The 105,964-nt window shown below is 40.2% G+C and overlaps 4 protein-coding genes and 1 long non-coding RNA gene across 7 annotated transcripts; 3 read left to right on the plus strand and 2 right to left on the minus strand.

Moving 5' to 3' along the window:
* The first annotated feature begins 17,169 nt into the window (after positions 1 to 17,169).
* Positions 17,170 to 80,125, plus strand: 5-HT7 (5-hydroxytryptamine receptor 7). Its single transcript, XM_089461950.1, has 4 exons — positions 17,170 to 17,964; positions 40,489 to 40,541; positions 68,708 to 68,753; positions 75,746 to 80,125. The coding sequence occupies exon 4, from the start codon at positions 76,640 to 76,642 to the stop codon at positions 78,371 to 78,373; it is 1,734 nt and encodes a 577-aa protein (XP_089318076.1). The 5' UTR covers positions 17,170 to 17,964; positions 40,489 to 40,541; positions 68,708 to 68,753; positions 75,746 to 76,639; the 3' UTR covers positions 78,374 to 80,125.
* On the minus strand, positions 34,420 to 35,022 carry LOC149270277 (uncharacterized). Its single transcript, XR_016271661.1, has 2 exons — positions 34,927 to 35,022; positions 34,420 to 34,717 (listed from the first exon to the last, which is right to left on the minus strand). It is a non-coding gene; the product is annotated as an uncharacterized LOC149270277 (long non-coding RNA).
* LOC108608931 (uncharacterized) lies at positions 53,116 to 54,106 on the plus strand. The gene has a single exon (XM_089461971.1). It carries the CDS (start codon positions 53,354 to 53,356, stop codon positions 53,852 to 53,854), a length of 501 nt encoding a protein of 166 aa, XP_089318097.1. The 5' UTR covers positions 53,116 to 53,353; the 3' UTR covers positions 53,855 to 54,106.
* A 6,216-nt stretch (positions 80,126 to 86,341) lies between the features above and the next one.
* Ctr1C (Copper transporter 1C) lies at positions 86,342 to 87,670 on the plus strand. 3 transcript variants are annotated; one of them, XM_018000571.2, is made up of 2 exons: positions 86,342 to 86,623; positions 86,786 to 87,670. In XM_018000571.2, exon 2 carries the CDS (start codon positions 86,836 to 86,838, stop codon positions 87,538 to 87,540), a length of 705 nt encoding a protein of 234 aa, XP_017856060.1. In that variant the 5' UTR covers positions 86,342 to 86,623; positions 86,786 to 86,835; the 3' UTR covers positions 87,541 to 87,670. The 3 variants fall into 3 exon arrangements, with proteins under 3 accessions (XP_017856060.1, XP_017856062.1, XP_017856059.1); XM_018000573.2 differs by having other exon boundaries at positions 86,814 to 87,670; XM_018000570.2 differs by having other exon boundaries at positions 86,343 to 86,623; positions 86,810 to 87,670.
* Positions 87,671 to 88,789: 1,119 nt separating this feature from the next.
* Positions 88,790 to 91,363, minus strand: LOC108609681 (uncharacterized). Its single transcript, XM_018001407.2, has one exon. The coding sequence runs from the start codon at positions 91,076 to 91,078 to the stop codon at positions 88,916 to 88,918; it is 2,163 nt and encodes a 720-aa protein (XP_017856896.1). The 5' UTR covers positions 91,079 to 91,363; the 3' UTR covers positions 88,790 to 88,915.
* Positions 91,364 to 105,964: the final 14,601 nt, after the last annotated feature.

Raw genomic sequence — 105,964 nt, forward strand, 5'->3', positions numbered from 1 at the left:
TTTTCAAACACTTTGGGCACGCCCAGCGCCCAAATGTGAAACTATGTATTTACTTATGGCATCTGAGCCCATTGTTGTTTGTTGGCCTGGCTGGGCTGGGCTGGGCTCGGCTCGGCTCGGCTCGGCTCAACAAAGCAATAAGTTGACACATTTTCTGATTGTTTACAAATTTGGGCAGTCATGCCTGCCCTGCCCTGCCCTGGCCCTACTCCGTCCTGGCCAACTTCTGCGCCCCAACCTGAGTCTGGCCGGGGCCAAAACTTAATCCAAACTTTGCATAAAAGCATGTGGCTGGGATTTATATCCCCAGCATGTACGTTTTTGTCCTATTTGGCTAAACTTTGGCCCGACTTTCACTTGTATGTCTCTATATATATGTGTATATATATGTATACACTTTGTCTTCGTGCTGTTTCGCACAAAAACGGCGACATGAAAGCAAAGATTTAGTGCGTGCCGGCATGAACTTGGCTGGTGCTCAGCCGAAGCATTGTTGCAACTGCCACTGATTCGGGCCATGATATTTTGGCAATGCCAAAGAGTTAAGCCAAACAAAGCATCTCAAGTTTCGAGCCAACTATTAAATATTGAATGACCAAAAGACTGCAATCAGAGGCTTTATCAGTGCTCAGACTTGTTAAAGCACATTTAAGTTGAAAATATAACAAGGGCACTTCAATATTTTCGTCTTAATAACGGCCTTTAGGTACTTGACCTTTTCGACCTTTTTTTTTTTTTAATAAACAAACTATTTTAGATTGTCTTTGAAAGGTCAAAGGTCAAACCATACAAGTATAAGCCGACTTCAACTTTTAATTATAACTTTTTTAAGCGTTGAGCAGAAAGTTTTTGGTCGAAGCAAAAGAAAAACATGAGCTTGGGCCAAACATATTTGATATATCTGTTGATCCGACTTATTCTTGTTTAGCTGGAGCATTTCTGTCCTTTTTGAATATAATGCAATACCCCTTATTCATTCACAATGGCTACTGCTGCTGTGCCACGCCCCTTACACCTTTACCCTAAATCGCTCTGGCACGGATTATAGCCGACTTTTCGCAGATAAAATGAACTTGTGCCAAGTGTGCGTCTGGGAGCAGCTCAATCAAATATCAATTTGTATTTAATTGCAAATTGAGGGCGGCCCCAAAAAGTAGGCAACATGTTCTTCGCTTGCGCCTTTTCCCGCCCATGCGAAACTCATGCCATTTTCACACCTACGTTTATGACATTGATTACCAGCACGCACACACAAGTACGTGTGCGTGTGAGTGTGTGCGTAAGAATGTGTGCGCTCAATAAACCCAAAAGGGATTAATTAAATAATTTATATGTGCTTTTGTTTAGTCGTAAGTTGATTAAGCAATGCTCCCATTCAAGCAAACTCACACAGACACTCACACACAAACACACTGAAAAGCGCATTAAACGTGCTTATGACAGCCCCCACCCCCTCCTTTGGTGTTTTGCTGTATGCCTTTTATGGTGTCTGTAGCAGAAATTGTTTTGCTTCTGATGATAGACAAACGTTGCGGCACAGAGTGTGCCACAAGGGGGAAGTCGGTGGGGCAACACTTTAGAGTCGTTGACAGCTCCTTTGGCTGTCAGTCAACAGCCTGACGCCCGATTGGCTTCGATAACACGTGCCAATTAGCTGATCCACAGCACCTGAAAATCGTTTGTATTAATTACAGTTTGTCTGTGCCACTTGACCGAGTGTTAAATTTTAATCAAATGCCCGTAATTAGCTCAGTCTACGATGTCAATGTGCTTGCCTAGGCTCAGACGAACTAATTGACCAACAATTGATGCGGTCTCCTTTCGAGACCCCAAAGTGCACTGACTCAACACAGTCGACAGCAGCAATTAACACAGCATTTTCCTCTCTCAGCTCTCTGGGCGGCCAATTAATTGTGAATCATCCATAAATAGGTCAGAAGGTTCAGTGTTTTCAAGTACTTCAAAAATATGGAATATATATATATGAAATTTTTCTTGAGCATAAATGATTAATTAATTTTGGCATAAATGATTAATGTCTTTTATAGTTGTAATTAGCAGAAGAATAAGCTGTTTTGTATATAAATTTTAGATTAACTTTACTAATCAACTTGACTTTACAATTTATTTAATTTAGTTTAGCTCAAGCTGCTTAGAATGAATACAGACAATATGTTTTTGTTACATGAAAATGTATTTTGATAATTGCTTTATTTGCTTTACATTTTAGACCATTTTCCATTTGAAAAGTAAATGTAGAAACATAAAACACACTTCTATTAAAAGTAAACTTTGAAGGCAAGCTTTGTTGTTTTATTAAAATTTATTTCTAACGAAATTTAAATCGATTTTAATTTAGCAGAGTTGCAGCTGTCGCAGCCTCTGGGACAATTGTCAGACCTCAAGAAGCTAATTGTAAACTGGGCACATTATTATACTTAATAAGACATAATATCAATGAACACTAAGCCGAAGAGTGAATACGCTTGGGATGAGCTCTTTTGCAGCCAAATTCTATTATAGAGTTAATTTTAATGGAGCTGAAAACTAAACTGAACTGAACTGAACTGAACTGAATTAAATATTAATTTAATTTTCCTTTCGTTTTTATATTTTAGCTAAATATAATGCATTTGTATTAATGCGTTTGACAGACAGCCGTTAAAAAAAAAAACACCAGTGATATCGATTAAAAGTTTGTAGCTCTGAAACTATCCAACCCTGCATAATTTATAAGTTTATTTTTATGAGCACTTTAATTTAGCTCAACTATTTGATATTAAAAATGGAATAAAAGCTGATATGATTTCAATAAATAATAACCCTTTTTTTTATATCGTCAGTGTCGCCTGCTTTATAAGTATAGATTAAAATTAATTTTCATGAAAGTAACTGTAAAATATATAATAAACTAACTAACTAACTATATATTTTACAGTAATTTTTTATTTATTTATTTTTTATTTTTTTATTTACTATGTGATTCAAATTGATTAACAATATATATCTAAATCCAAATTTATATTCCTTCTGTTGCATATTTAGCTCTACGTAGCAAATGTATTCACTGAATTGAAATACCCTCTCAGCCGGCATTTAAATAGCCATTGAAGAGGCGAAACAAGCGCGTCAATGTGGCCCACTGTTGATAAACGCGACAAGCGGATATCCGGTTGCCGTTCAATGGAACAAGATGTAGTCGTCGTCGTCGTCCTCCTCGGCGTCGCTGTCGTCGTCGCCGTCGCTGCAGAGGCAGCAGCCGTCAAACAATAACAACGCCATACGAATACAAAAAGTGTGCGGCGAATGGAAATGACAAAACACGTTTTGAAATTTGATGCAGCCTCCATGTTGCTTGCCTCTGCCTCGCACCGCGCCTGCCTCTGCCCCTGCCCCTGCCCCTGCCCCTATCCCTGCCTCTTTCCCGACCAACAAGAACTCTCGCGATGGCAACATTGTTTTTAATATCCGCTCAAATTGTTGTTTATACAATGTCGCATCGAATGGGCTGCATAGTTGCCACGGCTCAAACTCTCCCTACATTTTTGTTGTCGTTGTAGTTGTTTTTGTTGTTGGCAAATAGTTGTGGTTTCTGTTAACTTTTGTTGTGGCTGCCGTGGTGGTGGTGGTGCTGCTGCTGCTGCACTCTTTTGCTTAGTTGCCATAAAGCAAATTGTTGTTTATTACCCAGCTGAAGCTGATTGTGACTTAAAGCATTGCATTTGTCCCTGTCTAGCGATTATAGTTTTGCATATACTGCATGCGCTGGCCCAGGTGGCATGCCGCATATTTGAGCTTGACTTCGAAGCATTTTGATGGCCGCCCTCATAAAAGGCCATACATAGTATAACAGAGTACATATTGCTGACCTCAAGGCTGTCCTCGAAATAATAGTAAAAATTTTATATATATGGAAAATAAACATAAGACCAAAATTTTATAGTCAGTTTTTAGACTGCTGTGGTTTATTTTCCAGCAATCCGTTGCCAATTCCCAATCCAAGCTAAGCTAACATAACAGCAAACATATGCAGCCTGCTTAAGATTCCTGTTGCATTTCCAACTAGAAACGATAATGCTGCATAGAATTTTAGATTTCAGCTTAAGCTCTTAAGTCAAACTTTAATGAAATCAACCTTATGTTGACCAAATGCCAAACTGCAATCCCCTGCAACGATAACAAGATGCGCTTGACCCCAAAGTCCATAAAGACACTTTTGGCCAATGCATAAATTAAATTCTTTCGACATTCGCTTTAATGCATTTTTAATGCCAAGCCGAAGCCGCATAACTGGCAGTTTGTCTAGTCCAATTTTGTGTCCACTTGTATACTGACTTTTGACCAGCACTGTTGGCAATCTCTTATTGCCCTCGTTGTCTCTACACTGAAGCTGAAGCAGAAGTTCCTGGAACATCTGTTAGTTGCGAAAGTTTTTGATTTTGGGATTTCGCTTTTTGGTTTTTGCCTTTCGCCTGCTGTTGAGTGCGGCTGGGTTTTTGGTCGAAAAAGCTCCGTTGAGATTTATATGCAAGTTGTTCGGTAATTGAGTATAATGTTGCATTAATTATTTACAGTTGTTTTCAATTCAAGAGCAGCGCCAACAACTACAAACAAAAGTTATAAATACTTTGAAGATTAATTAGAAGCTGTCGACTGAAACCTAGAGTAGATAATGCTATGGAGCAAGGGGGGAGGGGATAATGCAGCCCACTACTTCGACAGCTGACTTCCAAAGTTGCGAAAGTTTTGGTGCTAGCGCTGTAATTTTTCACAGCTATAGAGAAAGTGTTCTCTGGGTTGAGTTAACAAAAATTTCTTTCGCTGGAGTAGCCAACAATTGTTGTATCGCAAATAATTTAATGCAATATTCATGGCGTTAATGAGTTTTACAGTCGCTTTACATTAAATCTATCCATATTTGATGCGTGATTGCTTTTACTGAGCTGCTCATGAAATGTTATTAATTCAGAGCGTCAGCTCTCAGAATTTCCTTTTTGTTTTTGCATAAAACTATAGACTACAGCCATCTACATAATAAAATGAGATTCCTTTCCCTTGAACAATACTAGAAGGACTGCCCAAATTAAGGTCCAATTTACTACGTATATTTACACAGGCAAAACTAGAAATTTCTGCTCTCTAAGAAAGAGCGAAGGGTAGGTTGTACGCAATATAAATAAAACAAGTAAGAAAGCTCCAGTCGACTGCAGTCGAGACTGTTCGGCTAGGAGATACCCTGAACCTTCTAAGCTGATATTCTACTCATTCAACACACATGCACGTATAATCACGCGCTCTGCTGACTGCGCAGTTAGCAGCGACTGCATAGTTGTTGCATAATTTCTCTTGTAGTAAAACAATCTTTATGAAACTTTCAGAGCGTGACCATATGGTTAAAATGTGTGTACATTCTAAAGCACAAGTCTCTAGTACTTTTTTTTTTTTATTTTACAAATTGGGGCGTGGTATCCAAAAGCTGTAAATTACAAAATCTTTGTATCCATTAACTTTGTAATCAACGCAATTTGTAAGTCTCTAGGTCTAAAAGTGTTCAAATTAGGCTGAAGAAAAAACAAAGTCTATTTTTCGATTACTCACGATAAAAAAGTTATCGGTTGAATTATCAAAAAAATAAGATAAACCTGTACTGCGTATGGTATACATGAGTATGCATGCCAAACTTCAGCTCTCTATCTCTTATATCTTCTTCGGACGGACAGACAGGGCTATATCGACTCAGCTCGTCATCCTGATCAAAAATATATATATTTTATGGGGTCTGCGCTAATTCTGCCTGCTTACATACTTCTGCTTCTGCCTGTTACATACTTTTCACAAAACCATTATACCCTGATTTCCCATTTTCGATGGGTATAAAAAGAAAGTGCAAATAAATTGTATATATGGAAAAAAAAAGGGCAGAAAAATGTAAAGAATTTTATAAAATCATATTTAGAAATTAGTAAATTCATCTATTGAATCTGAGTAAACGGTGTGTGCTAGTCACAAACAGAATTTATTTAAGAGCAATCCCTTATGATGTTTTTGAAATAAAATCAAAGCGAAAAAGAGGCAGGAAAATACTTTCGAATGGTATTTACATTCATATATATGTATTTACATATGTTCCCGACTTTTTTGGACCATTTTGTTAACTGGTCGTTAGTTAGAAATATTTGATGACCAACAAAAACTACGTTGGAGCAAAGGCAAAAAGCCAAGGCTGCTGGCAATTTATGCAAAGTCAGCAAAAACTACACACAAATTGCCTGAAAATTGGCATGCCGAGGCCTAGCTGCGTGTACTTAATTAACAACAAGCCTGCATGAGTGTAGACAAAAACCCAAAATTTGGGCTCACTGGGCAAGCAAACAACATTTTGCAAATATTTAATTAGCCTGAGCAGTGTGTGAGGGAGAGTGAGAGCGAGAGAGGGAGGCAGAGTTGGGCTTCATCATAGAGTTGGCTGATTCAAAGCGAACTTATTGAATATGCAGTTGTTAAATATTGAAAGAGGACATTCAAATGCAGTTTGAATATATCTTGGCCGTTGAGCTGCCAGCGAATTGCTTTGTTTGCATACATAACAGCCTTGGTGAAAGTAAAAGCGCAATGCATAATATACAAATACACTCTCACACACATATATAGAGAGAGAGAGAGAGAGAGAGAGAGATTTCCATACATGCCTCAAATCCAACTCAACTTGACTGCAGCATACAATTGATTTCACCTGTGACGCCCTCTGGGCAAACACAGCTCCTGTCGACCACAAAGTAATCAAATTTTACAGCCAGTCCAGGCAAACAAGAAGAGCTCGAAAGTGGCTTACTTCGTATCCTGTTTGGCACTTGTCAGCCCAAAGGGCTCGACTCGTAAGTATTGCTCAATCTCTCAGTATTTGCACAGGCAACGCTACGCATACGCAATATTGATTTAGAACGCATTTGCATGCAAATATTAACACGGCATTTTATTGCCAATGCACGTGCACCAATTTCGTAAACTATTTTCAATTTGTTCGACATTTACAGACTCTATCGCCTTTGGCTGCATCTACTTTTTTTTTTTTTTTTGTAATTATGCTTTCGCATCCTGTGCGTTGCTTTAATTAATATTGATTATGATGGGCATTAAGGCCGTCCTCTTTGTGTCCTTTCTCTGCTGCATTTTAATGCGCTTTTGCACTTTTTTCATTTCCTCTCTGACCATTCAATATGCATGCTAATGCATTTTATGAAGATTAATTACTAACGATAGCTTCCGCCCTATAATAGAAGTTACATGGAATAGACAGGCGAGAAGGAGGAGCAGGGGGAGTCAGTATGCCAGAGGGCAGCATTTAGATTTGCTCTAATGTATATGTATCAATGTAGATATATTTGGTTTCATTTGAATTTCTGGGGCCTTATTACTTAGTCTAGGATTGATGTGATTCTGCTGAGATCTACAATTGTACGTGAATATATAATTTAATAACTCTGATGAAATTAACGAAAAGATTACACATTGCTTGACAGAAGTCTTGAGTTACTAAGAATCGATTCTATGTATGCGAATATTTTTATTTTTCTTAGTTTTACTTCAATTTTCTAGTTCATTTTTGATTGATGTTCCTTCTTCTTACATTGTGTTTAAGCATGAACATGTTGCTACCTTATTTGGCTCTCTTAATCTACAATTAACATCTTGAAGTACGCCTGAGCCTTTTAAATTATTATTAATATTATTATTATTATTATTATTATTATTATTATTATTATTATTATATATTCTATTATTATATTTATAGATTAAATCGAGCGACGAACAAAACATCGCCGTAGCTTTAACACATCGGATTACGTGCTCTCCTAATAACTGAACAAATAACTCGTATATACATAATATTTCCTTTCTTTATATGTGTAAATGTATACACAAGCCTACAATTCGTGATATACATATGTATATGCTATATCTAAATTGGCTATATTTATTTATGCTTCATGTATCATGTTCCATATGTATATCTTTTATTAGCTCCTAAACTACGAACTACAAACTTAGTAAAACACTGTGACATCTCATACGTTTCTTGCGCATTTAAAAGTCGAAAGCATTTTAGTCTTAAACTTTGCTCAATTGCTGTTGTTTGATTGGTAGCCAATTTCGAAACAGGCTAATAAGCTGAGTACGCAACCTAACTAAGCCAATTCTTGTTTACCTTACTGTTCAGAAGAATAAAATTGTGCAATTTCATTTTGTGCAATGCGCTTGGAGTTTTCCTCTAGTATCGTTGAAAATGCTCACACATACACGTATATATGTATTCATCTATAGTCTGCGAGCGTTAGTGTGTGTGTGTGTGTGTGTGCCGTGTTCTGGCATCATGTGGCCAGCTGCCGAATGAGTCATTTTTCATGATTTGCAGCTCTGTTTGAATGGCGTCCCATTTGGCTTTCGGGCTCTGTTCGCCTTTCTTTTTTTCACAACGTTCGATATTTGAAAGGAAAATCATGTAGCCGCAGCGTGTATCCTTAGTCTGTCATTTGTTCAAATGACGTATACGACATGTTGCTTGCTGGCCAATTCAATAAAATGTCCGTCTCTTTGCATTTGATTGCCAGAGCATTTGGAGCATGGCATGGCATTATTTAAGATATTGAACACAGCCGCCTGCTGGCGCTCAACCGAATCGCACACAATTTGCCACACAGCACCTAAGGATAGAGGCGAACAGTATACAATTTGCATTTGCTGCCAACTGGTAGCAAACGGCTGGCTAATTAACTTGCTCATTAAAGCTGTAAATTGCCAACTCAGCATGACACGATAGGCCCTGGCTGACTTTTGAGTGTCTTCCTGGACGATGACCAAGACAATATTGATTTGTGTTTGGCCATAGCTGCCGGACAACTTCAGCATAAGTTAGAGCCCATTAGGCAGTCAGCTGGGTTGGCTTTAGCTACACCCTGTAAACCTGTGCGTGAAGTCTGAAATATGCAAATATTTTCATATTTCTGTCAATTAAATGCTCTGATAGAAATGTGGCTTGAAAGCAGCTCTACTAGATGTAGCTCATCCCGAGTCAAAAGTCTATATATTTCCATTTGCCTCGCATACAATTTCTGCCTTTTTAAATGAACATTTTCTTGCCGAAGCTTTTAAAGTGATATCAATTGAAGTAAACTGAAATTAAAGCGTACTTTTTGGCGAAGCTGCAAAATCGTTGCGCTTAAGTAGCAACCGAATTGATGCCATGTCGATTCTGTCAAGAAGCAAGAAGCAATTTCATAACATTCGCTCGAATTTCGCTGGCTCGTTTTATGGTCTATCATTATGGCTTTTTTGCTGTTGTTGTTGTTGTAGTCACTTTGGCCGTTGTTGTTGTTGTTGCAGGCGCTTTGGTCATTGATGCGTGAAAATTCAATCACTATACGGCTGTTGCTGCCGCTGCCGCTGCTGTGGCCGCTGGCTTGCGTTTTTTTTTTCTTTGCTGTTTAGTTACAGTTTTTATAGCTGGAATATGTATTTTGTATGCACTATGCTCACAAATTGCTTGACATGGGCACATGCGCTGAACGGTAATATTTGAGAAGTGAAATGGGTCTACATAAATATATTTTCTTTATTTATTAAAAATGGAGAGACCAAATTGGATATGAGAAGCTGAAGCTCCTCCTTCCTAATTGATATCAAATTATAGCACATATCTGAGTTTTGCATACATTGTAAATTTTTTTTTATCAGTCCTTTATTCATTATTCTTTAAATAATATGTTCATAAATTTTTTAAAATTTATTATGAAGTTTAGTTAAAATAAAATATAATATAAATATTTATAAAATAATAATAAAAAATGCAAGATTATTTTGCCTTAAGGAATAAGGTAATCAGATGGAAGTTCATATATTTATATGGATATTTTTTTATAGTAGTGTATTCATATATTGATATATATGTGTATTTTAGATATATCTCTTCTACTCCAATTAATTTTTTAAGTATTAAGAGTATTGCCAAGTCGATGTGCTGTCCCATTCTTAGACAGCGTCTCTATTGGCTTTTGGTTGGATTTGTGCGCGCGATTTGCGTTCGTTTCGATTTGTTGCCACGGCATATTATGTTCCTTATAAGCCATGTCTTGCCATGCCACATAAGCCATGCAACTTAAAACATAAAATTCATAAAAAATGTAAAATGAAAGCCAATTTTTTATTACATATCAAACTATTTAGTCATGTGGTATTAAGTATATTTATTATCAAGGCAATGTGAGAGCCTCGTGTGTGTAGCGCATTTGGTGCTTCGGCCTGGCCGCATTCGATATTTATAAACAATATTTCTCTGCTGCTTATATGTATTTGTACTAGTGTCGCAATTTTCTGCGCTTCAGCCACTGGCGATTGCGGTTATGAATGTTTTTTATTCAATTTGCGCATATTTCGCTTATTTTTTTCGCTTTTCGTTTTTCTGTTTTGTTTTTTTACTTTTTATTTATTTTGCCTTGCCCTGGCGACTCTGGGAGCGAGCAAGATGTGCGCCTTTTCTGGTCGTGCTCTTTAAGGCCGTAAATTAACTTGTGCAGCGCGCCTAACTAGATACGTGGCAACAGCCACGTGCCACAAATGGTGGCAGCAAACCGTTGCGGCTTCAACTTCAACTCAACTCGAAAGTTTTTTATGGCTGCCGAATGAGCGGGAAAAAAGCAAAGAGCGTGCTGCGAAAAGCGCATAAAAGGCGGCATTCAAATTCAAGCTATTTCATCTGTGAGAGCTCTCCAGACTCAGACCAGCCCCATAAGAACCCCACCGCACCAGCCACCCTCAAACTTAACCAGACGAATGTCTAAGTGCCTCAGTCCTGGGCGCAAAAATGCTGAATGCTTCGCTACCTGGCATCGCCCACTCTTCGCTGCCTGCTTTAATTGTCTTTACTTTGCAGCTTTGACGCATGTGTGTGCGTGCGTGTATCTATGAGTGTGCTTGCATGTGTGTGTGTGTTGTTAATACGATTTTACATTTGCCAGTTTTAACTTATTTTTTATGCGTGCTATTTATGCAATTCCTCCACTTTCATTCATTGCCAACTTTTTGTATGCTAAATGCGCATTTGACATTTGCATATCGCATTTCAGACTGCCTGCTTTGCCTAATACCCTGTAAACAGCGAGTCAGCAAGGGTATATAGGCTTTTGGGTTGTCTTTAAACTAGCGGTAATTTGCTCTTAGTCCACTGGGAACAGCGTGTCTTCGTGATCGAGCTGCTGCGCTCTCAGCTGCTCTCATTTTATTGGCAACTGTCACGTTTGCTTTGCATACTATTGAGCGCTGACAGAAGGCGCCCGCCTCACGTTACGCATACGCCACGTGGCAGTCACCTTTAACGTTCAGCTTCTGCGTCGCATTTGTTTAATTGAATTGACGTGAGTTGACACATTTGGCTTGGAATTACTTGAATTGGTAGGTGTGTGAGGACCATGCCAGAAGTTTCCTTTGATCTGCACGCAGGCTCTGCTGTCACTCAACTGTCCCTCGGTCCTTCTGTACCTCTGTCAGTCGCGTGCGTCCATTTGTAGTTGCTGTCTGATTTTCTTATCAATTTGCAGCAATCAAGACAGCAAAACATTTCAACATTTCGGCATTAGCTGGGGGTAAAAAGTCGCAGCTCGTTGCGTGAAATTTAATCAAATAAATTAGCTATAAAGTTTTATTTTGACGCTGTCACCCAGCAACACGAGGCGGCGCCACACGGCGCGTATACGTAACGTGTTTTTATAGCTGCCAGCCTTTGGGCTGCTTTTATAGGACTTCTCTCTACTTATTTTCATTCCTCGCTGCGCATCAATTAACATTGACAGCTTGACTGCATGAAAGAGGATTGGGGATTTAAAATAGAGGCGTGCAGAAGCAGCACACAAAAATGGAATAGAAACACAAATAAACAAATCCGAATAGAAGGCGTGGCCGGTTGGTTTCGATTGAATTAGATGCGATTCTATGTGTGACGCGTCAGCAAATGTGCGACATTTATTTTGAGCCTTCGATTGAGGCTATTTCTGTGCGGATTATTTTAAAGGCACATGAGTTGGTGTGAATGCGTGTGTGTGTGTGTGGGTGCTTGTGCGTGGCTGTGGCGCACATTTTTGGGTACTTAATTAAAGAGTCGCTGGTTAAAGCGAGCGAACAGCCAAAGTTAATTAAAATTTTGTTTTGTTTTACTTTTGCGCCTAAGCTGCGGGCTGCTGTGATTGCTGAAAACTTTGATTTGCTTAGTCCACAGTCAGAGTTAATCCTTATTGCGTTTATATTCAGAAGGGAGGGCTAATAGGGCTACCATATCTATTCTATTCTAAGAGGATTATGAGTTAATCGCAGCAGCTGTCAACAAGTGTCAAATCAATTAACAGCGCTTCTAACAGACTGTTATTGATGCTTGTTGGAGTGTTAATGTCTGATAGCTGGGGAAGGGGCAGAATACTATGAATATTTTATATATTTATTTACTCTTTTTATGACAAACCATTAAAAAGTTAGAGTAGATTAAAAAGAGTAAAAATAAAATATTTATATATTTTGAAATGTATGAGTTTTATATGTCATAATATGCCTCCATAAAGAGAAGATATAAAATAGGAAAAGTTATCTAAATCGCAAATTTTCCTTTACTCAACTGCCTCAGTTATATGCCAGACCAAGGACAAGTCAAACTTTTGGCAAAACAAATCTGTCTGCCAATTTCTATCGATTATGCTCGCAATTTGGCAGCTTATCAGTGCGGAATTTGTTGAAACTAGCTCAACAAGCAGCATATTTTGGGCACTGGGCAGCACTGAGTTACTTGGGTGTGAAAATATGCAGAAAAGAAAAGAAATTCTTATCTCTTCATATTTTCCCACACAAAGACAAGAGAAGCTCTAAGCCGAGTCGAGGCAAATCACGAGAAAGGCAAATGGCATCCATAAAAGTAGGCAACAGATTTTTAAGCCTCTGATAAGGCGTGGCCGGTGCAGGGGCGGGAGCGAGCACGAATCGACTTCAAATTAAAAACATCCCGTTTGGATACAAGCCGACTGTATTTTAGCCAAATGAAAGCGTGAAGAAAGATGTTCAAATGAAGTGTAACTGACTGCATAATACTCTACCTGGAGTGTTGGGAGATTAAGAATGTTTATATAAATGCAGCAAAAATGTAAACAAAGATGCTCCCATAGGTTTTCTCTTTAAGATTATTTTACAGACAGGTGAAGCGCATACGCTTCTTTCCACATTTTGCGGCAGTGTATCAAAATGGAATAATGCGAAATGCGATTTTTTCCTTTTCTGTTTCTTTTTTTTGCGGTCGCCCTTTTGATCGGCTTAGCGCTTGGACACCGTGAAAAAATGTTCGCTCTAAGGGCATAAATCATTGTGAATTTATCATAAATCAAATTCAATTCTGTAGAGCTGCCAATGCCACGCCCACGTTCACGTGGCTGTGTTCCTGCCTGGGCTGCTTAGCGCATACAGTTATATATAATAGATATATATGTATGTATGTATATTGGTTGGCTTTATATAAGCAGACGCATATTTTATTTATTTACGATTGTTTCCAACTGACTTGGGCAACAATTTTCTGCTGGCTCGGCGCGACATTCCTGGCGACCATTTCTGGCTGCATTTACTTGAATTTCCTGCGGGACAAAGGCATTAAAAAGGAGTTTCCCAATCCAAATGAATATACATACAAAATTGAAAAATTGAACATTTTGTTAGGCTGTAATGTGAATGAATATATAAATTATTTATGCATATATAACACGTATTTTGCGGTACATACATATATATCTTTAATATGCCAAACGATACAGTGAAACCTATAAGGAAACAACCCAACGCAGCACAAACAAAGTTTCAAGCAAATGCATATCTAATCAAAATTTTCTTATTACATCTGAGTGAGCTTCTGACAGCTCGTAAAATCAAGTCGGCATTGCACATTTGCAGTATCTACTGTACGTGAATAATCGCTTATTTCCTCAGGCAGCCGATTCATAAGCTACGTGCAAATTGGCTATTCACCGCCATGGTCGCTGCTCACAATTTGAAAGTCTTTGGTTAGCGCACAATATGTCATTTTGGCTATTGGCCATTTCCATTACCATTTCTATTGCCATTGGCATTGCCAGCTGAGCTGACAACCTATTGGCATCATAAAAAAGTTTGTATGCGCCCTACATGCCCCCCCCCCCTGGCTTCTGTCGCTCCTCCCGCTCAAATGTGAAGTTCTGTTTGACGTATCTGCTAATTGAATCGTCGCCCCGCCCCGCTCCGAGCGACTCGTCAATGCCACAAGTACCACAGCACACATCTACATAATACTATGATTCCTAACCATGGACTATAGAAGTTGATTAAGTCCAGCATTGACTGCTGCCACGGCTGCTGCCAGCTGGGTGAAGGCAGCCAAATATTTCTGACTAATAATCTGAATTTGTTACTTAGCTCAAATTGCAGTCTCTCACTTCGATCGGCAGTTGGCCATGATGACTTTTTATTGTATATACATAATTAAATTGTAATAAATATATGATATTTATATTACGTATATATAATAGAAAATAAATGAAAGTGAAATATGATTTCTGGCAGAATCAGCGCAGTTATTTAGCAAACTTACCTGTTGGCTACAATTTAATATGCATGGAAACGATTATTGAACAATTTAACCTGCCACAATAAAAATATATTTCGGAGGATTCATTTTCAAATAATTTGACGCCATTCCTACATATAAAAAATGATAGAGCAATATTTTAATTATTGTAAAAACAAATTTGAAACGTCAAAAATAATAAAAGCATCATTAATTACAATTCACTGGCATTTATTCTATATTGTTTGTTGTGTCTATATTACTATAGCACTTTGAGCTTATCTATTTGCTTTTATATTCAATTATAAATAAAAAATAAATAGTTGATAGCACTTCAGTGTATAAACATAAAGTAAAGCTCATGCGGGTGACTGCATAAAATATTTAAATAAATACATAGTAAATAATTAAAAATAATATATTAAATTGCTTTGAACAGGCTGACGTAGACTCAAAAATTAGTATTCATATACATATTTGAATAAGCTACGTAAATATTGAGAGAGGTGGATTGAGGAAAGTATAAATTCTGGTGATAATTCCTGCTGATGCCTCCTGCTGATAGTTTCTACTGCAAATGGATTCCTCATAGTTTTGTTTACTCAAGAGGTATCTACATAGTCTATCACTGCGGTCAGTTCAATTCGTTGCTGTTTTCGTTTTGTTCGTATTTTTACTTGTGGCACTTTCATTGAACACGAAGCTGCATTAAAAAAACATATTTTATCGCACCAAGTACTCTTGTTTCCAGTAGCAGTGCCAGTTTTTTCCTTTTGAAAATAAACATTTGTACAATATAGATGCGAATATATGTAGGTGAGTGAGTCTGTGTGTGTGTGTGTATGTGTGTTTGGACTGCAGCCTGTCTGGCCATGCGCCCATAGGTCGCTCTATACGAATGAATATTTTTGAACGTTCGTCTATTCAATGGGAATTTTCTTTTTAATGAATGAACAACATTTTCCGTTGGCTCTCTTTTTATTATTTTTTACTATTGTACCTTGATGCCGGCAGCGCTGTAGCGAGGGCGAACTGTTCGGGGTGTCCGCATATGAGTTTTTATTAGTTGCTGTTCGCCAATTGATTGGAAATATTTCTTTTCATGTTTCCTCCCGCAATTGAAAAGCCGCAAATAAAAACAAAGAAAAATACTCAATAAATACAGCGTCCAGAACCCAAGCCCGCCCCACCGCACCGAGTGTACCGAATATAAGAATGCGCTGTCCGCTCTTCAAGTGCTCTGGAGCGATGGCATATGAATTACCCCTCTGTTTAGATAATAATAATTCCGATCATTTTATTTGAGTATGGAGCGTGTATACTTTAGCAAAAAGATTTATGTATGAGCTCTTGCCCTCTGACAGCTGATGTTTAGCTTATAAATCTTTAATTTATTTTGTTTTGATTATTGGTTATTATTGTGCGTAAGTCAGCATGGGAAATGTTATGCTGTCGAAAGTCGAAAATATTTTAACGATTCTTAAATAATTGAATAGCCAAAGTTGTTTGCATGCTATATGGAAAGTGCCTTAACACGAGTTGACCAACTATTAAGCAAGTTTTCCTATTAAAAAGCTTTGTGAACTTTTTGTCTAACTTCACCTGAGTGCCATAAAATGCTGTTTGCCGAAACAGTTGATATTTAATTTGCACGTTAACATAGAGATAACCTATTTTTGGGTTTAATTGTTGCTCTTTCGAAAATCCTTTGACGCCCCTTCGTTTTATGAATTTTTAATCTGACGTTTGAATTCCTCCAGGATGTTAAGCAAAAGTGAAGTAAACTGTTAATTCTAACTCTCTCTCTCTCTCTCTCTCTCTCTCTCTCTCTCTCTCTCTCTCTCTCTCTCTCTCTCTCTCTCTTTAACTCGCTGTTAACTATCTTTACTTAACAGGTTTGCTGCGTTCGCCTTCTCTAACGGCCGCCATTTGAATCGGGATGGAAAATAAGAAGTAGCTACAGAACTAAAATAAGAAATTTGTTTTATATTAATATTAATATTAAATATTAATATATCCATCCACTATTAATATTTTACGCCATTGAATGAGTGAATGCTTCACTTTCTTTGCAGCATTCCTTAGCATTTATCGCATGAGATAAATATTCCGAACAGTCGCTCTGAGTGCGCACACGATGCAATAACAGAATGCGAACGAGAGCGACAGCGAGAGAGTGAAAAACACGAAGTTGACGCTCGCTCAACTTAACAGCAGTTGTGGGTGCCCGAACGACCCACTGACACACTGAAACTGTTACACCGACGACTATGCCTGTGATAACAGCGCGCAGCTGTGTGCGTGAGCAGCGACTGTTAATGCTAGACTCTTGTCGCTGGAGGTGCTGTTGTGCGCTGCTGCTGTTGCTGCTGCTGCTGCTGCTGCTGCTGCTGCTGCTGCTACTGTTGCTGTTACGCACGCACACAGGTACGTGGCGTGCTGGCGCCTCTGCTAGTATCCATACATCTTTGCCGTTTGGCTGCTGCTCGCCTGTTGTTCGCTGCCGACGTCGTCTGCTATCTGCCGCTGCTTTCTGCTCGCAGCTCGCTCGGCGCTCGCGTCTGTTCCGAATTTACAGTTAAACTTTCAAAGTGCGCGCATCAGGGCAGCGACAAGTGTTTAGGCGGACGGGAACAGCGACGCGTCCGCAATTTTCACGCGCTGACTTTTCAAATATTTTTGGGAACTGCGCGTAACGGTTAGCCAAAAATGCGAAAGCATCGCCTAAACAAAACATAAAAAAGAAATTAAATAAATAAAAACGGCAACAGCCGTAGAGAATTTTCAAATTGTTGCATAAATTGAATAAAAGTGTATAAAAACAAACCAAAAAATTCGACACGGAAATTATTGAAAACAAAACAAAAACTACGGCAGAAAAAAGTGTGCGCTATAAAATACGTATGTTGAAAAGTGTAATTGTTATTGTTGGTGCGCTAAAAAATTTTATGTGGAAATTGTGAAATATATTTAATGGAAATGTGCCCCCAAGAAATTGAACCAGAAATCAGGCTAGCGAATATATGAATAGTGTTTCGAGTATATCAGAAACTAAACTGAAAATATTATATATAGTATATGCATAATCTAATTTTATTGATGAACTTAGAAGATAACAATTGCTTTTCAAGTGATTTGTGATTTGTGTGCTGTTGCCCCTAAGTTATTTGTTCGTTAAGCACGGCACGTCATTTGGCACCTGTTCGGCAAGCTTCTTGAAAAGTGTTTAAAAAATAATTTAAAGCTATTTATGCTAACGAGCAGCTGGAAAATAAAGGAGGACCTGCCGAGCGAGGGCTGACGGCTGAGAGCTGAGGCCTTACCCAAGCAGCCGTTGACCTAATGTAAGTTTTTCTCTTTGCTATTAGATTAAGATTTGCTTGCTTAGAGCTCGAGCATTGTCTGCTCTTTATTATTTTTTTTTTACTGTTGATAAATAAACATACCCTTACGTATACATTCTTTTTATTCATTCGTTATCGTCGCCTAAGTGCATAAACAAATTGTTTGACAACTTAAGATGTGAGCGTGCTGACGCTCGGAAAATGTCAACACCTCTTTTGTTTATCGGAGTGCGAAAAAATCTTTAATTATAGTTGTGCAAAGCACTTGATGCGGCTCTTTAATAATGTCACAGCTAAGTCAAAGCACTTGAGGCTATTTGTGATTGCCTTTTAATGCGACATAAAATGCATTTTTATGACAAAGTATCTGTGAGATACAATTTGAAATTAAAAACGCCAAGATACGAATCGCCGGCACGGCTGCTAGCGAGCTAGAGCTCCTATGGCAGCCATAAGGCACTGCCAGATGGTCGAGTATCTATGAGATACAATTCGATACTACTATTTCAGAGTAGCAATTTAATAGTATTCGATGCAGTGTGCTCTCGCTTCACTAAAGGCACTTCAACTGAAGTTCAATATTTGCGATGGCTTTTGATTGCAATATAAAAATATATTTATTTATTTATGTGGCCCTTGATGGGATGCAATTTCAAGCTGGAACCTTTGAGCTACAATTTAATGATACTTTAGTTTTCATACTTCACCTTTAGCAGTTGGCCCAGGGCATAAAGTTTGTTGAAGATATGTTTGATGTGAATATCTAAGAGCCAGCTCTGGCTGCAATTGTTTATATTCAGTTGTGATTCTCATACATATACAATATACACAATCTTTATCGAATATATTTCCAATACCAATTGTATTCATTTAAGCCGTTTTAATATCATTATGGGCTTTCCTCCTTCGATCAACTTGTTCTGCCATCAATCTGTGCAATTCTTGATCATTCTGAAAGCATCGCAACGTTCTTCTCATTGAGTGCAGCAGCGACTGCCGCTTTGAAGTTCCACAAATTTTACGCTTGCATACTTAAGCAACCAAGTAGGCATGTGTGTGTGTGTGTGTGTGTATGTGTGGGCGTGTGCAAATTTACACTTAACTGCAAAACAACAAACTTAATTGACCAAATAAAGCTCAACATGGCGGCAATTGCGCCGCACTTACTACCTGTCTGCCTGCCTGTCTCTCTGTCTACCTGTCTGGCTGACTGACTGACAGTGGCATGAGTGAGAGCGAGTGGCATGCGCTGAAATGATGCCAGCAACAACAACAACAACAAGAGCAACAGCAACAAGAACGCAAGCCTTGAACATGAAATGTGAAAAGAACGTTGCCAAGAGATATAGCACCAATTCATGCCCGCACTTACACTAATTGCAGCTGATGTGCAGATTATTGTAGCCAGGAGTGCCTGTCATTGGCATCAAACCTCTTTTCTTCCATTGTACGAGTAGCTGTGGTTATGAGCCACAAACTGTGCGCCCAAGTGCCCAGCACTCCTTAAACTGACACTTAAATGACAATTTTGCTAAATGGCATTTTTAAACTCCATTATGGTTGAGCAGGCAAGGAAATCACCAGAAGCTTTGGAAAACTTCATGAGTGCAGCAAATTGTGGGATCTTGGCTTAAAGTAAAAATCAATAGTCAGAGATATTGGGCTATAACTTAGAATTTTTTTTATTAACAAATTTGTAACATGCAATAAATAACTCAGAACCGCAGTTAAGGCAAAATGTATAAATCATAATGAATAGTTCATACAGCTTAGCCACAGTTTATAGTTTTAGGCCAAATCTAAAACGGGTCAAATTAAATTTATATTTTTCTATTTTTTGTTTCTTATACATATCAATATTTGATTTAAAGCTCAAAGCTAAATAGAATCCACTTGAATTCAAATTAATTTCAATAAAAGATAAAAATAAAGCAAATAAAATAAATATTAAGAAATTCGCAGTCAGACATGATCTCCATCAAATGAGATTTCAATTTGCCTGCTGACAACTGACATTGCTCTTAGGGGAGTTGGTGCTGCACTGCCCTGTGATATCATATGTCAGTTGAAATCAATTGATTTCAGAAAGCGCATGTGAATGGCAGCAGCAGGAGCAGCAGCAGCAGGAGCAGGAGCAATGGGAGCCAGGTGGCATGAGCCCTTTGGCAATTGTAAATTGAGCGCGCGTACATACAATACAAACGACAATCGAAAAGGTAAAAGGACAACGGAGCGTATGCGCAATAAAGTTCACAGAATCGCGCACACACACACTCGCAAGTTTGAGTGTCGCATTGTTATGCTTTGTCAAGGAACAGTCCGACAAAGAAACCGACAAAAAATGTCTGAAACAAAAGCAATAGCATGAAGTGTGACGGAAGTGGAATTGAAGCGTGGGCACGCCTCGCTGCCTGAGGGTGTGTGTTTGTTGTTCGTGTGTGTGCGGTGAAATATTGCGCATACGCCACGATGTCGAGCCTTAAATTTGCCAAATAAAACGTACACAACTAAGCCAGCGTAAAGCTCCTAATTAATTAATAATTAATCACCAAAAAGCTAGCGCGAAAAAATATCGCGAGATATCGAAATCGCCTCAAATTGCCAAACTCCTCAACTGGCAAATATTGAAAAGGTCACTCACACGCACACACTCTCTGCACCTATGCTCGGGCTCTGGCTCTCGCTGTGGCTCTGGCTCTGGCCCACTCGCCCACTCATTGTCATTGCCAATGTCCAGACACTGGCAGCGGCGCTTATCATAATGACCGAAATGCTCTAATCGGGGGCAATTAACGTGACCAAATTTAATTTCCGCCCAGGTCGCTATCAACGACTGCGACGCCGACTGCGCCGTTGTCGTCTTCTTCGTCGTCGTTGGACGCTACTAGCGGCAGAAGCGTTGCTATATTATTTACAAAATATCATTTAGCTTGCAATGGGCCACTAATGCCATTGGATATCCATCATGTAAGCCAGTGCTTCGTCTTGAGATACACTGTGCGCCGAGTTTAAAATGGGTATATTAGTTGGTGGCCTTTTTTTTTTTTGTTATTTGCCATTGCAGTTCAGCTGTGGGCATAGCTGACTGCACTTAAACCTAATTTAAATATGTTTAAGCCATGTCTAAGTCTGTAGCCACATGTTGTATCTGTTAACTCTGCTCTGTTAACTCTGCTAACAGAGTATGGCGCAGTCAGCTGCATTTGGATTTTCACTGGGTCTTTCCCTTATTTTCCGGCTGCTTTGTCATTTACGGCTTGCTTTTTGTGTTTGTTCGCGCGCAAAGATAAATGAGCGAACCACCGCCGAGCCACCGCCGAGCCACCCACACGACTGTGATTAGCTGTCTGGCAGGTGACTCCGCGTTGCTACTGCTGCTGCTGCTGCTTCATGCTTCATGCTTCATGTTTTTTCGAGTCCTTAAAGTTGCGGCATCTGTGTGGCCGCTGCGTCCGAGTCGCGCCTCTACTTCTCTATTGTATAAATGTGCGTCTTGGGCGCAATTTAGCGATGCGCGGGAAATAACAGTAAATAAATATAACACAACGGGAGAGCAAATTACTTATGTTAATTAGTTGGCGCGGCTAATGAGAAATCGCAAACAGATTCCACAATGATTACACTCAACCACAGCCTTAGCCAATTCCTGGATTCCATATTCATTCATATTCAGATTCCCGTCAGCCACAGTGCAATGCGGCGTTGCAAGGCTGCACCTGCCACAGCCCAAGGCGCGACATTATGAAATTATTTAGTCTAGTATTCAGTAATTAACGTACATTTGCTATGCAGATGCTGTGTTTACTACATTTTCTATTTAACTGAAATTGCAATTCGCAATTGCAACTGTCAGTTGCTACCACAAACCATAAATTTCATTTCATTTCATTAGCCCCTAACCAACTGCAAAATAAATAAACTTTTTCCTTACTCAAGCTTAAAAAACATAATTTGTGTCTGCCAATTATTTCAATTTTGTTTTACCTACGCTTATAAATAAAGAAGCGAGTTAATTAGAAGCGGATTGAGCAGCCGTCAATATCAAGTAGCCGCAACGTGGGCTTGGGCTAATGGAAATTCCAGAGCTGCTCTACAAGGCGCAGAAGAACAGCATAAGCCGAAAATGCGCCTAATTAGTTGTTTATAAAGATGAAATTATGCGAATGAAATATTTTAATATATATAAATATATATATTATTTACTTAATATATATGTATTACAAGCATTTGCCAAGACTATCAACTATTAGCTTACGTAAATAGTTAAACTTATTTCTGGAGTTAATCAGCCGTGAAGTTAAACAGTGATTAAATATTCATTCCCATTAACCTGATGGAAGCATTGTTATGAGAATTAATTGTCCTTATTTGTGAATGCATCGTTGGAATTGTTTTTTAAGCCAACAAATAATTAAATTTTAATTTGCTTTTTACAGTTTTTCATTACCAATTAAAATTAAACAAATTAAACAACATATATGCATGCACGGAATGGCTCACAGGCAAACGTGAAAACAATTTCGCTGCCATGAAATTAAATTAAATTAATTGGGTAAAGCTGCAGCCCGTGGGCGGCCGAAGAAGAAACAAAGGATGACTTTGTTGACGGCACAGGCGATAGCTGCAGGAGTCCGCTGTGGCATCCGATTATTGCAAATATGCTATATTATTTATTAAATACAATACTGACAGTTTGAAAGGATTAAAAACAAAAAATAAAAATAAAGAACAGATACCATACCTTTTGTGTGCACTTAATGAAAAACTAATTAAGCGTGACATCAACATTTTTTATTGATTAATTCAAATTGCAGTGCCTTCATACGGAGGCATAATAAACTCCGGCGTGCATAATATATCTTCATTTTGTGCATAATTAATGCCTGCCATTAGGCTTTATTTTGCCCGCGTAGCTTGGCGAGAGTGTGCGCTGTGGCTGTGGCTCTTTTGGCTAACTTTTTGGCCTAAAGACAACACCCGCAATGGGCATAATTAAAACGCTGCACGCATTCATCTGCACACTCACACACACACATACAGATAGAAGAAGGACACGTAAACACTCCACTTAACATGCTGCGATATACCATTTGATCCTGCTATCAATCTCAAAAACCCGAGCCAAGCACACACGCACATTGCGTATACGCACTGTACTCTGGGCTTGGACTACCAAGCTGGCTCACATTGCGTATATGCCTTTGGCAACAATGTGACACATTCCCTCCCACCCACCACATACACACACATACACATTATTGATGGCCTGCCACACTTTTGAAATCCAGCAACAGGCAAAAGGCAGCAGCAGCAGCAGCAGCAGCAACGGCAGCAACAGCAGCAACAGCTCGAGAATTGCCAATTACGTCTCGTCAGTGTATTAAAATGCCATAATTGCGAATTTAAGCGCTTGTTCGCTGCGGTTGCTCTGATGGCAGCCGCTGCTTGATAGCTGCTGCTCCTGCTGCTCCTGCTGCTGCTGCTGTTCATCATCAGTCTCCTGGCTGCTGACAAAGTTCTGCAATGCCTGCTGTGGTTGAAGGGCGACCCACTCTGGCAATTTGTTGGCAAAGAGTTGAGTGTTTGGCTAAAGTTTCTATCAAGCCGTAGTGCGCAATCAGCTTTAAAAGTTTTCCATTTTAAACTCGATTTTAGTCTTGCTGCATATGTTGACAGCGCGCAGAGGCTGACCAACGACTGCGGTTAGCCGACTCAGCAGGCGTTTGGCCGAGAATTTGTAATTAATTATGCTTAATTACGTGTAATTAAAGTCATCAAACCAAACTCGAAACTGAACTGATTTAATTGCTTCAAACTAGTCTCTAATGGCAGGAGACAGAGAGAGAGAGAGAGAGAGAGAGAGAGAGAGAGAGAGAGCGAGCGAGAAAGTTCTTAAGAAATTGCTGTAATTAATTTATCTATTATTTGAATACCTGTCAATGTCTAGACAAAAGCTTAGCCGTTTGTAAGAGCATTGGCATGTTAGGCATGCCTAATATACCAGGTTTGGCTGATGATAAATATCTTATTTTCTTACCAATGCAAGCTAAATGAAACTCCAACGATAACAATATATATATTCTTACGCCCAAGCATTATTCTGGCCATTTGAGTAGCCTTCTCTAATGCATGTAGAGTGCGTATTATGTACATTGATTACAGTTTCAGTTTGAGTTCTCCGTCTTATCTGCCAACAACAGACACATTAGCTCGTCTTGCATAAACTTTGTGGAATTTGATGAGTCTTTAAATGGCTTGTAGTTGAGGCAGTTATGAGAGTTGGTCAAGTGTTTTGGCTTTTCATTAATTAAATTGCAAATTGGTAGAGCACAGGCTCAATTTGGCACGCCCCTCGCTCCTCTGGGCCCTGAGTGTTGTCTACGTTTTGATTAGGCATTAGCCCACACCGCAACCGAGGCAAAACATGTCGGAATTAAGTGCTCTGGTATCCCGGACTGCACTTATCTATAATACGCGCTCTGTCAGGCTTCTATTGGCCTGGCCAAGTCTCAAGGGTGCACTGTGTATGTGTGCTGTGCTGGTGTGTGTGTGGGTGTAGGTGTTTGTGTGTATCTGCCATTTAATGTGCGCCTCACTGCTTGAGTGGCCATACGTTGTGCATGTTCTCAGGTGTGTATGGCGTTAATGCGCGCGTGTGTGTGTGTGTGCGGCTCAAGTCCTTGCTTACCATTAATCAAAGCGAACGTCTGGCCAGACAGGCGCGAGTGGCGCTACTTCAGTCAGCCCGCTAATTGCATATATAGCCGAGGGCGGGACCGCAGCTAATTGTATACATCTTTCAACGGATTGTATAATTGCCGGCCTAATGCAAAAGTTGGTTGGCTGCCTAATTGATACGTAATCAGATTTGCCTATTAATTAAACTAGTTGCCGGTCAAAGCATTTTTCCTGTGCATAATTAAGAAATATTGCGTGTGTGTTTCAGAATGAACTAAAGACAGCTAAGCTTGAACAGTGCTTAAAGAGCATTCATGTTAAAGCCTTATGCAAAGAGCAAGAGCTGAGCACAGTTCGAAGTATATCTCATATTTCCAGACTATAGAGATAATTAGAAAAACGAATTCATTTCCTTATATATATATATTCTTATTATTGCTTCGCTTCAGTTGGGTTTAGTTAAAGTCATGATTGATGGAGTTGAATTTCCTATATCAAGTTGGTTGCATTGCGGCCAGCTCTTCAAATACCAATTAATATTATTTATTGCTATGCAAACAACGGACTAATCAAACGCAGCAAGCAATTAAAACCTATACCGTTATTATTATGATTAGCCATAATTGTTGCTGCTGCTCGACAGCAACAGCTGCTGACCAGTTGTGTACACCGATGCGAATGCCCCCGCAGGGGATCCGAACTCGTAATAATCGAGCGCTGGCCACTGGGGCCAAACAATTGTTGCCTGGCAAACAATTGCGGCTGTCGCCGTTGCAGTTGCCAACGCCTGCTCCGGTTGGCATTGACATTGGCCCATGCACTTTGCATATGAAGTGCACACTGACGCTCGAAATGGAATCCAATGGAATATATATCACCCTAAGCGCAGTTGCAATTGCATTTAGTGGCAGGGAATTCAGTTGGAATTGCTTTTGGCTTACGGCGCGAATACGTAATAGAAACTTAAGTTCAAGTGGTGCACAGGCATTTTAGCTGTTCGAAAACTTCGTCAGTCTCATTTGGAGTTCACGAACTGTAGTTGGCTCAACTAGCTTTCGGCTTATGTTATAGATACTTGATACCATCTTAAGCTCGGCCAATCTAATTAACAGCAGCTGTACAAATGCAGCCAGGGCAAGTCCAAATATTGGTCAATGAATATCAAGGCCCAGGGCTTGGATCTACCATGTTCTCAATCTATTTCGAAAGTCTATTGTTTGCTCTTGCCGCAGCTTAAATTACACAGTTAAAAGGTTTCTGTTTCAGTTTCAATTTCAGGCTTCAGTTTTGCAGCTTTGCAGTTTTGCAGTTTGTGTCACTTTGCCAAACTGCGAGAACTTTCAAACTTTTTCAAATTGATATTTTTGTTATAAGCTCTTAAGCTTTTGTCAACTGGTTTGCTGTTGCTTTTAACTTGTTCTACTCCTTTTCAGTTTGCCTTTTCGTTATCTTGGCCCTTTCATTGTGTGCGCTGTCACAAATGGATTTATATATACATACACAATATAAAATATATATATCTGTATTCTATATAAGTGCATTCGCACTTTTTCCTTATTCCTTAAAAAGTTGTTCCTATGATGCATTTGACATTGCCTTGGGAGAAATTACATTCTAGAGCAGATGCTGACCTGCTGCGCAGTGCAGCAAAAGGAAGTCGAACTGGCTGTTGTGCGCTTTCAGAAGGTGTTATGCTTTGACACTGCAGGTGTAGGTCAGTTTTGAGTCAAACTACAGAATGTATAGTATATTTCCCATTTTCCAAAGTCTTTAATAGAAGTAAGTTAGTCTGGACTGTTTCTTATAACAGCTTAGTACAATAGAATTGGCAGCTTTGACAACTATTCGGACTTAAACTTTGGGCTAAATAAAACAGTATAGCTTTTTATGAACGTAAAAATATAAATAGCTTTATCAATGCATTTATAACTGTCTGTTGTCATTTTATTTACTTTCAGTATTACCTCTTTGTTTATAGACTGCCGTTACTTTCATTAAAATTTCCCCAAAAATCAAATATTTTATTTCATTTTCTTTTGTTTTATATTTTATCGCTCGAAGTATCGTCTGAAGTTGATATGGATTGGATCGGTTTCTGTTCGGTTACCTTCCGAATGACTGAATCATTTCAACTTATTCATTGAGTCGCCGCCTTAAATAAACACTCGGCCGCCTTCTCCATATGTATTTGGCAGTGTAAATAAATTAAATTCAAATCTAAATTGATATTACCATGTGGGCATATCATAGTATATGCACGCATACACGCAGACTTGGCTTGTTTTTATCAGCTGGCTCGGCGCCGCTTGCCGGTCAACGATGTGCACGCTCTTTAGGGCGGAGGGGGGCTTGTGCGAGGGTGTGTGTTCGTGACTTTTATCACTGCTTAATTACGTTACTGATAAGCTTATTTCACTTTTGCTTTCGTTACGTTACGCTAGTAGAAGTTAAAGGTTTCTTTTCGCTATTTTCGGTTTCTTTGTGTTTGTGTCTGTGTGTGTGTTTATTTATTTCTTGCCACTTTTTATTATGAAACAGGCCATTTGTGTGGCCTCTCAAAGTGCCACGGTTGAGATTTAGTTAATAAAAATTTAATAGCCATGTGATTTGTTTGGCCTCTGCTGCCAAGACAAAACAAAACACAAATTTTACGACCAGCTGTTAGCGTGCGACTATCTGGACTGTAAATTGATGTGTTATCCCACACTGATCGGTCAATATAAATATATATATATGTGTATACACATACACTTACAGCTGTGTGTGTGTGTGTGGTAGCGTGCAGCAGGTGCCAAAGTACGACCTGCTGCAGGCCATTACGATTGGCATTTGGGAATGTTTAGCCTAATTATTTATTTGACGCTTTAATTACACATTTATTGCTGGCGACCAACAGCGCGAATGCGTAATATCAACATTGTGTGTCTCACAGCAACAGCGTCTGCAAGTCATTGACACACTCACAAATTCATAAAACCAACATAAATACTCACTTCTGTTTGCCCGCTCTCCCTTCGCTGTGCGTCGACTGTGACCCGTAATAAACGGTTAAATTTACTTACCAATTGAATTTTACTGACCTAGACGCACTGCGGACATGACCTGTAATCTATAAACATATATTTGTATATGTATATATATTTGTATATTTTAGATATTTTCGACTATCGCTAGGTGCTGCTGATAAATGTGCTGCTCGCCCGCTCAAGGCCGTCCTTCGCGTGCTGCTTATAGATAAACTGCTCACTAATAGATCTATCCATTAAGTGGTCCTAAAGTTTTAGTAAACTTTTTTTTTTACCCACTTTCAACTGTCAAATGCAAATGCCAAATCTTATCAAGCCCTGTTCAACACTTGACCGAATCGTTAGTTGTCTCACGAATATCTGGGTTTTTCCAATTTCATTTGATCGGGAAATCTTATTATTATATATTATTACAAAAACAATTTCGTTTTATGGTCTACCTGCATAATAAATGAGTTTTTGTTTTATTAAATATATGTGAGCGCTTTAATCTATATTATGCATAAGCTCCCCAAAAACTTTATGGCTCGATTCAATGAAAGAGACATATAAATGGGCGCTACTATTATTGTTCTGATGTATTCCGTTATCTTTAAAACATACACAGAATTCTCTAGAGCTGTTTTTATTTGTTTTAATTTGAAATATATCAAAGCTGAAGTGGGCATTAGAGCTAATTTATGGGCTACTAAGCGCAGCTCGTTTGTGCATTCTAATTTCCATCCGACTGCATTTAGCAATGGAAATTTAACTGATTTATGAGTAAATATTCTCTTTAACGCAAACAAGTCTGATTTACTGCCGCCTCTCCTTGTTGGCTGAAACAATTTTAATTGTGGTAGCCATAGAATGGCTGATTATGTAAAAATGACTGCATGCGTATATGTATATGTATGTATGTACATACATATATGGTTTCATTTCATTTCCAAATTAATTTGGGCAGCAGAGCGCATGTTTCGCATGTTGTGGAACAACTGTCGAGATAGCTGGAACTATGTGCCGACATTTGTTATCCATTTATTATGTGCTACAATATTACGAATACGTAGTTAGTAGCATATGCAAATGAAATGCTTCTGTGCTCATGCATGATGGATGGATTACACAAATGGGTATTCCACTCAGTTGTAAAACAAACAGTTAATTAACTGTTTAGTGTAGGGCAAACAATAAATTCACATATAACAATTTATATTATATTTTAACAAATCTTTATGATGGGATATTTTGTTAATTTAAGATTTTTACAATAAATGAATAAATAAAAAATATTTTGTTATTTTTTTTTAGCTTTAGATGAGATGAAAGAAAGAAAAGAGATACTAAATATATAACTTTTTCATTTCAATACACAATTTTTATATATTTTTCATATTTTTAAATAAAAGGCAAAGGAATGTTTGTCATTAATTTATGTTTAGCTAAATACAAAAAAAAAAAAATAAAAATAAATAAATAAATAAAAAATAAATAAAAAATAAAATAAAATAAATAAATAAATAAAAAATAAATTAATAAATAAAGTAAAAATAAAATAAAATTTTACTTAACTTTAAACAAAAAGTGTATATTATTAAAAAAAGTTAGGCTCTAAAAAATGTTTATAAAAAATTTGAGTGGTATAAATTTTTGCTTCACATTTTTTATATTTGGTTAATAAATAACATTTTTAACTCTTTTAACTATCATTGAAAATTATTATTATAATTAAATTTGCATTTGCATTATTTTTGTGTGTGCCTCAGTCGAAGCAAAGCTTTTAGCCTCTTCATACGAAATTTATCTTATTTAAAAGTCTTTTAATTGGATTGTGCGATGCTGTGAGAAAATTGCGAGCGACACGCTCAGTGGCACCTCCAGCAACGCGACACAGCTGGAGCTGCACTTGTGGGCAGTGCAAGCACCATTACGTAGACAGGCGCACCCACACACACATACACACACACTCTGGCCACATATCCCACACAGCCATACACACGCTGTGCGGCAGATTGCAAATGTTTTGGGCGCTGCCAACGCTTGTCACATAAATCTCAGCGAATTTAGTATCAAATTTGCATTTGCCTCTGTGTGTGTGTGTGTGTGTGTGTCGCCTTGGTTGTGTATGGCACCACTGAACCGCTCAAGCATAAAACCGCCGCCATTGTCGCCTCTTGGCATGCCATAAATTCGCCGTGTGTTTTTTTTTTTTTTTTTTTGGTGAGCACGATTTGTCCTCGACCTTGTTAAATGGCACGCGTTACGTTTTGGCATCGATTAGGAAACTAAACAACAAATTTCCAAGCTCCAATTTCGCCTTGGATTCTATTTACGGTTGCTTAATGGCTGCAGGGGTGCAACTGCAGTGCCTGGGCATAACCTGCACGCAATTCGCATCGCAGCAAAGGTCCCTTCAGCGGCAGTCTAACCTTGCTGCTTGAACTTAACATTCCTTGAGCCTTCAATGCGGCTGCCGTATAGAAATGCACATTTTTTTCTGCTTTACTTCTAGTTGTTTGTTGTTGTTGTTGATGTTTTTGTTGTTGTTTAGCTGGCTTGCATTTTAATGGGATTTATTGATTTTCCGTCTTTGTCCCACGCTGTCAGAGCACGTTGCAGGTTCTCGCGCGAATCCTCCAGCTCCGCCCCTAGGGCCATTACCTCATGTGTTCCCCTGCCTAGCTGCGCGGCATGGCCTCCTGCCCCGGCCTGGCTGCTTGTTATGAGCAGTTCACATCAATTGGCGCGTGCTAATGGCTCCAGACCATAGCACATCTACCTGCCCGGCACCGCAGCGTGTGCTTTTTCCTTTGACCTGGCATTCAATCCAGCGGCATGCCCCCATTCGCCACTTACTATCTCAAAGTTTTCTGTTCGCATCAATTTGCTGTCGTTAGCAGAAATTAAGACTCTAATTGCAACATAAGTTGAAAAGTGCACAATTTTCCAATATGTTGCCATAAATTAATTTAAAAGTCTGTTTGCCGCAAATGCATTTTCTATAGAGCTCTGACCCTAGCAGGTGCACAAGGAATTTCATTTATATAAATTCAATTTATAGAGCCAAATTTTATTACTTTTACATATAAATTTTTATAAAATCTTTGTAAAAATCTTTTTTTTTTTTTTACTTTATTTTATAACATTATTTTATAACATAAGTATACAAGTTTCCATTTTTATTTGAATCCTTTTTATACCCTGAACCCATTGAAAATGGGAAATCAGGGTATAATGGTTTTGTGAAAAGTATGTAACAGGCAGAAGGAATCATCGCAGACCCCATAAAGTATATATATTCTTGATCAGCACGACGAGCTGAGTCGATATAGCCCTGTCCGTCTGTCCGTCCGTCCGTCCGTCCGTCCGTCCGTCCGTCCGTCCGTCCGTATGAGCAAAAGGATCTCAGAAGATATAAGAGCTAGAGAGCTGAAATTTGGCATGCATACTCGTGTATACCATAGGCAGTACAAGTTTGCTTTATTTTTTCGATAACTCGTCCGATAACTTTTTTATCGAGAATAATCGAAAAATCGACATTGTTTTTTTAGCTTAATTTGAACATTTTTAGACCTGGAGACTTCAAATTTGCGTTGTATATAAAGTTAGTAGATACAAAGATTTTGTAATTTACAGATTTTGGATACCACGCCCCCTTCGCCCCCAATTTGTAAAAAACGCATTTCAAGTACTAGAGACTTGTGCTTTGAAATGTACACACATTTAAGCCATATGATTACGCTCTAAAAGTTTCATTAAGATCGTATGTCTACAAAAGAAATTATTCAACAAATAAATTCTCGTTATATTGCCCACACTGCAGTGCAGCCCAAGCGCAGCCGCTGCTAGCTGCGCAGTTTGCAGAGCGCGTGCTTATACGTGCATGTGTATGTATGTGTGCATAATAGAAGTCCAGAATGATTAGAATATCAGTTTGGAGGGTTCAGGGTATCTCCTAGTCGAGCAGTCTCGACTGGAGCCTTCTTACTTGTTTATATTTGTTATATGTAATTATTTATCAAAAAAGCTCATCACTTGATGAAATATTTAAATAATAAAAATAAAATATTTTGAATATTGAAAACTTCATTTATTATACCCTGAACCCATTGAAAATGGGAAATCAGGGTATAATGGTTTTGTGAAAAGTATGTAACAGGCAGAAGGAATCATCGCAGACCCCATAAAGTATATATATTCTTGATCAGGACGACGAGCTGAGTCGATATAGCCCTGTCCGTCTGTCCGTCCGTCCGTCCGTCCGTCCGTCCGTCCGTCCGTCCGTCCGTCCGTCCGTCCGTCCGTCCGTATGAGCAAAAGGATCTCAGAAGATATAAGAGCTAGAGAGCTGAAATTTGGCAAGCATACTCGTGTATACCATAGGCAGTACAAGTTTGCTTTATTTTTTCGATAACTCATCCGATAACTTTTTTATCGAGAATAATCGAAAAATCGACAATGTTTTTTCAGCTTATTTTGAACACTTTTAGACCTGGAGACTTCAAATTTGCGTTGTATATAAAGTTAATGGATACAAAGATTTTGTAATTTACAGATTTTGGATACCACGCCCCCTTCGCCCCCAATTTGTAAAAAACGCATTTCAAGTACTAGAGACTTGTGCTTTGAAATGTACACACATTTAAGCCATATGATTACGCTCTAAAAGTTTCATTAAGATCGTATGTCTACAAAAGAAATTATTCAACAAATAAATTCTCGTTATATTGCCCACACTGCAGTGCAGCCCAAGCGCAGCCGCTGCTAGCTGCGCAGTTTGCAAAGCGCGTGCTTATACGTGCATGTGTATGTATGTGTGCATAAAAGAAGTCCAGAATGATTAGAATATCAGTTTGGAGGGTTCAGGGTATCTCCTAGTCGAGCAGTCTCGACTGGAGCCTTCTTACTTGTTTTTTTTATACCCTGAACCCATTGAAAATGGGAAATCAGGGTATAATGGTTTTGTGAAAAGTATGTAACAGGCAGAAGGAATCATCGCAGACCCCATAAAGTATATATATTCTTGATCAGGACGACGAGCTGAGTCGATATAGCCCTGTCCGTCTGTCCGTCCGTCCGTATGAGCAAAAGGATCTCAGAAGATATAAGAGCTAGAGAGCTGAAATTTGGCAAGCATACTCGTGTATACCATAGGCAGTACAAGTTTGCTTTATTTTTTCGATAACTCATCCGATAACTTTTTTATCGAGAATAATCGAAAAATCGACAATGTTTTTTCAGCTTATTTTGAACACTTTTAGACCTGGAGACTTCAAATTTGCGTTGTATATAAAGTTAATGGATACAAAGATTTTGTAATTTACAGATTTTGGATACCACGCCCCCTTCGCCCCCAATTCGTAAAAAACGCATTTCAAGTACTAGAGACTTGTGCTTTGAAATGTACACACATTTAAGCCATATGATTACGCTCTAAAAGTTTCATTAAGATCGTATGTCTACAAAAGAAATTATTCAACAAATAAATTCTCGTTATATTGCCCACACTGCAGTGCAGCCCAAGCGCAGCCGCTGCTAGCTGCGCAGTTTGCAAAGCGCGTGCTTATACGTGCATGTGTATGTATGTGTGCATAAAAGAAGTCCAGAATGATTAGAATATCAGTTTGGAGGGTTCAGGGTATCTCCTAGTCGAGCAGTCTCGACTGGAGCCTTCTTACTTGTTTTTATTTTTATTTATTTTTTTTTTTTTTGTGAATTTTAGATTTTGCTTGTCATTCATCGCCAAACATCTTAAGGGTATATTCCAGTCCGTCACATTATACATCATTTCACTCACCTTTTCCATTGCGTATTTTCCATTTTATGTTTCGTTTCTTCCTTTGAGTTCGGTTTTTCGCTTCCGGTGTGTACGCCTCGCTTATCAGCGTATTTTCTGTTTACAGTTCTCAGTTCTCAGTGCCCAAGCTCCTCGACGAGTCGCTGCTGCTGCTAAGACACAGGACTTGGCGTATGCTCCTCCTTTGGCTGGCTCTGTCGTGGTTGCTTGGCTTGGCTGTGTTTTGCATGTCATGCGCTTGTTTGTTTTGTGTGTTCCTTCCGTTTTCAATTTCTTGTTCGTTCGCTGTATCTTTCTATTTTTATTCAACTTGTATGCTCGCACACACACACACACACACACATACATATATGTATATAGATGAATATAGTTCATGTGACATTTGTTGCCATACTCTGGCTAAGCCACCCCCTCAGACAACATGCAACGTGTTGTGGCTTACAGTCAGAGAGACTATGGCCGCCTCTTGCTGGTCGGTTCGGTTGCTGGCCAGGTCTTGCAGCTCTTTTATGTGTGCCAAGGCTCCGTCTTTTGTTTCGTCTTGCAATTACTTTTCGCCAGCACAAGAAATTAATTTCTTAGTGATCTGCTTTTGTTGCAGCTATTTGACAAATCGCAGGCGGGGCCCCGCTGCAGCTGGCTTTAAAATTCAAGAGTTTGCCTCATGGCTGGACATATTGTGTGATTTAAGGCCTTTGTTTATTTGCGCCTCATGCGTAAGGCCATGGATTAATAGAAATCTAATTTAATTTATGGCCATAATACGTACACGTTCCACACAGCTCAGATACAAAGCAAATATTTGCTCAACATATATCACATACATCTTGCATTTTAATTGAAATACCCAAACGCCAGGTCCACTTAAAGAGCGAGGGGTCACATTCCCATTCACATTCACGTTCACATTCACATTCACGTTCACGTTAGCAGCAGTCACTCGGAAGTAACATGGAATCATTAAGTCATACATATTAAACACATTAATTTATTGATTTTCCATATACGTGAAAATACTACACACACTCGCACACACACCCCCGTGGCTCTCTGCTCACTGTTGAACTTTCATAAACTTCCGCTTTGCTGGTTCTGTGTCTTCTCAGATCCCATCAATAAAATATATGCGAGGGACCTGCGTGGCCGGCACCAAAGCCGAGACCCCATAACGCAACATAACAAATTCATAATAATTGAAACGACCATCATAAAGGGAGCCCACTGTGCGCTCCCGCTCGACCGCAGCAAATAGAAATGTATGCGTGCTGCTCTGCCGAAAATAAATCAACAAAAACAAATAACGATAAATGTATGGATACAACAATTGATTTTCATTATGTGCCTTTAGTTGAAAAAAAGGCGAACATGTTGTTTATATCTACGGCTAAGAGATCTAATGAAATATGTGCCTCCCAATTGGATTATATTTTGCCCTAATAAATATTTACAGCTGTGAATATTTTATAAAAAAAAACTTACGTTTCAAATTTATGAAGTGACAGTTTTGTAATCTACGACCTATTATTCCTCTCATTATTTTTGGAAGTCACAGAGTGTAAGAAATAACAAATCATCTTAAAGTCAAACTAATTTTCTTTTATGCCTGCCTCTAATATTCTCTCTTCGATAAATATTTGAGCTCGTGTTGTCATGCGCCCATCTCAAGTGGGAAAGTGGCTGGGGGTCAAGTCAAGTGATTGACGCAACCACAGGAGGCAGAGTCTTAGGCAACATGGACAGACAGCGCCATTGGCGCCTTAATGGACCATTGACAATTATAAGGCTAGTAAATCCTGTCGCCATGGGATGTGCCATGCGGAGGGCAGGAAAAACAAACATCGTATTGTCATGTGCACAAGTCGGATAGTTCAAGTTGCCAACAGACTGAGCCTGAGACTGAGCTGGAGACAATGCTGCGTGGGCGTGGGACGTAGGGCGTGGAACGTGGAACATGGGTCAGTGTCATGTGCTGACAGCTGGTGCGATCCCGATTGCAAATTATTCAATTAAAATCGTACTATTACGAGTATTAAACTCGATGCGACAACTGTCAGACACACGCACACCCACACACACTCACACACGCGCACGCACACACACTCGCACTCGCACTCGCACTCGCAATCAATGTCAACACACGGACACTTGCAGCTGACTCTAAGGGAATTTGCACATTTATTCAGCAGAATAAATGCGTATGTGTGTGATTGTAACGTCCTTGGCTAGAGCCGTTATACGGCCGGCGTCCATCGTCCTAGCCATAGTACTAAGACACACATAAATGTCAGCTACAAGATTTGATAGCCCCGGGTTAAGACTAAGCACTAAGCGTATGCGTGTCAAAGCTCTAGGCGAAGGGGGGTAAGTGTATATCCATCTCTCTCTCTCTCACTCTCACTCTCTCTCTATCTATCTTCCTCTGTGTATGTGTATTTGTGCATGTTTGTGTAGTTAAATGTAGAAGCAGTTAGTTGGCTATCATCTCTGCATGGCTGCGCCTCAGCTCGAGTCCCCATCGGAGGAGAGCTTGCTAGAAAATGTACCAAACTTAACCCAACGATGAAAATTGTTCTCCATTACGGAAATTGGCAGCTGAACTTTTATTATGTACTTTGGGGAAAAGAACATTACTTAGACTAAGTCTGCCTAATTTTACATTATGCATTTTCAATGCGCTAGAATACTCATTAAATAGCTCTCGATAGGCTAGGCTGGTACAGCTCAATATTCTTTCAATTTGTACAGAGATGAACGAAAATTTGGAGTTTTTAATTCATATGTTACTCAATGAACTTTTTTTTTACATATTGTATTCACTGATGACTAGAATCGTAGTGCTTTAGGTATATTTTTTAGCTGAGATAAATGTAGTAATATATCACTTTAAATGGCCAGACAGACAAACCATTAAATACCCCCAAGGGGTAGCTAATGTGTTTACAAAATTTTGTATAATTATTGAATGCAAATCTATTGAAGTTAAACAAATACATAATTATTACTTAGGGGTTACTAATAAGTCATACACTCTAAATATAATTCTTTATTGTACATAATCTGTACTAGCTCCAATTCGCACTTCTGTATTGTAAGAAGATACTGAATAAAATTCATTTGTACGCGAAGACTCACGCATTTATCAAAAGACTCCCACATAGAAGAAGATGCAAAATACTCAAAAGGTTATATCCATCAAGCTTACCTAATTGCTTCATTTAATTTGTCTCTCAAGAAATGAAATTCTCCTTGACTTCATCTAAAATGCCTCGACTGGAGACAGCTTCTCTATCAAAATGTAGGGTACTCCTTAGTCGAGCACTCTGGACTCTCTAATTTTGTATACTTTAAAAATTAGTTTTAGCAGAGTTTTCCCCTCTCTCTTTCTCTCTCTCTTTCTCTTATGCATGTACTTTACACAGTCTCTACAAATTAGGCACTGTGCAACAAGAACACGTATTATGTGCCACAGAGTGTTCACTTAATAGTGGCTGCCCCATGCTGCACCTGCTCTGCTCTGTTGCTGATATTGCCCCATCTGACAGCGTTTTAAGAGGTTCACATGTGGCTGCCACAGAGAGGACTGTTTGTTGCCCCCGAAATGAACTTTTGCATAGAATGTTTAGCTGCGGCGGCAGTTGCAGCTGTGCCCCATGGCCACTAAGTGGCGCACAGCCTCGCTGGTCCCGGCTCCCCGCTCAAGTGTTGGCCGCCCCACGTCCAAGTGGGCCCTGCCCACACCTGTGCGGCCGACTGCCTGCTGAGTGCTGATATTGTATGTGTGGGGCGGCTTTTAACTTGGCCTTCGCTTCAAATTTTATGGCTTGAGTTGAAAAGAACATTTTGTGAGCTGGTCCTTCGTTTTGGCCTGAATGCCAGTGTCGCGTGTAGCGTAATCGATATTCGTGGGTTTGTTTGCTTCTCCCTGCTCCCGGAGCTGCGTGTCTGTGTGCTGTTTATTAGCTACCCATTGACCATCTACCGATAAATTCAATATCTTTTATTTGCACAATTTTCCAGTTGCTCGCCTGCTGTCCGCCGGCGTTGGCTCCAGTTAAACTTACGTAATGTTTGCATTCATGTTTTTTTTTTTTCTTTTGCTGTTCCCTCTATAGTTAGAAAACTCTCTGCCTGCCACACTACCTGAAATTCGATTTGCACGCGCTCTGGTCTGAGCCACAGACTCGTGTATGTGTATGTAAGCAACCGCAATTCCATTCACACTTTGTCGCTGGGCGGTGTGAAAAATACGGCTTAACAGTACATTTACTCAAGAATTTATGTGTTTATAAACAGTATGTGAGCGGGTGTGTGTGTAGGCGTGTATGTGTGTGTGTGTGTATTTGTGACCAGCAACCATCTGAATGGTTCACCATGTGCTGAATGCTCTGCTGGAATGCGTACAATGCGCTTAGAGCTGCGATATATTATTCAATTTGCGCCACAGACGACTGAAACTCGCTGGTTTAGCCGAACAAAGTCGGACTTATGTACCGAAATGCTATGTAAATTTAATGCAAACAATGCATACGGAATACACGTTCGGCAGAGCTGACTCTCAGGGCGTCGTTCGAGAATTTCACATTCAATTTCAATGGCATCAAAAACGATTCTGCAACAGTGTAAACTAAGCGCATTAAAACTAATATTTGCATAGGTATTCATATTAATGCTCTTATATAAAACTATAATTGATTATCCGATATTACTTATCGGATTACAATGAAATTCTTCACATATATAATTCACATGTTTGAATATTTGTCATTTTAATGCAAATTAATAATCTTATGCATATCCGTCATTATGAAGTTAATCCGAATTTGAAGAATTTTTTAAAGCTCTATATTTAACATATTCATTAAAATGATACGTAATATACATAATATATAAAGACTTTCGAGATATAATTTAGTTACCGATGATTATTTGAAATAAACTCTATCTACTGATCTGATTTGATAGTGCTACTTATATCAGGCGAACTATATAAATCAAATCAGCTCTACTGATCAAGAGTATTCTTCATTATATATGCTCATCTGCATATTACAAATATTTTATTTAGACTTTTATGCTGTTGATTTATATATTCAATGCATGCAGAGTATGTAAATTTGTGGATTATATGTATTTGATTAGATGAGCACTTAATCTGCACTCCAAACGTTTGTTTATCAGTGTGTGCTTTAGATTAAACTATCAATATTAAATACTGCACTAAAAATGTTTACACTTCCACCTGCATAATTTCACCGTATAACATTTTCATGGCTGACAGACGGCGTGGTTTGGCAGTCAGCTTTGTTCTAAATTTCATTGGATGTGGCAGCAATCTTTGCATGAAATATGCAAATTGTCATCCTTATTTTGCCGCTGTAATGCTTAATGTATTTGCATTTGCTGTTGGGTTAATCTAGCTCTACGTCGAGCGCATGCCAACAAATTGATATTATCGGCTTTTATTTTCGACACGACACCCAGCATTTGCTTAAGCGAGTTTTATCTATTCGCATTTGGTTGCGGCATCAATTATTGAATATACACGCTGCAGTGCCAGCTAGCGGCTGTCCCTGTTAACCTTCCCCTCCATTGAAAGCATTTAATTTGCAATTTCAGTGCGCTAAACGCGCATGGGGCGAGCGGAGAGATCGTTGCACATCGTTGAGTGTGGGGCGTGCAATTTATGCGAAATCACGTATTCCATGACATAAAAAACTATAAATAATGCAGTAGCCGAAATGCATTTGGGGCTGAGTGGGCGGCTGTGTGAGCGTGAATGCCTGTGCGTCTGCGTGTGTGTGTGTGTGTGTGATTCTAGATATATTGCATGTGCGATGGATATGTGAAAATACATAAAAATGCAATATAATGTAAAGACTTGCAAGCCCCAAGCTGATGCAAAGACATTTCTCTGCTAATGTCCAGTTATCGATGGATGTGTGTCAGGTCGTGAGTGAGTGTGTGGGTGTATAAAAAATGTATTGGATGGGACTCAATGTCATCGACTGCTGTCACTCCGAGCACACTTCAATTATATATATGTGTGTGTGTGTATGTGTGGGTATACGCCCACACACATATACTTTGACCCGTTGCTCTGAGGCCTGTGCTAATCTTTTTTATGGCTCGCTCCGCCCCTAGTTCTGGCCTTGGTCTGACGAGTTACTTCCTCGCACTCGACTTGGGGTTACCGAGATTCAATAAAAGATATTTTTGAATTGCTGCCAACGTCAATGGCAGCAGCAACAGCAATAGCAACAGCAACGACAACGACAGCGGCAATGCCAACAGCAACAGTAACAGCAACGGCTGTAGGCCACGAATATCTGTTTGGCACTTCAATTTTATACAACAGTTTCGGCAGGGCTGGTAGATGGTAACTAGTAGCTGGTGGCTGAGCTCAGTCGAGCTGAGCTGAGTGGCACTTCGCTCAGAGTTTATTAGGTTCATCAAATGCTGTCAGCAGTCAACATATGTGACTTTATTTGGGTCGTTCCCATCGCAGCCAAGTGGCCAACCACGCCCACCAAGTGGCCCAGCCTATAGTTAACCAACAAGAACAAGAACAACAACAACAACAATAACAAACCATCAGATAAAAATCAACCATATTGTTGTTTTGACCTTGGCGCAAACTGTTTGATACTCGTTCTGAAATACTTTAGTTAACTCATAGGGAAAATTTTCAATCATAATACTATTTATTGAGTTTGAATAAAGTGGAATATGGGGTTAAGGGATAGAAGAAAATGTAGCTTAAGGGACTTACATTTATCTCAAAGTTGCATGGGGCTTACATTTTGTGGATCAAGCAAATGCTGAAATCTTGAAACACAGACTAACGGAATTTTAAGGGTATAAAATAATAAAAATGTTAAAACTTTCCAGCTTACTCATAAGCATTCAATAAATCAAGTTTATTTTCATGACTAAACTGAATAAGATATTATAAAATAAAAATGCAAAGTTTTAAATTCCAACCACAAATAGACTCCATATGAATTTAAATTTAATCATGTTTCTTTATCGCCCTTTTTGCAGCCCCTTTGGAGAGTGAAAGTAACTCGAGCTGAAAGCCACTTGCGGGAATTGGGGTAAGTGCGGCATTTTTGGCTATGAATTATTTGATTTGTGAAAAACTCAACTGTGTAGAAATTTTGACTTTAGATTAGGCGATAAAAATGCGCATTAAGCTGTCTGGAAGAGATAAGTTCATATGAATTTATTGACATTTGTATGCGGATTGCTGGTCAGCTCTCTGGGGCTACATTTCGGCTACCCTATCCTATGGATATGCATACATACATATACATATATGTATGTGTGTGCATAAAAGTGCACAAATATATTTTTTATTCTTTTTTCCATGGGCCGCCAAGTGGGCAGTCAGGCATGAAAAGGCCAACATCCGCTGCGGCTAATGTGCTGTCATTTGTATTTTGGGTGTTTGTGTTTGACTGGATTGTTGTACCTTTGTGGCATATCAGAGCGAACGAAGCCAAAAAATACATAAATAAATGAGTTACGTGCTGGGGATTTGCAATCGATTGTCGGGCTTTTCTTTTGTCATAATCAATCCTGGGCCAATGATTTATGCAAACAAATTTCGGGCTTTCAGCGAACACGAAAATAGTGAAAATGAAAAAAAAAGGAGAAGAAAAGCAGTATTGAATTTAAATCGAAGCTGGCGCTGTCTGCAGAGCGTTTTAGCCCTTGCGGTTGTGCTTCAAAAATTTGTATAATAATACCCTGTAAATGGCCAGCAAGTTGGGTAGGTTGCTGGGTGCCGAATGAATGTAATTGGGGAAATATATTTGGACGATAGATGATATGATGAGATGATATATAACATAGATAAGCTTATTAGTTTATGAATACAAATCTCTAGTCTCCTCCTCACATTCACCGGGTAGCAATGAGCAGTGATATTTCCGCTTGTACCTCTCTAATTGTTGTTGGTTTGTTGTTCTTTTGGCTGCAGCTTTGTTGTGGTCAGACATCGTTTTTTTGGTCAATTATTCAAACCAAAGCAAGTGCTGCCGTTGCCCGGCGGTTGCGGTTACAGCAACCAGAGCTCTCTGCAGAGAGGACTCAGATGACCGAGGCCGCTGTTTGCACGGGGTATGTCGTACTGTGGAACAACCAGGCAGCGAACGATAACATTTAAATGGCTTCCAGCATGTGGCACACGGATGGCCTGTGACGCTTCAAGTGCTCGCAAATGGCATAAACCAAGTGAACGTGTAAAAAGTGTTGCTCGCTTAGCAGTCAGTGGCTCCTCAACAGGTTTTGCGAGTTAAGCTTGCTTCAAGCCAGCTCAAGCCAGTTCATTATGCGATTCGGGTTTGTTTACACAGGTTCTCCATTCATTTGATGTGTATGTGCCTGTCTATGTGTGTGTGTGTGTGTGTGTGCGTGTCCTGTAGCTGTTTACAAAGGTGTCGGTCATGCAGACGGTCGATGGTCAGTCGACTGCAGACCGCAGTAGACAAGCTAGTCGCATCCTGTGACCGCATCCTGTCGCCGGCAGCCCAGCAGCCCGCCTGTTTGCCTGTCAGCCGCCTGCCCGTCGTCTGCCCGCCTTCTGTCAAATGTACTTTACAGCTTCAGCTTCAGCTGTAGAGCCGGACCTTCCTTTGTCCGCCCTTCGGTGCGCCGTCCCCTTGGCAGCAGCTCCTGGGCTCCATTGTTCACTGATGACGCGCCTCAGCATTCATATGACTTTTATGGCCGGCTCTGGGGTAAGGCATTTTGACGCCAGAACGAAGCCGTGTCAGCCATCCAAGCTGGCTAACGAAGCATAAACTAAGCGCTCTTTTAATGTTACTGCAAGTGTGCTGTGACTATGTCTGTATGCAGGTTCAAAAGAAATCAAGCGTAATGAAGCCCACAAGCAGCCCAAGCAGCCCAGCCGCACTTATTCAGCAAAATTGCAAAGCTGGCACAAGTTCATGTTTATGTTCTCATTCGCATGCCAAGACTCTTGAATGCATTGTTGTTGTGCTCGGAGGAAACTGAAGCAGATGATAATAGATGCGCGTGCACTGCTGGTCGACAACTACTCAGCAGAGGTCGAGACTTGCCAATTGGGTGCTTCAGAATGGGTAAATGAGCTACGCCAAGTAATCCACTCGATGTCCAATTAGCGCCCGGCTATTTGGCCTCAAGCGCTTTTCGACTCTTTATTAGCTCGCAGAAAGCCAGTCAAGGGCCGAATTAAAGAGATTTTCCGCTTCTAATTGATTTTTGAATGTGACTGCTAAGATGCCAGCAAAGGGTTAGGCAAAGGAAAACTTCGTTAAATAGGGGGCGCCAAATCGGAAAAGTTTGCTCTCTCTAAACTCTAGCAAATGGAGATTAAAAGAACGCTGTTTACAAAATTTAATCAGCAAAAATTAAAAGGATTTCATAGCAGAAAAAATAAATATTCATTTTTAATTAATATGCATATAAAGTCCATGCCACATGGCTCTCAGCATTTGTTAATTATTACTTTTAGTACAAATGCCACTAGCCATGTTTACATATGGCTGCGCACCTGAATCGTTAAATGAAAGTACCACAGGGCGAATGCTTATTATTATTATCATTATTGCTGTTGTTGTTTATGTGTGCATTATTGCGGTACAACAGAGAAGATAAAAAAGAAAACAACAATGGCATTCAAAGCTAACATCTAATTGCTATCAAAATGTGTAAGAGACAACAATGATTTGAACCAGATCAAGATCCTGAACCAGCGCCAAGAACCAGCCACTGAGAAAAAAACAGGGAAAATCAAAAGCAAGACATAAAATAACTGCAGGAAATGATGTGACGTGACGCGCGGCTTTTGTTTATATTGTCTGTTGGTGTAGTTTTTGTTGCTGTTCTTGTTCTTCATCTTCTTCTGCTTCTTTAGCTGCTGCCCTTTACGGTGCACAACAGCGACAACCGCAATAACAACAATAAGAACAAACCCTTATAGCAATAACAAAATAACTTTCACAACAAAGGTAGGCAGTAGCCGCAGTAGGAGTGAGAGAGAGTGAGGGAGACACACGCTTCGCCATTGCCCTTTGCTTTCTCTTTCATTTTAGTGATTTTTTTTGTTTATGAAATCTTACATTATTCTGCTTGTGGCACGTTCTGCAGCGCTGTCTACACAGAGTGTATGTCCTGTGACTGACTGCTTATTAAAATACAGCTTAGGGCAGTTTAAATATCAATATGTGCTGCCCGAATGGAAAGTGTGGCCTTTTACAGATATCTTTGCAGATATGCAAATGCGAAGAGCTAGCAAATAGCTTCTACTGCAGCTGAAGTATGATAAGAAGCTGAACAAGCCGAAAAAAATCAAATTACAATTCAGATTATATATCTCGTTAATAGCAATCTTTAACAAGTTTTATAGCTAGCGCTTCTTACAGCTGTTTAAACTGGAAAACTAATTGGATATTATCAAGCTCAAGGTCAAACAAATTACATTTTTAATATCTTCATTCCAATCAAAAAAAAAAAAAAAAAAAAAAAAAAAAAAAAAAAAAAAAAAAAAAAAAATGCAAATAAATTAGAATTAACTTAACATATAAAAAGAACCAATTTAATCGATGCATTTCAGTTCTAATTATTATCATTCTTTATGGCTTTTATTATTATTATTTTTTTTTGTTTCATTTTTTTTTTTTTTTTCAGTTTATTGCTCAGTTCTATTATAACTCACTGACTCAATTAATCTATATGCATTGTGGATTATGAATCATGACATCAGTTTCATAATCTTAAGCATTGAAATTATCATTATAAAAATTGTTATCAGCTTAGAGTGCACATTGAACCGGCTAGGTAACAAAATATTATCACACTCTTTGATTTCTGAATGGATGTTTGTTTTGATTTTCGATGAGCTCATTTTAGTTAAACTGAAAGCGAAGTCAAAACAAACGCATAAACATTTATGCGCTGCCTTAAAGTATTTGCCAGCGGCATTCCATTGCTCTCTCAATCGTCTGCCAAGAGCGCCAAGTATGGCCAAGTGTCTTTTGGCCATTAAATAAGCATATTTGCGCACATTTTGATGCCTTTGTGGCATTACGTTAACAAGTAGACAGCTTACATCTAATGCCTTTTGCACATTTGCACACACACACACCTACACACATATATGCAAGCGACTAACCATAGTTGTTTTTTTGGGTCAATTTCAATAAAGCACTCGACGTATTCGATTGATTTTAATACGCACTCGAAATAAATTTGAGAAATTTTTGCTTGTGTGCGACACTTTTTAGGCGTTATCAAAGCGATTTAAAAACAATTACACTTCTGACTTTAATGGCGCATGCTTTTGATGGCGGCAATAACAAGAGCAAAATCAAGTCAGTTCGACTAGAAGTGATCCCTTTAAAAATACCCTGTAAATTGATACTGAGGCATCTAGAAATATTGTCGATTTTAGCTGTGTGCACTGATCAAGACTTTCTCTAAGCCTGTTATTTCAGTTACTTACCATAACTTGCTTAGTTTACGGGGTATACCTCTCCATAGCAAAGTTTTTATGTAAGCCTTTTGCACATTTTCCGCGCACTTGCTCACCCGTATAGAGAGAGAGACAGAGAGAGAGAGAGAGAGAAAGAGAGAGAGAGAGCGAGAGGGAGCTAAATAATCGCATCTGCTGTTGGCAGCCGCAGAAAACTTTCATTTGTTTACACGGGCCTCGGTGCCTGCTGCCCGGATAACCACATCAAAAATAACGCGAAAGAAAGAAACGAATAACAAAGCATAAAAAATGTTTAAATTGATTTTTAAAAATTTTTTAAATAAACAAAATGCTGTATAGCTCAGCGTATTTATTTAGCGTAAAATAAATTTACTTTAATTTTCTTCTTATATTCTTGCTTTATTTTAATTTAAAAATCTGCCTAAATGGCAGCTGTCTTAAAGCTGTGCCGAGTGCTGAGCACTGAGCACGTCGAGGTGCTGGCTAATGGTCGGCTTTATTAACATGATTGCCACGCCTACACACACGCACACACACATGCACAAAGACAGCGGGCATGAGAGAAGAAAGCTTATCAATGAATCACCAAAGCATGTGATTGATGATTTGATGTGACGAGTGTGCGTGTGTGTGCGTATGTGTGTGCTGGTGGGTGTGGCAGCCAGTAAGCATATACTTAACTGAGTATCTGTGTTTGTAATTGTGCGTGTGTGAGTCTGTGTGTGGCACGTTCGAAATGTGGCTTCCATAGCTGGGATTAGGCGCCAGGAGCCGGCCTAACAGTCTGACAGCAGCCATATGTGTGCGTGTATAAAAGTGTGTGTGTCCCTCTCTCTCCATCTCTCTCCATCTTCCTCTCTCCCTGTGTGTGTGGCGATCCCCTCATCAGTTGGCTGAAGACAGATTAAAAGTGAAGAGCTTACAAAAATGCTGGCAGCATAAGGCTCTAGTTGGCCCCACATACTAACCTAACATACACTAACTTAGACGAGGGTTAGCATAGCTTTATTGTTGTGTTTGGGTCATGCCAGTCCGTATATGGAATATGTTTATAACAGTCATAACGTAATATAGCCTTGGCAGTCGCATCTAATTGAATTTTTTGAGAGACACCTACGTTTTTATTAAAGAGTAAAACGACAATATTTAGCGCTTGACATAAATGTGAGATGAGTTCTTATCGTAAACGCTTAAAATATCAAAACATTAAATGGATTGTAATTCCCGTTAACAAGAGAATTTCCGCTTCGTTGGCTTCATTTCACGCTGATGCTGTTTGCCGTACCTGTTTGCCTAACCGGCAGCGGCAGGCGTCATCAGCAGCAGCTGCCTCCACGAGGCTCCCCGCTCTGGCATTGTGTGTGTGTGATAGACCAAAATGTTTACACATACGCGCGATTTTCTTTTAACAATTCATCAAATGCGCTAAGCGGGCGCAAAAAAAAACTTTGACACTCGACGTTTGTGTTTGACTATGTGTGTGTGTGTATGCAAAACGAGCGGGGGCTGGTTTGAGTATGTGTGTGTGTGTGTGCAGGCATGGCCAAAGTTTGACAACGTCAGCAGCCCCTGTTCCGCACACAGCCAACCATGGCATATCAATCATCGACAAAACTGCGTGAATGCTGCCCGCAGCCTCACTGCTGCTTGTTGTGGGTGTGTATGTGTGCGCGAGAGTGTGTGTGTTTAGCTTTAAAATATTTATTTTACTTTGCGCTTTGCCTTGAGCGTTGCAGAAGACTAAATACAATAACTCAAATTGATTTTGCAGGTAGTGAGAGCTGAGCACACACAGACCCACACAAACTCACACACTTACAAACACATACATAGAGAGACAACAAATAATTGCAAGCCTCGACACGCATTATTTATGTGTCAGCTCTGTTATGATGGGCATGGCGTTGGGTGCTTGGCAAAAGGTGGCAATTAGTTAAAGGTTTCGAGGTATACAAATATACATACATACATACATACATATATGTTTGATTTAATGGGAAACGATTTCAAGAAGACAAACCTTTGTGGCATGTGTCCTGATGTGCAGGCCAAGTATCTCCATTTGCTTACTGAAGGTTGAATGTCGTTTAGCTTGCAGAATATGATAGATGGCGATCAATGGCAATATTCAGTAATAAATATTGCCTTACATTTGCTTTATTATAAATATTTGAAATAAATGAAAATATTATTTCTGCACATCAAGTATACGCAGGGCAAGTCAGAGATCAGCAGCTAAATAACTTTTAAATAAATAATATTTATTTTTTAATACACTTTTGCTTAACACTTCTTATCAGAATTTCATATGAGTTGAGCTTGTTATTTGAGTTATCATATCAATTGAAATGAATAAAGTACTTTAGACATTTATTATTACATTATATTTTCTCGATAATATACAAATTTATATACCTATATTATTTACAATAATATATATATTTTTTTATACATCGCGTTCTATATACACATGCCTCTCAAAACATATTTGATTCATTTTGTTTGCACATCACGTATACGTCCTGTGGCACGCGTATATTTACGTCAGTTTTGCTGTTTAATAGGCAAACTAAAACCGCATAGCATGTAATTAAATTACAATTATGTGCACTAGATTTGAAAAAGAATATTTAACGCGGAATTTGTTCATTTAATTAGGTGTCGCAAAACAAATTCTGTTCGGCATTTGGCCTCAAGCGTTGGCGCCTGAATAAACGGATTGTTAATATTTATATAGCTATTTAGTAATTGGCTGGCAGCAGGGCAAGTGCAGCAGATAATTGATAGGTTAAGGGCTTAGGGCATGCGGAATTGATTATATTTATGTAAATTAATTGAATAAACACGCCAGTGGCTTGCAAACTGTTGCATCACGCACCTCCCATATATCAAAATATAATAAAATAATAGATAAAATGCCAGGGCTCAGAGCTGCAAAGTGGCGCTAATTTACGCTCAAGTGTCAGGTAGCATGGATTTATAGAGGTGAGCCATAAATTTGCACCGGTTCAGCGGGTAATCCGCATGGAAACTTGGGAGCTGCTTCACTCGGGTCCATTGAGCATGCCACCCAGCCCCAGCATAGGCAAGTCAAGAGTGTACATGATTTATTCTCATTCGAAACTTGCTCCAAAACAGACGCCACAAAACTTTTACGCACACTTTATAAAGCAGCGGAACACGAACAGGGCGCGCAGGCCGCTGTACAAACTGTGGAAAGAAACAGCAGCAGCAAAATAGCAAAGTCTGCGCAAAAATTTTAATCTGCACATTACAAAGTTTGCACAAAATGAGAAAGTGAACAAAGCGGCTGCGGCGTCTGCCAGTGCCTGACTGCCTGCATTCATCCTGTTGGCGCCTCACTTGAAAATGCAGTCATTAATTTGCAGCTTACAGTAGCAACAGCTACAGCAGCAGCAGCAACAGTAGTCAAAGGCGCACAATATATGCAAAAAATGTAAATATAATTAAGATGCTGCTCTAATGGCCAGCCTTAAGCTTAAAAAATGACTCGGCCTGAAGCAACTCACTTGGGCCGCGGCCATTTTTTATGGACCACCCGCTCCGCCCACCGAATTTCATTTGTTTGCCGCACGGTTCGGTGACAGTTACTTTGCCGCTTCAGCAAACTCGAGGGGCGAGCGGCGAGCGGCGTACCAAATGGTATTTAGCCATTGCATTGGCACGCGATCATTAGTCAAGGTAGCTGATGGCGGTGGAGTATTGCATTAACTGCGCCAAGGAAGTTTCACCTGTCAGTCGTTGAAAGCGCAGTTTGGCAAATGAAATCACCACTTGCCAGCATTTGCCCAGGACTTTCCCACATTTTCACTTGCCACGGAAAAAAAATCAGTTTAAAATCAGTGAAAAACTTAGCTGTACAATTCCCATGATTTATTTATTCGATTTTATGGGAATTGCAGTTTGCGGTTTAACTTATGAATCGTTCATAATCCTTAACTAAATTATTAATAATTAAATCAGTCATATATTTGTCTTTTTTAGCACACACTTTTCTCATATCATAAAAACTATATTTTAATTGACAAAAAAAGCTGTTGGGATTTCAAATGCATTTCATTAAAGTACTATTTGAGGCTTGTCGTTGGGTCTCTCGTTTTTATTGCAGTGCATCCGGGCTGTCATGGTGTTAGCAAATTAAAAGTTTTTCCAATTCTTTTTTATGGGCATGATAAAGTGTGTTCGCTCTCTCGATGAAAATTACTCGCTCGAGCGTCAGTTTGCTAATTAGACAGGTAAAAGTTTTTTTTAGACAGGACCCAGGGAACTCAGGGACAGAACGACATGCCACAGCAGAGCTCGACAGGACAAAGTTCTGGTCAAAGCAAATCAAATTCCAGTTGGCAAAGGCAAAAAGTTTGCCAGCCAACTCCCATGCTACTCCCATGTTATCGTAATCCCACTCGTTTTCTATTCTATTATTCTTGTGTTGTACTCGTGCCAGCGACATAATTATGTGCCGCCAATTTGCATTGCGCCCACAACACAATCGCCATAAAAGGCCATAACAATTGAAGCACAGGGCAACGGCAGCCGCTGACTGAATGGCCGACAGAACGAATACATTATACGCTTACAGCGTCTTATCAACAGATTAAGTTGTATTAGCAGCATTTGTAATTAAGGCGCAACAGTGCTAGCACGAGTCTAGAATGGGCTTACTTAATATATTCCAAATTGACATCACTCGGCTTGAATATGAGATGAATGCAAAGTTATTAAATGTCAATTATTATTTCTAGCTAATATTGAGGTTCTGTTATAACAATGCTATAAATACTTTGCTCCATTGCCAAAGCTTCATCTTCTAGCAGACTCAGCTCACATATTATTATCTTATTTGTATTGATAAATTTGAGGTACACTCATTCCTATAGTATCTAGAAATAGCCTTCTGTTTTCATCTTATAGAAAATGATTCTATTATATCTTTTATTTTATGGTATAATCTTCTTAAGTATTTTGTATTGTATTTTATATTTTATTTTATGGTATAGACCACTTACATCACGTAGATTATATGATCATGTGATTATGATGAATGAAGCAGGTTTCCATCCTGTGTTTGCTATGGAGCAGGCTTGGATCTGAGAACATGTGATATAAACCAGCCATGGCTTTCATCATGCAGCAGAGTCTATCATCATGCACTATACATATAGTCACATACAATTCATAGGATCTAACCCTCCACTATTCCTTTTCATCATGCGTTACACACTACATCACAGGACACCAATACCCGTTTGTGAAGCCATAAAGAAGTAGTTGTGCAGTAGTTATTTCAACACCTTTATGGGGCAGTACACACACACGCACACACACACACGCACACACACACGCACATATACATACACACATGCACACAATTGAAGCCCTGTAACTGACCACAATGGCGTTGGCTTTGACCACCGTTCGCTTTGGCCCGCGTGTGGCAAGTGGTGAGTGGCGAGAGGCGAGAGGCGAATGGCAGGTGGCAGGTGGCACGGCACGTTGCACATAGGTGCCGGAGTGGCATGCAAAACAAACCGACGCTAACGCCGACGCCGCATTTACAAAAGCCATAGATAGAAATCTAAAGATAACGGCAAATTGCAGTGCTACAAAATCGTTAACTGTAATTTACCGCATTTCAAACGCGGCCCATTCTTCTTCTTCTCGGCCATAGTTTTGCCAGCAAACGGTTGTAAATGCAGTCGGCTACATTCTGGCCGCAATGTAAATTTAATTGTGTTTCTCATTCTCTCTCTCTCCGTCTCTCTCTTTCTCTCTCTCTCTCTCTCTTCTTTTTTCGCCTTCATCACTCCTTCTTTCTCTTTGCTTTGAGCATATTTACATTTGCGGCTACCGCAAACTTGGCACAAATGGCGCATATAAAATAATTGAGGAATTGAATTATGCATTATGTTGCGCCACGGATGTGTTGAGAGATTGGTCAATTGGCCCAACACTGATGCGGCAGCCACATTACAAGCATGCAACAATTGTATAATCCACACGCTGACCTCTTTCTGTAGAAGAAAATAAGTATGTGGAAGCACACTATTTGCTTAACCTTCTTATTGTTGTTTCGCTGCTTACAAAGTAAAATTAATCATACGCCCTGTCGTTCAGCCTGCGGCTGCATTTGCATCGAAAGTTTCTGCACTCGTTTAGCCCAACTGTGATATGCATCTAAAGTGCGCACTTTACCCAGCTAAGTGCAAAAGTGCAAATTTTTAATTGAAATTTTGCCACTTTTAAGCACACACATATACATACACGTGTGCATAGCAACAGCTTGTTGAAATTCCCAAACTGTTCAAGTGGCTGTCAAAAGTTATGTTAATGCACCACGTGCAGCGCATGCAAAAAAAAAAAAAAAAAAAAAAAATAAAAACTGAAAGCAAATTAAAGCAAATGCGACATGCGAAACGCTCTTTAAATAAAAGTGGGCTAAGACTTACTAAATGGCTATTAAAGAATTGGTATTGTATAGACTGTAAGATAGTCATATTGAATTCAATGCTTATATCCTGCTAAAGCTTAAACTATTAATGGGATAATATCTACCAAGGACTTACTTTTATATAGACCTTGAAGTATAAAATATCAAACTTAAACTGAATGATAATATCCTGTTAAGGAAACGATAGCAAAGAGCCCATTAAATGATATATCAAGGCCATATCTGGGCTGTAGCCAATAAACAGAACAATATCCATAGCTAATGCTCTTATTTATTATATACTTTCGAGTCAGGCGCATGTTTATAGCCAGTTGTGCTTTGCAATTTTTTATCACATCAATTGTCTATGCAAAACAGCAAAGTCCAAGTGTTCATCATACGCAGCGTGGGCCCGAAAGAAAAGGAGAACAGAAAGAAAGAAAAAACAAAAACGTTGACTATAAGCAACCGTTCTATACGAGCTCTATTTTGCATATTGCGTCCATTCGAGCACTTAGGACGGCGAATCGAATCTAGCTGAAGTCTATCCATCTTGGGGCTGAAAAGTGTTTCGCTGCGGTTATTGATGTTGATTGATTTATAAACATTTCAGCGCCAGAGACGGGCAAATTAAGTTGTAGCCAAAACAATAAACAAAATGAAATTAGCATTTGAGACCCAGTTTGGTATTTTGGCGCTGCCCAACTGCGGCTGCTGCTGTTGTTGTTCTCGCTGTCATAGCAATTCGGCAGATAGCTGCAGACAGCAGCAGAGCGGAGCAGAATACCCAAAGCACTTTATAATTTGCTGAAATATTCATAGCACGGGGAGTGTAAATTGTGATCGCCCACCCGCTGATTAAGTAGGCCATATCGTGTGTGAGCGCCTGGGCCCTGTCTCTGGCTATGATCTACTGTGTGCGTCAGCTTCTGTTGGTTCGGGCATCTCCCTGCATCAATCAAGCGGCATTTGGAGCCGCATGTCCCCGCTCGGTAAGTTGATGAAATATTCCGTTTGCTGCCTGGGCTCGTATGTCACACTGACTGCGTGTAGCTGTCACATCAGTGGCGCTTCTATTTGAATTATGCTTTACATTTTTGGCTAACAGCTTGGCTAATTTCGCTCGTGTATTTTCATTTCTCGCGAAGTCAAGAACACGACACAAACGAAATTCGAAGCACTTTTGCATGTGCTGTGGTAATTAAAGCATTTCCGCTGCAATTCCACATGCGGCTAAGTTTTCCAAGAATGAATTTGAAGGCGCCTCTGAGCTATACACGAGCAAATGTCGAACGAGAGAGAGTCAGGCGAACTGGAAGGAAGTCCAGTACATTCCTAGCTAAACTCATTTGTGTTTGCTAATGCAAGGACTCGCAGGAATTGCTAACAAATAGTTTGTGTAATCTAATAAAATTTGGCGCGGGACAAGTGGGAAATCGTTCAGCACAGTCAGTTTATTTTTAACTGAATTTCACATGGCTCAATGCCGACAATTTCATTATTGCCTCGATGTGTGGTCATAATTAGCGCGAGCGAAATGAAAACTAATTAAAAACATTAAATAAAGAGAAACTATGGATGTTTGTGTGAGCAGCTGGTGCTGCTAGCGACCGCCAGGTGGCGCCTAGGGGTCGTGCACATTGGCAATTAACCGCTTTGAGCCCTTGGCCCCAGCTGGTACCCTGCCAAAGCTATATAAATTAGTTGGCTGGCTAAAAAGCTGACAAAGGCCAAATGCCAAGTCCTTGGGGAAGCGCACACTCACACAGAAACACACTCATGTGTATATGTGTATGTGATTTTTAAAGTGGCTTAGCTGCCGTTGGCTTTAAATTCATTTTGTAAAACGTTCAAAACTTGGTCGAACCCAAAAAAAATAAAAAAAAAAATATACCTATTCAAAATTCCTTTCAATATCGGCACAAAAATATTTGCTTAAATTTTTGGCCGCCTGCACAGATTTGTTCACATATCTCGAGATGCCGCGTCAACGCTCCAATGCACCGCCCAAGAGCGGATATGCCAGAAGCCGCAGCAGCAGCGCCAGCAGCAGTCGCAGTGGCTTTACTCCATTCACCAGCGGTTCCAAAAACAAAAATCTTCCAGCAGTGCAGCCCAACAAGGCAGAGACAAAACCGACACCGGCTCCAGCTCCAGCTGCAGCGCCCAGCTCTGGACGCTCCACAGGCGACGTGATGAAGGATATGGCAGCTACGGCAGCCGGTGTCGCTGTTGGCTCTGCCGTGGGCCATGCTGTAGGCGCTGGCATCACAGGTGCATTCAGTGGTGGCGGCAAGGCGACGGTAGTGGCAGAGCAGCCGGCAGCTGAGCAGAAACGCCAGAGCGAACTGGTCGAAGAGGGTCCCTGCGCCTTCGAGATACGCCAGTTCCTGAAGTGCAGCGAGGAGAACACTGATCTCAACGTGTGCCGCGACTTCAACGAGGCCATGAAACGATGCCGACAGCGCTACAATACCTAAGTTAAGTCTCCAAATCCCATAGAGAGAGGGACCGAGAGAGTGAAAAACAGCGAGATAGAAATGAGCTGAAGCAGAAACTCCACCAATAGCTGCGACCATATTTCGACTTCCGATTGGACTTGAAATTTGAATTTATATCATTTATATTGGAAATTTGTTGCTAGTTGATGCTTTAATTATAGCTGCAAGCATTATCCAAATTGTCTGCCCTGGCAGCCAACGGTTCGCAATTAAAATATTTTATGTGTCGCACACGCATTGCCCTCTTCACTGTCACGCCCTTATCAGTCTCAGCCCCAACATACGCCAACACTCTTTAACCGTGAGTTAAGTGACTGACTGCATATCCCTGCTGCTCTTTCTTTCGCTGTCATCCGGCTAGGCTTTATACCCTATGCTTGATATGCTCAAAAAGTATCAAATGTTGATCTAGTTAGATATTTTTGAGTTTAATTGGAGCTGTTAAAAGTCTAAGGAGAGTGGAGGAGAGTTGGAGAGAAGGGAGCGGGGGTGCAGCAACATGATACAGTTGATTCATGTCTTATAGAGTTTAAAAAGTGTATTTAAACTTCGTTTAGCCAAAACTGAATTATACCCATTTTTTTTTTTTTTTTTTTTTTTTTTGAATTTTCACTTAATTGTGATTTTGTTTGCTGCCCTGCCCTGTGCTCCTCTGTGGCCCCATCGCTGTTGGGGCTTTTGTTTGTGTTGTTACTTTGCCTGCGCTTTGGCGCATATTTACTTGAATTGTTGTTTTTTGTTATTATTGTTTTGCTTTTCTAACGATTTTCGCGTTCGACGCGCTTTTCATAGCCAGTTTTCTCATTTTTCGTTTCGTTCTTCAGCGAGGGAAAACTTTTTCATTAGGTTTTCCTTTTATTTTGCCCCCTTTTTATGTTGTTCGTCTTTTCTTTATTTTATTTTATTTTATTTTTTGTTATCTGCTTGGCTTGCGCACAATTAAGCCCGTGAAATGTTTTGGCAGTAACGTCAAGCGTTCTGACTCTTTTCTCAGCTGCTTCCTTCTCCCACGAGACGTTGAGACGACGTATACCCTTTTTAATTTGGAGCACATTTTCGCGTATGCTTAAGCAGCCAACAATAGCTTATAGTGTGGGCGGAATTGCTTGAGCGTGCATTCGCCAGTTCGCCCTAAACATTTTGTCTGCCCTAATGAAAACAAATTTAATTTTAGGCAACAGCAGCGACAACGCGCACCTAATAAATATTTATTATGTTCTCGGCAAATCCCCAGCCTGTTGATGCCTCTCCTGTTGCTGCTGCTGCTGCTGCTTCAGCCTGATTTAGATGAGTCGCAAACAAGCCAATGCACCTGCCACTGGCAGCAGCCCGCAGCACCACAGCACCACATTGTGGTTGCCCAGGAGTTTGGTGTGTGTGTACGTGTGTGTGTGGATTAACCAGTCAGGCAGTTGACATGGCCTGAACATAATGGAAATATCGTGGAAATATTTCATGGGTTTTTTCCACATGTGAATATGAATATATTTTTTTTTGTGTAAAATATATGATGGCTTATCTAATACGATATATATTTTATGCTATGGTCAAATGTAAATTATTATGCTAAACTGATAAGCACACATAAATAAACTATATAAAAGTATATCTGTTTAAAGTAAAAGCAAAAAAAAATATTAATAAAACATTTTATGGACTTAATTTAAAAGCTCTAATAAAGGTAGAATATATATTATTTATCATTTCAGTAATTTATTATATTTTAAGGAAATAAATTTTAAATATTTTAATATAGGATTCAATTGATAGTCCAATTTATTTATTATTTATTGCATTTTAAAGATATAAATTACATCGTTGCAAATTTATGGGTGAGCAAGTCAAGGAAAAGCACCAGCTAAATAATATAAGCAGCTTCCGCTGCTTAGCAACTGCTATTGTCCGTGAAAGTTGACGGGAAAGCCATTACTTAACACTCTCAACTCTTTCACGACTTTAAATCAATTTTTATTCCATAACGCCTCTGTGAGAACTCTATCAGCTTCAGCTGGGAGCCGTCGTTAATAGCTGCAAAAGCATATCGATGTCAGGTAAAACGTTGACTGAATATTTTCCACGCACACGTAAAAACAAATGCACCGCGGGCAGCTGCCTGTCAACGTGCTGGCAAACAGCAGCAAAAAACTTAAGATGAAAAAAAGCACCTTAAAAAAATATATGTATTTATATACATATATATAGTAAATATAAAAGAGAAAAGCCGTCGAGCGCGAACTTTTTGCTGTGCGCGGTGTGAAATGCGATATAGCAAACAGGCCGCAATCAAAGGGCTGTGCTGTGTGTCCATTCATTTTCTTGTGCCTTCCTTCGCCTTAATGACAGTGGGCGGAGGGCGTGGCTGTGCAGCGGCAAACAAAGGCAACAGCCGCTGCAGGCAAGCGAAGTGTGACTGAGCTGTCTTCAGTTGAAGCTGAATTTTTTTGCTTTTTGTCGAGTTTAAATTAAAATTGAATTTTTCAAATTGACGTTCATTGAATGTTTGTATGTGTCTCTTGTCTTTTTTTGTGGTCTGTGGCGCACTTTATAATCAATCAGTCATGAATATGCTAATGAAAATCAAATCAAATCAAATCCAATCAATTTTCAAGTGGGCAGCCAATTGAGGCGTGCAATGCAATAAATTGCATCAAAATTGTGTAACCGAATTGGTTGAATAGCCACTAAGTGCAGCTGGCAGAGATAGATAGATAGATAGAGAGAGAAAGAGAGAGAGAGCGACTGAGAGAGAGCGAGAGAGAATGTGTGTCGGCTTGGTATTTTAGTCAAACTGGAAATTTATGTGCGGCAAAGTTGCAAAGTTGCTGCGGCACAACTTTGTCAGGGCGCCGGCAGCGGAAACGGAAATGCATTTCCGAAAACCGGAAATGTACTTGCAATGCGAATTGCAAATAGCATAGCCAGCACAGAGAGCTGCCATCCTCAACCGTAAATTCGAAATTCATAATCAAAAAAACATAACTTGACCACCTTTAGCATTAAGGAACTCAACTGCCCACAGTTGGTATACACATACATGTGTATAATAGACAGATGTGTGCCTGAGCAACTGCTGCCTGTTTATTGTTTATTGTTTGTTGGTGAAAAAGTCGAGAAATGAAATATGTACATATAGGAGAAGGCGGCCAACTCTTTGGCTAAGAGCAAAGTTAGATATTCAATAAATAATTGAATTGTGCGAAATTTTTGGCACAACTTGAACTGTCGATGGGGTCGTTAGCCTACTGCCATGTGCTCACAAAAATGTCGAATTCATTTTAATTTGTTGGCAACACGCATACGCCGTGTTATTTTGAGTTAGTTCATTACCGAATGAAGCGTCTTAATTGAACAAGTGTGAACTTAGCTTAGCAGCACGCAGCACACACCACACGCCACACGCCCCTTGCCGTGCTCACAATCATTTACATATTAATTAAAACCCTTTTCGGCCAGCACCGAGCATCAGCCAAGCGGCTAGCCCCAAAAGCCAAAAGGTCAAATGCCAGACGCAGTCAGCTCTGGCTCGGCTAAACCACAGGCATTAGCTGACCACACACACCTCATTAGGTTTGCGTAGCATACTTTTGGGAGCGGCCAGAACAATGCAACTTCTTGAGGTTTAGGCCGTGCCGTGCCGTTCCATGCCGTGCCGTTCCGTGCCGTACGCCAAGTGGCAAGTCAGGCTGAGATGAAACTTTTTCGTCGCCTCATAAAACAGCCTTTGAGCTCATAAAATTTTCAATAGAAATTTTGTGGCTAAACAATTTGCCGTCAACATTGTCGTGGGGCCTGAAATTTATCCATGTCACTTAAATATCAATTTAATTTCCATAATAGGGCCCTAAACTCTGCCGCACAAAAACACACACACAGACACACACACACACATTCGCACAGGCGAACGCACAAAAGGCGAACCAATTTATTGTTATCGGCCAAGTGACAGCGCGCATTCCCCAGGGATTTGGCTTGTGATTGACACTTCCCAAGAATAGCACAAAACCCATTTGGCACACACACACACACCCACAGCAGTTCGTGAGAAGAGATTGTGTGTTTGGGTAAAAGTTTATCGCTTTAGATCAAATATTATAAAAACATTCGAGCAAGCTCAGCAACACGAACCGCGAACACAATCAAATCCAAGCTGAATGTGCTAAGTGCAACTATTGTTAATTTTATTTGTCCAGCACTTGCCCCACGAAACTTGCCACCAAAGTGCTGCTAAAACAAACCGAATGCTAAACAAAGAAAATCCAAATCCAGCTGGCCACAGTGCTGACTGCGTGATTACCCTTCAAATGGAAAGTTTTAGGCATTTTCCGTGTGTGAATGTAACTGGAAATGGGTTTGGTTTTTGGCATGTGGGTAGCGTTTGTAATTCCGTTTAGTTCCGTTTAGTTACTGTTTAAGTATTGATTACTCTTTTAAATGATAGGAGAAGCTTTAAAGTCTAAGCTAGCTAATATATGATAAACAACTAATTTGAATATCTCATCATTTTCGCTATGAATAACAATGTTAGATAATAATTGATCTCTGGTAATATAATGTATATTTGTATTTATTTATTGTACATCATTTATAAGAGACAAGCTTCAAGTCATAACATGGCCTTTGTTCTAGTATAAACATGTGAACGGCTTTCTATTAGAAAATAATACCTCATCATAATATGTTAGTCTATAATATATCAAAAATCGGACCTCATCAGACATATATTACACAGAAACTGTAAGACTTGCATTTAAGAGCTCTATCATATAGTTAATATACCCCTGTGCAAGTGAATTACTATAAATAGCGTCAACATTTGAATAAATGGAGAATAGTGCGGCAACTAGGACAGTAACACAAGCAAGGCGTGCATATGTACTGTTCAGTGTAATACATTTGCATATGTGTGTGTGCATACATCAGTGTAGATGCGAGAGAGCAAGCAAACAGATAACAATAAAAGCAAATTTAAAAGTCCATTAAAAATGCTTGAACGACATTGTTAACTTGACGGACCGCGCTGAGTTAGTCACGTCTCTCTCTCTCTCTCTCGGAGCTCCAGCTGCTGGTAGTTATATGAGCTGGAGCTGTGTTGCACAGTGTGGCGGATGGACGTCGCATCATCAAAGTTGCTGACAATAAATAGAAATCTCAATTTACGACGCGTTAGTCGTGCGCCCACGCGACTGTGGAGGGGGGTGGGGCGGTCAAGGAGGAGAGGACCTACTGCAGCAGCAGCAACACTTTTCTAGTGGCGCGGCTCTCAGCCTGCTCTAATGGCATTTGTGATGGCTGCGGTTATGGTCGGCTCTGCCATTGGCATCGCGTTTGACGATGATGTTGATGTTGATGTTGATTGGCGATTCGCTGGTGGCGCTTGCATGGATATCGCGCAGTAGCCGCCATGAGTGCTTTTCTGTTTGCACACCAGCCAGCGAGAGCATGGGCGAGGGGATGTGGGGATGTGGAAAAGCAGCAGTCCAAGCCAAAGTGTGTCTATATTGATAGTCACAACTTTTAGCCATTTGCACGACTAAGTCAAAAATGAAACTGATGCGACCTAGAGCTTAGTGGGGGATAAAAGAAAACTTGATCTCATTTAAAGTGGATAAAATTTAAATGAAAAACGATGATTATATATGTTCAGCTCATTTGGTTTCGGAACTTTGTTATGCTCAAGAATATCTAGAGGTCAACTATGGCTTTCTTCTGCATGACACTGCATGTCAAACACATTTGATTAAAAGTGTCATATCCTCTTTGCTCATTTGCTGCTGGCTCTGGTTCTACACTGAAAGACGGACCGGTCTGAAATGTAGTGGAGTGGAAAGCAAGAGCTAAGGCAATGCATACCAAAGCACAAAAAGTGCGCTTCAAGTTAAGCCCTCTGAAAAACTTTCCAACTAACTTGCGACGTGACATAATTTGTGCTAATGCCAAATGAGTGACAGCAAACACGCCTGTGTTTGTGTGTGTGTGTGTGTGTGTGTGTACACTAGACTACAGGAGTGGCGTGTAGCAAAGTGCTTGTATTCTCGTTCATCATTTATGCTCCGCTAAAAGTGTTTCAGCATCCAATGAAAGACTGTGATGCATGTGAGAATCGCAAATGAAGGCTCTCAGAGCTGAAACCTTTAGCGTGTTGCACAGTGTTCCACAGGTGTTTCAATTAGAGAACTTTGCCACCCACTTCCGCCGAGCAAATTAGCCAGGCAAACGTGCAACTATCAGATATAGATACAGATATATGTTCAGTTGCAGCTACAGATACATTTGCAGCTGCAGCTTGTTGCGGTTTACGTTGTGAGCAACGGAAATCGTGTGAGCAGATCCAAAAATGGGGAAAAATCAAGAGCCGGAACACCCCTCTTATGTGGGCTAAAGTGGCGATTCAATTGTGCTGGAGCGAACTGAATTTACGCTTCGAATTGTTCTGGTTAAGACGAGTTCGCTGCGTGCCGGTTAGTTAGCCAAGTGGAGAGCGGAATGCGGCTCACTTGATGCTGGCGTAACGAGCACAAAACACGGCTCCACTCAGCCAGGGACCGAATGAAACCCCAGCTAATTGGCACTTGAATGCAAATAAACTAACTCAATTGGACTCGTTCAGTTGTCCTTGAAGTTTCTGTTGCCGGCTGTGGCCAAGAGACCGGATGCTGTTCAGCTAACGGTATAATTTGGTTTTCCTTTATTTACGCAACAATTGGAATTTCGGTTGCCTCAGGCCGCTGTAACTGCGTCTGTTGTTATTTCGAGTGCCCACTGTAGCTAGAGTCTCTGTCAATAGACTGCCTACTGTCGTCTGTCGGCAGTCATATTTCTTTCATTTCTTCTTCAGCTCGGCCAACATTGCGTATACGCACTGCTACACATTTCGTGAGCATTCCGCTCAGCTAACATTGTGCAACTGCCGCATCGTAAAACTTTTATAAATTGCAACGTCGGATTTGGGCTCGACTTTGCATTGCACAGCCAAATTCACATGCCTAAAACGACGGTGGGTAAATGAAGGCCAGCTACCCGCAAGTTATTCATGCTGCAACAAACTTTTATTCGCCAGCCCAAGACGACTCGCTGACTTAGGCGCACACGTAAGCCCACCAACACACATTCACACACACACACAGGCACTCTAATAGATCGGTGTAGTTGTTGCCACTGTTGAAACACACAAAACTTTTTAATTAAATTTCTTCACCAGCTACAGCAGCACTTGAGTTGTGTTTTTTCTTTATTCTTTACTCACTTGAGGCCAGTTGCTAAAATTCTGACAAGTTTGCATAAAATAATAAAGGACTATTTTTATGCTGTTAGGAGCAGTCCTCTCTGTCTCTGCAACTCATTGAGCTTCAATTTAAATTACGAGAAAAATGTGTATATGAATGTACATAAATATTAATCAATATAAATGCTGATAAGTACTTGTTTATATATTTGTTTACATAGAAATTTCCTTTGATTTTACTTCTTTTTTTAATAAAGTTTTAGCTAGCTTGAAATATAAAATAAAATGTTTTCCCAAGAAGAAATATATGTTTCAAAGAAGCCCCCAGGGAGTGTCTTAGTGAATATGGAGCTCATGGCAGAGCAGCCGCATTTTCCGCTAAAAACAATTTTAATTAATTTTTTAATAAACTATAATAAAATCTAAAGCGCTATTTATGCAAAGAGCTAATGCTAAACATTTATTTATTTAGCTTTGCTCAACAACTCATTTGACTTTTTAATCAAAGTTCGCTTTGCATGCGCAGCAATCTAATTTATATTTGATTTGCCTAGCAGTTAAGCTGCTAAATTGCATATTTTTTATTATTTTCGAATGCCCTGTAGCATGGTGAAGTGAAGGGTATGACCTACAAGGGTTCGTTTACCGTTGACACTTTCAGCCTATGTCAATTTTGGCTAATAATATTAATGGATATCCATGTTCAACTGTCTATCAAGGCAACAAGTTGCCGAACCTTCGGTTGATGTGTCCTCAACTTTTCTGCTAAGAGGATGTCTCACAGTCTGGCACTCCCTTTTGGAAAACCTAACGCAAATCAAATTGTGTACTTCAGTGGAAAAACTGTTTTGCATATTTTTTCAACGCTGCGCAAGAAATCAACTCTTGCTCCGACGATTTGTTGTTTGCCTTTAATGCAAATTTTTGCCTCAGGTACTCGCCTTCCTTCCTTCGCCTTCCTCCAGCCGGATGCAGCAAACGTGCAACAGGCAGCTAGGCGCAGTTCAAAGGCAACAGCAACAGGTGCCTATTTGCTCTAGAGAACCCGCGGCTGTGTGCAGTCGAGCTTCTGTTACCGTGGCTACCGCTGCTGCTCCCGCTGCTGCACCGATCCAGGCATCTCAGCGGCATAACTCACTCTTATAACTTTCAGCGCTGTTTGCACTTCTGTGGCATAGAGTATATATATAAAATATTACCAAGAGCTTTTGCGTGAAGTGGCCAGGCAAAATCAATTAAAAAGGCAAACGCCAAGTAGAAAATATTAGCATAAAACTGAGGGAAATCATTTTAAAACTCTGCTCAGATTTTTAATTAGTCTTGGATTTTACGTGGATATTAACTCCGTTACGCACTTCCTCATTATTGAGTAAAAAAACAAAATAAATCCAATAAGTGGCGCACTATTCGTGTCGACTGGTTTATTTATAGCACGAACAACCGCATGATTAGTCGAAAAGTTCTTATACCTCGGATGGGGAGCATTACGTAAAGTGCCCTAATGGGGCCGCATTAATAATGGACAAGACGTCAACGCAGCACAGTTTGCTAAACTTTTCCGGCAAATGGCGTGACCCCAAAAAGGGCATTTACACCAGTCGCCAATTTCTCCGTCTGTGAGTCCCCAGCCCCGACCTCCCCGACCTCCCCATCCACCCCGACTACCCCGACCACCTGCCCAGCCGCTCGGGCAAAACATCAATGAGTGGCACACGCATTTTGGCCCAGAGGCCAAATGTTTACTCGAATAGCTAAAAACACACACAAAATTGTCTTTCATGTTGTTGCTTTGTTTTCCCTTCCGCACAATGTTCTCTGGCTTCGCTGTGTCGTTCACGCTAAGTAGATCAATTCCATTAAATGTGAGCAAATATGAAAACAATAAACATTAATTTGTTGGTTTTCGGAAATGTGTTTTGCTTTCCCAGAAATATTGATATTATAATAATTATGATTCTAGACTGTCCAATTATGAAAATCAGGCAATCGAAACATTGTTTTCTTGTCTGAATATATAATTGGATTTAGTTGATTGAATATTGAAAATAAAGTTCCAAGTAAGTAACAAAATTTCCGCTTTAAACATAATTTACTTTCAGAAAATGAACTTAAAATACAAGAAAAATTTTTTTTCTTTAAATATATAATAATATTTAGTGTATTCAATCGTCCACTAAAATGAAAAACATTTTAGTTTCTATTTAGTTTCTCTTTTTGTTCCTCTTTACTTATTTTTCTTTTGCATTTGAAAATCTTTCCTTATTCGTTTTATTTGACTCTAAATTTAGAATAGATTTTTAATTTATTTTTTAGTGACAAGGTACAACAATAAATTTTGGAGGATCACAACGCCAAATGTGAAATGAACATGCTAAAAATCCAAATTCAATTTGAACATCACATTTACGCGTCATGAAAAAGTCATAATTTGTTCACAAATATCACAAATATCCAGAGCACGAATTTATGCGTGTGTGTGTGTGAGTGGGTGTGGGTGTGTTTGTGTTAACTTGTCTGACATTCGATGCAAGAAACGTGTGTGTTAGCTTTCCGAAATCTGGCAAATGTCAGACAGCTTGTCAGAACAGTGCCAACGTGAGCTGCTGTGTGAATGAAAATGTGAATCTCATGAATGAAAAGGCCACCACGTAACACTCACAGAACGAATCCAAATTGCATCAACCGTTTGGCACCTGTCATTGATTGTGTACCTTTTCAGTGCGATAAATTGTCGTGTAGCCTCACTGCTTACAGAGGTCAATTTCTCATGCAGAGAGAATTATTAAATTTCGTGTAGTTAGAAAACACTTGTGATATATAGAAATATTTGTTATTCAATTTACTATGGATATGCATGGTTCATGCGCTCCCTCTGCTTGGCTAAAGTGAATGTCTCCAATTTCAATCAAAAACTAATATTTACATTTTTTTCACTTAGCCATACAGGCGAAATGAAATTTTTCTCTTAAGAAATATAAACGCAACTCTCTCGATGCCAAAACGAGACAACTAAAGCAAAATAAATCAAGGAGAAACGCATTGTTTCTGGCAGTTGGGGTATGACCGAATTGAATATACTCTGTATAGGCTAAGCTGAGCAATTGTAATAATTTAATATCAAACTATCCTGATGAAAAGAAATGAAAAGAAAATGAATTGAATTTTAGTCCCAAATTATTAAAATCAAGTAGACGAGCTAGCATATATACAGGGTATACAATTAGCAATACAAGACTCATATAAAACGCAAACGAATCAAAAGTCGCCGGGGCACCAGAGGTTGCAAATGGCCTTGGGAGTGCTCCTGAGAGCCCTGGTCGTCAGTTGAAAAAGAATTAAACTAATATTTATCAAAGAGATGAGCGAGACGTGCTTCAGCTTGAACAAAAGCATTGAAGGGCAGGGTCGGCGCCAAAGCAAAGTGGCCGGAAAGCATCAAGAGAAGACCAGAAATATGAGACGTCGAATGGGACTTACAGCAGGACAAGTAGAGGGCAAGTGAGCGACAGAGAAAAAGAGAGAGAGAGAGAGAGATAAAACCAAGAACTGAATTGCAGTGTCATGAAACCAGAATATAATAGAACAGCACCGAAGCGAGCACAGCGACGCTGTCAAGTCGGCCAAAGCCTTGATGGCAAGATGAATGGACGCATTTCAGGTGCACAAAGCAACTTTTGTGTGGCAACTTAATGGCTGCTTTGAGCTGATGCCAACTTTAGGCTAATTAGCAGCAGCTCACCAATCTAATGCGAATAACTTTACAGCCAAAACCTCGCACCTGCAGACCCGAGGAACTCTCGTTCGCTATTGCACGGCTAAGCTGCACATAAGTGAGCTTTTGCACACATCTCAGACACAGAAAAATACACATACACTTTCACTCATACACACACAGAGTCACGCAGTGACAGCCATTTTTGTCAGCCATCTTTTATTTTCGTTGTGCTGCAGCCAACTTTTGTGCTCTCCCATTCACAACTGCATTTCGCATTTTGCATTTTCCAATTGGAGCTGGCGCAGCTGTTTGCTGGCTTAGCAGCGAAGCGCGCGCATTGCTGACATCTGAATTTTATAATGTATATAGTATAAATAGCGCTTCGCTTTGAAGTGGCCAAATAAAACGATAATAAATATGGCCATTGTGCAGTCGGTGCCACTTTGGAGCCTTAGCAGCCAAACAATGGCTGCTCATAAATTACCTAAATTGAATACCATTCTGCTCCTTTATTTGTGTGCAGCTATTCACAGCAATACAGTTTTTGCCTCACCTTAAAAAGAACTTAACTCGTCGTTATGGGCTACGCTCCATCCAAATTTATTACATTCCATAGAGTGAGCTAGTTATTTAATACACTGCTGTAATGAAGCACCGCAAAAGGGTTAGTTAGCTATACTAGAATTTAGTTATGTATTACATATTAACAATGTCAATATAAATGTTTATGTTGAGCATCCAACAACGGACGTTAGTCAACACTTGTTCCAATTGGAATTCAGGGAAATCAATAAATCATATGAATGCTATAGAAAGGGGATGTTTATTTATAATATTTGAAGAATGTCGTATTAGATAAGAATTCTCACTCATTTTAGTAACGACCAGCTTAGTATAAGTCACTCATATATGTATGTATGTAAGACATAGTTCCGTATAGCTCGTTCGTCTGGTTCTTCGAGCCTCTCTTAGTATTGCTCTCCACTATAAAGCGACTCAGTAAATGTTTACCATAGATCGCCGTGAGCTCAGCAGAGATCATTATAGCTCATACTTGATTTTGCCTTAACCCTCCGCATAAATTGTTAAATATTCTTTATCTTAACAATTAAAGAGAAAAACTTATTAAAATAAAAAAGATCCCCAAATCAATATCTAAAATATAAAATGAATAAAATATCCATAAAGCCCGACCAAAACTACAATTAAAGCCAGTTTAACTCAACCCATTTTCACTTTATATGCGTTAACACATTTCGCATGCATCACATTTGATTCTTTCATTATTAATATCTGAGTCAATATTAGCATTAAACAAATGTTTCTAAAATATAGCGAGTGTATTGACTTTGTTTGTTATTTTTTAGTCCCATTTTTTTATTCCCCGCTTCTGTATCCGTTCGGAGCGCGCAGACCTATGCAATAGAAACTTTTCTCACGTTTTTGATTGCGTTTTTTGTGCAGCGTCATAAATATTTAATGTTGACTTTTAGCTGTGGCGATTGCCATGGCAGCAGCGACGCTGCCGTGCTGCTCTTTAGCGTCAGATCTCTGCCCATTATAGTAAACTGTGTGTGCGTGGGAGTCGTCCTTATTGCTTTTCCATTTAAGTGTAAACAAAAATGACGACGCAACAGCTGTCCCATTGAGTGAAGCGAACCAGCTGCGGCTGGAGCGATTCAATTGAATGGCAAATACATCAGGCTGCGGTAAGGGCTAGCTCTGTATTGCAATTTGCAGCTGCAGAGAGACAATGCCGCAAGGCTGCGGTGGGTTGTGTGCGGCGGGCTGTAAACTGACAGTTGGTACGGCTGTCGTCAGTGGTAAGAAGTTGACCGAAAACCCGCAGGATGCACTTAATTAAGTTAATTAAAGTTTTTGTGTCATGCAGCTGCACACTCTTGAGCAATATCATCATCAGAAGCAGCAGCATCAACAGCAGCACGGTAATGATAATGGTGCTCGTTGTCGCGGTTGAGACGAGTCGAGTAGCAACCGCAAAGCGAGTCACTTCCAGCTGAGCTCATGTGCGAGTACGCACAAGTATTATGCGAGTAATAAGCGAATCCAGCCAGCAGTAGTAGTCGCTGGTTGCCTCTTTCATAACGCTCGCTCATGTTGCATGCAACTGCATGCTGCCTCACACGAAGCGTAAACTCAATTAAAAACTGTCGAGTAGTTGGCCACGCACACCTCACACCGTACACCGCAGACCCAACAGGCTCGCGCTGTTGACAGAGCTTGATTATCCTTATCCCCTGTCTGGGTCTGTTACACATCCTGCCAGAAGTGGGCGCGTCGCGACGCAGTGCTTAGACTGCATGTGTTTGCTTTTCAGCATTCTATTCCATTTTCTAATTTAACGCCCGCATTTATATTTCACCATCAACTTTGCTGCGGCTTCGGCTCTTTGCATTTTAATGCTCGCTTCACAGAGAGTCCATTAGGATTATAATTTATGCATTTCTTTTGCAGCGCTGAACAGATACTTTTTTTTTTTTTTTTTTTTTTTTGCAATTAGCTGCATAAATACTTCATACTCAACGTGAATTAAGCTCCTAAGTGGCTAAAAGCTGTTTCTCCTCTCAATATCCACTCCATATTCCGTTTATTTCGATTTCACTAACGAAAATTATTAGGGTGAAAAGTCATAAAGGCAATATATATGAGAGATAGCCTTCATAATATCAACAAATCAACATATATTTAAGGAAAGGGTATTTCCTAGTCGTGTTGCACTTGCCACTTTAATAATTTATATAAATTGTTTGCATAGCACAGACATATGTAAATCGTCGATTAGCGGCTAACAAAGTTGCTCCAAACGGAAGCCATTAGGATGAGATAATCGACTGTTGTAATGTCTATCCCTCTGCCCGTCTGCGCCTCTGCCTCGCTGTATCCCTGTTAAAAATCAAGCGTAAACAGCGAGATTGTTCCTTGGGGCGTTCGTAATGCGGCCGAGAAGCAGATGTTGGGTTTGCAGTTGTCAGTTATTGTAGTTGCTTTTCTTGTTGTTGTTGTTTTTGTTGTTGTTAGTGCTGCTACACCAGTTGCATTTTTGTTATTTGTGCAACGTTCCACACGGCTGTCAGTCTGGGAAAACTACGCCTTGGAGCAGCTGCAGCTGCCAGCAGCAACTGCCATTGCGTCTTCCTCTATACGCATATCCTGCGCCTACCAAGTCTCGCATGCGGCTAAGCGTGACGTTGATGAAACGCATGCAACAGCTCAACTTGCTGGATGGCAGAAGCCAGAGGATGTGTGCCACAGCGGGCGGTGACATGGCGGTTTGATGTTGTTCCAAGCGAATTTCTTGCTGACAATTTCTTGTTAGCGCTGCTCATGTTGTGGCTGCACATGCTGGGTGCATGCATGCATATATGTGTATCTCTATCTCTCTCTCTCTCTCTCTCTCTCTCTCTCTCTCTCTCTCTCTCTCTGTGCGAACGTTCTAGTCGATAAATTTTCAATTTTGCAACTTTTGCTCTTGTATGTGCGTGTGTGGGCTTCCGCATTTTAGCCACACTTCAGCGCTGCACAGCATGGCGTATGATTGATGCCGTCTACAGAGTATTCCTGCGTCTACACACAGAAGTTAAGACATGCACACATACATACGCACATACAGCAGGCAACATATTATGTTTACATAACAAAAACAAATTTCTTGCTGCTTGCCCATTACTCAAGTATATTGAAGGCAGAAGGAGATGGAGTGAGAGAGGGGAGAGAGCGAGAGAGAGGGAGCTAAAAAGTGATTGCGAGGCCTTACGCAAAATTTTATTCTAAGTAAGCACGTGTGTTTATTATTGACGAAGTGTGTGTGCGTGTGTGTGTGCCTGTGCGTGTATTCTTTACTGCTTTAATTACATTATTTACTCTTTTATTTCAGTTATCTCTACATTGAAGCAGCTAACAGGAAGAGGAATAAGACACAGGTGAGTTAAGGCATTTCACGCATCTTTTATGCAAATATTCTTGAGGCAAAATTCAACTTGACTTTGCTCTAACAGAAAATTCAAAATGTTAAGTATATATAAACATGCAGTAATTTTAACTTGATTTTCGCTCTTACTTAACTCTTCTGTTTGATTTTCATCAAGTGATTTCGGTCTTTTTGGCATACACACAGCTTTCAACAATCGAACTTATGAAGTGCTTTCAGCTTATCCGGATTGCATCAAGAGCCAAGCAATTCAATTAGCGCTGCGAAATTTTATTTGGCAACCGCATAAAGAGATTTTATGACTTGCTCAGAGATCATGGCCAACATTTTGCTGCTTACGCTGAACCACATCGTTTCTCTCTTTCCACAGAATTCACAAAAGTTTATTGAGTGAAAAATTGTTGGCAGCAAAAGAAAAGGAATGCACTGTTGCACAATGTGTGCAGCAACGACAGCAGCAGAAGCAGGAGCAGCAGCAGCAGCAGCAGCAGATATTGCATTATATTGTGCAGTATATATAAATATCTATACAAAATTTGAAGCAGCCCTGCTTAAAGTGGAATTCCTGTCGAGAATCTGTCGAGTTTGACACAAATACAATCGCAATGTGAAGGATTGCGACAAAGATGCACATGAAGATATCTAACCAATTCCGACAGCACATTATTCAATATAAATCGCTTTGCATCGTTCATCAGTTAATTGATAGCAAACAGCATGCATTGTTAGACTTTTGTATTCAATGGCATTGAAGCCCGAATGAATTTGCTACGATGATGTCACAGCATGATGCCAGACAAATAACTTAAAATCAAATAAATAACCTTGATATTCAAATATGTGTACAATATATCATATATATATATATATATACATGCTCCTAGCACTTGGTATTTTAGCATTTTAGCCTTCGGTCTTGGGCAATGGCACAAACATAAATTTCCTATAAAAGGACAACAGCAACAAAATCATCATAGGCGCGATATTCTTTTAGGCGTTTTCCATAAGTCGGGGCCATAAATAATCACATAAAACAACAACATGCAAAACATGTTGGCATCGAATGTCAGCTTTGCTGCGACTCCTGCTGCTCCTCTCGCTGCTCTTATCCTGACAAAAGGAAACCCAAATGTGTATACATAAATACCATTTTTTGTTTGCTTGTTGTTGCTGCTGTTGGCAGAGGAAGCTACCAAACTGTACCCGCAATTTATGTAAAATTTAATGCTTTATTACGATACACGCACACAAACATATGCAAATCATATCACTCATACACGCCTACACGCCTACGCACGGCGAATCAGTTGTATGTATGCATAGCATTATCAAACATGAAACATGTAACGTGAAACACCAATGAAAATGTCAACCAAGAAACAAACACAGCAACAAAGATAACAGTAAAGATAAGCAATTTTCCTGTTGCCAAATGTTTTCACCGTTAGCCGTCCTCTCTACACATGTTTTGTGCACGGAATTTTATTATGCACACACAAAACTCAACACACAGACCCACACACACACACCCACACACCCACACACACACACACCCCTACAGACACACGCAGAAAATGTGTAGGCATTTAATGCCGGAATTCGTGCTACACTGCTCGACAAAATTTCGACCGAAAGTAATAAATATAATTATTAAAGTAAAAGTTAAACTTTTTATAAAGTTTACATTTTTCAGTCTCTTTTCATCCGTTAGCTTATCTAACAGTAATAATAATACGTATTACTTTGTCGCTTAACGCGTCTCATCGTGCGCTTGGCTGGCTGGTGTAAGTGCGCGCGGCATTAATATATGATTCAGAATAAACGCATTCATTATTTACAGGCAAGCAAAGCAAAGCAAGAAAACAAAATAAACCAGCGTCTGCTTGACACATAAACATCAAGTGCGCAACACGCCCTCAGCAAAGGAAATAAAAAGAAAATATTTGAAAATACATACGCGCATATACTATGCATTGTATGTATGTGAGCATCTATACGTGTAGACACTGAGAGGGAGCCGGGGCAGCGCGATGTGAAAAGGACACCAACGACGACGGCGGCAATTTAAAATTGCTGGCTTTTTAACTCGCATCCATTTACAGCAATTTTGCGTGTACCCTCGGAGCTCCATTGCTCTCCGGTGCTCTGGCGCCCCGACCATATGCCAATCAGTCCCGGCATGCATGTTTGACGTGTCAGATTGGAATTACATCAGGCACTTGGTGAATGGCAAATGACAGGAATGCTGGCAGGGATAACGAATTACATAAATAAGTAACAGGCTGGCAAAAAAATAGAAATAAAATAAAATAAAATTGAAAAAAAAGCCTTGCCAGACATGTTAAGAAATCAAATTTGATGACTCAATAATTGAAACCCGCTCAAGGGCAGACGCAATGTTGCGCATACGCCGTGTATAAGCGAGTTTAACGGGCTTAGCTGTGCGCTGGGCGTGTCTAGTCCGACACTCTAATTGACCCGGTTGTAGCCGAGCTAAAGCATCCTTCCTTCGCTTCCACTATCTGCTGCCATCTCTAAGCTTGAGTTACTTATTTCATGCATTTTGCACTGCAGCCACAAATCCGCGCGGATTTAAAAAGCTTTTTACAACTGAACAACAAAAAGCAACTTAATGCGCCCTGATGCGGGGCGGTTCTATCGTGGCATGCCTCAAAAGGAGGGCGACCGAACTGCGCTGCAGACCATGAAGCCAGCCCACATAAACCCCCCGAGCCAAGCCAAGCCAAACGTAACCAAAGAAACTGCATTGCTCTGCTTCATCTGCTTCATTGTCTTCTTCTTCTTCATCATCTTCTTCGTGTGTTGGCAATGCCTTTTGTGGTTTATTTTGCAGCTGCAATGGCTGCAGACTCTTTGTTTTGCTTCGAGAAAAAAACTGTTTCGCATATCGGGCAGGAATTAAGTTTACGCCCGTTGATTTTCAGCGCAGTTAATGGGCGGGCATCCAGTGCAGCTGCGCTGCGCTCAGCTCCTTTAGCCAGGCAGCTTTAAGTGCAGCTAATAACAATATAAGCAAAATAGCCAGAATCAGCAGACGCAATAAAAAATTATACCCCATAACGATAATAGTGCCAATTGACGGACTCAATAATGCGTAATGCCAAGAACTGAAATTAGCTGATCATTGCATAGCGGATAAACAGATAATTTTGTAAAAATTTGTTAATCGATTGAGAGTGTTTTTTTTATGGGCTGCTATTAATGTGGAACATTTTTCATCTAATAAACATGTTTACTTTATAAATGATTTTTATAGGCAAATCTATAATTTGCTTCTCTTTTATTCATACTATAAACCATTTTCATGCTAGTCTTATGAATAAAGCAATATATTATTTTGACTTCAAGTTTTCAGCTAGTAATTACCATACCTTAGTGTGACTTCGTTGATAACGATATTTCCTCAAGAGCCCTGCTAGCCTTGGAGTTGGCTTAAAATTTATAGATTTATCGAATATTACTTTATAAACTCAAGTTGCACAAGCTTAAAATATTAAGTGTAAAAGTTACTGGGCCATCTTCGTCCCTGCTTAATCAAAGTTTAAGCTTAAGCCCACTTTTTGCGCTTGGCTGCAATAAATTGTTAGCAAACCAATAAGAAAACTATTGCATTTCCTCTGCACTTTGCCAAACAAACAGGCGAAACTATGGAACTCGTACTGTACTTATTTAGTAACATTTATATTCCTGCCATTTCGGCTTCTATTTCTCTCTCCCTCTCTCTTTCTCTCTGCGTGTCTCTTTCGCTCGCTCTCTATATCCCACATTACTGCAGCGTACTGCGTGTTTTCCAGCCGTAAAGCAGGCAGACAGACAGACACGAAAAACTTTCGAAGAGACTGCGGTAAGCCCCAAGACGCTGCCACGTCGTCGCCGCTTTGGTTTCCAGAGCCGAAACCAGCGAAAATGCTAAATATTTGAAAAGTTCGGCAGAGCGGAGCTGAGGTTCCACCACCAGAAATGTCAACTAGCATAAAACTTATGGTAAATGGCCCGAGGCGTGGTCACAAAGCCGAATTTCGCGCAGGTACGAGAATCAAATAATACAAAAATAAAAAAAATAATTGCTCATACGACGCGTTGGCAGCAAATTATTTATGAACCGCCAGCGGCTTAGAAGCTTTTTAATATGAATAGCAGAATATGCAGGGGAGACGGCACTGAAAGATGATATAATCGTTGGCAGTTGGCAATAATTGGGTAGATGCCTGGCTTTTCGGCACACTCAGAGCGAGAGACATAATTAAATTCAATTATTTATGCGGCTGTCAGAGCAAAGTCGAGCAGACACGAAAATGTGAATCAACATTTGGGACAGGACTTACGAGCTGTCCGCAAATGCTTAAAGCGGCTTACACTTTGTTTGTTTGTTTGCTGACCAAATAATTGCGCCATTTGCGTCGACTAGCCGCTGTCACTTTTGCCTCGCCCCGCCTCAGCTCCAGCCGGGGTCGTCCACTGGGCCATTTGCCAGCTGATTAGCATAATCAACCAAAAGTTAGTCGAGCGCATTTCACATGCAAACTAGTTTCATACCCGCATTCACACATGCACACACACACATGCTCACTCACCTATGCAAACAGATATGTGGCTGAAAATTCAATTCGCCTCGCCAAACATGCTGTTGAAATAATCTCGAATATGAAAAATTCATTGAAAAATTATAATAATAAACAGCACAAAATAATTACTGCTCTGGCTGTAAAGAGTAAATAGATTTATTTACGCACAGTTTATTATCACATCAAAGCACGAGAACAGCTATCTGCACATGACGTAGCTGCAAATTTGCTATTTTATGAAAAATTAATGCAGAAGTTTGGATCGGCTTTGCCTGACTAGAAAATACTCTGTAAACAAAATAAAATTGAGTGAGATATTCGATATGTAAAATATGCGTGGGAGAAGTCAAAGCTCAGCTGTGATTGAGTGAGTATGTTAGGCATCTAGTTCTATAGACCTATTTCATCATAGCCTAGTACTAGAGATCGAAAAATACACAATAATAACATTTATGTATTAATTTTTGAGCTATGTAGATAGCAATTGCGACACATTTTAAGGACAAGCACAATTATCTTTTCCAAATCTTGAGATATATAGATAGACAAATAGTCCTTTCTATATCATGACAAGAATAATTTGAGCCACTTCTGGGTTGGTTTATTTATTTACTGCTTATTCATTCATTTATTTATTTAATTTTTTTTTTTTTTTTTTTTTTTTTTTTTAGTTTTTATATATTCAAACTGAGAGCTCACAGAAAGTTTAATGTGTATATTATAATCTAAATAAAAGCGTAAAAATATATTTTAATATATGCGCGCGTTATTCCGAGATGACAAACTTTTTTGATACATCTAGAGTGGCCATAAAAGCAGATATGTTTATTTATTTATATATATATTTCAATATTATTGAGTGACAAAAATCTGTATTTGGGGCTGCATTTTAGGCCAATATGAATCTATAGCTGCAAGGCATCAAATGTACATTCAGTAGACTAATCGAATTGTAGTTGCTGCTATAATTGAATACTTAACATTTCGAATATATATGTATATATATTTATAAACATACATATATATCCATCGGTATATATCCACCTATATAAATAACATTTTAAGCACCAACATTTAGTCGCAACAAAGTGTTTAACTTAAATGTTATTATTATTCTTAATTAATTCATTTTGTTTTAATTTAACGTTTGCGAGTTGAATTTCCCAATGCTTAAATGGCGCGGGCTCGACAGTAATTTTTAGCCACGGTAAATTCTACATTTCGTTTAAACAAATATTTACAAAGTTTAATTAAAATTTGCGAGCTTTTCCCACACCTCGCACGCTGTTTGATCTGCGAGGGGCGCATAACTTTCGCTTTACGTCGATTGGCAGCGCTTTAATGCTCCAACTAGTGGGAATTTAATATTCGTGCCACGCTTCAAAGGGCATGCTCAGGTGAATGGACACGGCGGCAGCTGGGGAAAGCTGAGCTCCTAGCTGAGCCCAGCTGCAGCTGTGGCAACGTCTGGCCGTCTAGACGCGCTTTTGAGTATATGGGCTCGATTGCCATTCTTGGCTGACTTCAATAAATTTTGTCGCTGAGACATGTGAGGCCACAATCGTTGCCACATTGCGCAGATGATGATGGGGGAATTCAATTAAGTCCTAAACGTAGAAATTTATATTTTTGCTCGCGGTTTTCGCTGACCGAAAAAACAAAAAAAAAACAAACTCTCACCAAAAAATAAATACCAAAACGGAAGCTGTAAACGGCTGCTCTTTGTTTATTTGCTACGCACAATCAAGTGCCGCGTATGGGGGCTGAGGGCGGGAGGCGTGGCAGCAGTACAACAATTCAATAATGGAAGGCAGTATGAAAATTAATGCAAAAGGACGCAGAAGGCAACTGCGGTCGCTGCCTTCTGCTTCACTTGTTTTATATGCGTCACAGCAAGAGAAGGCGATGATCCTAATGCTGATGCTGATGCTGGGGATGCTAATGATGATGTTGTTGATACCGAGAAAAACACATCTGCGTTTGGCCGGCGGCCTCTGGATACTCGAGGGACGGCCAAGTTTGTGTTTTATTGTTTTAAAATTTCTTCAAAAACTGTAACAACTGCTACCATCAAGAGCTTCACATGTGCACAGAGCAGAGCTGAGTCCGGGATGGGGCTATGTGTGCGAAACAAAGAAGTCTGGGAAAGCATTCGCAGTTCAAATGTCTGGACGGAATGAGGAAACGAAGAAAGTGAATTAGTAATAAATATACTTGGCTGTATTTAAAACAAATTTACGAGCATATTCTGATATATGTCGATCCCTAAGTACTATTAGTTATAATTAAATTTAAGAAAACACTTTAAAAATAAATTCAATTATTCAACGCATCTTCAGTTAATTCAATTGAGTTCGTTCAATTACAATTGTTGGCTTTCTCTTTCTTCTCTTTGCAGCCGCGCGACAATCAGAGTACAGCAAGCACCCTGAACAGAACATTCAGCTACTTATCTATATATATGTATATATAGATTTAAAGCCTGACACAATAATGATTCGGAGGAGTCTTTAAGTACGGCGGCAACGGCAGCGGCATCAACAATTACGGCAAACAGCCGTGAGCACAAAACATTTATTAAGCTGACCGCAAATAGCGTTTTATTAAGCATACGCCACATTAGCCCGTAGGCTGGCAGGGATGGACGGACGGACGGCCAAGCGCACATCAAATTAGTAATCAAGCATCACAAAAGCAACGCCCAGGGCCGACGTACACGGAATAAGCCTTGGCTGAGTCGTCTTCGGCTTCGGCTTCGGCTCCGGCTACGGGTCCGGGTCTGGGTCTGCCTGGAAGCTCAACTGCGAGGCAGACAGAACTAATAAGACGACTTTATTTTTATTGAAATTATGATTAATGACAGGAATATTGCACGACGGCGATGAAGAATCGTCGCATTGTCACGAATTAAGGGCACAAGCCCATTGACCATGATAATGATAATGACCATGAGCATCATGATAATGACGATGCCAGTGATGAGCATCACGCTAATGTTATTGCTGCGGCCAAGGCTCGAATTTTGACGCGTTTGTCAAGCCATGGACCAGACAGCGCACACAATGCTGATGATGATGAACTTAATCAAAGGCCGTTTAATGAGCGTCAATGCTGTTGACGCCGACGCTGTTGATTGCCGGTGTGCAAGCAACTACGAGAGCAGCAAGAACAACGACAGTGACAGCAGTAATAGCAATTAAGGTAAATTGCTCATACGACACGCTGTACGAGGCAAATTCTTATTTGCCAGGCACAAAGGGAAAGTGCAAGCACAAAAGAAATTCATAATTTGATGGCTTCGCCTGGGCAGCATTGCGTTGCAGCAGCAGCAGCAGCAGGAGCAGCCCGCCTACGACGCCATCAGCAACTTCAGCAGCACAACAACAACAGCAGCAACAGCAACAGCAATTACACCCGCAACAACAACAACAAACTGATCTCCACAGCCACACTGACGCTGCTCATACTCTGTCTGAGCAGCTGCATAGCCTACGCCACGGCAGCAGCAACGTCGACGGAACCGCCGTCCACAAGGAGCCCGGACAGCGGCCCTCTGAGCGATGATTTTAACAGCAGCAGCGCCTTCCTGGGCGCCATTGCATCTGCCGCGAGCTCTGTGAACAGCAGCCCCATTGCCATTGTCAGCTATCCGGGCATCACGAGCAGCACTCCGAATGGCAGCAGCAGCACGCTGGTGTCCATGTCCGACACCCCGCTGCTGCTGGACGAGCTGGCTCCCGGCGAGGAGGAGTTCGAGCTGCCGCCGCTGCAATCGGTGATAGTGAGCATCATCCTGCTGATTGTCATCCTGGGCACTGTGGTGGGCAATGTGCTCGTCTGCATCGCCGTTTGCATGGTGCGCAAGCTGCGACGGCCCTGCAATTACCTGCTCGTCTCACTGGCACTATCCGATCTCTGCGTGGCCCTGCTAGTCATGCCTATGGCTCTGCTGTACGAGGTGCTTGAGCGCTGGAGCTTTGGCACGCTGCTCTGCGACATTTGGGTGTCGTTCGACGTGCTCTGCTGCACCGCCTCCATACTGAATCTGTGCGCCATCTCCGTTGACCGCTATCTGGCCATTACCAAGCCCCTGGAGTACGGCGTCAAGCGCACTCCGCGGCGCATGATGCTCTGCGTGGGCATCGTTTGGCTGGCTGCCGCCTGCATCTCGCTGCCGCCGCTGCTGATACTGGGTAACGAGCACGAGGACGAGGATGGCCAGCCCATATGCACAGTGTGCCAGAACTTTGCCTATCAGATCTATGCGACGCTCGGCTCCTTCTACATACCGCTCTCCGTCATGCTGTTCGTCTACTACCAGATCTTCAAGGCTGCACGGCGCATTGTGCTGGAGGAGAAACGCGCCCAGACGCATCTGCAGCAGGCGATGAATGGCACCGGCTCGCCGCAGACGGCGACAGCTCCTGCCCTGCCGCACACTGAGCTGGGCAGTGGCAACGGCGCTGGCCATGGACACCGGCACAGCAGCATAGGCAACACCTCGCTTACGTACTCCACCTGCGGCGGTCTGAGCACCAGCGGAGGGGGATGCGGTGGTGGAGGAGGCGGCGTGGGCATTACGCATGGTCATCATGGCAGCGGCGGTGGCGTCAGCGGGTCAACGGGACTGCTGGGATCTCCGCATCACAAGAAGCTGCGCTTCCAGCTGGCCAAGGAAAAGAAGGCATCTACTACGCTGGGCATCATCATGTCCGCCTTTACCGTTTGCTGGCTGCCCTTCTTCATACTGGCACTGATCCGACCCTTTGAGACGATGCATGTGCCACCTTCGCTCTCCTCGCTCTTCCTGTGGCTAGGCTACGCCAACTCTCTGCTAAATCCGATTATCTACGCCACGCTAAATCGCGACTTTCGCAAGCCCTTCCAGGAGATACTCTACTTCCGGTGCTCCAGCCTCAACACCATGATGCGCGAGAACTACTATCAGGATCAGTACGGCGAGCCGCCGTCGCAGCGCGTCATGCTGGGCGATGAGCGGCATGGTGCACGCGAGAGCTTCCTGTGAAGCCAACGGATCTCTGGATACTTGGCTCTCTAAATATCTTTAGGTGTTGTACACGAATAAGCCAACAAATTACTGCTTGGCAAGGAATGCGAGCTACAGAAGCATCACCCTCTCCCACACTCACACAGACACACCGACCTATATGTACTATGTATGAGTATATATGTAACTGTATACCTATGAGTATTTTTTGTATGTAGTAGTGTTGCATAACGCAAACCATAATTACGATATATGATACAAGATAATTGATAAACGATAAATGTAGATGACTCCTCTAAATGTAACTGAACGTTGTAATTTTTAAATGTAACACTAAGCAATGAAGTGGTCTACAAACAGCAACCACTCTACACACACACACACAAAAACACATATACACAAGTACCCACCCAAAGACAACCAAGACAACTCGCACACACACACACTTACACTGAATACTGTTGCAAAACAATCGATAAGTATGTCTATAGATTTCATTCTTCAAGGTTTCTTTTTCTTAACTTTCGATTGTTTAGTCTATCGAATATCGATAGTTTTGTAGACACACACAGACACTCAAAACTCACATCACAAGATGGTTGTACCACTGTTAATCCAGAACAGGTTTTCACACGGTTCCTTTTTATGTTACTTAGTTCCAAAACAAGAGAACCGATTACAATCACAATCGATATCGAATCTATTGAGCCCACAGCGAGCGTAGTATAATTGCGATACTCAAACGGAGCCAAAAATTAAAATTAAATAAACACAAGATATTGTGTCATCTAAATTATACTTAATATACGATAACTATACAAACACATAAGTTCATATATATATGTAGTTAAACATGACAAAATGGTGTCTATAAACTGTGGAACTGTAAATAGGAAAACTCTACATATATCAGAAATCAAGCAGATACAGATCTATCCATGTCTGTGTGCAGCTCTGTCTCAGAACGTATATTTACTATACTCGTATAGCTAAAGCTCAATACTAAGTTACACTTAAATGTATTTATTAAATACTTTCTGCAATAATTATATTAAACCTTTGTTTTATCTTATCTTCTTGTGTATTTGTAAAAAGTCACGCCTCTCTGTGATACCAAACATTAAGCATTACATTTTTATGTTTAGATCAACTGCATTAAATTATAATATAAATTACTAAATAATACTAACTAGTTACTGCTAGTTTATACGAGTACTAACTACACATATAGATACTATATGAATATATGAATAAATATATACATATATATACATTATATACATTTACAAATATCTAGTCTGGCTAAGTCTATTATGTGTGCGTGTTTTTATTGTATGTACGATATGTCTGCGTTAAGCACATGATATTCAAACATAAAACCGAGTTACGTATGTGTACTGTATGTTGAAATACAAAAATAACAAAATACCAAAAAAAAAAAAAAAAAAAAAAAAAAAAAAACAAGTAAATAAAACACAACTAATTCCCCCCACACAGACACAGACAAATCCAAATCCTAAATGGAATGAAAGGAGCATGACAAACTAAGCGCATCTAATGCTATGCATCACAGAGCTAAAGTTCTGTAAACAAAAGATAATATTAAAGAAAACAGAAATAAATAAACAAAACTATTTGAAATACTTTCAAGTGAAGCTTACAAAACTGTAAAATTGCATTTGAATTCTGCTTCCCACAGCTGCAAGTGCAAAATAGACACAAAATACAAAAAAAAAAAAAAAAAAAAAAAAAATCATAAAAAAAAAACAAGAGAATATCTACAAATAAAACTAAATATGAAAACTGAGCAGAAATTAAAGCATCAAATAAAAGGCAACCTTATAAATGTAATCCCAACCGACTTTCTTATTCACTTATTTGGCTCGTTTGGCAAATTTATACACCATTCTGTATTGTCGTAAGTTTTGCGTAACTTTCCCAGCTTGCAGCCAACTTTTGCACTCCGCTAACTATAACTATACAATATACTGCAAAACATTCAAAGTTCCTTGAATCAATTAGCTTTAAGTTCGGAAAGTTGCACAAGTATTTCGCAGCTCATCGGAAAAAGGCAACAAAGCAAATTAACTTTTAAATACACATATTCAATTTCATAGGAACCTAGGCTGAGCTGAAAGCTTTGAACAACTCTGATAATCCTTAGTAATACTCGTAAAATTCCACTTTACAATATTTGAGCTCATTGTTAGCTCATGTAACATTAACAAGGAAATTTACTAAACAGTTTTTAGCACCAACTTTGACAGCAATTTGATTGAGCTTATATGAGGTATTTAGTTGATAGAATAAATAAGATGAGAATGTTGTCACTGCTATTAATAATTAAGTAATTACATAGTTCACGATTAGAGCAATTCAAGCTGTGCAGGAAATATCGAAATAACCTGTTTGCATATTAGTTATATGCTATATAAGGTTCTCAGTCAATTGTCGCACGCATAAAATTAGAATAATTCAAATTAACTGGTTCGAGTTTTGGTTAAAAATTGGTATTCAACTCGGATTTCGATGTCATGTATATGAATGAGTTCACACTAATCTGTATATAAAGCTGATTGGGCACTTGCAATGCGAAAAGGGACAGAGAGGGGGATAGAAAGGGAAAGGGTAAAAAGTTATGCAGCAGCTGTCGAGTGTCGCAAACTGTGCTTCAAAGTGTCAACTGGATGCACAGCTTAACAGACTGTGAGGAATTAAAAAAAAGAGAGATAAAAAATGAATAAGAACCATATGTCCATGTGCAGTGTTTATTTGTTAGTCAGGCGAGCGAGTTGAGCAAACGTGTAAAATGCGCGGAAACGGATGTGAAACCGAGTGAAACATTGTGAAAAATATCAAATAGCAAATGATAAAAAGCAATAACAATAACAACAACAGCAAACATTTGTTGAGCTGGAAGCAAGGGAAGCGCGTAGCATGCAAATACGTGCATGTCTGCAAGCGTTCGTATTTGTATGTGGTATCTGTGCATGATTTGAGCAATAGTTTGGGTTAGAGAAAAACTAAAGCAACGGCTGAAGCAGCAGGAACTGACACTTGGCTGGATATCAAGTGTGTGTGTGTGAGTGTGCTAGGGGCGTGCAGTGTGCTGTAGCTGGAGTCACACACTCTCTAAAAAGGCTTGACAATGACAAAGTGATCTTCCGGCGCCAACTACTCGCTGCTCCTGGTTGTTGGCTGCTGGCTGCTTGCTGCTTGATGCTTGCCTGCTTGCCTACTTGCTCTTGACTGCTTGCTGTTGGCTGCTGGGTGCTTGCTGATAAATGATGATTTTACGCTCGCTCGTTGCCTAGCCCCAGCCATGTTACAATGCCACTTTATGAGCTGCGCCGGCTGCCAGACCCAATGGCGGCCATGCCAAGGACAAGCAGCGCATCGCCCGCAAGAGCTACGGCAGCTACGGCGTATGTGTGTTACTACATACCTTAAACTATTTGTGTTTGTAAGCAGGGTGTGTTGTTTGTGTGAATATATATTGTAGAGCTAGAAGACGGTATATATATATATATATATATATATATATATATATATATATATATATATATATATATATATATATATATATATTTGTAGGTTGATATAACCCCGCCTCTCACTACTTTACTCTCATATACTACATATAGACCATACCACACAATCAATTAGTGTAGACGCGTTCTCATCTAAAATCCTCCCTCTTTTTTCTATATTTGATACTCAATATTAACCTTGAATGACCCTGGTTGTTGAGGGTATCTTCCTGTCGTATACTGCTTTCAGCATTCTGATGGATTTTTTTCTGTTCCATGCTTTTCGGCTACTTCACCCTGCAGCTAAGCGGATTTTATATTCAAATAGCGAAGCGCGCTGCTATTCATGGAAAAAAGAGCTAAAGAGAGAAAAAATGAGCTGACGATTGCAGCGAAATTACCGTTGCTGCTGCTGTTTCTATCGTACCGTATCGCTAGCAGTAAAGTCTGCAGTTTTATGAGCACTTGGGAGCTTTTTTTTATTATTTTGGAATTTGCTTCTTTTTTTTCTTTTTTGTGACACTAATGCGACGTTTATGAAACATTCGCAGCAACGATTTCTTGTCAAATGATTGTAAAAAGTTGAAAAAGAAGATAGAGAACGGAAAAAAAGCTGTTTAGCAATTTAGAAAAATGCGCTTATGAAAATGTCTGCGATTGTCAGCATTGTCCATGAAGCGCTAACAACTATTGAATCATAAATCAGTTGAAACGTTCAGATACGGAGGGGATATAAAAAATACACACATGTAAGAAGCATTTGTCGGCAAGCTGCCAGAACCGAACAGAGAAATAATGAAAAAACAAGCAAGCAAAAAAACAGAGAAGAAAACTCAGAGTGCTGCTGGAAATTCTAAGTGATATGCGTTGGAATACCCTTTAAAGAAGAGGAGAATTATACATATGAGAGCGCTTATATTGCTCTTATTTTTCCATATAACAAAACAAGGGTATTATTATAAAACATTATTGCAAACATTGTACAACATTACGTATACGTAATTTATTTTTGTCGAGAGTATGAATACTTAACTTGCAGCCAAGCCACAAGCTGACCTAGCTATATATAGGCACAGCACACTGACTCCAGCTACCTATTAACCATTTTTATGGTCTAAGGGCGTATATGGTCCAGTGTCACGTAACAAATGCCCAATTGAGCTAAATGGCAACCCAGTTTTATTTCAGTTGTAGTCTTGCTGAAGGCCGTGTGTACATCTGTGTATGGCTGTGTGTTTGTGTGTGTGGGTGTGGGCCAAATTGGTTGGCTGACAGGGGGTAAGCACTAAAGTGACTGATAACAGTGTCGATAATCGATAGAGTGTTGCAAGTGGCAACTGTGTTGAATTATTTCGAACAAATTGGCAGCACTTTGAAGTGAAAATGACCCGAAACGATATGAGCTCGAATTTCAGCAGTAGAGCCGGCCGGTCAATTCTATTTATACACATATATATTTTTGAGTCAAAGCTCTTAGGTTTCATCTTAAATTCAATAAATATTAGAGCTGCTATTTACTCGGCACATTTGATACTTTACTTCGGGAATTCAATAACTCAAATTTGAAGTAATTGTATTTGCTAAAAAGGTATTAGGTTAATCAATTATTAAGCTAATATGTGTGTACATTTGAAAGCCTTGTCATAGCTCATATCAAAAGAATTTAAATTAAATAGCTGAATCGATTCTTATTTTCAATTATTTTATTGTTATTAACTCGATTTCTAATTGTAATTGGATTTGTGCATAATTACAGGGCATTTTGCAAACCGATGAATTTCAATTATTTGAGTGCAAAATTGTTGGTCTGGCAAAGTGAAAGCAAATATTACGTATACGTATATGTAAACTTTCACTTACAAACTTAAAATTAATTTTAAAATCATTTTCAATTAAATGAAATACATAAAATGAAGTTATTTTTCAATTATTTGACCATTTCAAGTGTAGTTTCGCAATATTACATTTCTAATTATTACGTTACAATAATATATAAAATGAACATATTATTGTTGGTGTGTATAAATGTTACCAAATATTGTGTATACGCCACACGCGCCTCAGCAACAACCCAAAATGTATGCAACATTCAAATGGTAAGCTGAACAACACAAACACACACACACACACACACAGACAGAGGTGCGCACATTTATCAAAATGTATTCAAAAGCAAATTATGTAAAATGTTTGAAGTGCCGAAAACTGTATTTCAACAACGATTGAAATCTGTAGCTGTCATACCTGGCCCGCACAACCCGGTCGCACCGCCTTCCGCTAAACAAATTTTATTTAATGCGCTGTCAGCCCACGGCGCTTGCGTCACCCGGCCAAAAAAAAAAAAAAAAAAAAAAAAAAAAAAAAGCAAATGCAAAAAATGAAGAAAAAAGTGAAATATCAGAATTTGTACAAAATTAAGTTGATTAAATGGACTTAGCAGCGCGATTACACGCAAGGCTGCCTTAGAGCTGCCTAAAAGGGAACACAGCGCTCGACTCTGAAATGCTATGCGTGTTGACTGGGCCGGCGAAGTATTCTTTTCACAACAGCACAACGTCAGGACAATAACAACAGAGTGCGGCGGAAAAAGGAAAATTGTAAGGAAAAAAACATATTTTTCATTTCATTCCCTTTGCATCGCTCTGGCCATTGACAGGCGGACGGCCAAGTGAACAACGGACAGCAATGAGCCGAAACTTGGGCCATTGAAATCTGTGTCCCATGGGAAACGCTGCGCCTCGAAGCCATTAAGAGGCGCATGATTAACGCTTTGCTCACCAAGACAATTGATAAAGAATAGAAGCGCAGCTGGGCCGCAGACAGCCCAAAATGGAACCGACTATCTATGCCAGCTCAGTAGGGAGTCGCTAGTCGAGAGTCGAGAGTCGAGAGTCGAGAGCTGAGAGTCAGCAACAAAAGTCAATGCAGCTCCTCTCAAAAGGCAAACTAACTTTGTAATGAAGCTTGTTTCAGATAGCGAGATTAATGTCTGCTCGTAAATCTATATAAACTACTATGTGCTATGGCAAAAATAAAGAGAAATTCCTCTAGCTTAATCTTTATCATATGTACATATAGATCAGAGTGCTCTGACTAGTCAGTCAGCTTTAAGAGACAGAGAATTCAGTAAAACTCTATCAGATTGTCAACAAACTAAATTTCAGAAAGATCTATAAAACTGAGGCGAGCTATGAATAACTCATTTAGCTTGAATTAAGTTCTCGAGTATTTGGACAAGCCCTAAACAAGCACGGCCTCCGGTTTAATATAATTATTCCATAAATAATGATAGAGTGTTTAAGATTCCGCAAGTTTTATGGTCACGTTTTCTCTTTGAGCTGACAATTAAGCGGCGACGGAAACGGAAGCTCGCGAGCAGCCATAGAGAAAGAGCATTTAATGCAGCGCTTACATTGTTTTTGCGCCCGCCCTGCTGCTGTTCCTGTTGTTGCCGGCTTTGGCATTGTTTTTAGCCAGTTCACAAAATATGTTGTGGCCTGCCCCTTCGTTCCCTCGCGCTTCTGCTCCCAACCCTGTCAAGCGTTTTTCTTACTGCTGCTGCAGGCGTGCAGAATGATTAATGTGGCCGAGCACAAAACACAGGCATTAATGGGCGGTCAGCGGAATGCGCTCCAGCTACATTTTTTATACATATTTTTATATATCTTTTATTTTACGTGCTGACTTCCAAAACTCGAGCAAATTGCGGCACTTAGCGAAGTATGTACATGTCTACACAGATATGAGATGCCTGCACGTTCAGTGCAACGCATCAGCGAGACGGAGACACCGAAATTAATGCTGGAGCGGAGTGTGAGACTGAGCACAGCACGGCGTATGATTAATCTGTTGTACAATCTAATGGGCAGCTCGTGCCGCTCGTGACTTGAAGTGAGTAGAAGTGCGCTGAAGTGAGCTGCTAGTGACGTAGCTCGAGCCAGCTCGTCCAACTTAATTTAAAGGCTCGCCGTTCCATTGGCTTGCTTAAATCTTTATTAATATGCAAGAAGCCAGAGCTTCTACTGTTCGTCGCCGAGCACCATGAAAAATGGTCGCCATTAGAGCCAGCAAATTTGCCGTCTTCTAGCAGCAGCGGCTTTCGCATCAACAACAACTGCATTGATTTTGCAGCACGTAGCTGATTCCGTTCGCCTGTAGACTGAAATGTGGCCCAGACCAAATTCCATTTATGTTAATGATTCGGGCATTGCGAACCGCATGAGAATTTCATGTTGGCAGCAATTTGAGGCGCACTGCACTGAATGAGCAGCCATAAATTGTGGCCTGATTGACACGACTCGATATGCCAGGCCCGAAATAAGCCCCCAATTGCATGCACTGAATGATATGATGAATGCAGGAGAAGCATAGCTTGATAGAAGAATAGATAGTTTTGCATGTAAATAGACTTTGCGTCAGATACTGATTTAGCACTAATGAATAGGCTTAGTAATCTTCTTCTTCTTGAAACTGAGAGCTCTCAGTAGGTTCCGAATATTTAAACTGAAATTATCAGCTTTCAATTCAAGTTTAAATATTTCCATTTTGCACAATTTTTAGAACGCTAATTATTGCAGCAATTATTGAGATAATGTCCTGATATAATTGAAAGCCGCGTATCTTTTGCAGATAGTTTCAAAATTCACAAAATTTGCATGTCTCGGATAGTAAATTCCAGTAAATTTTCAAGAGCTTGTAAATGCAACAAGTTCTTGAAAAGCCAGAGAGTAGATATCGAGTGAGTGGCAAAGGGTGGGAGGGCGTGTTCGCTTCAGCTCAGGCGAAACTTAACAAAATTTAAATTGGATTTCGAGCAGAAGTCAGAATTTAGATTACTTCCGAACACTGTCACCAGAAAAACGAAATGCTTACAAAAACTGTAAAAATATTAATATTTTAGTCGCTTACATGTCGCTTTTATTAGGTAGGCCTTGGACGTAACCGCACAGCATGGATTTGCGTTACGATAGGGTCCAATTTCCGACTGGTTTTACTCGCGACTCCCGGCACGATCATTCACACGAACACCATGAGGCGGCATCGTCCGGCCAGGCAGCAGAGCGACAAACGGAGAATCCACAGCCGGAGCACTCCTGCCATGGCAGCGCAGGACACGGCGGATCCATGGTCTTCCATGTCGGCAACAGGGAAACAATTTTGTTCGGATTCTGGACCACAAGCACTACTACATCGCTGGTACTCTCCTGCCTAATCGTTTTCATAATAGCCATCGGATACGAGGCACTCAAATGCTATCGGGAGTGGTTGAAAAAGTGCTACAAGAAGCGCCAGGAGGGCGGCAGTGATCGAGGCGGCACCACGACCACTCAGCTGGCGCCGGCACCGACGTTGATCGATGCCTATTCGTCGCCGCTGTCCCCTGTAGTGCCGTCGGGAGCAGGAGCAGGAGCGGGAGCGGGAGCGGACCAGAGTCAAAATCAACGGCCGCCGCTGACAACGCGAGTGCCCTGGCTGGCGCCCATTCACTGGTATCAGACGCTGTTGCATATGCTTCAGGTGACCATCTCGTTTCTGCTGATGCTCATCTTTATGACATTCAACGTGTGGCTCTGTATAGCCGTTGTCCTGGGCGCCGGAGTGGGATACTTTATATTTTTCGCTAGGAGTGAAAATGTGTCCGACCACTGCAATTGAGGTATTCCCGTCCATTCCAATATCCAATGCCTGTCTGCACTCCACTGTCTATATGCTTTCTGTGTTGTCTATATGCTTGTGCTAATGTATTTTTCTAATTAAACCAAGTTATAAAAATATCATAACAAAAGTGGCTACCAGCCGCCCGCTCGTCCTAATTGTTCATGTTTATGGCTCGTAAAACAATGACTGCAGCTACCGAATAACCGACGAGAGAGACCAGAAAAAAACAAAAACAAAAACCAAAAAAACAACTGTGAATTCGCTAAATAACAAAGAGGAAAGTGAACCGAGCCAAGGCAGTGCTGCCTGCCCTCGTGGTCAGCTGGGCGTATACGTAATCTACACCAAATAAAAATGGCAGACAAAGCTCTTCCTTTTATCCTTCTAATTACATAAGTAGAGCTCGAGCAGCATCTGCTCCGCTGCCCCAATAGGGGCAGTGTATGCCGAATTCGTTCAATTTAAACGCACATTATCTTTCTCTTTGCGTAGCTATCTTTAGCAGCTTTATTGCCGTTTTACGAGCCCGCGCCCGCCCCCTCTCCCATGCCCACATTTCTATGTACATACAATGTCTACATAACATGTATATATATACATATTTATTTATATTTACCTGCTCAGTTTTTATTCCAGTTTGTGTCTGACGTTTTCATAATGCCCGCAATTATGAGGGTGATAAACCTTTGGCCAGGTTTACTTGCGCGCTACCAGTGGCCATTTATCGGCGCTTGCCAACATTCAATTAATATTTTAATAAGCTGCCTTTATGCCATTTGCCATTTGCCAAGCGGATAACGCAATTTGGCTTTAATACGCCACGCTGCACATGAAAGCATGCAGCGCAGTCGAGGCGCAGCCGAACTGAATTCAGCTTTAATAATTTACACACATGTATACAAGTGCATTTATGTGTGTGTGTCTGTGTGTGTGAGAGAGTGGGCAGAGGGCATATAGCTTGACCCATGGGTCAAGCTGTGCAGCAGCGGTCGGAGTCAAAGCGGAAGCGGAAATGCGTTCATGCATGCCGATTTGAGCCGCCATCGAGTCCGGGCTGACGTCCATCAGACATCACCCTTTCAACGGAGCCTGATTAATGAGCATGCACGTATATAGTACGATAAGACGATTATGAGCTATTGCGCTAATGAATTATAACTGTTTAGCGATTGCGCAACATAACTTCTTCTGCAGCAGCGCATTCAAATGAACTCGCACTTGACCGAACAAATCCGTATGCCATGGATTTCTCTTTCTATTGGGGGCGGTGTGTGGAGGCCAGGCTAGCCAGACCTAGATCGCTTTATTGCCAGACAGTAAATACCCTTCAATTTTGTTACATTGTATCTCAATTTCACATCAGTTTGCCGCACTACCAGTCCCTGAACTGAGAGGGCATATACGTGAAATATATTTTATTTGTCGGCGTATTCTGATGGCCGCCCATGGCAGAGTAGAATATACGACCCATCTCCAAAAAGGACAAATAGAATTGTTTCGAATATTTGTTCCAGTGCTGCTTCAGTGTCTTGCGATTGGCATTGTGGGCGGGAAAGCCCGTGGCCTTTCCGTTCAGTCCCAAGGTCCGCAGGCGCTTTATCTGCACAAAGTTATTCTTCAGCATGTGCATCACGTTATTCATGACAATTTTGGCCTGGTTGTAATTGCGCCTGCACTCCAACTGGGAGTATCGCTTGCCGTAGCGCGCTCGGATCCACTCGAGTAGCAGCGGCACGTGGTGCACCTCGGGCAGCGTGGGCAAGACAAAGCGCCGATCATGGGCCACCCGGTCCAAGCCCCTGCGCAGCAGATCCCGCATCAGGTCCAGGTCGTCGGCATCGTAATAGGTGTACCCCAGATCAATGCGATTGGCCGCGTCACTTTTGAGAGAATTCCAATGCGCCTTTTGATACTCTTTCTCGAATAGGTCGGTGCCCTCTTTGAAACGGCGTTTGACCAAGCGATCTACCAATGCGTCTATCTCACAATTGCGATCCTCCGGAATTTCTTCTAGCTCATCAGCATCGTCCTTGAGCGCCTTGATGACCGCCGACTTTATTTGTTGCTCCTGTTCGTCCTTCTCCTCGCCTTTGAAGGCGTCAAAGAGCTTGCGGTAGTTGAACTTGTGGAACCCAGCATCCGAGCTCAGCTCAAAATATTTGCTGCCACAGCAACACTGGCGTCGAGAGCGTTCCTGGGTCTGAACCTTCTCCCTCTCCACGCCAGTGTCACTCCATCGCAGCTCTGAGTCTCGTTGACCATCTTTTCGTGGCCGTATCTCATCGCAGCTTTGAGCACATTGGCATTCCTGTACCTCTTTGAGTTCGAGCTCATTAGGACTGTTGTCCACGACTGTGGGTGGTACGCAATTATCTGGTAAATGGAGTCCTAAGCGGGAATCAATAATCCTACACAGATCATCGTCTTCCATCCTGTCAATATCGTCCTTGCTGAGGTAAATAAATCCCGGGTCACATGGATCCATAATTAACCGCTTCCTGATAGCTGCGACTCGCTCCTTCTTAGTCAGCGCACGAAACTCGGCCAGATAACGCTCCGACATGCGGTCCAGGTCTTCTAGAACGCGACGACGAGTATTCTCTCGCCTCTTGAAGTCCACATCCATGAATCGGTTGTGCAGGTCTCGTTTGAGCATAGCCAGATTATCGCTTAGCGACTGCTCCATTTGGTTGATGAGCTTGTGATGTTCGCACAGCGAAGTCAAATCAGCATTCGGACGCTTTTTCGATTTCAGCTTGCACAGAATGTTTTCAACTTCTTTATTTAGCACCGATCTGGCAACACGTTCCGAATGATTGAAGGTGTATTTGGCAAACCAACGGGACTTGAACGAGTGATGCATAAATTGCGGCTCGACTGTGGGCAAGGGAATCGGCTGCTTCGGCCGATGAGCGAAATGTCGCCGCTGTCGAGGGATGGGCAATAAGATCTTCTCGAAATAGGGCGAGTGGACGTGCATTGATTTTGACTGGATCTGGGCGAGTTCCTTATTCAGATCGTTCATGAGCTTCGTTTGGCTCGACTTAAAGCGACCCACCTTCACCTGGTCCTGCTTCATTCGTATAGCCACCGACTCATGCGGCAGCGGCAACACGCGTTCCAGTTCACTCAGAGTCGGAAAGAGATCCAGCCAGAAGATGGCGGACATGATTATGCGCTCGTTGAGCTCATAGATGACCTCATGGTTCTTCGTCTTGTAGTACATCTCCATGAGGAACCACAGGAAGGCCACGTCGTTGCCGCGGCTCATCTGCAGCAGTCGATTCAGTCCGCTCGGCGGTGGCCGCGGTACTATGCCCAATTTGGCCAGCAGACGGTGTGATCGATGTGTGCTACACTGTAAAATATCATCGCCCAAGGCGCGCCTCAGGCCATTCGCGGCGGCCAATTGGCCCTCTGAGAGGCCGCAGTACCACAAGGGCCCCTTTATGGCTTCGTCTCCGATCTGGCTGCGGATGAACTGATAGATGTGCATCACCTGCTGGGTCATTTCCGGATCGTACGTGAACACCATCTTGTCGAGGCACGAAAATTCAATTGAAATTTCTAAAAATTACTTAAGACTTTGATGAAATCAAATTCAAATCACAGGAATTTCAATTCACAATTGATCCGAAATAGTTCTGATCGTATAATGATAATGGAGTGGCTTGAATTCAGAGCAGTTTATCAGCTATAAATATAGACCATTTCGAGTACAAATTCTCTTCATCTCAATCATCACTTTATTTAACTCTCTTAGTCTCTCTTCCGAAATCGAATTTAATTTAGGATATCTCCTTCCGAAATTGAATTTTATTTGAGATCATTTTTGACAGTTGTCAAATTGGCCACAGATACAAACTAATTAAGGATTCGGGTATTGTCCTGATCAAGGCGAGGCACAAATATTTCTAGGTAAATGCGATTTGGCCAACAGCCACAGCCATCAACTATGGCATATATATACATGTATATATATTAGAGTGTGTGTGTGTGTGCGCATGTGTGTCTGCTCGCCTTGAGTGTTTGTGACAATTTGCTGGTCCTTTGCAGCCCGCAGAAGTACATCATTAATTTATTAGCAAACCAAATAAGGACTCGGCTACAATCAGGACTCAGACTCAGACTCAGCATTTTGTTCGCAGGACACGCAGGCCGCACGTGTCGCCTCCGATTTGTGAGTGTGTGCGTTAGATGCTTTGTTTTGTCAGCAGATGCCTGCGGCCATTTCTCAGTTGCTTCTGATTGGACTCGCTGCTGTTTGGGCCGTGCAGCGCGCGAGTTTACAATTAACTTTGCTTAAAGCGTGCCCCGTTTTCTAGCCAATAATTTATGACTTTCTACATTCGACTGTCAATTAAATTCTATGGAAAATCAGAGCATTACCATTCGCAGACATCACGAGGAGGCCCGAATGATTTATGAGCCGACTGGCTGACACTTTTCGGTCAACATATACACACAATCAATTTATGTATATGTGTGTATAGGCATTTCCCTTCTGTTTGTCAGTGTATATGCGTGTGTGTGTGTGTGTGTGTGTGTGTGTATGTGTGAGTGAAGTGCTTTTGCTAGTTTCCTTTTTCCTATCACTTTCAGCCTACGACACGTGGCCAACGCCTGCAGAGCTGCTTATGTTAATGACCCGTGCCAGAACCCCCTTACTCTAGCCCGACCCGCATCCGACTCTGGACCCGGCTTAGTGTCCTCTGCCAATGGGACAATTGGCATGTGTTTCAGCCCATTTTCATGCGTTTCGCTTTTGCATGTGACACAGAGCCGGAGCCGAGTGTTAGATCTTAATAATAGATACGCCCACTCGCATTGTCAGGTAAACTTTATCTCAGTGTCCATATATCAAGCAAGCTCGAGTAGAACAGAGACCATAATGGACGGCACGCCCTAGGCATCTTTAATGTTTTTGCACTCTATGTTCCTTAAAGTTCCATACGAATTGTGGCTAGAGGGCTCCACTCCAGTGTCGAATATAAATGCCGCAATTTTTACGTCAGTTTATCGGTTATTAATGTCATTTCACCCAAAAAAAAAAAAAAAAAGAAACTTTAAAAAAGCATCATCCAGTTTTTTGTGTAACGAATTGTGGTTGGCAATAAAACCAGGCAATGGATCTGTAGATATGTGAATACACTACAGCTTTTATATTCCCATTTATACATATAAATGTTTATCTATCTAACTAAAATTCAATCAATATAGACAAACGAATTTTGATTTGCTATTTCCATTTTACTTAAATATTTTATTTTATATCTCATATTATTTTAAATGCTTCATCTTTTACGGTTGGATTTCAATATTTTCTGTCAGCTTGCATAGCTTTCAATTTGAATCAGAATTGGACTGCTGCCAAAGCGCATTTGAGACCTCCTCTCTAAGCAGTTTATATCTTAAGCTTATTTCAATGCTGCCAACTTTCGAAATGAAAGTTTAAAATGTTGCCAGTGCGCCGTAAATCGGGGAATGCTCTTAAAATAAAGTGAAGCAGGCTTTGGGCTATAACCATTTTTTGTGAAATTTTAATTAAAAATACCAGCGGTAAAAAGTGTTTGGATGTGAACATCATATCATATATTCATCGTATTAATGCCTGACCGCACAGCCAAATGAGATGGGGCTGCACAGGACAGCAATGAAAATGGAAATACGGACGGAGGAGTGCCTGAAGTGACGTACGGGTTGTCCGAGACGAGTGGCATACGGGCTGCCTGACAGAGGGGCTCACAGTTTGATGGATAAACTGACGAACAGACTGAGAGACAGGCTAATGATAACTGACTTATACTCAAATTGGCTGACTGACCAACTGACTGATTTATACACAAATCAAACACCTGATCAGTTGATAAATTTCCAATCCAGTAGTGTGAAAAGACGTCAGGCCAACTGAATGCTAGACAGATTAACTGACAGATTGAGTATCTTACGGGTAAGTTGATAAAGGGCTAGACTGATAGCTGATAGGCTGATATATTGATAGATTAATATAATGATAGATTGTTGGATGGATTGATATATTAATATTATGATATATAGATATATTTACATATTGATATAATGATGTATTGATATATTAATGTATGAATATATTTATATATTGACATATTAACATATTGATAAATTGATAAATGTGTATATTTATATAGTGATATATTGATATAATAAAAATAAAGAAAGATTAACGAATAAAATTTTTGATAATAGATGAATAAACCTAAATATTGATTGACTGATTGACAGACTGATAGAAGCAAAAAATTTATGGATAAATCGACTGATGGACTTAAATTGTGATTGGCTAATTGGAAGACTGATAAAAGACGAATGGACAAAAATACTGATTGACGATAGACTGATAAATTGTTTGACTGATTGATAAACTGAGAGAAAGAAAGACTGATAGACCCATAGAATATATAATGCGTGTCAGCAGTCTTGAACTTAACAAACTAAACGGATTAGTTCGGTTTACTGGCCGAATAATCTTATTTGCCATCTTTTCCCGAGTTTATCAAACTTCTATAACAAACTCTACTTTTTATACCCTGAACCCATTGAAAATGGGAAATCAGGGTATAATGGTTTTGTGAAAAGTATGTAACAGGCAGAAGGAATCATCGCAGACCCCATAAAGTATATATATTCTTGATCAGGACGACGAGCTGAGTCGATATAGCCCTGTCCGTCTGTCCGTCCGTCCGTCCGTCCGTCCGTCCGTCCGTCCGTCCGTCCGTCCGTCCGTATGAGCAAAAGGATCTCAGAAGATATAAGAGCTAGAGAGCTGAAATTTGGCAAGCATACTCGTGTATACCATAGGCAGTACAAGTTTGCTTTATTTTTTCGATAACTCATCCGATAACTTTTTTATCGAGAATAATCGAAAAATCGACAATGTTTTTTCAGCTTATTTTGAACACTTTTAGACCTGGAGACTTCAAATTTGCGTTGTATATAAAGTTAATGGATACAAAGATTTTGTAATTTACAGATTTTGGATACCACGCCCCCTTCGCCCCCAATTTGTAAAAAACGCATTTCAAGTACTAGAGACTTGTGCTTTGAAATGTACACACATTTAAGCCATATGATTACGCTCTAAAAGTTTCATTAAGATCGTATGTCTACAAAAGAAATTATTCAACAAATAAATTCTCGTTATATTGCCCACACTGCAGTGCAGCCCAAGCGCAGCCGCTGCTAGCTGCGCAGTTTGCAAAGCGCGTGCTTATACGTGCATGTGTATGTATGTGTGCATAAAAGAAGTCCAGAATGATTAGAATATCAGTTTGGAGGGTTCAGGGTATCTCCTAGTCGAGCAGTCTCGACTGGAGCCTTCTTACTTGTTTGGTTTGTTAAACTTATCCTTTCTGGGCGCTTGCGCCTCAACGCCTTCCTTTGTAGTTCTTAATGATGCGCGCTCCACTGCTTCAACGCCGTTTGAGGCATTTGCGACCAAACTCAATAACTGTTTCAGCTTCAGTTTGGCCTCTTATCTAACCACAGACGCTGACTGACTGGATTTGCATGAACTCTTGGGCAGCTGATAACGGCACAAGGCTGACTCAAGTAAAGACAGCGAGCTTTGGTGGGCATTTGGCGAGATTATGAGAGCTAACCAAGAGTTGAGCCAGCAACAGTTGCTTGACAATTCGCAATAATTTTTTAACACACACTCACACACACACGCACACGCATACTGAAAGTAAAATCGTGTTTCCATTTCGAGAAACACGTTCCATATTGTGCCTGTGCATCCTTCGCTCATATACCTTTACCCCTTGGCGTAATTTAACGAGCTTCTAACTTTATGTTTGCTTGTCATGTACACATTTTGTTTTTATTGGAGGCCCACCAACTCGCCCATGCCCTCCGCCAATGCCCTGTTTAAGTGAAACATTTTTAAAGTCAACTTCAAGGCGTGCGTGGGCCCCAGAGACACGCGCGCCACTCAACAGTTTTCGGTTAATGTTAATGCAAAAAGTAAAAATATAAGAAAGCATCAAGTTGAGGACTTTGCTGGCATCTGAGACGATTCGATGCTCTTGAAGCCATTTGTGTGTATAGAAATTTGTCAGGCTTAGCTTGGTGAAATACTACAGCTGAGTTCTCAGCTATTTTAAAAAGTTTTATAATGAAATATCGCTAAAAAGATTATTCTTAATATGCTCAAAAATATATATGCATGTGAAATAAACTACATAGTTTACCTCGAACTGGCATCGGATTATATGGCATATCTTAGACACATCGAAAGTTTATCAAGTGAATTTTTATCAACTCCAAAATTTTACTACCCAACATTTGTTACAAATCTCATGACATATTAATCAGACCCTTTCTGACTCTATGCTAAAAAAACAAAACAGCAAAAAAAAACTCAAATACAAATGCGAAAAGGACTGACATGTGCTCTGAGTTTGCCATTTGTCGTTCTTGTTGTTGTTGTTGCCGTCGTTGTTTGGTCGGTTGTATGGGGCCTGACTGTGCCTCGGGCCAAATGCAAAAGCCAAAGCATAAGTAAACTTTTTAGCTCGACTCCCACTGTTGGCTGAACGCCATTTGTTTATAAATTTAATTTGTCTTAGGCAAGAAGTCTGTCGACTTGTGCTTTGCTTTCCACCAAATTTTTTATTTATTTTTCTCCTCTCTTTCCCGCTCGTCCTCTTTCACTCTCGTTTCATGTGTATTTTTTTTACAAAATATATATTCAGCATATTTAGTTAATCCGTCAGGTCTGGCTGCAGTCAGCAGATAATCTAAGAACTTTAGCCAAGACTTCACAGAATTTTTAATAGGTTGCCATTAAAGGCTAAAGGCCACGCGGACTGCTAGCTTAATATATGAACTTAAAGCCAAGCAAACCAAATACTCTACAAATAATCTCACATTTTTACAAACTTACAAATTGTGGACACACTTTCATATCGATAGAGCCAAACAAAATTTGATATATGTATGTAAATACTTAGATGTGAACTTGGCTATGCATGAGACGCACTTACTTATGTGCTCAAGTATGTGTGTGTGTGTGAATACAATGTATAAGTATATAAAAGTTACTCACCTTCTACTGCCCCTCCTCTCTGGCCATTGAACTAGAATGTGTGGGATTTGTGACTTGCTATTTTATGCGTTATTGAATTTCACTTAACATCAACGGCGCCCAACACATGTGTGTGTATGTGAGTGTGTGGGTGTGTGCTTGTTGTTTCTTCCCCTACTTAAGTGCCCAGCGCTGTAAAATGCCACTTGAGTTAAGCACTGAGCTTTGGCTGTGTTGTGGCTTAGTTTTTTTTTTTCATACAGACGATATTATTTTGTAGCTACCCTGTATTTTATTTGAATCCATACATACAACTCTTTCGTATACTAAAACTAAAGCCATTGCTGTGGCTCTGTTTCGTACTAGCGTATGCAGATACAAATTTTTATGGACAGTTTTATATCATTTGCATTTCGTATAGCATACTTTGTGGCCAATCTCTTCAAAACTTATTTCTAGGGTAGCTTCCGGCAGTTGATTGCTTAAGTGTCTGCGTTAAGCTTTTCACGCAAAAAATTATAAACAAATATTTTTGCATGATGAGAGCAAAAAATGGAAAAAAAAATGAAACGAAAGCAAATGTGAAAAAGTGCCGGGGAAAGGTATGCAAAAACGAATTTAAAATGCTGCAAAAAGAGCAAAAATATGAATTAATTTCTGAGCATCGACTATTGAATACTTAAGCCAAAATTTTTAATGCAAAAAAGTCTACGGAAAATATATCAAATTATAGTAAAATGTATCAAATGTAGTAAATTCTGCTGTTTGACAGATTCAAGTGCCGACTGTGGGATGCTAGTTGGGGACTAACTAACTCAACTAGGAGCAAGTTTTATAATTGATTGCATATGATGGCAGCTAATTCGTTTTTGAGATATGCTGCCAGTGCGCAGCAAGCCAATTTATTAGCTTTGCCAGGAGTCGTTGACTTTGATATATCAAAGCACTTTGTAAAGTTTTGGCAGCGAATTGACAGACAAGTTTTGCGTTCTAGCTGTAAAACCAACTGATGCTGCAACAACAACTGTTGCGTCAGTGCACAACTTTACCTGGCCCCAACTCCTGCTCCCAGATGTATCTATTTGCACGCTGTAGACAACTTCAAAATGGGCAACAACAACAAGTTGCAGCTGCAATACCAACAGGGACAGCAACAGCTGGGCAACAATTCGCAACAGCTCGCAGCAATTACAAAAAGCATACGCAATGTTGGCCCGCATTGACAGCAACTACTAACTGACGCCGCCTAACTAGAGGGCAACAATTGCCAAACTAACTGTCTCTCACCTAGTGTGCATACACACGTACACACGCACACAACTAGGCACTCACATATGGAGACAGACATGAAGTGTGCACCAAAAATTATGCCACAAACACTGCCGGGAGCAACACGAACTGCGCACTAACTGAAATTAAACATGAAAAATGCAGCAGCTGGAAGCAGTTGCAGCTGCTGTAGTTGTTGCTGCCGCTATGCCAGCTGTACGCTGCCAATTTGCAACTGGAAACTGGCAACGCCGACTGGAAACTGCAAACTGGCTGCGGCAACTGTCCAACAACTAAACATGCGAACGGAGCACAGTCGGCGGCACAGGTGAATTTGTGATATATGCAACGAGCCGAATTTGAAATGCAAACAAAGCTGAAAAATTCAACGCGCTTCTCTACAGCTGAGCCATGGCAATGCGCCAGTGGGCGTGACCGAGGCATCTATTCTTCCGAATGCATAAACTAAAAGTAAATTTAAAGCTGATTTTTATGGGAGACGTAAAGAGAATTGAAAACTTGAATGAGAGGTATAAGGTTAAGTAGGTATAAGCGTATAACGGTATAAGGTATAATGTTATACGTGTATAAGGTATAAGGTTATAAGGTATAAGGTATAAGGTTATCAGGTATAAGGTCTAAGGTCTAAGGTATAAGGTATAATGTATAAGGTACGTATAAGGTATTTAAGGTATCAGGGTAATAAGGTATAATGGTATAGGTAAGGTATAGGTTTAAGGTATAAGGTATAAGTTTATAAGGTATAAGGTATTATAAGGTATAAGGTATAAGGTATAAGGTATAAGGTATAAGGTATAAGGTATAAGGTATAAGGTATAAGGTATAAGGTATAAGGTATAAGGTATAAGGTATAAGGTATAAGGTAAAAGGTAAAAGGTATAAGGTATAAGGTATAAGGTATAAGGTATAAGGTATAAGGTAGAAGGTATAAGGTATAAGGTATAAGGTATAAGGTATAAGGTATAAGGTATAAGGTATAAGGTATAAGGTATAAGGTATAAGGTATAAGGTATAAGGTATAACGTATAAGGTATAAGGTATAAGGTAAGGTATTTGTATTTCATTTTTATCGCATTTCATTTGAATTTATTCATTGTGCAATTTGCATTGAAAATGAGTTTCGGAACTAGTAGAATAAATAAAGTCTATTTGAATAAAGAAAATCAAAAAAAATAAAACAGAATTCAAAAGTGCTAAGTTAGTCAGCGCAGCATTCAAGGATTTCAGGCAACGGACAATGACAGCACCTGGCAGCAGGTGTACGAGTACCAGATAGGACTAACTCCTTCAATTCAATGCCCGTGTGCTGATGCGCACGTAATTGTAACCAAAAGCCCATTAATGCGCTTTCTATGCATGCTAAACGAGTGAGTGTGTGTGTATGTTTGTGTGTGAATGTGTAGGTTGCGTGGGCAGTTTTGGCAGCTTTTGTTTCACATCCGCTGCCCACTTTGTTGCATTTGACTGGCTTAATCCGGGCCACTCTGCAGTTGCCATTGTTGTCCGGGAATTAGCATTATAAATTGCTGAAAGTTAGATAACCTCCGTATAAGGGCCATTCAAAGTGGCTCATTAGTGGCGTCGAGTGGGTCAAGTGGTTCACTTAATTAACTCAAAGGGATCGTTATGGTAGCAGCAACTGCATTACTTGTTGGGGAATTGCATGAAGTCACTGTTGGCTGAAAAGTCATGCGAAAACATTTACAAAATGCGAGTGCTGCAGAGAGGAAATAAATAGAGATAGAAAAAGTGAGAGAGAGATAGCAAGAGAGAGAGAGAGGGCTGACAGAACCACAGTTAACCAAAAGAGTAAAACAGTAAAAAAGTGTCATACTGTATTGTAAGTTCAGCTTTTCCACTGATAGTCTCTGACCCAGCTGCTTAATCGAAAGGACATTTAAAAAATTAAACTGTTGGAGTAGCAGCTGCCTTAAACTCCGCCCTCTAGCAAAGAAGTCCAAAGTCGTTGAAAAAGCGAAAACTTTAAGCTTCGCACGACAACTGTGAGAGGAAGTACATAAAAAACAGAGCAGCTGCGGCAGCTCGTAACTAAAAACAAAATTAGAAACTAAAAGGAAGCTCAACTGGAAACTGTGCAACAATGTGAAGTGAAAGTTGAACATGGAGTAAGTTTTATATGAATAATATGAAAAGAGAGAGAGAGAGAGAGACAGGGAGATCAAGAGAGAGGGAGAGAGAGAAAGATAGAAGCAAGGAGCATGAGGGTGCAAATCTAATGTGGCACAAAAAAAAACAAAGAACGAGATCAAAGTGCTGAGCGATTTATGACGCACAAAGCCGCCTCAAAGTGGATGAGTAAATGCCAGTAATGTCCAGCGAGCAACGAGAGAAAAAAAATCAGCAAAAGGTGGCATTGAAACATAACGTTGTGACAACCACAAGCCGCATGCACCCATGCCCGGCATTCACGCTGAGAACGAAACAAAAAGAAAAATAGTTGAAGGCAAAATGCCAGCAGATGAAGGAATGCAACATGGACGCAAAGCGACTGGCGTCAAAGAGCCTGGAAATTGTTAAGGATGCTCTAATACGCACATACACACACATACACATGTTGCTTGTTGCGCAGCTGAAACTGAACTTGGACATTGGGATTAGGCTGAAGTTAAGACCGGAGACTGTAACCGAAAATGGTTAAGACCAACTTTTTTCATAAGGTGTTGGGTTACTGAGCCTAAGCTGTTTGGCAACAATTAACAGCTGAGCTTCCTTCTAACACACACACAGAGAGACTCACATAGTTACGCACGCACGCACACACACGTATGCACTTGAGTGACAGTTGGCACACATTGCGTATACGTCATGTTGGGCTTAAAGTATATATTAAAGCGTTGTGGCTCTGCTGCTGGCACAAGAAATGTTGTTTAATGCATTTCATTTCAAGTTATTTCGGGCAGTTGCAAAAATATTTAACACATCCGCAAAACTTTTGTGGCACGCTGCGGCCATGCGGCTGGCAACAAAAGTGGCCCGAGCCACAACAATAAAACCAACAATGTAGCACACAATGAAATGTCCCCACCAACACACACACACCGTGACACTGGCTGGCAAAGGCATGGTACGTGAGTGGAGCACAACAAAAGTGGACAACTTGAGAGCATGTTGACCGCCTCCACCGTTGTCCAAGTGTAAACAATTTTTTTTCTCGTCTTTTTTTTTTTTTTTTGTGGCACGCGCCCCTCCCATCCATCTTGGCCAGGCAGCCCGCCCATTTGCTGGCAGCTCTTTTATTCGCTTTGCTTTGTCGGCGCCCCTCCAAATCCCAAGTAAATCGAAAGTAGCTGCCTCTGTGCATTAAAGGACACATGTCCTTTGGCAAAACGTTACGCTTTTAAAAGCATTTGTCTTTCTCGAGACAAAACTCGAAACAAAAACAAAATAACAGAAAAAAATTAAATAAAATGAAACAAAATACAACAAAAATATCAACTAAAAGCGAAACAAAACTCTAGTTAATTTACAAGCGAAAAAAAAAAGACAATTTCTTGTGCTTTTAATTCCTTTCCATCAGCCAAATGATCAGATTACTGAGATTGTTCAATGCTCGCGTGAAATTCGAGAAATTCCGTTGCCTGACTATGAAGCATTTCAGTTTGAACAGCTTGTCATTATGTACTTGGTATTATAGAGTGTATGAGTATATATATAGTAAATTATAGTGGCGACAGTGTGACTATAGCATCATATTTGGGTTATCATATCACAAACAGTTCAGTCTTTGCTTTGTATGCGGCATCTGATATTCTTTTGCTGTGAGTAAAGAGAAGCTCCAGAAGAAGCAAATATTTGGCAGAGAGAAGTCTCATAGAGTTGCTCTGATTGCTGCTCCAGAGAGGATTAAGTTATGTCCCTATGTTTGACATTGAGACACTAGTCGTAAATTCCCAATGTCCACTTGAATACTCTTGTTGGGATTCTTATAATAATGTCTTGTGAAGATACCTATAAATATAAGTCTAAGACTTAGGACAGAGAAGACAGAGAAAACAACGAAATTTCATTTGCACTTTTACACTTCGAGTGCTGCACCCTGTATAAGCTTGGCTCTCAGCTCCACTCAAGGTCAAAATCACATTATAGAATCTATAAAACAAATCGAATCGAATCCAAATTCACTTTATCTTGTTTATCTCCTCGAATAGCCTTTAGCACAATATAATTAAACTTTGATTGCGAAAGCAGAAATTTGTAATTAAACAATTGATAAATGGCATCGACGGCATCGACGGCAAAGCGCCTGCATTTAAGATAAGCCGAGTGCTTATTGATTATTAAACTGGTCAGTGCACAGCAGGAGCTGAGGCATCCTGGATAGCATGGCCATGCAATCCGGTTAGCCAGTTGAACAAACTTGGCAGCTGCAGCCAGAAAAGGCCAAAACAAACAAAGAAACAAACGCCGTTTGCCAACTGAATACGAAATGAAGTCAGCTCCAGGTGAGAATGCGAGAGTCGAGAGCAGTGCGGAAACAGCTGTATAAAGCTAACTTTATGTGTGTTGCTCTGTCCAGGTAAGTGTGTGTGTGTGTGCTGGTGTTGTGCTGGACAGTCAATGCCATCAATTCAATGGATGTGCGTCAAGTGCTGCTGCTGCTGCTGCTGCTCCTGTTGCCTTAATGCTTTGAGAGGACCAACAAAACAATGGAGGAGCAGGCGCTTAAATTTGCTATAAATGCGGAAGTGTGCGCTTTGCCACAAACTTCTGATACAAACCAGCAGACACACGCCAGCACACACACACACATACACATGGCACAGTTACACTGTGCTACACAACCATGTTTGCCGTTTTGTTGCAAAAGTTTTGGCTTCTAAATGGCTTTTACTTTTTTGCCGTATGGCTCCCAGTGGCATCATAAAAAAGCAAAGGTAAATCGAAGTAGAAACAACCACAGCAACAACAACAAGAGCAAGATGATGTAGAAGAAGAAGAAGAGGCAAAGCAGCCAGAGTTATAAAACATTAAATTTCATGCCTGAGCATGGAGCAGCAGGCATTATAAGAACTTTGTCTCAGCTCAGCACGGCAGCTCGAAGGCGTCTTTGTTTTTATATTGGTAGTAAATAGGACCAACTTTTCTTACCAAATTGTTATTAATTGAGCTTTATAGTTTTTCGAACTGTTCATTAGCCAAATGCGTCCCACGTTGACATTTCAAACTCTGCTTCGATTCTATATTAAAGAGAAGCAACAGGCGATGCTCGCACTGTAGTCGAATCTCAGTTATCCTGGACAACTTATTATAAAGAACGCTCTTAGAGAGTTAAAATATTGTAACAAATAAATTGCATATCTTATAGGATATGTATGGCGCTTAAGCTAGTTTATCCAACTATTATTACTATATATGTATAAAAAAAAAAATCAGATTTAAAGTACTTATCAAATTTGAGGATTCTCTAAAACTAAGGCGTTCATTTGATTTCAAAAACTACAAATTTTTGCTCAAAACCAATGAGATTCCATCAAAGCCTTGGTCTATAGAAATATGTCTGTAATGAATAATTTGAGTGTGTTGTATAGAAATAAGCAATTATAGGTTATGAGAAAAGTTGAAGTCTCTTTCCATCTCTATGTTAGCTTACTAAGCGCTTACGGCAGCTGAGGAAAAAGAAACTCCCTTAATCTATTCTTTTAACAGAGTGAGAATGTTATCGAATAGATACCCTATTTTAGATGCTTCAACTATAGACTAGCTCTTAGCATAATTTGTCTAGACCAAGAAATGCACGCTTTCAGCTTGTTAAGCAAAAGTTAGCTAGATTTAGTATACTCTCTCTTCAAGCACACAGAATGGTTAGTTATGTCTGCAGTTGTGTCTGGTTAGTTGTGTCTGCAGAGAGGGTATGCCGTAGCCAGGAAAATTCGCTTCACTATACAAGAAGATATTATTATATTCCACATTTAACTGACGTGTGGAGCTGGAGAATTTAAGCTTCATTTAATCTAGAGTTCCTGGTAAAAGGCTCGTGAAACGGATTGCTGAGTGAGTTGCGTGTGTAGCTATGCTCGGGATTGGGGCTTTTTTGGGGCTTGCGGCCATCTTTGGCAGCTTTGTGGTGCTCAACAATGGGCGCAGGTCACAAAGGCCGAGCGGTCTCAATATTAACCAGATGAAGGTTATTTCATTTGCTTTTAATTTAGTTATAGCAGACAAAGGGGGCCGGCGGGCATACGACGGCACACAAACAAGCAATCAGTGATCGCTCAGGCCGAGTTCCTTTCTTGGTCCTTGACAACCTGTTGCCGTTACAGGTAATCCTTTTTTGATTTCTCAAGACTTGCCCACACAGTCAACGGCACAAACTAATTTTTTAATACATCAGCAAACGCACACACACACACACACACATACACAGACAGAGAGAGGAGGCGAGAGATACAAATTGTATTTTGTTCCAGTCCTGTGGAGGCATCCTTTGGAGCCATCAGCCCCGATTCGAATTAAGGGCGTGCCCAATTGTGTACAACTCATTAGCTGAAATGCGCACACAATGGGCAGCTGGCCAAGCGGCTTACAATCGGAACAATGGCAGCCAATGGCCAGGAAGAGGTCCTGCAACCGCCCCTAATTAAGCGCTGCAAACCAACATCTAGGATATCCGGCTCTTTGTGCCAAGACTTCACGAATTCATGAATTGCGCCTTTGTGCACAGCTCACCAGAATCATGAATCATTACACAAATTAGTAAATTATTGGAATCACATTCAAATGGAATCTATTTAAACTATGAATGGGATCTCTAGTCAGACCAAGAGCTTGCATTGAGCTTAAAAATTTAATAATAATATTTGTTATATGTATGTATATATAATTATAAGAAAAGAAGAAATTTAATCAAATAAACTAGCCCAATATTTACTTAATAATATTTTAATTAATATTTGAACTGTTTATACTCATATAACACACATAGCTCATATTCGTTTTTTAATTTTTTTTAGTGCTTGAATTATCTTACTTTTGGTATATGGCAAGCAAAACTTGTTACTATATCATTTTAATTATCTGGTTAATTTTACTTCAGTAAAAAATGCCGATGTAGGATTAAAATTCATAGTCATTCAATAAATAATAAAAAAAAATCTTGTCAAAGTATTTGAAGACTTTAGCTTTAATTTTAGTCAATAAATCTCTATGTGATTTAAATGTTTAATTTCAGTTATCTAGCCAATAGAGGTTTCTGACACTAAGCCTCAAGTCTCTGACTACTTTCTGAAGAAAATATCTTGTTCGTTACCTATTTACATAAATCCTTTAGCATTTCATGAATCGCCTCCATTTGTGTTTTCTGTTGGCACTTTCAAAAACGGAAAACCGTTAGTCAATACGAGGAGCAGTCCAAGTCGCAGTGGAGCAATCCTTGGATAAGCAATTGCTTTCAATTGTAGAGCCCATCGAACCGCTGTAGCATTGCCGGGCGCCCATCATCATCATCATTCAAATGCCAAACACTCGATTGAGTGGCAAACAGTGTCGATAATCAATCAATGGCCGTGTTCCCATTTCACTGCCTGGACTCGGGCATTTGAAATTGCCTTGCGGCTGGCAACATAACTCTTGAATGGCGAACAGCTTCGGCCTGATTATGTCTGCTCATTTGCCTCCTCTTTTACCTAGAATTTAACTGCATTTTCATTGAGTGCAAAAAACTAAAATGGAATTGGCCCCAGCTGCAATGCAGATACACTTCAAGATTCTTCAGCACACCTAGAGCCCCTTGGAAATGGTAACAGTTGTGTGAGAGGAGGCAGAGAGCTGGCATCAGGAGATGTGGCAGGCACCATTTAGTATATATAGTGAGCCAGGAATGATAGCCTTCACTACGTCTTAGAGTCATCCGTCCATATAAATGTAATGATTGTACAAGCTAGAGATTACACATTTTTATCATATATAATATGTTTATCTAAACTTTTATTTATGATATCATCTTTATATACATATAAAACTGAAATTAAAATTAAAAATAAATAAATAAAAAAAAGGGATAAGTTTTCGAAATAAATAAATAATAAATTCTATTTAAAATACAGAAAT

This window comes from Drosophila arizonae, chromosome 2, assembly GCF_054131065.1.
Source record: "Drosophila arizonae isolate 15081-1271.41 chromosome 2, UAZ_ARI_1.0, whole genome shotgun sequence".
NCBI lineage: Eukaryota > Metazoa > Arthropoda > Insecta > Diptera > Drosophilidae > Drosophila > Drosophila arizonae.

What these genes read in the sequence shown, in the direction of transcription:
- LOC108608931 (XM_089461971.1), top strand. Translation starts at nt 53,354, where the DNA reads ATGCCGCGTCAACGCTCCAATGCACCGCCCAAGAGCGGATATGCCAGA.
- 5-HT7 (XM_089461950.1), top strand. Translation starts at nt 76,640, where the DNA reads ATGGCTTCGCCTGGGCAGCATTGCGTTGCAGCAGCAGCAGCAGCAGGA.
- Ctr1C (XM_018000571.2), top strand. Translation starts at nt 86,836, where the DNA reads ATGGATTTGCGTTACGATAGGGTCCAATTTCCGACTGGTTTTACTCGC.
- LOC108609681 (XM_018001407.2), bottom strand. Translation starts at nt 91,078, where the DNA reads ATGGTGTTCACGTACGATCCGGAAATGACCCAGCAGGTGATGCACATC.